The sequence below is a fragment of the Topomyia yanbarensis genome, chromosome 1 (assembly GCF_030247195.1).
Source record: "Topomyia yanbarensis strain Yona2022 chromosome 1, ASM3024719v1, whole genome shotgun sequence".
Classification (NCBI taxonomy): Eukaryota; Metazoa; Arthropoda; class Insecta; order Diptera; family Culicidae; genus Topomyia; species Topomyia yanbarensis.
This window is the reverse complement of record NC_080670.1, coordinates 150922372-151064679: the sequence shown is the minus strand read 5'-3', so window position 1 is coordinate 151064679 and position 142308 is coordinate 150922372. Positions and strand designations below refer to the sequence as shown.

General features: G+C 39.2%; 1 protein-coding gene across 1 annotated transcript; it reads left to right on the top strand.

The window, feature by feature from the left end:
- The first annotated feature begins 24074 nt into the window (after positions 1-24074).
- On the top strand, positions 24075-87585 carry LOC131677193 (uncharacterized). The gene is made up of 2 exons (XM_058956901.1): positions 24075-25053; positions 85199-87585. The coding sequence occupies exons 1-2, from the start codon at positions 25015-25017 to the stop codon at positions 86903-86905; spliced, it is 1746 nt and encodes a 581-aa protein (XP_058812884.1). The 5' UTR covers positions 24075-25014; the 3' UTR covers positions 86906-87585.
- Positions 87586-142308: the final 54723 nt, after the last annotated feature.

Below are 142308 nucleotides of genomic sequence, written 5' to 3'. Positions count from 1 at the left end.
TAGATTGTTGACATTTTACGATGGAATAACTGCTAACCCTTGCGAAGGCAAGCTAAAATCCTAACGCTAGAAGGCAAGCCGGGCCTCTGAGGCCTGATAAAAATATATCCCCTCTTACAGTAAAAGTATAAAAAACGAAGTAAATTGACCAATTTTATTTAGAAATAAAGTGCTTGAATGATTTCTTTATTTGACTTTATTGAATTATGTAGAATAAACTGTAAAAAACAAACTATAAGCAAAAAATGAAGGACTAGTGGATTGTTTCAGAATATTTTAAAGGATCCAAAATTGAAGCTCTCACTTGTAGTTGAGTAAAGCCATGTCAAGTGATCCTCGAATTTTTCGCAAAATCACCGATCGTCATGAGGTATATTTTATTGTATAGGGATTATGGTGAATAGCTTTTGGTATAAATATTTCGTTACAATTCCTTTTTTTCTTTAAGATATTAACCCTTAAACTTTATTGCATGATAAAATTGAAAATTTTGTATCTCAAAAACTACTGAAGATAATTCAATGAATTTTTGCACACTTATGGTATGATATTTGCACTATCTTATAAAAATATTTTTACTTTATAATTGCGTGAATAACGGTACTTTGCATCTATTTAAAATTTTCAATTGTATTTTTTCTTGTGTTCTTCACGCTAAAAATTTTCAAAACGTATGTTAAGTTATGCGGGAATCTTTCACCTTCAATAATCTGTATTTATAATTTTTCATTTTTGTTCCTATCGAGAGATATGGAGGATTTTGTAACAGTGCGCTGTTTAAACGCACGGCCCACTTTGATGCAGCCCGCGAGAACGTTCATATTGGCAACGTCGCACGTCACTACGTCAGAAAGCGCATCGTGTAGGAAGTGCGCATCGCATGACTAAAAGAAAGCATATCTCTCGATTAGCGCAAAAGGGCAAACTTTTCAATACGAATTATCGAAGGTAATTTTTTCCGGATATTTTGAGATGCGTTAAATTTTTTTGACTGAAGTACACAACAAAAATTATAGTTGTTAAATATAATTTTTATTATTATAATTTAACGCTACTACCGATTAACATCTTTAAAAACACTTTTGTTAGTCAAAATACATCTACGTTATATCCAAATTCTTTTTTAGTCTACAACATTACTATATGAAAGTGGAAAATCTTATGCCAACAGCATTTTATTTCACGTTTTTATTTTCACCGAGTGAACAACGATGTGTCTTTTGAAAAAAGTTTACATAAAATCTGTTGTTCAATCGCATCGATGTTGGGGTTTTTATCACTATTGCTTCTGTTAATTCTGTTGATTGGTGGTTCTCCAAGTTCTGGTACGTTATTATTTATTTTTGTCGAATTTCAATTATTCATCAACGATCTTTATTTCAAAATCATCGTTACAGTTTTCCGCATGTACCTGTTGAGTCATCGAATATTCCAGTTCCATTACTTTGGCAAACACTATAAGAAGAAAAATTAAACGCGTAAATTTTCCTATATTTTAAAAGCATTATAGAGGAACCCATTACTATAAACATAGGATGTAAAATCGAAAATTTAAGGAAAATTGTGTTTTGTTCATGTCCATATTTATTTTCGTTGTATTTTTTGCGCCCATTACGACATATGCTACACATGTGTTGACCAATATAATTTTTAAATTTATCACTCCACATGGATGCCATAAAAACATGATACGACGAACATATTTATGATTTTTTTTTAACGGAATATATCATTCGTGTGATCGACCCGTATTTATAACATAAATCAATCGAATGTTTTTTTGAGCAAATATTGTATATCTTGAGATATTATAGCATTTCGTCCAGTTCTCTCTATATGGGAAACACCCAAGTGCGATCGAAACAAAAACAAACGTCAAAACGTTTTCTCACTCGCACTGATGCAAATTAAATGAGCGCGTAATTTAACGCACGACCCGATGACGCATGGCTGAAAGGGCGCTGTGTGGATTTAAGAAAAGATTCACAATCTACCTCTTAGACAGAACCAAATGAAAATAAAACGTGGTGAAGTATGTCAATTTGTGAAAAATATGCTAACGCAGATTAAAACATGCCCACTGCTCAACTTTGTTCATCGGCTGGCAATAACCGAGCGCACTTGTCCGAGGTATTGAGTGACAGAAAATTAAATAACTCTTGAACAATATAATAACGCTAAAGAGCATGCAAATTACTCAGAAAACATTCACTTTCAATTATCCATAAAGAAAAGCTTGTCTTTTTGCTTTAATCTCAGAGATGCCAATTTTGAACATGAGATACGCTCCTTCAAAGCGATGCGCATTAGGACGTTGCGACGTGCGGCGTTGCCAATATGTACGTTCTCGCGGGTTGCATCAAAATGGGCCATGCGTTGAAACAGCACACAGTTACAAAATCCTCCATAACTCTCGATAGGAACAAAAATGAAAAATTATTAATACAGATTATTGAAGGTGAAAGATTTTCGCATAATTTGACATAAGCTTTGAAAATTTTTAGCGTGAAGAACACAAGAAGAAATACAACTGAAAACTTTAAATAGATGCAAAGTACCGTTATTTACGCAATTATAAACCAAAAACATTTTTATAAGATAGTGCAAATATCATTCCATAAGTGTGCAAAAATTCATTGAATTATCTTCAGTAGTTTTTGAGATACAAAATTTTCAATTTTATCATGCAATAAAGTTTAAGGGTTACTATCTTAAAGAAAAAAAGGAATTGTAACGAAATATTTATACCAAAAGCTAATCACCATAATCCCTATACAATAAATTATACCTCATGAAGATCGGTGATTTTGCGAAAAATTCGAGGATCACTTGACATGGCTTTACTCTTAGTAACTTTACTTGCTATCTTATATACGAATTAAGTCAAATTATTGTGAAAATATAAATTCCCGACGAATACTCACCCTAGGAATTAGCTAGGGAAAACATTGGGTGGAGCTTAAAGATAAAATTTGTAATTTGCTAATAACCACTGTTCGAATGATTCGAGTAGCATCTTCAATCTAAATCAAAATCAATATTATGACAATTTACAATTTGGACAGTTTTCGCTCAGGAACAAAAGAATTATCGAGCAAAATTTTGCTCTTCAAAACGTATATCTCAAACTTCTGTAATTTTGTCAAATCTCAATATTTTTAGATGACAGCTTCTTGCGCTAGTATATTGACATAATTTTATCCAAACTCAAAGTCCTTATATGATAAGGTCCTAGAATACTTCAATACGAAAACTTACTCTGTGCTGGTATGTGTGACGGTTTCTACGGCGAATGGTAGCGTCTACGTCATCAATGCAACGTTTTATAGGCTGTCTATACAGTTTTGACGCATGCTAGGACCTTGTTTAGAGGGATTTTGATCCAAAAGCTCTACAGCTTGCTTGAACGATATGCAAAAAAAACTGTACGGAAAAAAATGTTATTCAGCCACACAGACCTCATAAATGGCAACTCTGTTCGCGAATGAGATTTTTCACACAGAATTCTATATTTTCTTGAAACAAAATTGTAAAGTTCTTTTTGAACCAAACATTTGTCATAACGATATAAATTAATAAGTATGCCTGTACAGTTCCACGGTGTCTTTGTCGAACAACTTTATCAAAAAAAAAAATCGGTATCTGTAAAACTTCGGGATATGAAAGAATGGACTTTTCCCTTTCATTTGAAAGTAAAATTAAAATATTCTGTCGGGGGGTCTAGAACAATCAGAATCATCATGTTTTACCGCCGACGCCGGCATCGGTGGTAAAACATGAGACGGTGTAATCAATTAGTTTTTATGTCTGATCACAAATCGACTTATTTTTATGTGTAATATCTGGTTGTGCAAAAATATTTTTAATTTATGTAGAGTGAGAAAGTGGGTCCACAACAATAAATAACAAGTGCTGTTAATCTGTGGTTCGGAAACGGAGATATTTGTAAAATTTCAGACTCCATAATCGCTGCTAAGTGTCTGTTTTGTTATCATTTTTTGCCCGGGCCAAATGCCCGTGGATACGAACGCAGAAGAAAAAGAGCCCGGCAGCTCTAGCCAGCCGTGTGCTCAGTGCGCTACGCCTATTATAGATGGTCATGCAAGTGTTGAATGCTTCGGTCGATGTAAATTATCGATCCATGTACGTTGTCTACCCGGGGCGACGGAAGAAGAAATAGTGCTATTGCAGAAGATCCACAATGCCGTGTTCGTGTGCGATGCGTGTCTAGCGTTGAATGAGTTCGAGGATAGGCACAGTGAAAAACGACTAGATGAAATTGCCAAAAAATTAGATGATCTCGCGGGTGTTATGGAAATGGCAAAAAACTTCAAACAAACAGTGCCTGAGCTGCCTCGACGTATACTTACGCGATCATCTGCCAAGCGGAGGAAAGTGGATGAGTGTGAAAACCACAACGACGAAACGCCAAAAACAAGCTTTGCGGATGCGGTGAAAGGTCGAACCGACAACAAAACTCTAGAACAAATCAAGAGAAAGGATTCCATTCAAAAGCCCGACCCAGTAGTCATCATAAGACCAAAAGAAGGCATACAGGTTGACGATGCGCGTGCTGAGCTGCGAAGGAAAGTGGATGCTCGAAGTGTGAATGTAAAACGAGTGACTAACGGCAAGAATGGTGAGGTTGTAATTGCGCTGAAAGATGATGAAAGTGTTGAGCTGTTGAAGAAACACGTAGAGCAAAACATGGACGGCAAATACGATGTCAGTGTCAGGGAGAATTTACGACCTACTATCAAACTAGTCGGCATGAGTGATGTACTGGATGAAAATGAGCTGAGAGACACATTAGTGAGCCAAAACGACGTCTTTGAAAACCTGACGCACTTCAAGCTTCGAAAAGCATACCGCAATGAGAAATTTCAGTTCAACAACTGCAGCGCTATCATTGAACTCGATGCTAAAACGTTCACAGCGGTCATGCAGAAAGAAAAACTTAACTGCGGGTGGGACCGATGCAGAGTGCTTGATGGACTGCAGGTGACAAGATGCTTTAAATGTTGCGGATACAACCACAAGAGCAATGAATGCAAAGCAGAAACTTCAAAGTGCCCAATCTGCAGTGAAAACCACCCCGTGAAAGAATGCAAATCCAAGACGCAGAAATGTGCAAACTGTGAAAATCTCAACATTAAGAGAAAGCTTACCATTGACACAAATCACGCTGCTTGGAGTGTCCTTTGCCCGGTTTACACTAAACACTTAGAAAAGCGGAAAAACATGATTGATTATTCAAAGTAGCAATCATTGTACAGTTCAAAAGATCGTACCATCAACAACGTTCATCTGCCTCCCACGGAACTTGCCCGTCATGGCAGCGGCCTTCTCCGGTCAGATCCACAATTGCAGCATGCCGATGGGTGCAATCAGCCCGATTCCATAAACGACGTACTTTTGGTTTCTACGGAACTTGAATGTTATGACAGCGACCTTTGCCGGTCAGGTAAAGCTAAGGAGGGTATATGTCCTCCCGAAGCTACTCAAGATACTGCGCACCTTAAACTAGATCCACAATTGCAGCATTCCGACGGGTACAATCAGCCAGATTCCATCAACGACGTTCTTTTGGTTTCTACGGAACTTGTATGTTATGGCAGCGACCTTTCCCGGTCAGGTAAAGCTAAGGAGGGTATATGTCCTCCCGAAGCTACTCAAGATACTGCGCACCTTAAACTAGATCCACAATTGCAGCATGCCGATGGGTGCAATCAGCCAGATTCCATCAACGACGTTCTTTTGGTTTCTACGGAACTTTTATGTTATGGCAGCGACCTTTCCCGGTCAGGTAAAGCTAAGGAGGGTATATGTCCTCCCGAAGCTACTCAAGATACTGCGCACCTTAAACTAGATCCACAATTGCAGCATTCCGACGGGTACAATCAGCCAGATTCCATCAACGACGTTCTTTTGGTTTCTACGGAACTTTTATGTTATGGCAGCGACCTTTCCCGGTCAGGTAAAGCTAAGGAGGGTATATGTCCTCCCGAAGCTACTCAAGATACTGCGCACCTTGAACTAGATCCACAATTGCAGCATTCCGACGGGTACAATCAGCCAGATTCCATCAACGACGTTCTTTTGGTTTCTACGGAACTTGTATGTTATGGCAGCGACCTTTCCCGGTCAGGTAAAGCTAAGGAGGGTATATGTCCTCCCGAAGCTACTCAAGATACTGCGCACCTTAAACTAGATCCACAATTGCAGCATACCGATGGGTGCAATCAGCCAGATTCCATCAACGACGTTCTTTTGGTTTCTACGGAACTTTTATGTTATGGCAGCGACCTTTCCCGGTCAGGTAAAGCTAAGGAGGGTATATGTCCTCCCGAAGCTACTCAAGATACTGCGCACCTTGAACTAGATCCACAATTGCAGCATTCCGACGGGTACAATCAGCCAGATTCCATCAACGACGTTCTTTTGGTTTCTACGGAACTTTTATGTTATGGCAGCGACCATTCCCGGTCAGGTAAAGCTAAGGAGGGTATATGTCCTCCCGAAGCTACTCAAGATACTGCGCACCTTAAACTAGATCCACAATTGCAGCATTCCGACGGGTGCAATCAGCCAGATTCCATCAACGACGTTCTGCTCTCCGCGGAACTTTTATGTTATGGTAGCCAACTTTCCCTGTCAGGTAAATACAATAAATGTATATGTTCTTCCGAAGTAGGACATACAGATGCTGCTCCCGCTGAAAACCCACCCCCATTACAGGTGGACGTCATCGCCGCTCATCTTTCTACCGCTCAACCGTCAGGACATTACTTGCAGGAACACCTTAGTATCTACTATCAGAACGTGAGAGGACTACGCACCAAAATTGACGAGTTGTTCATAGCTGTTTCAGACGCCGAATATGATGTTATTGTTTTAACTGAAACGTGGCTGAATGATCAAATCAATTCACTCCAGTTATTCGGCTCAAAGTACACGGCTTACCGCAACGATCGCGATCCAGACAGTACAGGGAAAAAACGCGGTGGCGGTGTGCTTATCGCAGTGTCCAACCGGCTCTCGTCTAAACAAAAAAATGCTAGAACCGATCTCGAACAACTATGGGTAGATATCCGCGGTCGCGATACTAATATTTGTGTTGGCGTAGTGTATATTCCCCCCGACTCCGCATGTGATAGTGATATTATTCAGAAGCACATAGACTCAGCACTTGACATCGCAACTTCCATTCAACCCAACACGGCTCATCTACTGTTTGGTGATTATAATCAATCTGGACTTCTATGGAAAAGTACCTCTTCCGGCTATGCCTTCCCAGACCCTTCTGAATCAACCTTCTCTAGAGCGAGTATTGCCTTACTGGACGGAATGTCTGTATTGAACATGCTGCAAATGTGTACAGTAAATAACAGACGAAATCGAACCCTGGACCTCCTTTTCGTAAATGAAGAAGCTTCTATTAACTGCACCGTTTCAGAAGCCCTTGAGCCGTTAGTTGCTTGTGACGCACACCATCCTCCTCTTCTAGTAACGCAGATCTGTCCCCAGTTAGTTGTTTATGACGAAACGCTAGATGTCAGGGAGTTCAATTTTTCAAAAACTGATTTCAATAGGCTCCACAACTCACTGCAGGCAATCGATTGGGAGACTTTGCTAAATTCTGCGATCGATGTGGATGTTGCCGTAGAAAAATTTTCACTGGTCCTAAAACAACTTTTCAAATTACATGTTCCCGCACCACGTCCCCGACCAAAACCAGCGTGGTCCAATCGTCAATTACGTAAACTGAAAAGACTGCGAGCAGCTGCACTTCGGCATTACACCAGCCGACGAAACCCCCTCACAAAACGAGAGTTTATTGAAGCCAGCAACAGTTACAAGGCATATAATCGCTTTCTCTATTCAAGACACGTCGCACAAACCCAATCGAACCTGAAACAAAATCCAAAGCAGTTTTGGTCTTTCGTTAACGGGAAACGTAAAGAAAATGGGCTTCCTTCCAGTATGTTCCTTGCAAATGAAACATCAAGTACCCCAAGCGGCATCTGTGACCTATTTGCGCAGCATTTCTCAAGTGTGTTTAAAAAAGTCTCGGCCAACTCCACTCAGATGGAATATAGTCTTCAGGATGTCCCTCATGATGTAATTAATTTAGGCATTATTCAATTTACTGACGAAGATATTCTAACTGCTATGAGAAAGCTAAAGTCTTCAACATCGGCAGGACCCGATGGTATTCCTTCCATTATAATCAAAAGATGCGCAAACGCATTATGTACGCCTTTAAGACTAATTTTTAACCAATCGCTGTCGCAATCAACGTTCCCCGTCTGTTGGAAAAAATCAGTTATGTTTCCGTTTTTTAAAAAAGGTGATAAGCAAAATGTTGCGAACTATCGTGGCATAACTTCACTCTGCGCTGGCTCAAAGTTATTTGAAATATTAGTAGGAAATGTGCTGTTTCGCGAGACCAGAGCATATATATCGAAGGACCAACATGGCTTTTTTCCTGGTAGATCGACAACTACTAATCTAGCCCAATTCACTTCGCTCTGTATTAAAAATATTGAACTTGGATCTCAGGTCGATACTGTATACACGGATCTCAAGGCTGCATTCGATCGTGTAGATCACACTCTTCTACTGGCAAAGATGAAGCGGCTGGGCGCTTCGGATTATTTTATAGGGTGGCTTAAATCATATCTCGTAAATCGTTCTCTGTGTGTAAAATTAGGAAATAACGAGTCATACAGTTTCATCAACTTGTCGGGAGTGCCTCAAGGGAGCAATCTAGGACCGTTGCTTTTCTCGTTGTTTTTCAATGACGTTTGTTTTGTTATACCTCCTGGGTGTAGACTTATATATGCCGATGATCTCAAACTATTTCTTATTGTGCGGTCAATAGAAGATTGCTAGGAACTACAGAAACACTTAGATGCTTTTTGTTGTTGGTGTAATCGCAACTTGCTGGCTCTCAGCGTGTCCAAATGCTCCATAATATCTTTTACACGTAGAAAAAATCCAATACTGTGGAACTACACCATTTCCGGGGAATCGCTAGAGAGAATGACAGTTGTCAGAGACCTCGGTGTACTTCTGGACTCACAACTGACATTCAGAAATCATTACTCTCATGTTACAGCACAGGCAAATAGAAATCTCGGTTTCATTATAAGAATCGCCAAAGAGTTCACTGATCCATATTGTTTGCGGGCACTCTATTTTTCACTTGTGCGATCTGTCTTGGAAGCTTCAGCACCCATTTGGTGTCCTTACACAAGCATTTGGATCAACCGAATAGAAGCAGTGCAGGCAAGATTCCTCCGTTTTGCTCTTAGAACTCTGCCGTGGCGTAACCCAACAGAGCTACCACCGTACATCGATCGCTGTCGTCTGCTCGATATGGAAACCCTAGCCAAAAGGCGGAACACATTTAGAGCAGTATTTGTTGGGAAGATATTAACTGGCCAAATAGATGCTCCAGATATTCTCTCACAAATAAATGTCAATGTGCCCCCGAGAAGTCTCAGATCGCATAACTTTTTAAGACTCGAGTTTCGACGCACCGAGTACGGTCAAAACGAACCCATTAGGGCGATGTGTAATGTTTTTAATAGTGTTTATGGCCATTTTGACTTTTCTGTATCTTGTGATGTTTTCAAAAATAGACTAAGAAGGTTGACGTAGATTTTAAGATTCATTTTTTGTAATATTTGTATTTTTTATTTATGTAATGCTGTGTACTATGTTATTATATTTTATTGTAGTGTGAATCCATTGTAATCAGGTGTGAATATATGAAAAGATAATGGGTTTTTACGCCCATTTGAGGATTGCTTCTGAAGTATATCCTGAAATGGGCTTTTCCCATTCAACTACATTTCATGTAGACCAACATAGGTCAGATGAAAAATAAGAATAAATAAATAAATAAATGAGTTATGTTCTACCATAGACCATGCGGTAGACTTGGGTGCAACGCCCAACTCCTACTTAGCAGAAGGCAAAGAATTCTTCATATTTCCTTTCGATCATGTCCATATGAGTCTGCCTAGTCCTAGTTTTCCGTTCTAAATTTATAATTGATTCGCTCTAGAATCCCTATCCGTCTTTCAATTTCATTGCTTTCGTTTCTCTTAGTCTCAAATTTGCCGAAAATAGTCAACAAAATCGATACAGTAGAACCTTGCGGCAATTGAAACATAGTAGCAATTTTAGTTATTGCGCAACAACGTACCACGACTGTGCCGCGACCATTATTACTAGAAAACAAAAGAAGTTGAATTAAACGGATTAAAATAAAGGAGCTACTGTACTGCTACCACGAATTCGAATGATACCAACGAATTTCAAACGATTGTGTGTTGAAAACCGACCAATTTATTTAATTATGCTCCAGATGGTCAAACCAAGAACATTGTCTATCCGCGAGAATAACTTTAAGTTTCTTCTTTATAATAACACAAATAATAATATTTGTTATATTTCATATTCAAAATGTTACTATTTCGTTTAGTTTGTCCCTATGGGTGTAGCGAAGCGCACCGGGTTACAGCTACTGCATTTATATTTTCTAATATAATTTAAAAATAAATGTAAACGTGTAAAATCATATGAATGAAAGTAGTCATCTATATGTTTTTGATGAGGTAGCTATGTACATTGATTTTAACTGAATCCTCAATCCCATGTAAGATTAAAACTGTATTGGTTTACATGTCGTTTAAAATTCATTAATTTCTGGCGTGGGTGCATGGAACATTGAAGGCACTGGGAGAAGATTAAGATGAGTGAACTTGGCAGGCTTACCTTTTCAGGGTATCTGACCTTGTCAGAAATTGAAATAAATAATATATTCATAAGAGAATTGTCAGTTTGATTTTATCTTTGCATCATATTTCATGTACATGTTCCTGCTTATTATAGAAAATCAATAACATGAGGATTGGTTGGCTTCACATTAATAGTTGTGTGTATTCTTTGCAAACAAATATAGAAACTTCCGTTATCGCTTGGAAGTGGCTCGTCTCCTGCGAAAAAAATCACTTGGCTCCACATGACGACACCCGATTTGGTCAATCTACTTGTAATCAATCTCTTATCCACATTATATTCGCTTTTTAAGTCGTTCCATATACATTATATTTTATGTTGATGACTAAACCGATATTCTGCACACTTGGCACGTGAAAAGGGGCGAACAAAATCAATACATGATCCTAGGTCAAAAGCAGTAAAATGGATATAATTTTGTAATGATTTTATGATATAATTTTGTTATGTGTAGTTCTATTTTAGAATAAATGCATTATTTGTGATTCATACGTGAAAAGATAAGTGTGATGAAAGCAAAATAGTGGAGAATTGAAGCACAAGTATTCTGATCGCAGTTAAAAATCAAAATAGTGAACTTTCGCTCTTCGGTTTTCTCCTATTTTCATCGTGCACAACTAAGGTAATACAACCCACACCCGAGGCTCATTTTCCAACCCACTCAGGTTATAACGCCACCCCTGCAAATGCCCTTAAGATGTCGCACTTTGAGCTGAAATGTATTGCTTGACGTAAAAATTACATTATATGTTCCTATGCGTTCTTTAATGCATCATATACACAGACTGACGGATATGACACTATCACATCTAGCGTGACGTAACGTTTTCTATTAGCATCCATGGGAAGACGGTATTGCGATTCTTACGATAATAAATTTGCTTAAGTCGAGAAGACTTCAAGCCAAGAAATAAAAAAAACAAAGAGCTTAGAGGAAACATACAAGGAAGGATGTAATTAATACAACAACCGTGTTCTTATAGTAAACAGGGTAAAAATGGAGCTTTACCGCGAGACATGTTGGTAGACTTAAGCAATTCGGAGTAACTCAGCCGAAGCTCAACTCCTACCAACAGAAGACAAAGACAAAAACCTTGTATGGTTTTAAGGTTCTTACGAGTTTTTCGTAAAAGCCACGAAACGACCTTCGTTAGCTTATTACGAAACGGCTTCATTAGGCAAACGAATTGTTCGCTGTTTTATACAAAAGTCTTTATAATATTTACGAGCACCATTCGTTAAACCGTTAACGTCAAAAGAGTTTCAATAGAGGTAGAATATAGAGTCCTTGTATACGTGAGATAATTGTTCACGACGGTCTCGGTCTGAATATTTAGTTACCCTGTCCGTGTTCGCCGGTTTCAGGAAGATTTCTTGAACCTCTTTCGCTTCCAGTTGATCCAGAATCCGGAGCAGTACGGATTCGGTCGGATTCAGTTGAACCATCGCGAACTGTTCGTTGGTTTTGTATGAATAAATTTGAGTTTTTTCTCTTCTGGGATAATTCACATTGAAACCGAGCTCGTTCCAGATTTTGCCGGAGCAATGTCAAAATTATATGCTATTGAATACAAAAATTTCTCTAGGATGAGCTAAATGAATTCGTGCGACCAACGAAATCGTTCGTAATATACATAAACGTTTATTAAAATAAACAAAACCATTCGTTCCACTCACGAAAAACAATGTCGTTATCAACGATAACATCCGTGCAATGTACACTAAATATTTAAAATTTACGAAAACTTTCGTTAAGCAAGACGCCATTCTACAGTTTATGAAATGAACGAAACCTACTATTTACAATGCACGAAAATACTTTTTTGCAGAAAACGACGAATAAACTCGTGCATTGTACGATCAATTTCATTATATTTACGAATTTATATTTTCAGTGTAGTATTGTCTAGCTAATTGAATATCACTTTGACTGTCTTTGAAATTGATATTTTAGGCAATAATAAGTGTTGAAATAATCATTTTTTTCCTATTAAGTGCAACAATAAAAGTAACGTGAATGGCAACAAAACGTTCATGGCTCTGAATAGTACTACTCTGAATAACTCAAATTCACAGTCAGAAGCTTGAACAGGAGCAAAAATCGACTGTACTCAAAATACTTCGCTTCGGACGCGTGTATGTGGCACGACAGGATCTGACTACTATTTAAACGACGCAATTCAACTCAATCATGAAAAATATCGTTTTACTTCGAACTTGAACTGGTTCGCGACGGGTAGTTGCAATTTCCATGTTGCCAGCTACCTCATCCAAGTTCATGATCGCGACTGTTTCGCCCGGACCACCCTCGTCAGACGGCCCGATACAAGCTGGTATGCCTGAAGTAGCAGCTGTTTCTAGCATGTACACGAATTTGCTTCGGCAACGCAAAATCGGTGGAGTGTCCTACCTACCTACCTACCTACCTACCTACCAACACTGACACGGGGGAAATCAAGAGAACCAGGCGCGGTTTTTGATTGCACTAGTTTTTGGTTCGTCGATTGAAGTGGCGTTGAAACAAGTTTATTGGGATCTTCGGGAGCCGACATGTAGAACAAACACGTTTTCTGTTTTTAGTGCATACGATCTGGACTGCCGTATGTAAAAGTTGGTCCTAGGCCTTGAGAACACTTGCGGTCGTATTCTGATGCAATGGTGAGCTGTAACTTTGCCGTCATACAGTTGATGAGAATAAATCTGATGGCGTGAGTACGGTTCGTTGCTCTGCAAGTTGCCCCATTTCAGTGAGGTAGTCAGTAATATGTTTTCCGGGATAAGGGTTTTGTCGAGGAAAATATTATAACATTTCATTTCACGACTGAAAGAAATCCAAAATAAGTGCAGTATACTAAAAAAAGATATAACAAGCAAGCTAACGAAGGAATTTGAGATGTCCCATAAATCCACATATTAAATTAAGGGGTTACATACCTTTTGTGCGAAAAATGTTGAGAAAGTTTGAATTTACGTAAAGGGCATAAAGAAATGATTTCATAGCATCAAACTTATGGTATTTTGGCAGTACATTTTTCAGTGAAATAAACAAGCATAAATTTAAAAAAAAATATATTGATAATTGGCGGAGTTAGCGATTTTCCCCCGAAAATCCTTTTTTTAAGAGGTTTGCGGTGATCACGATTGATAACCAATAAATCAGCTAAAATCCCAAAACTCAAAAAAATCATTAGTTCATGAGTATTCCTCGTACCTTAACGAATAGTTGAATAAATAATTCGGGAACGCTTTTCCGAAAAAATCGCTGTTTTATGCTCTAAAAATTGAATTAAAAAATTATAATCTACAAAACAAACATTTATGCTTAAAAAAGGAATCGTTAAGCCTTGTGAAGGCAAGCTAAAATTCTAACGCTAAAAGGCAAGCCGGGAGTGCTTGAATGATTTTTCTAATCGAATTTATTAGACAATGTAGAATAGACGGCGAAAAAACAACATATAAGCGAAACATGAAGGACTAGTAGATTGTTTCAGAATATTTTAAAGGATTCAAAATTAATGGTCACGCTTGTAGTTACTTGCTATGTTATATACTATTAAAGTCAAATTCTCATAAAAATTCGAATCCTCGATGAATACTCACCCTTAGAATTAGCTAGAGTAAGCATTGCATGAAGCCAAAAGCTAAAATATGTAAATAAATAATATAAAATTGTAAATGTAAATTCGAATGTATCGAGCAAAATTTTGCTCTTCAAAACGCATGGCTCAAACTTCTGTACTGTCCATGATAGTAAATTTGTCCCGTTTCCTTAGTGTTACTTTGTCAAATCTGAATACTCTGAGATGGCAGCTGCGTGTGCTAGTATATTGACATTATTTTACCTATGCATCCACAACTTGCTTCAATGTTATGTAATAAAACGGTATAGCAAAAACTGTTATTCTGCCATATAGACCACAAAAATGGCAACCCTGTTCTTAAATGAGATTTTTCACGCAAAAATTCTTCAGATACATATTTCATCGAAGAAAAATTGTGAGGTTCTGTTTGAATCAAACATTTGTTACAGTGATATAACTTCATGGGTGTGTGGTATACCGGCACAAAAACTGACTTTTTTTGAACACACTCAATTGAACGGTAATTGGCCCCAGACACCCCATTCCAAATTGTTCGGATGCTTCTGGTATACTCACAAGAATTTTTAAGTTTGTATGCAAAAATATATAAAATATCGGCAATAGAAACAATAAATTCAGCAAAAAATGTCAGTATGATCTTATTTAGCCTAATATCCTCAGATGTCTACCTGAAGATGAAAGGATTAACATGGCAGAAGACTGCAAATTGATCCGACTTTGTGGTAAAGAGATATTGCAATATAGTGTTAGATGCCGAGAAACACACATGCTTAGAATAGGATATTTTCAAAACTCTTCTAATCGTCGAAGTTAAATAACTTTGTCCGGTTACCTCCAATCATTATGCAACTTCCAACAAAGTTGTTCGTTATTAAAAAAGTTACACTACCTGAAGTTTTGAGGCATGCAGAGTAACTGTAGGAATTTTTATTGAATTTTGATTCTTTGTTGCCCAATTTTCCATATATTTCGCCCTAGAAACTTCAAAACTCTTGTGAGTGAACTAGAGCTATAGGAAAAAGGTCATAAGTGGCATAATGTTTGTAGAGCTAATTAACACTTGATTTAGTAGTGTTCCGAAAAAAAGTTCAAAGAAGTTGCCGGTCTAGTATGCGTGCACAGTTTTGGGTGCATCGTAAAGCGTTTACGTGAGAAAAATTACATAACACAAATAAACAGTAAATGTGTTTTAACATAATCGAAGATAAATTCGTCGAAGCTTAGGAAATATTTGTAAAAACTGAAATGAATTCATCAAAAATGATTTTTGGATGCAAACATGCGTGCCAGGAATATTATTTGCATCACCTGTATGCACAGTTGATGTCGAAATACCTAGCGGGCTTGCTAGGCCCACTTGCCTTTTTGTGTATGTAAAGGGTTTATACGAATCTATGAAGCACACCATATGTGCTATTTCCGTAATATCTTACTTTTCAATGAATTTTAGCCGTAAGTTAATGAAATTTCCATGCTCAAGCTATTACTGCATGCCTAATGCTTTGTAACTAAGAAATCGATAGCCGCCGGGCCTAGAAGATCCGCGTGCCTTTTTTGAGGGTTATGGTACGAGAAAAATTAATTACGATCAATTAAAAAAAATTGAAGAAAATCGGTTGAATGCAAGTTTTATTATTCATCGGGATGTAAGTCGGTTTGGAGAGTAGAGAGATTCAGGAAACTCATTCACTTTTAGACTTGCTAAAAATGAGGTAATTTCCGGAGGAGTGGATGGAGGGTGTAGTATGCCCAATCTACAAAAAGGGTGACAAGGTGGATTGCTGCAACTACCGCGCGATCACACTACTTAGCGCCGCCTACAAGGTCCTCTCCCAAATTCTTTGCTGCCAATGGTCACCATTTGAAAGGGAGTTCATGGGGCACTACCAAGCGGGAATTATGGGTTCCCAGGCAGGATCTGAAGAAGTGTCACGAATACAACGTTTGTTCATCGATTTCAAATAGGCGTATGACACAATCGATCGAGATCAGCTATGTCAGATAATGTACGAGTACGTTTTTTTCGGATAAGCTAACACGATTAGTCGCGACGATGGATCGGGTGATGTGCGTTGTTCGAGTATCGGGGACACTCTCGAGTACCTTTAAATCTTGAAGAGGGCAAGGTAATGGTCTATTGTGCCTGCTGTTCAACGTTGCGTTAGAAGGTGTAATAAGGAGAGCGAGGATAGACACGAGTGGCACGATCTTCAGGAAATCCGTCCAGCTTCTTGGCTTCGCCGACGGCATTGACATAATGGCACGGGACTTTGAGGCGATGTCGGAAACGTACATCAGACTGAAAGCTGAAGCCAGCAGGATTGGGCTTGCCATCAACATTTCGAAGACAAAATACATGAGAGGAAGAGGTTCTAGAGATCACAATGTGAACCTACCATCCCAAGTTCGGATTGATGGTGACCAAATCGACGAATTCGTGTATTTGGGCTCACTGGTAACCGCCAAAATGATACCAGCAGAGAAATTCAGTGACAGATCTCGGCGGGAAATCGTGGCTACTTTGGACTCCGGAGGACGCTCTGGTCGAACAAATTTCGCAGCCGCACGAAGTTGCTTATCTACAAGACACTTATTAGACCGGTGGTGCTCTACGGCCACGAGACCTGGACTATGCTCGTGGAGGACCAACGCGCCCTTGGAGTTTTCGAACGAAAGGTGTTTCGTACCATCTATGGTAGCGTGCGGATTGAAGATGGAGCGGGGCGCATGCGAATGAACCATGAGTTGCATCAGCTGCTGGAAGAACCATCCATCGCGCATAACGCAAAAATAGGACGTTTGCGGTGGGCTGGACACGTCGTAAGAATGTCGGACGACGACCCGATGAAGATGGTTCTTGAGGGCGACCCTAGATGAACAAGAGGACGGGGCGCACAGCAAGCACGGTAGATGGACCAGACAGAGGACGACCTGCAGACCCTTCGAAGACTGCGAGGCTGGCGACAAGCAGCAATGGACCGTGTGGAGTGGAGACGGATTCTGCATACAGCGAGCGACAACAAGGCTCCAGCCTGAACGGTAAGGTAAGTAATGCATTCGTTTCCCTGGAATCTGGATTTCCGGAAGCATGTTCCAGTGCTAAGATACTATTTGTGAATTTCAATGAAATACTGGCAATATATAGGTATCAGTTTGTGTGAAAACACTTCGGTTTGTTGTCTCTCTTACCGTGTAAACATTAGTGCAAAATATTGATAATAGTGGCATACACATATTTTAATTGTTTTGTCGGATTTTTTGCTGCTTGCCTAATTTTTGAAAATATTATTCAGTTTTCAGTGACTATTCAGTCGGTCATCTCAAGTCATCAAAATTAATCAAATTTCATATCCCATTTTTCAGTCCGAAGCAAAATCCTGGCTACGAGTCTTAAGAGAGCACAAAATTGCCAATTTGTTTCTGCCAGATCCGTTGACATTGGTTTTATGTTATGTAGTATATTGCGAAAAATGTCAAGAAAGCTTGAATTTATGTAAAGGCATAAAGCAATGATTTCATTACACAGAACGTATAGTCTTTTGGAAGCACATATTTCAGTGAAATAAACAAGCATAAGTTTATAAAAATATATTGCTAATTGGCGGAGCTATGGCTTTTCCCCGAAACTCTTCTTTTTATTTAAGAGGTTTGTGGTGATCACGATTGACTATGACTATGAGTACAATATGTACGTATTTAAAGAAACTTGGCTGAACAGTAACACGTTATCCAAACAGATTTTCGGAAGATCTTATTCTGTGTTTAGGCAGGATAGAAACGAACAAAACAGCAGTAAGAAGAGTGGTGGTGGAGTGCTCATAGCATTGCGTTCAAAATTCAAAGCACGTTTGGTGTCCCTCTCTAACTGTGCCAGCGTTGAGCAACTTTGGATCGCTCTCACGCTCAATCATTTTACGCTTTATATTTGTGTGCTTTACATTCCACTCGATCGCGTCAATGATTTTGATCTCATTGATAAACACTTGCGCTCGCTTTCATCGATCACAAGTCAAATGCGTTTGAATGACAAGATCATCATCCTAGGCGATTTCAATTTATCCGGTATTAAATGGAACCGCTGTTCTTCTAATTATTTGTACCTGGATGCGAAATGTTCTACTGTAACTTCATCGACCTTGCAGCTTCTGGGCGATTATAACATCGCAGGTCTTGTTCAACTAAACGATAATTGTAACAGCAACAATCGTCTGCTTGATCTAAGCTTTGCTAGTCAAGAACTTCTGTACCGATTTTGTTGGCTATTTTCGGCAAATTTGAGACTAAGAGAAACGAAAGCAATGAAATTGAAAGACGGATAGGTATTCTAGAGCGAATCAGTTGTAAACTTAGAACGGAAAACTAGAACTAGGCAGGCTCACATGGGCATGATCGAAAGGAAATGTGAAGAATTCTTTACCTTCTGCAGAGTAGGAGTTGGGCGTTGCATCCAAGTCTACCGCATGGTCTATGGTCTAGCCAAGATAAATCGATACAGTAGAACCTTGCGGCAATTTAAACATAGTAACATAGTCAAGAACTTACAAATTCGTGTTCAACAACCGTTGCATCTTCTTCGCTTGTCAAAATTTGTCGTCATGACCCTCCGCTTCAAGTTAACATTCATGAATGCACACCTGCCGTTTTCGAGAGCATCGCTGAAATAACTTACTACGATTTTAAAAATGGAAAGTGCGTTTTGATGAATTAATTTTTGTCATCATTAGATTGGGGCTTTCTATTATCCAACCGCTATTGTAACTCGGCTGCTATGTTATGGACGCACATCTTATTGTATGCAATCGATCAGTTCGTACCAAAGAAAACCAGACGTGAGCCTATCCATCCACCATGGTCTAATGCAACCTTGAAAGACTATAAACGTGCGAAACGGTGCGCCCTAAAGAAACTTACGAAGCGGCCCTCTCTCCAATTAAGAGCGCATTATTTACACCTCAACAGCCGCTATAAACGTCTGAACAGAACACTCCACTCTGCCTACCTACGTCGTGTCCAGAATAATCTTAAATCCGACCTAAAAGCTTCTGGAACCATGTCAATGAACAGAGAAAGGAAACTGGACTGTCAATTCTCATGTCACTCGAAGGAGTTGAAGCATCATCCTTGCCCAATATATGCAACTTGTTCCAAACACACTTCAGCAGTGTTCTGTCCGATGAAACCTTAACCGATGAACAGGTTTCCGAAGCCGCCAACAACGTCCCTCTTCGTTCTCTTATTGGCTCTCATCCTCCAATTACAACCACCATGGTGAACACTGCATGTTCCAGACTGAAATCATCGTCGAACGCTGGACCTGATGGTATTCCATCCGTAGTACTGAAAAACTGCTCAAATAGTATTCTCGTACCATTAGCAATACTCTTCAATACCTCTCTTCAGTCGGGAACTTTACCCGTTTCATGGAAAAAACGTATATCTTCCCAGCCTTCAAAAAGGGGATTAAATCCGATATTTCGAATTACAGCGGAATTGCTGCATTATGTATGTGCTGTGTCTAAGCTGTTTGAATTAATAGTTCTGGGTTTTTCGCCCATAATTGTTCAGACTACATATCAGAAACTCAACACGGCTTTATGCCTAATCGATCAACTTCCACGAATCTAGTATCATACACATCTTTCATTTTAAAATCATTACAAGTACATCATCAGGTCGACTCTATCTACACCGATTTCACCGCTGCCTTCGATAAAATTAACCATCAAATAACTGTAGCAAAACTGAATAGGCTCGGTTTCAGTGGTTCTTTTTTGTATTGGCTTCAGTCATATTTGACTGGTCGCGAAACGACAGTAAAAATTGGAGACCATACTACATCTCCTTTCGCAGTCAGATCTGGTGTTCCTCAGGGCAGTCATCTAGGACCCTTCATATTTCTGCTCTATCTTAACGATTTAAACTTCGCAACAGACTGTTTGAAACTATCTTTCGCCGATGACTTCAAACTATACCACCTAGTTAAAAACCTTCAAGATGCAGAATTCCTACAGAAGCAGTTAGATTTGTTTTCAAACTGGTGTAAGATAAATGGGATGGTATTAAATGCTTCAAAGTGTTCAGTCATCTCCTTCATCCGCAAACACTCATTAATTACATATGACTACAACATTTCGCAAACTGTTCTCAAGCAAGAAACTTCTGTGAAGGACTTAGGAATTATTTTGGATTCCAATCTCAACTTTAAGGATCATATAGAATATGTTATTTTTAAGGCCTCAAAGGTTTTAGGATTCATTTTTCGCGTTACTAAACATTTTGTCGATGTTCACTGCCTAAAGGCGCTGTATTGTACCTTAGTTCGCCCTACTCTCGAATACGCTGCTGTTGTTTGGTCACCTTATTACCAGATTGACATCCAGCGCATAGAAGCTATTCAGTGTAAATTTGTTCGCTTTGCCCTTCGTAATTTACCTTGGAGGGACCCGCTAAATCTCCCAAGCTACCAAGACCGCTGTCTACTTATCGACCTCGATCTGCTGTCAGCTCGTCGAGATGTTTCTAAAGCACTTTTCATTGCTGATCTAATTCAATCAAGAATTGACTGCTCAGCCCTCCTTCAGCTTGTAGAATTTGATATCCGCCGTTGTTGTTTTAGGTCTCATCAATTTTTGCGAATCCCTCGTGCCAGAATCAATTACGCCTACAATGAACCATTCACCAGTATGTGTCGTCTATTTAATCGTTGTTCTGACGTTTTCGATTATCACCTGTCTCGCGATGTCATAAAACTATTGATTCGACGATCCCTGTCTTAATAGCATTAGTTTAAACATTAATTTCTAGTGATTTATTATGTCTATGGTAATAATAATTTGTTTAGTTATAAGTTATTTAATGAAATGTATCTTTTGGATATTTGTCATGTGTTGGTACTAAAAAAGAAGAGTAGGTTTTATGCCTTCTGGAGAGCGAGTTTGAAAGAAGCTCAGCTCCAGGAGGCTTTTCTCTGCTCCTAAAATAAACAAAATATACAAAATACCTTTTTCCTAAAAAATCACTGCTTTAAACTCTAAAAATTGCATTAAAAAAAATTTCATCTACAAAACAATCTATCTATCTATATATATATATATATATATATATATATATATATATATATATATATATATATATATATATATATATATATATACATATATATATATATATATATATATATATATATATATATATATATATACACATATATATATATAAATATATATATATATATATATATATATATATATATATATATATATATATATATATATATATATATATATATATATATATATATATATATATATATATATATATATATATATATAAAAGTCAATGTTTGTATGTATATGATTTATGGACTCCTAAACGGCTGAACCGATTGCCGTCAAAATTTATACATAGTAGGTATTTGTTTTGGAGCGTGTTTGTGTGCTGTTGGTTGGGGATTATCTGCCCGCCAGATGGCGCTTCGGAACAAATTGTGTTTTCCTCCTATTTCGCAATGCGCGATGGGTATTAGCTATTAACGCATAAAAAGGAATCGTTAAGGTACAAGAAAACATAATTACGATCAATTAAAAAAACTGAAGGAAAGCGGTTGAGTGGTTTTTCGGTAACTGTGATCACAAAAAAAAAACCATTTTTTGAAAAACGACATTTCGAGAAAAACGGGTTTAAAATTTCAAGTTACCACTGCTCTTGGTAGGCGAAGCGTACTTGGAAGCACTGTCCCTTTCGATCTATTTCTCGGATTTCTATTGAACTTTGGGAAAATATTCTCAAGGAAATGTACTTTAGATAGAGTAATTAATTGTTCATCGATTTTTTTTTAAAATACGAAGGTTAGTGACGAAATGCTACGATGGTGGAGGGGGGTGGTAAAAATTACTCAAAAAATGCTACGTCAATTATGGATGATCTCTAATAAACTATGCTTTACAGGTCGCATCGCTTGCTTGGAGCGAATCCTAGACCCTATTTCCTTCCAAACCACCAACTCCGCGACACCTATGGAGGAGTCTGATGAACCTTCGGTATAAGATTCCTCATTTTATTCAAACGATTGCCGGGTAAAATCAGCACCGACATGATAGAAACCACGAATAAATTCGTCGCGTGATTGAATATTATTAAAAAATATAAGCAGTGCTCCTTATAGCCGGCTATCCGGAGTTCAAGTTGCTTATTTTGCTAATCGTATTAATACAACAAATGATAAATTTCCCAAATTCTCGGCAGCCGGCTGCCCAGAGTAATTATTACATGATAACGCTATTGGCACACTTACTAACAACTCTCCCCTTCCCGTGATACATGTGGAGATGCAGAGGATTCCTCGGTCTCTAGTAGCAACATATATCGGACTAACATTCCTTCCTTTCCCAGAAGATCTGCATTCGGACGTGGCCGGCGTCGGTATTGATCAGCATGCAGGGATCGGAATAGATTGTACAATGTGGCTCATCATGTTATTTCCAAGCATGTTGTTCCAATCAACATTTTGCAACCTAATTTGGTTCTGGTCAATAACGGAGTAGCAACTACGGGCGATCTCTTATGCTTATGCTTATGCTATGCTTTATTTTTTTTTTAAATACGAAGGTATGTAACCTTTTAAACGAATTTAATTATCTGAAAGAAAAAAACTCCCCAAAGGCATAGTTAGAACCTGCAACCCTTGTGATTCCGGCCCAATGCACGAACCCTTATGCCATCCCTGGGCTATGATGACGTCCCAGGAAGAACACACGATTTTCGCATTGGCGACAGTAATCCCACACACCCGCCGCTGCCACCCAACACATTTGATCTATTTAATTTCCCCACTAGATATCAAGGCCGGGGTTTTTATAATCGTCTGGCGTTTGGTTTTTATTTCATTACCTATACTTCGCCGGGTGACAGATCTAATGGTAAATGGCTAATGCAGAAACCAAATAACGTGGCCACTAAATTTCTATTTCCATGACTATCATCATCATCATCATCATCATCACGCGAAACCTGTTCTTGTAATGCGTAATCATAATATAGAAACGAATTAGCCAAAATATTAATGTTTCCACTGAATCAGTGTCCAACATTAGGATTTTTCATCCTAATGGGAAGTACCTTAATTTCTAGCATTCAGTGAATATCTTTACACTCACAATATGCAAGATAAGAAGCAAGTTCAATGGCCTAGAGCCCCCGAGGTGCAATCGCAGTTTCTTTTATTTCAAACTATGCTTGATATCACCTTCAGATTTGTTGCATGTTACATCCATACGTCATCCTAGCATAACGAATCACACAATGAGTAAAACGTCACAACTTCCTACTAACCGAAAATCGAAGCCAAGTGTTTCAATCGGTGGATTTTCTTTCCCAGGTATGCACTGTTGAATTCCGCGTGAATACTCGCTCGTCAAATGTCCGGCAACAAGAACAATCCCAGGGGCATACTCGCTTCTTGGTCTATACGGGCGGTCGATTCTAAAACACCCGCTCTCTCGATCACGGCCGGTTTGTTTGGATCCGATTCCTTGCAGGCGAGAACATGAGTGTGGTGCACAGAGGTGAGTACGCGCTTGAGAACCGCGGAGAGTATAGAAAAATATGTATATCGTGCCAATTTAAGTTCTGTTTCACATACCATTTGTCAGTGCACAGCCGTCCGTGTTACAGAATAGATGCTTCAGATTCTCCTAGAATACGCCTCATAGCCGTGCGCTTCTCCTGCTCTAGTCCTGACTGATGTCACGGAAATAGTCTGGATTCGGACAAAGGGTAATCACAAGCACCCGAACGGCGAGGATAAACGCCAGTACAGGAAAGAGCCCCAACACTCGAGAACCAGATAAAAGAGAAAGGAGTTTGTCGCACCATTCCGACAACGGTTGCTAATTTTCTGTTTGGCGGTGATTCAAGTGACCGGTGCAAAATAAACTGCAAATTATTCGACGAGGTGGTCAGAGTGAAGGGCATTCCAATCTTCAACTAGTTTCCACCGTTAGACGAAAGTTGGCCAACCGGAAAGTATTTGCACAAAACAAATTAGTGGATCAGTGATCAAGGGGCGTGTAAAAAGAAAGCCATTGGCAAGGTCATTACGCACCGTGCCAATTTACCAATCTAATTCTGCAATCGAAGTGTGGGCTGTTTGAACCGAAAGGCAGTCAGACCGATTTGTCCAGAATGGACCACGGCGGGGAAGAGTTTGATGTCAGTGCGCTGCGTGATCTGGAGTTGATTTATTGTAGAGTGCAGATTTGAGTGAAAGTGCCCTGTGGCTTCGAATAGTGTATCTCGCCTTATTTCGACTTTGCGATCTATTTGGACACTCGGAAGACAACTAGTTTTATTGATAATTCTCCTCGGTACTTCGTGTCACGAAGAAGTACAGAAGAAGGATAGTAGAGAGAATAGAACTTTAGTTGATGTGAGCTTAGTGTCTGAATCGAATCGAAGAAACATGTGTTAAACGGCATGCAAGAGGCTTTATAGCTTGTGCTGGCGGTCATCCAACGGACGTAGAGGAGAGAGCGGCGGAGTACGAGAATAAATTGCTTATTTTGTAGTTGGCATATACAAAATAATTTCACATTTTATTAGGATGGAACAAATTGTTAATTTGATTATTTGCTTCTTAATGGTAAGTTGAATCATGATTCTTTCCCTTGTTGTTTTATTTTCCTTCGTGCCAGTTTCTTAGAGATCACCGTACCGTGGGCAGACAGTCGATCTTGCAAATGCCAAATCTTTGGAAACCGGTCGGTCAAGTTGCATTTCAGGAGATACATTCTTTACGAGCTTTGCGCTTGGTTTCGATGTTGCACTACGCAGGGGTGTAATCTTCTTGATTTACGTATCATATTTACGTTTATCTTAATAATCCTTTTCAACTAGTAATCTTGACAGACATGAATTAATCTTAATAGTTATCGTAATCTCCATGTATTTGAGTCATTATCTCATGAACTGACGTGTTTTTTGTATTCCAGCCCAACTTTTTAAACCTGTTATTGCAGCGATCGAAAATACACTTTGATGAATAATGCGATGAACAAATACTTGGAATTATTATGACTATTCAATAGTTCGAAATATTTGTTTCGAATGCGCATAACGAATGCGTAATTTGTTTTCGAAGTCATTGATCTTCTCCATGTTCTGTAATGAACAGCATTTCAGGTTGTCTATCTTTCTCCTCTGTTGCTAGTTTCTCATACAAGCATATTTGTCTACTAGAAACATTTTATTAATGTCGTGGTTTGGCATGCAGTCCTCTGGGGCAAAAAAAATCATTTTTACTCATCTAATGTTTCGGGTCGATGAGTTTAGCCTTCTTCTGGAGTGAAAGCTAAATACATTTAGCCGAAAAGTTTGATGAGTATATACAAGTTTTGTTTTATTTGCACCACAGGACTGCATACCAAACCAAAATACATAAATTTCAAACCAGTCGACCTGAACAAATATTTGTTTATGTCTCTACGCCATTCTCCATTTTCTATTTTTCCATCGGGTATTAAAAGGTAGAAATCTTTACTCAAACCGAAAACACATACCAAGAAGGCTGGCAACTCTGTCCAGAATCTTGAGATAGTAACAGCAAGCCCTCTTTCGAGTAAAGACGGTACTTTTTATAATGATATACATACTCAGACATATCAATTTGTACATTGAGCTTCTTACCTTCGTACAATGGAGGCACTGTAATTTCTGCAACTTTTTAATTGTATGAGCGAAGGAGATACGTCAGTCTTTGCACTCGAATTTAATCGTTTTTTTGTTTTGTCTGTGCATATATCTACTAGCGAATAATGCATTGATATTGAAATGACTGAAAACAAAATTCATTAGATAAAGGGTGTTACGATGAGAAAATAGTCAAACAAAAAGTGAGTAAATCGGATTAACTTTTCATTATTAAATCAATTCATGAAGAATAAAGAAAAATATATTAAGTAGTTAGTACAACTTCTTGAGAGTATTTTCCCAAGTTTTCATAGAGATTCGAGAAATAGATCGAAAGTTACAGCGCTTCCACACCAATATATTTTTACAAACTAATGCTTGTTTCTTGCACTGAAAATGTATTATCAAAATACTATAACGTTGGTGTAATAAAATCACTGTTTTATACCTTTACGTAAATTCAAACTTTCTTGAAATTTTTCTCTCAAAAGAGTATGTAACCGCTTAACTCAAGTTTCCTTTTATGCAAATGTGAATTGCCGGCCATTTCGTTTGACTCCTTCCATCAAGTTTTTCACAGCCTCTTTGGTCACTTTTCTCACTGCAGAACGCCAGTTTGCCTTGAACTACATCTCGCTGACAATTGTTTTTCGCGTTTTCTTGAGGTTCCGCTTGACGATTGTCAAATATTTTTCTATTGTATGGAGCTCTGGCGTATTGGGAGGGTTCCTGTGCTACCACCTGGAAGTTGTTCGCGGCATACCACTCCATGGCCTTGTTTCCGTAGTGGCCAGATGCCAAATCCGTCTGAAACAGAGTGGAACAATTGTGTTACTTGAGGAAAGGAAACAGACCTTGGCGTAGGTTTCGTAATCCTGTACCAAGTAGTCAAACTTCGTCAACCGCTTCTGCAACCTTTCTCTGGCCGACTTGTTTTGCCTATCGTCATTATTTGGAGTAAGTCGACAGTTACACGACGGCTCGTTTTTTAGCTCCATGTACGGTTTTAGACGATGCGGTTCGCATTTAAACCGCTTTAGAAATATTAAGTACACAGATAAAAATATTTTGTAATTTTAAGTTTATTTTCATGCACATATTTGGAGCATGAATATAAATGTAAAATTAAGTTCCACCACAAATACACACGACTTGTCGTGCTTTCTTTAACGAATTTTATTATAATTTTACACGTGGATTGAAAATTACAGTTTCTTTAAACGGAAAACCAATGCACTTCAATGCATTTTTACTCGAATATTGTTGTAAAATGAATGACATGTAATATTACACGAATGAAAGTGTAAAATTGTATGCTGTTTGATGCTTCAATTGATTTTAACGTAATTTTCAATCAAATTTTGGATTCAATCGTTGTATGTTTACATTCGTATTGATTTACATGTCGTTTAAATTGCATTATTTTTTGGTGTGTAATCTTTATGAAATTGAATATTTCTTCAGGATGTGACAGAACTGTCATCATGCTTTTAAACAGTCATCTTTGTGGCTTGATGGAGTAATGTTCTGAAAGGTCTGTTGAGAGAAATTCCAAATAAACAGATAAAACACTTCATGGGTCAAAATTGCGCAAAAATTTCCGAAAATTGACTCTCCCCTCCCCCCTGTAAAAATTATAACAAATCTCGTTTTAAAAAAAATCTTCCCTCTCCCCCCTATGTCCCAACATGTCACATTTTGTCAAACCGTTTCCCCCCAAAAGCGTTACTTATGAAGGCCATTGAAAGAAAAACATTGGCAAGTGGTTTCACGAAGCAATGACAGACAGTTCAGTAGTAAGCGTCGCAAAACTTGAAATTGTATTGATGAATCGCACACTATCACTGCTCAAATGAGTTAACGTCATTGGCGGGTATTTGGGAATACTGCTGCCTCGCTCGTGTTTGATGCAGAAAGTCACAAAAAGTTCATTTTAAGCATTGAAGATCCGTAAAAAAATTAAATAACACAAGAAAATATCTCAAACCGAAAATTTACTCCTGCACAAGTCTTACTCTAAGTTATTATATCTTGCAAGCAATACGAAAAGTAACATATAGTTTTTAGATGCATTGATCCGTCCAGATTTCAATTCAAAACCATTAGCATAATTTTAATTAATCTTATATTTTACCTTTTCAGCGTGAAAAAAAAAAAATTTATTTTGCAATTTTATTTAAAAAATTTGGATGAAGCGAATTGATCAAAACTTTTGTGCATTATAATGTATCATTCCAATAACATTCTATATTTTTTTCATGTAAAAATATCGACAAGCGACTCGGTGACGAAGCTATTTGTAGAACGTCTCTGGAAAAAACACGATTTGCGGTGTTAACTGCTATTCAAAAACTACTACTCTACTCTGCATACACAATGGTGGAATATTGCGTTAAAAAGAGCAGTTTTTATTTCAATTTAGTGAGAAACTCTCTTAGTTGAACAATTATCTCAAAAACCCAACACAGGGGTTTTGCATTTTTTACCTAGAATGTGTACTCAAAATATGAAATTAATCGGTTGAGTAGTTTTTGAATGGTAGTTATCACCGCCAATCGTGTTTTTACAGAGACGTTCTACAAATAGCTTCGTCACCGGTCCGCTTGTCGATATTTTTGCATGGAAAATCACAGAATGTTATTGAGATGATGCATTATAATGCACAAAAGTATCGATAAATTCGCTTCACTCAAAGTTCTAAAAAAATCGCAAAAAGTTTTTTCTACGTTGCAAGCCTTAGCCCCCCTTAATATAAAAATTCAACAACGAGAAAAGTAACGTACCACTATAGGGGGAATTGATTCGAGCAATTTTTCTGACAGAACCCCCCACTATATTTTTTATTGATTTGTGATTTTTTTTAGCAAAAAACCTTCTAAATAATTTTGATAAGCTTTGATGTATGAAATACTCCATTGTGCACTGCACTGTACAGTTGTACAAAGTTCGGTTCAAACATCTGTGTGAGTACGCTGTGTACGTTAAGGCATTTCAAAAATATTTTTTTGATATCTCAAAGTACCTCTCCCCCACCCTTCATATTGCGACAAATGTGAAAGTATGTATGATGTGAGTTTTACATCATCTGGACAATTTTGGACCCCCGCCCACTTCGCTTGAAGTTTTCGACATTGGTATTATGGGAAAAAATAAGGAAAGAATTTATAAAATGCTATAACTTTTGTAGCGATCGGAAAATTACAGCGTATACGATTATTTAAAGGACTTATTCTTAGCATTTCAATAGAAATATTTCCGTTGCGCGAAAAGTATTAAAGTCTAATTTTTGGGACATTATGTACCAAAACTCGCCTATTTCTTTAATAAGCATTCAATAAAAATCTATTGAAGAATAATAGAGATTTATGCACGATAGAATGATAAATCTTGATATGATTGACAAAATGCCTTAGAACCTTAACTTCTCGTATTCTGACACAGGCGGCAAAGATACCATTTGACTGTTGAGATTTTTCTACATTAAAAAAAACTGCAAAATATGCATGATTTGCAGCATAGAGCAGAATGGTTATAAGAAATATGGGAATTTTGGGTCATGTCCAAAAACTCCAATTTCCCGTAGATTTCGAAAAATAGAAATATTTCCATTGAAATTCTAAGAATGTTTTCTTCAAAAAAGGTATGTACTGAAATTTTCCGAATGCTACTTCCATAGTTATACCATTTATTATATTTTTCCTCGTCCCATACTACTAATGTCAGAAACTATAAGCGAAGTAGGCGGGGGTCTATACTTGTTCACATGATGTGAAATTTGGCATCTGAGCTTACTTAAATATAAATTTGTCGCAATATGAAATATTTCAAGAATGAGTGTTTTTTTGCAATGCCCCAGTGTACGTACACTCATGGATAGCAAAATAACAAGCAAAATAAGTCAACGCTAGTGATGATGCGTGGACAGAAAGAGACAACTAGTTCCACGAACCTATGTTTACGAACACCGTGTATGCACATGGAGTTTGACTGTACAGACGAACTTGTGAACACCGTTTTGTGCTAATTAATGCGTGCGAGTTTGTACACAAAATACGTGTTTGAAACGAGCACAGAATAAGAGAGAGCATAGTGTTTGTTCAACATTTGCTACACTGGTTGTGAAAGTACACAGCGCAGTGCTCTGCTCGCCGTTCAATAAGCGAATCACCAATTCTGTTTCTTAAATGGCCTGTGTTAAGCCAAAGAGGACCAAGCGCCATTTGGAGGTACCTTCATTAAAATCGCTATCGCAGCTAATGTAGCACTATATACACCTACATCAATTTATTTCTGAGAACTGAAATAGTAATCGATAGCAAATAAGTACCCTTGAACTTTCTATGATAATGGTAAATAATCGAAAAATAATTTTTTTCATTAAAAATACCAGGAAAAAATTATGGCGCTCAGTTCGCTTTGGCTTAACGCAGGTCAAATAGTCGATAATAAGGTCATTTGTAGCAGAGTTGCGTGCTAGATGCATTTGTCCTCCCACACTTGAGAAATGCAAACTTGGATGTAGAAATACATGGTATTCCTACAGGAATAGGAATGCCATGGTATGCTATATATAAAAATGAAATTGTGTCCGTTCGAGCTTGAGCTTGTGCGACCACCCCTGGCTGCCACTCTGTTATCGATCTGGACCAGAGTTAAAAATATTCAAATTCATTGAATGAAAATTGATGATATTTAGCCGCATTCATTTCCAATATTCAGTGACGCAGCTGAATACGTCAAACGAACAAACCGCCCATTCATCCATGCAGATTTTCATTCGTCTCCGATTATTACACGAAGTCGCCGTGCAGCAACGAATCAAACGCATCAAAGTCGGCCCAGGCACAATGTAAGCGATGATGATTATTGTTTCGTATGCTTTACCGGCATTTTCCTATATAATTAGTGAAATGAATATATTGTACGATATTCAACTGAATGAATAACATGGATATTTGAATGAATATTTTTTCTATTCACTGTGAGTCGCATCAGGGTCACTTTCAGTCGTCAAAAAGGAGCTTCGATTATTTTTAACTTTGATCTGGACTAGCTGAAGTTGCACAGGAAATCAGTAGATAATTATGCTTGAGAGTAGCGAAACGTCTTTCAGAGTGCAACTCCTGATAATCCTGAAGCGGTTATTGATTCATATCGACGTCGGCCAGGCCCGAATGTAGATCGCGGAAGGAAAGGGAAGGAATGTTAGTGTGTTATTTGCTTTTGCTAGAGACCGTATATACTATTATGCACTCCACAAGTATCACGGGAGTAGGATATTTGTTAGAAAGTATAGAAGTTGGATTCTACTTCTTCATTACCGACGCCAGAGAGGTGACTCCACTATCTGGACTAGATATCGATCCATCAACTCATGGACCAAGGACCAACGGCTTTACTACCCTTCCGAAGGAAGACGTGACCACAGATTTTTTCACCTCAGAAAAATATCAACGACCTCGGTTGGGATTGAACCCAGACCAACTGGAATGAGTGGCGGTCACGCTTACCACTCAAGCACCGGCGCCGTCAAAAAATGAAATGGTGTCCGTTCGAAATCGCTTAACTAAGATGATAAGAACGACACGACGCATTTCTTTGATTTTTGCCTTATTTTGTCAGTTACTTTCTGTGGAAGATTCATAGATACAAAAACAAAATTTAGGAATTTTCTCAATCTTCTTTCACGAATGCATACTTTTGGAGAATATCTCAATATATAAAGATGGAATGGTTTCCGTTAGTAATCGCATACCTTAAAAACGACACGACGGATGGATTTCTTTGATTTTTGCTTTATTCTGTCAGTCATTTTCTGTAAAAGGTTCTTGGACACAAAAACTAAAATATCGAAATATTAATAATCCATCTATTAGTGCAATTGGGGCATTTTTAATTTAGAATTGTTTGCATAGTTTGTCATTGCATAATCAAGAGGAATATTACGGTTTGACAATTGTAACTTTCCCTATTGATAGCGGTGAGCTCACTATGTCTTAAAATTGTCTTGAAAAGTAATAAAAACATTTTTCATTACCGAAAGAAATTTTTCATTTGTATGCATCGCTAAATAAAATAGAATTTGTCCATTTTCGTGCATGGAATTGTATTTATTACTTATGGGCAAATACACACCAATAAAGCTATGGAATTGTAGGTAATAAAATCTCAATAGTGCGTTATTGGGTTTCAGTTTTTTCCGCGCTAGTACATTTTCTGTTAGTGCTACGGTAGAACAAAAGTTTCATGCTTTGAAAAAGATTGGTGGTGAAGAAGTTGATGAACAACGTGTATGAAGAAAAAGAGAGAATGAATGAACATCAAACCCCATCATTCAAACGGATTCAATTTCCGATTCGACTTGCCTTTGATAATGAAAATGAATCATTAAAAAGCTTCGGATTGAATTTGGAGTACCGTCGATTCTCCCACGGCCCTGTTGACACATTGGTAAAGCATTTGTATTGTTACTGTACATAGAGAGAGGCACAAACAAAAACGTTATTTATTGAAACGTATATTAGAAACTAAAAATAAAAAAAAATATTTTCAGTCACGCAGAGCACACAAAACAGAATAGGACATTTTTATATGCCTTAGCATCACAGGGGAACACTTTTAAATAAAACTGTTCTCCGTTGGAATGCTCTTGATTTTATATAGTCTACTTTGCCGAAGACTTTATTCCGTCAAGTTTTTCTACTCACGAGATATGACCATATATCAAATGTGTGGGAAATTCTTAGGCACTCTAGCACCACCCAGTGGAAGAATTTTAAATTAAAATATGCTCCGTCGGAAAGCCCTGAATCTCACGATTTACTTTGTCGAAACGCCCACCCCGCTAAGTGTTTCCGATCATGAGATATGACCCAATATATAAGTTAACTATAGGTCATTTGCATACTCCCTAGCGCCACTTGGTGGAATAATTCTGCATTAGCCTGTTCTTCATCGGAAAGCCCTTGACATGCTGATCCAGTTTGCCGAAGATACTACCCTTCCAAATGGTCAGCATTTCGTGCTATTAAAAATTGAAATTCATGTAGTTATCTCATGCAAATCGTGTGTTCATCATAAGTCGCTTTTTCACTTTCGACAGAACCACCCCAACTACAACCCATGACACCATAAACTTTGTCAGTTTTTGTTGGATTGACTTGCAGTCTTCACGAGTCGATTTGTTGTTACAAGAGGATTCTTCATTTTTCTCACGAAAAACATTGATCGATTACTTTACCTAGATCTGAAAATGTGAAACTGATGCGTTTCTCCATACATTTGGTAAATTTTTCCCACGCAAACTTTGAGCCATTTGCGGAACCACTTCCAGTGTACCAAAAGAGCTGAAATTTTCAGGGAAGCTTATTAGCCACCCAAAGCCCCCTATCATATTCAGGTGAAAGGTTTTGATTTAGAGATTTAAGGTTGCACAGAGAATGCGTAAAATTCGCAAACGAAAAAAGCAGTTTTTTTCCACACCGTATGTCAGATTTTCATAAAAATCAATCAGCGTATGTGGAATGTTGTTACAGTACTGCTGATTGATTTTTATGAAGATCTGACATAAGGTGTGGAAAAAACTGCTTTTTTCGTTTGCGAATTTAGCGCATTCTCTGTGCAACCTTAAGGTATTTTAAGCCAGGCTAATGTCCACGTCAAGGGGCGCCGCGGCGAACACGATAACTCTTGATAAAATTGTCTGACACAGTAAATTCAATAAGATTTGTAAAGCTTAGACTTATAGTTGCTCAATGAACCAAAAAAAAATGAAAAGAAGTTCGAATCTCGGAAAAGGGCTTTATGAAAACCGAAAAGTCTCATATTGTACTGTAAATTTTGCTCTATGTTCTTCAAAATAATAGGAAGAAAAAAGAACTTTATTCGGTTTTCTGTGGTGCATCGACAGGCTACACATTAGAGTGGGACATGGTTATATGAAAAAAATAAAATTTCGCTCCGAGTAACTTTTTGGGTCCCATTTGGCTCCCAGAACAACTTTGCAAATTTTTAGTTCGATTGGTGAAACTATGTTTTTGCGCCCACGGTTTAAAGTTTACATGGGATTTTGTATGGGGAAAACGTCTTTTACCAATTAATTCTTCCAAGAGTCGCCCGTTACCTTCTAAAAATAAATAGATGTCTGATTTTTACAGGAAATTTGCCAAGGAAACAAAGTCTAGAAGACCACGAAACGATCTGATGCTTGTGGAAAAAGTTATTAAGCAAAATCCGATTGATGTCCTGAAGATCAATGAAATTTTTACTTTTCATAGCATCACTGCTGCTGACGGTCGAATTATATACAACATCTTTAACTTCCTCTTATTATGTACAAAATAAGACTCAATTTATCCCTCAAAACTCTTGCAAAGTGGCCAAACAGTATAGATAAATGATTTAGACACATTTAGAGAAGATCAAAACAAAATTGCATATAATTGGACAATAAACAGCAGTGGTGCTAGAAAAAATGAATATATTATCAATCGTCAGAGCATCAAGTGGTTTCAGTTTAATAACTTTTTTCTCAAGCATCAGATCGTTTCGTAGTTTTCGAGACTTTGATTCCTTGTTAAATTTTCTACAAAAACCACATAACGGTTTATTTTTAGGAAGCAATGGGCGACTCCTGGAGGAATTATTTTGTGAAAGTTAGTTTTCCCATATAAAATCCCATGTAAACTTTAAACAGTGGGCGTAAAAATATAGTTTCAGGGATCGAGCTAAGAATTTGCACAGATGTTCTAGGACCCAAATGGTACCCAAAAAGTTGCTCGGAGTTGGAATCTATTTTTTGTCCCACCCTACTACACATCTTCATAAAAAAATCAAGTGTTGATTTGTTTTTGAGTTATCATGTTCGTCTATTTGAAAAACGCGGTTTCAAGAAAAACACTATTAAAGGGTGTCCCACATCAAATTGCATCACGGAAGAAACGCTGTAGAAAATGACCCATTGGATATTTTCTCTTAATTGGGTAGATGTAGTTTAGAGTATATTGTTTACACTGTATTTTTATCGCTGTCAGTTTTTCGAAAATGGTTGCTGATAGATTGAAATCTGCGTGTGATATAGATATACATTTTACTGAGTTCTCTTTTCATAGTTTTAAAGCTAAAGAATGCCCTATCCACCTGAAATGATGCGGTTTGCATTGAACTGAGTAAATTTAGAAATGCATTTGCCGAGGATGCACTATTTGACCATACAATGTAAGTGGAATACTTCTCATCAGCGTATGATAGGCACCTTGATCGCGATATAGATGTTAAGTCCAAACATGCAAACAATAAATTTTAACGGTAAATATAGTTCACTGGTTTTTAGATGACGGGAGTTATAATAGTACGCAATTAGGGTAAAGTGCCTATTTTAATCATACTAAGAAGGGTGCCTCACTAATTCATTAATTACTCGACCTACAATCAATGGAGTGCGTACAAATTGGTATCAACAGATTTGCTTCGTTGTTAAGAACCAAGATAATAGCACAAATACGCTGAGAACTGTGAAATTCTCGTGTTTGAGCGCAACGGAAACTCGATTCGAGTGTCCCTATTGTTGCGCTACCATTTAACTCAATGCGTTGAACAAAGATGGCAGACGCTGCTCTAAGCAACGGCTTCAAATGGGTTGGGTGATAATAGAAACATGGCGAAAATAGGCTAATCACCCTATATAGTTTCGTTTAGATTAGTTTACCATTTTTTTATTGCTGATCTAGTACATGAACAATAAAACGTGAACGAATTTTTCACAAATATTGAACAAATACTGATGTTGTGACGAGGGTGGATAAACATACTGTAACTGCAAAAATGAAACGTGTGGTGGCTCGAGAAAAGGCAAGACACTCTTTTTGCGAAAAACTATCGATCAATTAATGTAAGTGATTTTTATTTTGGGTGTATCGCTGATGAAAAAATTAGCTTATTAGGCAAATAGTTGAGAGGCAAACATATTCCGCGGAATAGAAAGTAAATAAAACGAGGCTCTCATTGTCAGACAAGATCTCATGAAATGAAAAAAGAACCGTCTTCACGTATCATCTGATCATTCGGATCATCCTACATTGTAACATCACAGAATGAACTTATGAAGAGTAAAATATCACCCTCGTGCACCTCCATTGACATAAATAAACGATTGGCACCACAAACATCCCGCTCGGTGATTTCGTGTACAAAGCAATAATCTGACATTTGCGAATCATCCTGAAAGCCTCCAACGGCGCGCAACCGGATCACTCTCAATTAGTTCTGACTGACGACTATTCTGAGGTTCAATTACGGTGATGAAGTCATAAACACACGACAGTGTGAATGTGTTCAGTGCCCATTCCGTCAAAGCTGGTCATCTGTTCTAATTGAAATAAACAGTGGCGCACTGGTAGGGCAATGCATCAGCATCATCGACGGGACTGGAAGTTAGGAGGGTGAAGTCAACCATCAAAGTCTACCGCTCAAAATCACCGCTGAATCGAACCGTAATCGATTAAAGATCGCGGAACAGTGAAATTCTAGTTCACAAGTTGTGATTTCCAGCAACAGTGACCACACATTCGATCGTTAGTTCATTCAGTCCTTCGCTTGCCAATTAGCCGAGGGTGACTGAGCTTTGATCAAGGCATTTTCTCTTGACGGGGAAGCAGTAATGTGAAGTTCAAAGCGATGGTTAAGGTCATTTCGTGCTAAATTGGAATTGATCTGACTATCGGGCTGTGAGTAATACTAAGGTCCGTGACTTTAAAATTCATTGATTGAACCCACGCGATGTTCAGTGACAGAAGTTCGTTGATGGTTTTACTAATAATTTAGTTTAGTGTTCCACAAGGCAAATCAATATATACTAAAGCCGTGTGGTGTCCGGCGGGCTGAAATCTTTTTGCACTATTTCAACCAAGAATAGAACCTCTGGGAACTGCTCCCATGTCGTAAGAGGCGACTAACAACATGCTAGGAGTTCCTAGGCCGAGGTTTTGTTCCGTACCGAAGACTTAATCTGGGCGGACCTTAAGGTTTTCCATATTACCCTCTTTCCAGTCTGTATTTAGTGAATCACTGACATATACCTTTTCTGATTCGCCTTTCTTGATTGTGTACCAACGTTTTAAGTTTCTTCTGGCGGTTGTATATTAGCCGTAAATGACGAAATCTAATTCTACACTAAGTAACAGAATATATTAATATACCGGCACTTCCACGCCAAGGTTTAACTTCCAAAGCTTTGGCTTAAAAACCGTTTTTAAAAAATGGAAACTTTCATGCAGGAAATTTATTGAATTGGCCTAAGATGGAGCTGTCGAATTTCACAAAAAGCTTTTTATGTTGCAAGTGATCTGTAGTTGTGTTAAATTAGGTATTTTTCTATTATATTTGGAACCGTCTACCGACAAATCTACATTTACGAATACCTCCAAAAGTGACTTCTTGAGGTCTCATGAAGGCCTAGCTTTATGATACTTTTGCTTTTCTAAACAGTAATAAAAATCTCAACATTCAAGAACTTCACTTTGTCAGAAAATGTAGGGCCATCGGAAGCTAAAACTTCGTAAAATCGCACTCCTGGTCCTTTTTTCAGTGCAGTACTCTACGTCACTCGCTCAAATTTGCACCGCTCTTATGGTAGTCGGTATTTGCTAGTATTACTGTTCTCCCATCCATTCTGGTAGTCAAACGGTGGGATAGCAAAATTCTTACAAGTTTCCTATCTCATGCCTCCACGCGATTCTAAGTCTATTGATGACATTTGGTCCTTAGACCGCAGAATGAGAGGGTGCGAACAGAATGAGAGGGTGCGAACAGATCTAGTCGAGAAAACATTGCCGTAAAAATGAATAGTTGATCGGAAATTAGCCCCAATACGACTAATCTGACTAGTATCTATGAACACGGCTCAATACGTATTGAAAATTCGCCGCGTCTGTTTTTATGAACCTAATTTAAAGCTCCGTTATTGCTAACAAGCCCGTGCATCAGATTAACAATCCTTTATATTTCCCTTCAGTGTTCGGTATTATCGCTCGTATACTTGTATTCCACAAACAATCCGATATGGAAAATAAGAAATACTTTCCTTGATTTATAACATCTCGCGCTATTTTTGCCAGTATAATATGCTGTCACTTGGTAGTTTTCAAGCCAATAAATATATCGTAGAGAAGAAGTAGCGAGTTCTGTCCAAATACTGTTGCAATAAATAGTGATCCGGCCCATTACGCAGATAAGATTAGCTTTTCCAGGCAATACTCCCACGATCGGCTGTGTGGAGTTCAAATTGTTTTTGTTTAGGGAACATAGTATACTCTCGGTAGCCGGCTGCCCAGAGTTTAAAAATAACCAAAAACTAAACAAGATCATCTCTTTTTCGAGTGATCGTGCACTCGAAGACTAACTAAACAACTACCTAATAAAATATGCTTTACAGGTCGCATCGTTTGCTTGGAGCGAATCCTAGACCTGATACCCTTCCAAACCACCAACTCCGCGACACCTATGGAAGAGTCTGATGAATCGTCGTCCTTCCGTTAAGTAGGTGGAGCATCAACACTTCCTGTCTACCTTATCCTTTATCCTTCCCCGTGAACGATGGAGATGGGGGCGGCCGGCAATGATGGCTATCATGCTGTTGAGGTTTTAATATGGGTCGGATTGGTATGAATTCCTACTTACCACTTCCTAAGCAACTCTTATTAGATAATCAGCAGTCAAACATGATGAAGTCAGTGTGCAATCCGCCAAAATCATCGTCACAACGCAACGCAACGCAACGCAACGCAACGCCACAAGGCAAATCAATATATACTTGTTCTTCGATACATATAGGTTAAATAATCAAGCTATACAATTTTATCTCGGATCTTACAAATTTATGCTTTACAAATATTACAGTATGCTTCAATTTAATTCTGAAAGTTAGGAGAGAAAAGTAAGATTTTTTTGAATATATACACTGGTAAATCTTACCATATGTTCAGATATATTTAGATCTAGTAAATCTAGTACATATAAATATCCAGTAACTAAACTAAAAACAGAACATTGAAAAAGACGAATTCAATACCCTAGCTCACTATACAATAAAAGCAAATAGTAGAGCATCCGACCGTGTCTCACAAGACACAAGCAGTGACGCCATCTTGAACGAGCAATACACCCTAGAGTTGGAGAACGATTCTTAGGTGATGCTGGAAATGCATCCCGTCGAGGAAAGCTAACAAATTGCGTGCACAGGATGTAACGATTCTACATTTTTACTTGTTTGCTAAGTAAAAGGTATTGTCTAGTAAAGCTAGACAAAGAGCAGTGTCAAATAAATGAACCGAAAAAAAATTTAAAGAAAACATGCATTTATACATAAATTCAGTTATTCGTTAGAGTCGTATTTATAATTATCGTCCTATACGTTACAGTTACTAAGCATGGAACTTGTTTTGCCGCTTTATATACATAGGTCCTGTGCGGCAGAACCTGATCACGTGATTGTCCACATAGCAGCCATCACTGGTCGTTCAGGCTCCGGTCCCTGTGCTTATTGTTGCACATTGATTGATATTAGAAGCTTATCAGAAGTACCTAGATGACGAAACAGAAACCATTGCATTGACTGGTTGCTGTTCCAGTTCAGGTCCAAGGGTACCTCGCGTAAAAGTTGCCTTGAGACCAGTCTCGCTGGCGTTCGATGGTGACGCCCGCCGCTGATCGCAATTGGTTGATCAACTTAATATGATTTTTATGTGCATATCTAAATCGAACTAACTGAACAGGACGGGTGAACTGACTAATCCCCACACCTAGTATAATTCCTCCCTAAGGCTTGGTTGGTGAGCTGCATCGTACTTTAAAAGCCATGAGACTGGAAGACGGTCGAGATGAATTAGGAAACGTTTACCCTGGACATGGCAGACATGTATTGTTTCGTGAACCAATTTGACGCAAATTTAAATATAAATCAAAGTCATTGTCTTGAATGGCATTATCTGAGCAATTTTAATGGTACAACACAGCTGAAATTAGTTCTTCGCCAAATTTTGGTCCTTCGAGCCGAGTGACTATATCTACTGCTGTCAACACCATATGTGGTCCATTTATTGCGCAAAGTCAAACATACACTTTGGTCAACCGCGTGCTAAGTGTAGGTTCTTGATGAGAGCGCTGCTGCTGACTAGAACGCCACTTGTGCGGTCTGTACTAAAGTAAAAGGAAAAATCGGATCAAGGTCGTGCTTCAATTAGAACTGTAGAGAGGCACCAACGCCTATGTTATTATCGGCGCTCACCCCGATGATCCAACAAGGTGCCACTGAAGCTTAGAACGTACTCTGATCCAGGTACGGTGACACCTGAAGCTGTATGATGTCGGGTACCTAATGATTTAGCTTTTTATTACACTAGTTAGGTCTGGAATGGCTTCTGAAAGCTGTTATTATGATGATTATAGATGGTTTCGTCAGGGAGTGTTCTATAGTGAGGTTTGATTTTCTATTTTAAATAGATTCCAATTTCGGACATTTGTCTGAATAATGTTATGTTATGTCATATTGTTGGTTGATTGAATCTGAATACAGCTTGCATACAGAGACAAACCGATCACAATCAGTCGTGTTCTTAAGGATTGGTCTTTATTACCCTGGATGAATTCTTAAACTTTTGTCTCATTAACATCTATACAATATTACAGCAGAAACACTTATTGTTCTCGAAGTATTCTCCATATTAATTCTCAAATGTATTCATTTATTTATTTCACTTTTAATTAGGGTGATCAATTTTGAAACAATTAATTTAAAACCTGTGTGGTACCATTGAATGTTTCTCATTAACCTAAACTTTGATTCTGTAGTTTATTATGTTCTCCATGTTTCGTTGTTAATACACTGTATGCATTATACATTTTTCTATCTCCAATAATGCATTTATGTACTGTTTGTTTTGTATACAGGGTGTTTGATTCATGGTTAATAATATCTGAGGAAAGGTTCTAGACACTCCATCGAAACTCAATTGTTAAAGAGTTATTGAGCTATTTCTGTAATTCATTTGTTTGTCTTAAAACTCCTTTCAAATAAAGTTTTTTTTAAATTTTGATTCTTTTAATTGCACTAGAAAGCTTATAACTTTTCCTACTGGACCGCGAACTCTTATCATTCATTTTATGGGCTTAAGCAACCTTTAGAAGAAAAGCTTCTTAGTGAACGTCATAATTTGATTAAACTGAAAATGCGCAGTGTTTGCCGATTTAAGTACAAATAAACGGAAGTCTTAAATAAACCAACGTCGGTCGACTTTAATTCTACTTTGTTCATTAATGTTAATAAAATGAGGATGATTGTCGAGTTTTCATTCACTACTCGTAAACCTTTCCAACGGTATGCTATATTATGTAGTTTTGTTAAAAGTACTATTTTTTCGTTAAAAATAGCAGAATTATTTTTTCCCAAATTAGAAACTTTCTTGCATGAACTTCTATTTCAAAAATAGATTTTTTTGCTTGATAATGTATACATTCAAAAGCATGTGTGAACTTTGAACTTGAAATTGGAAAAAATAACGGAAGATATAATTATAGCATCTTATAGGGCTAGATAATACCTCACTAGCCCCTTAAGAGTTCATGCGAGCAGTTGGATTCGAAATTGAATGCTCTCTCCAAAAATTTATTAAAACAAAAACGCTTCTTTAGAAGAATGTTGAGAAATTTTCATGGAAAAATCGAAAATTGTGGATGTTTTATATTGTTGACCCAAAACCGCAAAGTATCTTTGACAAAAGAACATAACATAGCATGCCGTTGAAAAGGTCATTTCTTCTTCTTTCCAGAACACTCTAAAAATTCAAAATCCGTTGAAAAATGACCGCTTAGAAATTTTTTTAATGCCGAAAGTTCCGAAAAACAGTTTAGTTTAGATTTCTAAGGTATACAACATTTTTCAAACATTGTCTTGTGTTACATTAGGCAAGATCTACAACCTATACTAGGTCACTTGAAAAGTACCAAATTCACTATAGAACCTGGTTTGAAAGTATAACCAGTCTCTTATGGTTTCTTAACCATTTCACGAACACGAATTGTAAATCTGTGATGGATTGTTGGCGCTCAGCGTAGTTTTTTTTTCTTTCCGGATTCCACCTAATGCTTTTTTCATATATGCTGTTCGAACCAGTAACAGTTAGACAAAACTATATTTTTGTGGGATGGCGCTAACACATGTTCTTATCCATAAATCGTTTCAAGGAACGTAAATAAATCCATATATATTATCTAATTTTTATGTAGTTTCTCGTGAATAGCATTACTTGGATTAGCGGACATAGATCACTAACGAGCAATGAAAGTAGCTTGGCCATATTGGCAACCCTCGAGAATTAGCCAAGTTCCTAAGATAATGTCACACCTATTTCTCTTGACTGATTTTTACAAACTTGCTTTCAAATGATAAATACAATACTAGCATTGACTGCTATCGAATTTCATTCAGATCTGATTTTTGGTTCCGCAGTTGGTTACTACGGTTACATAGGAATTTTCCATATAAACCGGTACAATCGTAATATTTCAAAGAAAGCCCATTAAAATAGACAGCAAATTATTTCGATTTGGAGGTCTAAATCACTGATGGCCAATTGAAAATTCATTAAATATATTCTCCACTATCGACATTTTTGGAAATCCCCGGCACCGGGCATATTCCAGAATTAAAGTCACATCGGTTGTTCGGTGCTGACTGAACCCATTTTCACTAACTATTCCCTCTGTAACCCGAGACAGTTGGAGCCGGAGCCTAAATCAATATTCAGCGGATGGCTTCAGCGCCACTCCCGAAGGAGACCATTCGCCTTGTTCGGTTTGCCCAGCTATTGAGACCCCTCCTACGGGCGGGTACTATTTGTTTCTGAGTTCTGGCTCCAGAATGGTCCAACTGGACTCAGGTACCTTGATTACCAGTCTGAAAACATTCGCTAGAAATCAACAACAGTATACAAAGAAGGCCTCAGACCGGTATAATTGATTAGCTCTAACGCTTTTTTATCATCACAGGCAAAGATCTACTCAAACACAAGGTCCCCAATCGTGGCCGATTTAGGAAAGGTGGAGTCGAAGGAAAAAGGAGTCAACTCTGCTCGCTAAAAACGGAAACGACCGAAAATCGTGAAACTACCTACACCAGAAAATACCAAAAAAATAGTTTACTACAAAAAAACTGTTTAATCACTTCAACTCATAATTCGCTTACAAAAAAAAATATTTATTTCACATTTCGGGTCTCGAACCCAGGCCTTTCAACTTGCTAGCTAATTTCCTCGCAGCGCGCTAACCAACATGGTCACTGCCTATCCTGTCTCTCTCCTTTCCCAAAGCATATCAAAAATCTAACTACCTAACGTGGTGTTCATCCGAAAATGAGTGGCTCAACTTACGGTGCGTGCATATACAGTCGGCGTGTTTGCGTGTAATACAGCGATTTCATCGCTGACCTAGGATTTTCACGGGGTGGGAAAAATATAACCGCCGAACAAAAAAACTGATAATCGGGTTTCGAACCCGGGCTTTTTGAACTTGTCACGAAAACGCTGTCACTTAGCTCACTGAACCGGCATTTGCGGTTTTAAACAAAATTGATCATGCGCATGTCAAAAAAGGAAATGAGTACTCACACTACCATGGTTTTACGTGGGTCGCTCGAAGATCCTGTCCGCTGGAGATGCTGATCCGTTTGCCACAAACGATTTGCCCGGTCGTTTGCTGGCAGAGTCTGACCTGATGGAGGTCACTGCATTACATGTTTCCCACGTGGGTTGATCGATAGTCGGTGCCCAGCAACTGGACGTATGCTGGCAACGACGCTGCTCCCTAGCTAGCGTGAATTTGGCGGTCGTCGCTCTTCCGGATGGTTCACCGGGAACTTTGTAGCTAGATGGCGGGGTCAGAAGCGGTTGATGACGGATGATGATCGGTGTGACGGGATGCTGCAGCTTCAAACCTGCACGAAAAACACACATCCAACGACAAGTTGGAATTAGGGCACGCACTGCACTGGCCACCATTTGCACCTTACCTTAATTCGGGAATACCGACTCTAAACCACTGCTTCGATATGCGGGAAGCCACTTAACTTGTACGAGTTAGAACTGTGTAGGGAAAACTAATTACTGGCAAAACTGATATAGAGAATCTCACGATTTTTATCTTTTACCTATAAAACCACACCGAGGCGCGAGAAAAAAACTAAACCACTCCTTCCTCTTCCACGATCCAGAACAAAGTGAAAAATCAGATCTTTGGAGTCCTCAGTTTAAAGCATGAGTCATATCTTCGTGACCGGAACTACGCAATCGTTCACGAAATTACGCAAGTTTCCCCGAAGCCTTTTTGTATACGGCTTCAATTTCTTTTGAATATCCCCAGACCTCGATCCTCTACCACCAAATCCCGGGTGCTGCCGAATGGCTTTCAAAACCTAGAGACAAATAGTTTCCCCTTCACTATAGCTTATTCTGCGGTTAAAGGTCGCAGAAAGGGTTATCTCAAAGCGGGGCGACGCCTGCGTCGCGACCACCCGCCAAAAGTAACTCGGCTCCAACCACGACTGGATCCGGTGGGTGCTCAACCACTCATCTTACAGTTTATTCGAAGGAACTCCAACCAACCACTCACTCTCATTCACATTTCGGGAGAAATTACAGAAGCTTTTACCCATGCTGAGCGGACCAGTTATTCGAGGGGCCGCTCGATATTATTTACATTCATCTCGTAGTACTACACCTCACATCCCCTTTTACACTTACAACCCCCTCCCCCCTCACCACACCACCCATAGAATTCTAAAATATTAGTGAGAAAAGCGACCGGAAGACGGTTATACGGATGTTCGGCTAGATTTATTACCTTGAAAAAAGCCATAACTAGAGGCCGAAACGTTGGGCAGTATAAAACAGCCGTTCTTATTTTATAGACCGAAAAAGCCGAACATCCGTATATTCTAACATATGTTATCACGAAGACCACATTTAACTCATAATGCTGATTTATCTACATTGATACAATATTTTTTGTTCCAAGTGCGTCATCGTCGACATGTTGCTCATTAGGTTCGTGGCAGTCGTGCCCTTGTACATATGTGCCAAGTGTAATAAGAATGTAATAGACATTTGCACAATTATATTGAATATAGCCAGCTATTGGGAAAATGTGAAAGGCGCAATTGCACCAGGTGCAGGTGGATTTAAACAGGTTTTTATATAATAGAGAAATTCCACGAACATCCGTCCGAAAATCGTTAAAATCGTGACCGACTATCTTTGATTCCACTTTCACGTTTCACCGGTATGAAAGACTAAACATTTTCACCAGTCAATAAGATTATTTTACTGAAGAGTAATTTTTTAAAAGGGCGTAAAAGTTTTTACGCGCAGCATTTTTTTTTTAAATTTCATGCTGATTGACATACAAAAGTGTAATTTTATCACAGAATTTAATTGTAAGTATCATTTTAAATCAAAATGCATTTAATAAAAATCTTCCAACATGCGATAGTTGCCGAGATATTTAAAATTTTGCCCCAAAAAAAAAAAATTAATAATGTTTATCGTTTTGAATACGTAAAAGAAACTTTTACAGAGCATTGGGATAATGCGAAAACTTTCAATAAAAAGTTTTCCTAACAACAATTTTTGACATATTTTTGCCTTTCTCATATAGAAAGGTTATGCAATCACTCTGAAAAACGTCAACCTAATCCCGGCCCGGAAGGCCGAGTGTCATATCCCATTCGACTCAGTTCGTCGAAATCGGAAAAAGTCTGTATGTGTGTGTATGTATGTGTGTGTGTATGTGTGTGTGTGTTTGTATGTGCGTATGTGTCAAATAATGTCACTCATTTTTCTCAGAGATGGCTGGACCGATTTGCCCAAACTTAGTCTCAAATGAAAGGTGCAACCTTCCCATCGGCTGCTATTGAATTTTGGATCGATCGGAATTCTGGTTCCGGAATTACGGGTTTAAGAGTGCGGCCACACAGAAATTTCTCATATAAACTATAGGAAAAATTAAAAATAGAATTTTTGTTTTTGATGCTAAATGTCTTCAAGGTGCATGAAACGTCGAGCTTTGATGCAAACTCGAAAAAAATTTTGACGACTATTCACTTTTTTGGATTTTGGCACATTTTTGCCTTTCTCATATAGAAAGGTTATGCAATCACTCTGAAAAACGTCAACCTAATCCCGGCCAAATTTTTTTTTACTCGCATAGGGTTTCTGGATTTTAACAGGGGCGTAGTTGATGCTTTAAGGAGAGGGGTTACACCCCCCCCCCCTCTACCGTTCACTCCCCTCTCTTAAAAATCTCCTTAAATCACTCCTCAGCCCTCATACCCCTCCCCATCAACCTCATCATCTTTAAACCATCACTATATCACAAAGCAAACCAATTTAAGCTGGGGAGTCGTTCGTTCATGGAACTTTCGCCCACCTCACATACCCACCCCCGCATGACAAAATGAGTTAGCAAGCAGGTAACATTGATCTAATACTGATTAGTCTAATGAAGTACGATATTTTTTTGTTTCAAGTGTTTCACCGTCGACACGTAGCTCAACAAGTTCGTTGCTGGCAAGCTATTGTGTATAAATGCAAAGTGTACTAAGAATGTAATGGACATTTCCACAACTATGTTGAACATAAAAAGCCTCCGTGCTATACAGCCTCATTCTGCATTACGACGGATCGCTTTTTCGAACGAATTTGATTTGCATTCTCAATAACGACAGTAAAATCAAATGGGAGCCTGCTTCGATCGAACCACATTCGTTCGAAAATGCAATCCGTCGTAATGCAGAATAAGGCTGATAGTTTAGAGAAATGAGAAAGGCACAATTGCACCGCTAGGTGGATTAAAATAGGTTTTTCTATAATTTATACTATTTGCAGTCAAAAATACAATGAATATAATTCTAAACGCCATTTTAAATCATAATGCTTATAACAAAACTTTTTCTGAAGTTCTCGAGACATTTTGCATTTTATTTTAACAGCACAATTATTTTATTTTATCACGACATTTTCAAAAGTTATTCGCGTTATGCTGGTCATATTTTGTGGTCGGTCGGTTTCTTATGGAATCCCTCACGAATAGCTTCAGAAACAATGTTGAGATAGAATGAATAAGTTTTGCGCAAAAAAACTTTTTTTAATCAAGAATTTTTTTGATTATAGAGGTTTTAACGGCGTTGGGAATCGAACCCAGATGAACTGCGTTCAATGTAATCGATTTACCGCAACTACGCTATGCCCGTCCCCCAATTAAGAAATTACATCTCTGTAGATTTTTTTTTAAATCGAAATTTTCAGTATTGGCCTAAAATTTGCCTTTGGGTCGTAAAAATGATGTCAAAATATACAAGGCGACAATACTATAAAAATTATCAAACTTTTGATTCGGCCGCAACGCTTCTTATGTATACCCATAGCGTAGTGAAAATTTTAACCACGTTTTTATCGAAATTACTTTTTTTAGCTGACCGGAAATGTAACTCGAACAAATGATTTTTTATTATTCTGAAATGTTCACAGTATGTTTAAAATTACCTTTTCTAACGACGTACGTAGAAGCTGACGATATCTAACACATTTTCAGCCTCTTTATATTGAAAATTGCGTCTGTTCGGGCCGTTTAAACGTCACGAATGAAAATTTTTTGTGTAACTTTTAAACACAGCCTACCTAGATATAAAATAATATGGCAACACGCACCGCTGCGCCACGTCAGCGTAACAAACGCAACGCAAACGAAGCGCGCGAAAGGGAAGAAAAATGCTACCTGTATTGGAGGATAAATGGCATAAGGTATCGTACTTTCGTCGTATTAAGACATGCAGTCGAAGATTAGTTTTTTTGAGTGAAGCAAATTTAAGCAAGAGTAACACATGTAATTAGACGAAAATACATTATTAAAACTAAACGCAAGTGTTTCTATCCGGTTTCCGAATTACGTGGTGGAAAACTCGCGGAGTTCGTCGGTTACAGTCCACTCTCGAACATAATTTGGTCCATCGAACCGAATCTAAGGTTGTGAAGTGCTCCGACGGCTCCGACTGTTACGGAACCGGAAGAAAATCAGCATCGTGAAAATTGGTTACGCAAAACGTGGTTTGGAAAATGGCCGCCATATTGGAATAGTACCAGCGCCATTTTGTTATGAGCTTGAAGACTGGTGTGCGGTAGCCATTTATAGTGTTTTTGTGAGTGGTGAAAAAGCGAGCATTGAGCGCTCTGGGAAACAAAGTGGATTTCTTCGTGGTTTCGATTTGACCATCTGTGCCCTTGAGTTACCGGTTGCGTGAGCATAGACTTGGCTGTGTTCCCAACCATCGTCGAGCATAGGGCTTGACCTGATGTGGTGTTTACGGTGGCATGTCGAAAAGAAGTGATCCAAAGCATAAAGAAGCAACGAAATTTGGAGCTAGTTCTGCACTTGGGCAGTCTACTCTAAATTTTTCGACCCCTCGCATCAAGAAGAAAAAGAAGAAGGTTAAATTGACGGAGAAGTTGGTCTCCGGAGAGAACATGGATAAGCTCGTCCACCGCCGTGGCGTAGCCAAAGGTAAGGTTACTCGTATCCTCCATACTATATGCCCCGATGAACAGGAAGTGGCTCAGCTGACAGAAGCTGAGGTTAAGGTCTATCTGCGGAAATTAGAAGCAGCTCAAAAGGATTACAACGATGTTCACGAGCGAATAATGGAACTAACGGCGGTCGAGGACTACGAACAACATGACCAGCAGTATGAAGAGTTCGACATCCTGTACGATAATGTTTCTATTATGTTGGAGGAACAGCTCACCAGGATCAACGCAACCGCGGCGGCTGCTGCTGCTACCACAGAGCTCACAAGGAATGGCAATAACCAGCAAGCACCAGTTGTAATTCACCAACCGCTTCGCATGCCGATTCCCACATTTGATGGTCGGTACGAAAGCTGGCCAAAATTCAAGGCCATGTTCAAGGACCTCGTGGACAGAGGTCCAGATCCACCAGCTGTCAAGCTATACCATCTGGAGAAAGCTCTGGTCGGTAGTGCAGCTGGTCTTATTGATGCAAAAACAATCAATGAGGGCAACTATGCCCATGCGTGGCAAATCCTGGAAGAGCGGTACGAGAACAAGCGTCATGCCATAGATTCCCACATTCACGGTCTGCTGAATCTTAAGCGCATGACTAAGAAGAGTCATTTGGAGCTACGCAATCTGGTGGATGAATGCAGCAAACATGTCGAAGGGCTGAAATTTCTTGAACGACAGTTCGAAGGTGTTGGAGAGGATTTCGTGATTCAGCTTTTGGCCGCAGCGTTGCACTCTGACGTTCGTCATCTGTGGGAGTCATCGGTTAATCATGGAGAGCTCCCCGAATACAAAAAAATGCTGGCGTTCCTGAAGGAACAGACTTTCATACTGGAGAGAATTGAAATCAGCTACCAGAAGGCTACAATTCCCGTTAAATCTGCTTATGCACCTAGCAAACCGCCGGGTCAAAAGGTACATGCAACGGTTTCGTCGAGCGAGACGGAAATAAAGTGCGATTTCTGCGGTAAGGTACACGCAAATCATAACTGCACTGATTTCAAATCTCTACCGGTTCCGCAAAGATTGGTGAAAGTACGTGAGAGAAACGTTTGCTTCAACTGCCTAAGAAGAGGCCATCGAAGTATCGACTGTTCGTCGGACAAATCGTGCCAGAAGTGCAAGCGTCGGCACCATAGCCTGTTGCACGCAGAGGACAAACCTAAGGTGGCTCCGGAACCACCTGTAATAGAGCAAGAGAATGCACCATCAGCAACGGTTCCGACAGTAGCAACATGCAACAACTTGGCTACTCATTCGCAGCAAGTGCTGTTGCTCACGGCGGTAGTGGATGTTTTTGATAAAAACTACAAGCCCCACCCGTGTAGAATATTATTGGACAGTGGTTCCCAAGTAAATTTAATTTCACGTTCAGCGGCTGATTTGCTGGGATTGATGCTGAATGCTTCAAAGGTCACGTTGTTCGGAGTCAATGGCGCGAAAATAGAATCCGCTAGTGATTGTGTGGTGCATCTGTCTTCAAGGTACGCTGATTTCCACGCAAAAATCAAATGCCTTGTCACCGACAAGGTCACTGCAGATCTCCCTACGTCGGCTATGAACAGTGCATTAGAGATTCCCGTTGGTGTTCAATTGGCTGACCCGAAGTTCTTGCATCCTAGCAAAGTGGATATGCTCTTGGGTAACGAATGGTTCCTGAAGTTGTTGCTACCTGGTGAGATTATGTTGGCTGAGGGTCTACCCATTTTGCGCGAGACCCAATTTGGCTGGGTTGTTGGTGGCGTGTATAATGATGGTGCGGCATCAGATGGAGCAGTTCACTCGCATACAATCACGATGGACGATTTAAGCCAGTCCATTCAACGATTTTGGGAAGTCGAAGATGTTGCTAGTGCTGATAAATCGTGCAATGATGAGGATGAGTGTGAAGAGCATTTTAAGGTTACCCATCGTAGAGATGCGTCCGGGCGATACATAGTCCAGCTGCCTCTGAAGGAGTCCGTCAGCGAGCTGGGAGATTCTAGGTCGATGGCATTAAAAAGGTTCCATGGATTGGAACGAAAATTGTTACGGTATCCGGACTTGATGAAGCAGTACCAGGAATTTATGGACGAGTACGAGAGTCTTGGCCACTGTGAAGAAGTTGATGTAAACAAGGATCCAGTAGACACCATTAAGTGGTACTTACCACATCATGCTGTTCTGCGACCTTCAAATACCACTACTAAGTGTCGTGTAGTGTTCGATGCGTCCGCTAAGGTATCTGGTCGATCGCTCAACGACGTAATGAAGATTGGTGCTATCATCCAGAGCGATTTACAGTCCATCTCACTTCGATTCCGTATTCCGCTTCATGTGTTGGCTACTGATGTGGCCAAAATGTATAGGCAAGTCTTAGTCGATCGGCGGCATACGCCGCTATCTCGTATATTCTGGAGGAAAAATCCTTCCGATCCCCTTCGCGTCCTAGAGCTGACAACTGTCACCTACGGCACGGCTTCTGCCCCGTTTTTAGCAACGCGGGCACTCTTGCAGCTGGCTATCGACGAAAGCTCCAAGTACCCGCTAGCTGCAGATATAGTGAAGAACAGTTTTTATGTCGATAACGCGTTGTTCGGATTCAACAAGTTGGATGAAGCAAGTGAAGCTCAGGTGCAGTTGATTCATCTCCTTCAGGCTGGTGGATTTCATTTGCACAAATGGGCATCAAACAATCCGGTACTGCTGGAGCGTATTCCAGAAAAGGACCGGGACGAACTGGTCAGTATTGATGAAAGCGGAACAAGTGAGGTAATCAAAACATTAGGGCTAATGTGGAACCCCGATTTGGACGTTCTCCAGTACATCTCCCTTCCAGTAGTGAGTGAAAGGGACGTAACCAAGCGACAAGCGCTCTCACTGGTATCGAGAATGTTTGATCCGTTGGGACTTGTGGCACCAGTTATCGTTGTCGGCAAACTTCTAATGAAGAATATCTGGAAAGAAGAAGTGGAATGGGATGAAGAGCTCACGGGTGATTTGAGGAAGAAATTTGATTATTTTCTTAGTGCATTGTGTGGTATTACACGCCTTCGCATCCCTCGTCATGTGATGGTGACTGGAGCTGCTGCTTTCGAGCTTCATGGATTTGGTGACGCAAGTATGGAGGCATACGGGGCTTGCGTGTATATCAGGTCAATCGTGTCTGGTCAAGCTACGGTAGTACGGTTGCTGTGTGCCAAGTCGAAGATTATTCCGAAGACAGTGTTGACCATTCCAAGAAAGGAGCTTCTAGCTGCGCTTTTGCTGCACAGATTGGTGAGAGCAGTGATTTCAGCATTAGAACTGTCTTTTCGTGACATTACACTATGGTCGGATAGTCAAGTGGTGCTAGCATGGCTAGCTAAGAATCCGGACCATTTAGAAGTGTTTGTACGCAATCGAATTAGTGAAATTACTGCGACAGGAATGAAATTCAAATGGAAATATGTTCACACGCTGGATAATCCGGCCGATGTAGTATCACGCGGTCAAACTGCTGATGGTCTTGAGAACAACGACCTTTGGTGGAATGGACCGTTGTTCCTGCGCAATGAAGAATATCAGGTGGTTGATCCAGAACCGCTGTCCGATGACGATGTACCTGAGTTGCGGCGATCCACTATTGTTTCTATGACAATGAAATCGGAGCCGTTACCGATTTTCCAGAAGTTCGCGTCCTTCAGGAAGCTCCAGCGAATCCTTGCCTACGTTTTACGATTTTGCTGGAACGCGAAGGAAAAGGTGAAGAAGAAGCGAATCATACAGCGGTTCCCAACTGTGTTTGAAATGCGCCACTCCTTGAAGGTGATTGTTCGGGTGGTTCAATTGCAACATTTTGGTAAGGAAGCAGCCATCATTGAGTCCGGTGAGTACTGCAAGAGATTTTCTATGTTGAACCCTTTCATGGACGATGGAATGATTCGTGTCGGCGGGCGTCTTCGGCATTCAATCTGCCGTACGGCGTGAAGCATCAGTGGGTCTTACCAAAGGATGATGTGATTGTGAAACGATTAATTGAAGCTGTACATCGTGAGAACCTACACATTGGACCGTCGGCTCTTCTAGCCCAGCTTCGTCGTCATTTTTGGATTTTGGGAGCTCGCTCTGCTGTACGTAAGGTGACAAGAAATTGCGTGCGGTGTTTCAAATTAAAACCTCCGTGTGCAAGCCAATTCATGGGGGACCTGCCGTTAGCAAGATGCGACAAAGCTCCCGCTTTCACCAAGGTGGGCGTTGACTTTGCAGGTCCTATGTTAATTAAGCAGACTGGTAGAAAGGTAGCACCTGTAAAGGGATATGTGAGCGTATTTGTGTGTTTGGTTACTAAGGGAATTCACCTGGAGCTGGTTGAGGACCTGTCTGCTGATGCATTTATTGCCGCATTGTTGCGATTTGTCTCTCGTCGTGGCGTCCCTGAGCAAATATTTTCCGATAACGGGACAAACTTTCTCGGAGCCCGCAACGACTTGATCGAAATGCACCGCCTTTTCAAGGATCGAACCACCAATTTGAAGTTAGAAGAATTCTGTCAATCCCGACAGATTGAATGGAAAATGATTCCTCCAAATGCACCACACATGGGAGGAATTTGGGAGGCAGGGGTTAAAAGCATGAAGGCAATCTTGAAAAGAAATTTGAATTCATGCCTACTTACAATGTCTGAATTTTCGACATTACTCTGCCAGATTGAGGCTCAGCTCAATTCTCGGCCATTATATGCGGCCTCCGACGACCCATCAGAGCTTGAACCCTTGACTCCGGGACATTTCATGATCGACAGACCTTTAGTTGCTATTCCGGAGCCAAGCTACGACGGAATTCCTGTCAATCGGCTTTCCAGGTGGCAGTATGTCCAGCATTTGCGTGAGGAGTTCTGGAAACGCTGGTCTCTAGAATATCTGCAGGAGATGCAGATACGACAAAAATGGGACAAGAGAAAGGAGAACATTAAAGCTGGAATGGTGGTAATCATTCGAGCCGACAACTTACCACCGCAGCATTGGAAACTAGGAAGAGTAGAAAAACCTTACTCAGGATCGGATGGATTCATCCGTGTTGTCGATGTCCGAACCAGGGTCGGTATCTTGAAGCGCCCAATTCACAAGCTGGCTCCTTTACCGATATTGGACAACCAGCCGTTTAAACGTCACGAATGAAAATTTTTTGTGTAACTTTTAAACACAGCCTACCTAGATATAAAATAATATGGCAACACGCACCGCTGCGCCACGTCAGCGTAACAAACGCAACGCAAACGAAGCGCGCGAAAGGGAAGAAAAATGCTACCTGTATTGGAGGATAAATGGCATAAGGTATCGTACTTTCGTCGTATTAAGACATGCAGTCGAAGATTAGTTTTTTTGAGTGAAGCAAATTTAAGCAAGAGTAACACATGTAATTAGACGAAAATACATTATTAAAACTAAACGCAAGTGTTTCTATCCGGTTTCCGAATTACGTGGTGGAAAACTCGCGGAGTTCGTCGGTTCGTCTATAGTCACCAAGTTACAGTCCACTCTCGAACAGCGTCATTTCGGGAAAAATCAAAATATCGAAAATAGAAGCAAGTATGTCGCTTGCTACCGTTCTGAAGAATCGAAAGAAAACTTTGGTTTTTGGCCCTAGGTCAAACTTGACGGCAGTTACATTTCCGGCCGTGAACCCTTTGCAACAATACTTGCCTGCGGGAAAGTGCTGCACAGCCATCTTCCGATGAAATTACTTGAAAACATAACTTTTTGTACATCACAGTCACATTTTGAATGATCTTGATTCATCCCTTCCTAGAGTCAAGAAAAATTTCCGAAATATGCCTTTTTTCGTGCTCTACAGAGGTGTAACCCCTTAAAGTCCATGTGTTGTTCCAAAAGGAGGTCGACGACATATGTGACTAAAATACATCAAATTTGGGTAGAGGTAGAGGTATCTGAAAATGATAGAATGAAAAATGGGTTGAAAATATAAAATTTCTGAAGAAATGTATTTTGCGAGGCACCCTGAAAAGATATTATCACAAGCGTATACTGCCCATGATCGCATAATTGTCCCATTTCCTATCTTTATGGGACTGATTTGCGATCATGGAGAGTATAGTCCTATTTTTACTCTATTATTCAAACATACAAACCTACCTTCAGTTAAGTTGTTCCAAAGAGATAAACGATTTTAAAATCATTTTTCAAGGTTAAATTTGAGTATTTTTCAAAGTAACAATTACAAATCGAAAAGGTATATCCTATTGGGACCACTCCTAAATTTATAATGAAAAAATTGTCCAAAATTGACTCCCCCCATGTAACAAATTGCCACACATTTCTTTACCCCCACTCCAATTACGTAACAAATTCGTTAAAGTTTTTTTTCTTCTGCAGTAAAAGCTTGTTACGTAACGCTCTGGCTTACTCTCCCTCCTCCATATGTAACAACATGTTACATTTTGTTATACCCCCACCCCTAAAAGCGTTACGTAATTTATGAATGGTCCCACTTTCAACCTTTTACAAAAACTTTTCAGAAAAACTAAACAGAATTAGATTAGAGAAATTTGAAAATTTAGACCTATTTTTTCAGACCAATTTACAATGCCCGTTTTACCCCACTTACCGTCAAAGTAGGATTTGCCATTTGCCAAAAAAAACTGACTGTCGATGATTGGGTAGGAACGTTAAAGAGTGTCAACTTTTAGTCTTCGTGGTTTATGATCCTCCCGTTTTGTAAATGCGGTCAATTTTTGGGAAGCTGTATTGGAAATCTGTTCCAATTGACGGCAAAACGATATCACGATCACAGTAGAACAACAAACAACTGACCTCAATCGACGGAACCCTGAGTGGATTGGTAGTCCCACCACGAGTGTCTGCTTTAAATTTTGGTAATGTCTAGCAAACTTGACATTTACAAGGAATTTTGAAGCATACAGAGAACATTTTCGCCGTTAGATAGCACTTTATAAATTTCGGTTGTTCCCTTCTTGTTGTTCATAATTCAAACTGTGATTTCATAAGAATTTGTCACCCGTTAAGGGACCATCCATAAATGACGCAGCATTATATAGGGGAGGGGGAAGTTTTGTATTTTGTGATGATGTGTAACGACAGGGGGTAGAGGGTCATGTCATGCTACGTAGCTTTTTTAAAGAGGAATAGGGGTTGACCTGATGTCATGACAATCATACCCGTTTCATCTAACTAACATTGTTCTTTATTTATTTTTTAATTTTTTGCGGTGACAAGGGGGGGGGGAGGTTTACCGTCAAACTACGCAATTGCCAGAGGTTTTTTTTGAGGTTTGTGACGAAATGCTACGATGGGGGAAAGGGGTGTTAAAAATCACTCAAAAAATGCGTCATTTATGGAGTTAGGGACCTGAAACGGCTCTGAAGTGCAGTGCGGTGATGATCCTGTTTAGATCCCGTTCAGAAGGGTCCCGTACTATTTCTTCTAAGGGACCATTCATAAATTACGTAACGCAAAAATTGACTCCTCCCTCTCCCCATGTAACAAATTGTCACAAATTTCTTTACCCCCCCCCCTCCCTTATTACGTAACAAATTCCTTGAAAACAATTTTTTGCCTTTCTCAATAGAAAGGTATTGCAATTGCTCTGAAAACCGACTTTTTAACGGAGGCCCGGAGGGCCAAGTGACATATATCATTCGATTCAGTTCGTCGAGTTCGGCAAATGTCTGTGTGTGTATGTATGTGTGTGTGTATGTATGTGTGTGTGTATGTGCGTCTGTGTGTGTGTACGCGAACACAATCTCACTCACTTTTCTCAGAGATGGATGAACCGATTTTTACAAACTTAGTCCCAAATGAAAGGTGCAACGTTCCCATAGGCTGCTATTGAATTTCTAATGGATCCGACTTCCGGTTCCGGAATTACAGGGTGATGAGTACGATCACGCAGAAAATGTCGATTTTAAGAAATTCTGCAATGAATGTATAATGGTGAAAATTTTTCCAAAATGTGACCACAACTGCTTCGATTTGTAGTACTAGGTCATTAACAGCCATTCAAAGTCTCTTTGGTCACATTGGCCACCATCATCGGTTCCGGAAGCCCCGGCGGAAGTATCCAAATTCAGACTAACAATCACATCGGTTTCTCGGAGATGGCTAGACCGAATCAACCAAACTTAGTTTCAAATGAAAGATGTTGCGTCCCCGTAAATGGCTATTAAATTTTATCCCCAACCGACTTCCGGTTCCGGAGTTACGGGTTGTGGCGTGCGATCACATAGCAAATTGTGATTCAAACCGATACTCCGATGGAAGCAAAAAAGGTAAATATTTCGCAAAAATGTCTCTCAAATAACTTAACTTTGCAGTTCTAGGTCACCGACGGCCAAACAAACTTTCGTTGACTACATTGACCACCATAGACGGTTCCGGAAGTGCCCGGGAAAAGCGGCCATCTTTCAAAATTTACGAACTCACATCAGTTTCTTGAAATGGTTGGGCCGATTTTCACAAACTTAGTCCCAAATGATAGCTATAACATCCCCATAGATGTATATAAAATTTCGCACGGGTCGCTTATATGGGTCCGGAAATATAGACTAAATCGTTCGGTCACATATGAAATTCCCATATAAGTCGGAACTCTTTTTTTCAAAAAATTTCAGAAATCGAATTCGTATTTTTGATGCCAAACATCTTTAAAATGCATGAAACGTCGAGAGTTTATGTTATCTCGAAAAAAATTTATTTATGAAAATCGACTTTTTGGGACTTTGCCGATTTCGCACCTTTTTGCCTTTCTCATATAAAGAAAGGCTATGCAATCACTGTAAAAATCGACTTTTTAACCGAGGCCCGGAGGGCCGAGTGTCATACACCATTCGATTCAGTTCGTCGAGATCGCCAAATGTCTGTGTGTGTATGTATGTGTGTGTGTATGTGTGTGTGTATGTGTGTGTGTCATTTAAACTCACACAATTTTCTCAGAGATGGCTGAACCGATTTTCGCAAACTTAGTTTCATCTGAAAGGTATAACGCTCCCATAAGCTGCTATTGAATTTTTAGTTGATCCGACTTCCGGTTCCGGAGTTACGGGTTGAAGAGTGCGGTCACACAGCAAATTCCCATATAAACTGGTACCACCATGATGTTCAAATGATGTAAAACATATTAAAATTGATGTAACATTACTCTAGTTTGCGGGTCTGGATCACTTATGATCAATCAAAGCAGCTTTGACCACATTGGCCACCTATGACGGTTCATGACGCCCCCGGGGAACCCGCCAAGTTCCTAAGCTAATATCACACCCATTCCCCAACGAATTCTCTACCGATTTTTACAAGCTTGATTTGAAATGAAAGATACAGTAATGCCATTGACTGCTGCTGAATTTCATTCGGTTCTGACTCTTGCTTCCGGAGTTACAGGGGTGTTAGTAAGGATACACTGGAATTTCCCATATAAATCGGTACAATCGTAATACCTCAGAGGCTAAAAACTATTGAAATGGTCACCAAATTACTTCTAATCGCAGATCTAGATCACTGATTGCCAATCAAACATTCTTTGAATATATTGTCCACTATCGAAGATTCCGGAAGTCCGGAATTCCGGGCATATTCCACAATTAAAGTCACATCGGTTCTTCGGTGATGACTGAACCGATTTTCTCAAACCAAGTCTCAAATGGAAGGCAAAATATGCAGTTGAGTATTACGTCGCCGCCCCTCCTCCCCCCGCCTTGCCCTTACACCTCCCTCCTTCATCACTCCCTTCCTCTTGGACCACCCTCACGCCCGCATTTCCTGCATCCACCCCGTATACCGAAATAAGATGAAGGATTTCTGACGCATCCTCCACTCCCACTCTACTAACCCCCCATTCCCTACACGTTCAAACCCATTCCACCAACCTTTCCAAATTATAATCACATGAAGATAACATTGAACTCATGCTAATTAAGCTAATTAAATATTATTCTTTTGCCTTTCTCATATAGAAAGGTTATGCAATTGCTCCAAAAACCGACTTTCTAACCGAGGCCCGGAGGGCCGAGTCTCATATAACATTCGACTCAGTTCGCCGAGATCGCAAAATATCTGTGTGTATGTATGTATGTATGTATGTATGTATGTAAGTATGTATGTAAGTATGTATGTATGTATGTATGTATGTATGTATGTATGTATGTATGTATGTATGTATGTATGTATGTATGTATGTATGTATGTATGTATGTATGTATGTATGTATGTATGTATGTATGTATGTATGTATGTATGTATGTATGTATGTATGTATGTATGTATGTATGTATGTATGTATGTATGTATGTATGTATGTATGTATGTATGTATGTATGTATGTATGTATGTATGTATGTATGTATGTATGTATGTATGTATGTATGTATGTATGTATGTATGTATGTATGTATGTATGTATGTATGTATGCATGTATGTATGTATGTATGTATGTATGTATGTATGTATGTATGTATGTATGTATGTATGTATGTATGTATGTATGTATGTATGTATGTATGTATGTATGTATGTATGTATGTATGTATGTATGTATGTATGTATGTATGTATGTATGTATGTATGTATGTATGTATGTATGTATGTATGTATGTATGTATGTATGTATGTATGTATGTATGTATGTATGTATGTATGTATGTGTGTGTATGTGCGGATTTGTTAACAAAATGTACACATCGGTTTCTCGGAGATGGCTGAACCGATTTTTACAAACTAAAATTCAAATGAAAGGTATAATATTTCCTTAGGTTGCTATTGAATTTCATTTTCAACCGACATCTTGTTCCGGATTACGAGTTGAAGAGTATGGTTACAAAACAAAATTTGTTGATTTATCCACATCGGTTTCTCGAAATTTTCTGAACCGATTTTGACAAACTTAATTTTAAATGAAAGGTCCATCAGCTGCTGTTGAATTTTGTGTGGATCCGAGTTCTGGTTCCTGAATTACAGGGTGATACGTACGATCACGCAGCAAATCCCGATTCTAACGAATTCTGCGATGAATGTAAAAAGGCGAAATTTTTTCCAAAATGTAAACACAACTGTTGAATTTGTAGATCTAGGTCCCCAACAGTCATTCAAAGTCTCTTTGGCCACACTGGCCACCATCGACGGATCCTGAAGTATCCAAATTCAGAATAATGGTTATATTGGTTTCTCGAAAATGGCTAGATCGATTTGATCAACTTAGTCTCAAATGAAAGGTGTTGCGTCCCCGGAAACTGATATTAAATTCCATCTCCATCCGACTTCCGGCTCCGGAGTTACGGGTTGTGGAGTGCGATCACACAGAAAACTTCGATTCAAACCGATACCGCGATGAATGCAAAAAGGTGCTCTTATATATACTTACCAAGTGTAATAAGAATGAAAGACATTTCCATACTGTTATATCGTACGAACCAGCTTTTAAATCATAGTTTGGAGAAATGAGAAAGGCACAATTGCACCTCTAGGTGGATTAAAACAGGTTTTTCAGTTCAATATTACCGTGGCTGTTTTTTCTTTTACAAAATTTTAGAACTCGAATAATGATTTATTTTCCTGTATATGGTTGTCATGTGATGTATAATAATAAAATGTAATATATGCATTTAAAAGTTTTTAATGAATATAAACAACGCACACATTCTCGTGATTCATGATTGAGAAAGGCACAATTGCACCGCTAGGTGGATTAAAATAGGTTTTTTCTTCGGTGAAAACATGTTACGTAACGATCTAACTTACTCCCCTTCCCCCGTATGTCACAATATGCAACAACTTGTCGAACCCCCTCCCCCTAAAAGCGTTACGTAATTTATGAATGGTCCCTAAGCAGTAATCCTTGCGCTACAATCGATGGAATGCATATAAATGTATATCAATCTCTCTATTTCATCCCAAAGAAACTGTATACTACCAAAAAATGTCGGCAAATTGTAAATTACTATAGTTTGAGCGAAAGGAAAACACTGCTCTAACCAAATGGTTTCAAATGGGTAAAGTGATCATAGGAATAAGGCGCAAGTATAATATATGGTATAATTAATACAGAGCGTCACTAAACCGATGAAATCAATCATTGTAGCTACTACACACAAGCTACACAAAGTGTTAGTACGGGTTGCTAGGTGAAGATTTATGAGCTCATTTAAACGACATTTATTTAGGTGTTGTATATTTAGATCTTCTTTCAGTACCGTAAACCGGGGTGACTTTGATCATCGGGGTGACTTTGATCACTCGAAACTTTTTTCGTAGATCGTCTATTAAACCAGAATAGTCTTCCGAATCATTTCAATTTGAAATGATTTTTACTCTAAACTTATAAAATACTGATTTGTTATACTTTTTGAGTATATTGTTCGGTTTTTGGGTACAAGAACTACAAAAAACCAAAATTTGACTTAATCTTATTTTTACGAAGCCTCGTCAAGTGTCTATTTTTCATAAAACAAATGAATCTGAGATTTGAGCAAGAGTAATAAGTTACAAGCGAGTTTTTATTTTCCTTTGGAGTGGGATGTGCCAAATTTACATTTAAGAGTTTGCTTATTTTAAATACATTTTTTGTGAAACTTGTTGGCAATTATTTCAAATTTTTTCAAGTTAAAATTAGGAACATTTCTTTATTCTTCGAAATTCCAACGTATTAAAATGGATGAAACTTTTTGTACATTGATAAAGAACTTGAAATGCCTTGTATAATACCAATTACCATCTATTTAACAATGAGCATCTTTCCAGAGACAGTTTAAACAAATATTTGAATGAAAAACATTGACATCAATAACTTAATGTGGGTAAACATGTAGGTTATCAAGGTCACCCCGGAATACGAAAACGGACTTCAACTTGAAATTATTTTTGGAAAAATAGCTGCAAGCGGACAATTTTATGTAAAACCATCCAATCTTGTTCTCCAAGCATCAGTGCATGGTTTAAAAATATTAAACTTGAAAAAAATGTGCTGCGTCTAAAAATATGTAATGATTACTTCGAAAAGTGATCAATGTCACCCCGGTTTACGGTACCTATCGGATTCAAAGATGAATAAAATGCGTTAATCGAGTAGATTCTCGTTAGTATAATAATTTATTAGATTAATCAGCAACAAACTGAAGTGATGCTGAAGGCAATGAATTATGCATAGAAGTGAAGATATACATGTTTTAAGATGAAGCACATCTGCGATTTTATGGCCACATTGTATGGACTCTCGAACAAGAACTAATGGCTGCTGATAATCTCTTGTTAAAATGTCTTCGAAGTATTCATTAGGTGCAATACGGTATTCCACGTGTCGTTTAATATTGTTTGCATTTGCACAGATATGTTGTTTGACACCTTATTTACTTTACTTTATATTGTGGTATCATGTCTAAGCTTCAGATTAATTATCATTATCTTGTTAATACCCTGTGGTATTATACTACATTTCTTGTTTCTAGTTTGAGCCGACAAACGAAATTTACACCAAAAGTGGGGCAAGTCATACGCAATTGAAAGTTTGCGTGCTAATAACAAATATGTTGACGTATGTAGATAAAAACTATTTTTAGTTGGTCACATTTTAAAGATACAGGGGGAGAACGGGTTTGTTGAAATCACGTTTATCAAGCTCACGGAAATCCTGATAGACGCTGTAGTTGTGTATGGATCAAATCAGAATGATCCAAGTTAATTTATAATAAAAGCTTTATGGTCTTCTCTTTTGTTATGGAATCACTCTGTTGAGTCGTACCATAATTATGCTCCGGACCAAAACAATGCACGGAAGAAACGGAATATGCTTCTGGTAGAAGGGTACAGTGAAGAGCTAAATATTCGGGAAAACTATAGATTGCTTATCAAGTATTTCACTAATAGGCGCAAATTTTACTAGAGCGTTTCCGGAAATTACGAAACTTAATGTGTGCAATTCAGGAAATTAATGAAAAGAAATATGTTATGTTAAGCTCAGCTCCGAGACATTGACTTATATTATTTAAGAATCCAAAGATTGCAGTTCACCTCACCTCAAGGATTGTATTTCAATTTGTTCACTTATGCCACTGAACTAGACCCCGTTTGCTGCTAAGCATATGCTAAAAACAGGCATCCACTTCTCAGATTTCTCAACTCGTAACCCACCACCAACCAAGCCGTCGCAATTTATTTTCCATCCATACTGTTTTTAACCTTTTCGCAATTCTAGTAGTACATAACCTACAACTTGACAGAAAACCGTTGCTACTTTTGTTCTCTCTTTGCACATGGCGCGTGAAGTCGATCGATCCCACTGCGGACTTAATCGATTCAATCGAAGATCACACTCTCCCAGACAGGTTTGCTCACTTCTATCCAGATCAGTAAATGACAGGATAATTGCGCTCAGTAGTACTGGTACTGGCAAGCTGATGAAGATGCTACTCAGGTCAACTATTAAGCGAACAATGAACGGGTGGTGAGCTACGGGCAATCGACAATGATCAACAACTTAATTTGCAGACTTTGCCCTCCAACCATTTCTGCTTTGGATGGACTTGAAGTTCGTTTGCTGATGCAAGTCATCCGGGTCCAACCTCTACGGTACCACTGGAAACCGGCTGCTTTTGGTCGGGTACATTGAAATTAAGATATTAAATTTCTTCAGACAAATCTGATATTTGCGACCAAGATTTCAGCGGTGTTTAGCAAGTGCTTAATTAATTTTACTGTGGCTGTTAATTTTAGTGCGTGGTGTTTCTAGTTTGGTTTTAATAACTTAATCATAACTGCTGCGTTCGTTGTTAGCTCTGGTTTGAGGTATTAAGCTTAGTGGCTCGAACTTGACGTTGACAAAAACTGATGACTTTTTTGCTTGTTTCATTTCATATCCGGATTCAGTTTAATATAGTGTTATGATATAGGACATATTTCAACTCAGAGTCATTAATTGCGTATCAAATTATTGCCACTTCTAGTAAGCGCTACAGTTATCCTGATTTTTTTTATTCATGTTATTGAACACTTGTACAAGTAAGCTAGTTCCTGCAAACTTATAGAAAACTTGAAATATTTAGATCTGACGGAAGACTGCTAGATAACTGTTTTGATGCATGAAATTCAAATGAGATAGAATAGTTTGGACAATGATCAATATTTGAGCAATGCTAAGCTGGGTAATAGGAAGCATAATACAAATAATAACAGAAAGAGTGAAATAGGTTGCACCTGGAACAGAGGTATCAAACGAGATAACTCTAAGACAATACAAGACAACTAGTAATAAGAGCAGACTTGGAGCCAATCAGATGTCTTCGGATTTGACTGTTGGGCTACTCTGCCCTTTTATGCAACTGTGACGTAAACGCCGCAAATAAAATATTTGTCAAGGAATCTATTTCTGTGTTTCGTGACGTTTTCAAAAGAAGAATACATGTCGTAACTATATGTTCTATATAAATATGAACCATCTTTTGTAGGACAAAGCAAATGGGCGAAGAGCTGTCCCGTGGGATCTGCGGATCTGCGGTCATTACAGAATTGCCAGATCAGTAGTTTAAAATACCGCCAGCTGGAGTATAACGGATTTCATACTTTTAGGTAGAGATATTGAATTTTAGACTCAATTATTGCTATTTGATACTTTTCAGCGCAAATTTTTTTTTCAACCATTTATGAGTATTGCATTAGAGACCATTCATAAATTACGTAACGCAAAAATTGCCCAAAATTGACTCCCCTCTCCCCCCATGTAACAAATTGTCACAAATTTCTTTATCTCCCCCCTATTACGTAACAAATTCCTTGAAAAAAAAATTTTTTTTCTTCGGTGAAAACATGTTACGTAACGATCTAGCTTACTCCGCCCTATGTCATGTAATATGTAACAACTTGTCGAACCCCCTCCCCCTAAAAGCGCTACGTAATTTATGAATGGTCCCTTACCCATTTTTATGGTTGAATAGTAATAATGAGATGGATAATATTTTACCTAATTTCTTATTCAAAAATACCCAATTTATGGGAATTAAACATGTAATTGTGTGTTTTTGGTACTCTTTAATGGGTACTTTATTTTAACTCTTTCGTGCCCAACTTTTTTCTCGTGCATGTAGGATTTCAAAACTATTTTTTGCTTGAAAACGGTGGGGTCAAAAAACACAAAAAGCCTTTTTTCATTAAGATATGTGCTTCCCTCGCAGTGCTAGAAACTCCTTAATTTTTACCTTCCAAAGCTCAATACAATTATCCAAGAATATTTAAAATTGTCCAATTGCGTGGAAAACGTAGCTTAGACAGTCTAAATTGATAAGTTTTATCAGTTTTCAATAATACTACAACATAGCGAAGATACATGAAAATTTCATTTTCCGTCGTCAACGTAAACTGTTCTTGGCTGCACTGCTGCATCGGAATTCAATCAGACTAATTGCAATAACTTCAGTTCTAGAGCTGATCCTTGGAACTGTTATTACTCAAATGAAAGACAATAATCACATTTATTAGCCTTACTTGTTTTTGTGAGCAAATCTTGCCTCAATCAAAAGTTATAGCTGTTTAAAAACGTTGTTGTCCACAAACAAGGTAAGAGGTAACATGGTAAGAGCAGAGTTTTAATACTACTTTAATTTTTAAATTATACCTGTGTGCTTATTTGTCCTTAAATGCGTTTTGAATTAAGACCAAGATATAATAATATATTTTTGAGAAGCCAAAATTTTCAGTTTTCGTTGCAATTTCGTAGTTCTAAAATGTACTCTGCAAATTTTGGGATTTTTAACAAAAAACTACGTTTCAGTCAAGCAGTTTACTGCTCCGTAGTTTACTGCTAAAAGTTATCTTTTCAGGCTCATTTTTGTTATGGGTTTGTAAACAAATCAAACTGTGTGTTCGGTTTCATAAGCAGCCAAAGCAGAGACTCCTTTACTCAACGAGCTTCAGCTCGTGCGACGACCCTTTGTTGCTACTCCGTTATCGGTCTTGACTAGCTGAAGTAGCACAGGGAGTCAGTAGATAATTATGTTTGGGAGTACCAAAACATCTTTCAATGTGTAACTTCTGGTAATGGTTTGTTAGTGAATATAGGGGTCCGATATAAGATGTTCTGAGAAGCTCGCGCGATTTAAGATGTTTGAAGTCGCTGGGCATCCGGCATACCAGGTGACTTAATGACTGCCCGAATTGACCATATAGAAATATTGAAACGACGAGAAAGTCTAGACAAAATTCTTATTTACGTTTTGACAACCATGGAGCGAATTAGTTTCCAGGGTATAAGATGAAGTATACTGTCCATAAAAGCATAAGAGTCCCATATGGATTTTTGTCGAAAATGAGTTATCTGTTGGATTGTATTCTGTATCACCACTGAATCACAATACACAAATAAGATTATCAGGCTTGTTATGAAAATATCGAAAAAATACCAAACCATGTTTGTCCCATCCATAAGGCTCAATGAAAATGTAAATCTTGAGCAGCATTTTTCTCGGCTTGCTGTTTTTCAATATGGGACTCTTATGCTTTTATGGACAGTATACAGCTCGCTCCTTTTTTTGGCGGCGCTGGTGGTCGAGCGCCACTCATTCCAGTTTTACTGGGTTCAATTCCAGCCGAAGTCGTTGAGATTTTTCTGAGGTGAAAAAATCTGTGGTCACGTCTTCCTTCGGAAAGGAAGTAAAGCCGTTGGTCCCCGGTCCATGAGTTGATAGATCGATATCTCATCCAGATAGTGGAGTCACCTCTCTGGCGTCGGTAAAGAAGAAATTGAATCCAACTTCCATACTTACTAACAAATATCCTCCTCCCGTGATACTTGTGGAGTGAGCAGTAGTATAGACGGCCTCTAGCAAAAGCAAGTATCGGAATAACAATTCCTTCCCTTTCCTTCCGCAATCTACGTTCAAGCCTGGCTGGCGCCGGTATTGATCAATAAACACTTTAGGATTACCAGGAGTTGAACATTGAAAGATATTTCGCTACTCTCAAGCATAACTATCTACTGATTCCCTGTGCAACTTCAGCTAGTCCAGATCGATAACGGAGTAGCAGCCAAGCGTGGTCGCAAAAGCTCAAGCTCAAGTTCAAGTATACAGCTCGCTCCTTTTTTTCCTTACTCTTAGTGACTACCGATAAAAAGGTGTATTGATTGATAGGCTACCGAGGTTGGAATGAGTTATTTAAAGAAAAATGAAAGTACTATTAATAGGTTAAATTAGTCCTCAAGCAAATTATTTGAAACGATCATATTCGAAATGCAGCATATGCATTCGCGACGTAAATATAATTGCAAGAAACAATTGTTAACAGCACCACATAGGAATGTCATTTATCGCCCGATACCAAGGGAATGTCACATGCTCACTAACTAAGGGCTTTGCGAGTATTATTGATTATCTCTTATTTTCGGTCCACATGTTTCTCTTAAAGCTAACGACCACAGTTCGTCGTTATGGGGTGATTTGACTAGTTAAATCCGAGATCCTAGACACTCCTTTGCATCCTAAAAAGTTATTTTTATTAGATAAACATGCAGTTTGTACGCGAATAGCAATTTAGGCCTACCTGGGGCATCTATACGACCCTGCAGAGTGTCAGCAATTAATAAAGCTCTTGCGGTATTCCTTCGAACATTTAGGGGCTCACGCTAATTTTCCCAGCTAGGTGGTTGGGTAGGATCTCTTCACGGTAATCTACGGAGCGAAAAAGCACGGCAATCTGCGGAGCATAAAAAGCGACACAGCACCGTCACTTTTCTCTCAACGCCGTTATTGTAGTACTCGAGACGCTTTACCAACTGCATAGGAGAAATGTTGTTTAAACGTAAGCTGAGAATCCAGAATCACTACTAGATCCTTCAAGTGACTGACGCGTTCAACGGCGGTTTATAGTTGTAAAAAAATCGAATCCTTCTTCCGTGAAAATGATATTAACGAACACTTCTTCGGGTTCACGCACATGCGGCTCGTGTTACACCAATCAGTAAATATATGAAGCTGCTGTTGGAGAAATCTGCAATCTTCAATTCAATTCGACGGAAAATCTTGAGAATATCCACGAAGGACAATCGTGGAGTTTTCAGAACTAGATGTACATCATGGAAGTATAGCAGAAACATCAACGGTCCCAAGTGGCCTCCTTGAGGTATTCCTGACATTGAAGTGTAGGTTGGGGTCTGACAATCTACTATGACAACCGCTATCTTTCGGTCTTTGAGATAGGAGCGAAACCGCCACAAAACACTACCATCACTCCATTTTTGTGATTGCGATATCGTGATTTATCTTGTATGTAGGATGTTAAACACAGCAGGTTTGACGCAGATGACCATCCAGACGTGAAGCCGTGCTGATCGTCATTTAGGTACTGGTTACAGTGAGTCTGAAGAGGTTCCATAATCGCCAGCTCGAACAACTGAAACAGAACTCATTGCAGTTATTCCACGGTAATATTTGACGTCTCGCTGTCTGTCAATAACGTACACCAAAACGTTGGAAAAAAGTTTGAACTGCGGTTTCGATATCTTAGGGGACCAGACTATTTTCCCAATTGTTGTTGGAAAGAGGGTCTGTGAAACTGCGATGATCAGCTTCACGAAAACCGACGGAGAGCTATAGCTATCAAGTAGCCTAACTGCACCTGGGTGGAAAACGGAAATGTCGGAATCCGGTTAAAGATATCCATTGTGGGAAGATTTCCATGAAATGCTAGAAAAATTAAAATCTCTTAGTACCATGATATCATCAACTGCATTGGCATCTTTGAGGATCGTAAAAACCGAGCTGCGGTGTGCTTCGACTTAGTTGGTGTCACGAGCACGGTCGGATGGAGGATGCAATGCGCATTAGTACATCTTTCGATCGCCAAGCGATAATCGTTCAAATCTGCTCAAGGCAAACAAACCAAGAAATGTTCTTGACAGTAAGACCTTCAAGATGGAATTAACTGCTACTAATACGTCAACTCCGGTGGATTTTCGGCTATTGCTAGGGGTGCGGTCACAACGAAACACAACCTGACTGGAAAGCTTGTCATCCTTCAACCACGTTTCGACGAGGACAATGATGCCAAAACTCTTATCAAAGACTGCAAGGCGATATTGCTCAACGGTTCAGTTGGTACCACCAACATTTTGGCAGTATAGCAGCAGTGTGTCCTGTCGTTCAGCAGGGCTGAATATCAAAGAAGTTTGAGGCAAGGAAGGTACCACAGGTGCATTTTACTTGCCTGTGGAAGACCCCTTGTCTCAACTCCACCAGAGGACCGGACGGCTGTTGGTCGCTGGCATAAAGGGCTCGACTGTGATAAGGGGACTTAGGGCTTCTTTACAACTGCTGGCAAGTGTGCGTAGCGGTGACTATGTGCCCCTCGTAAGCAACAGCGGGTCGCTGGCGGGGGAAATACGGCACCTGGCTCTGATATGAATTAATTGACGATTAACTGGAATCGCTGAACTTGAAATATTCAAAATGGATGAATATTTTTTGCAGCAGGAAGTTTGAAAGACCCTTTCTCCACTTCCATACACAGGACCGGGACGACTGGTCAACGTTGGCTGCAGTGGATGGACTGTAGCTGGAGGAAATACAAGTGGCGATGCATTCCAGTATTCCATTAGCGAAACCTATCTTGCTTTGGCTGGTCGAAATTGAATTTTCAAACGAGTACTCCAGTCGGCCGAGTAGACGTTTCGAGTGCATTGTCCTTTAGTTTACTCGGAAAGAAACAAAGTAGAATTTCGTGAGTTCGCTATCCTTCTTGACCAATAAAGTTGGTGGACCCAGAATTGCTCCAGTTGATCCGCAACTGTTCTGATTTCCCGCTAAATGGCTCTAGTACTACAGATAGTTGCTGCAGTGAATTTTTTCATTATTCTCACGACTTCGTTTCGAAGTGGGCAGATCTCCCGGAAGTCGCTTTACAAGCAATTCCCTTTGAGCTAGTGAACCAGAATTAGCCGGAAAGTGAGTTTGAATGCGGATCGAGAGACATGAGACGACCATATTCAAATTATCTGCAACCTTACATAGCTTTGACAGCATTATTCGCAAAGTTTCCCCAGCCGACCTCGGAAAAATGATGCAAATTAGGCAAACCGTATAATTTTATTCGCAGTAGATATTCGTCTGAAAATATTTTTCAACAAAAATTACGTAACATACGCTACCATAACACACAAGAAGCAATTGTTTCCAACGTTTTATTCTGTGTTTTATATCAATTTGAAAAACGATGGAAAAAGTTTTACATTTACATTATACAGTGCGGTTGCGGAAAAATTGTGCGCCAAATGAATAGGCATACGGTGCAAATACGGTAAAAAGGTTCTTGTCACACCGTTCAATTCGCGGTGCGAATGCGGTTTTACTATGCGATGCGGTAATTACCGCAATCACGACGAACCCTATGGCTAGTTCAATTTTTACCACATTTTTGAAAATAATGAGCAATGTTAACTTACATAATGGAATGTCACTGTTTCAACTGTGCTTCCATTAGTACCTCAGAGTCTGTTCAAGTGGAAGAGTTCACCAAAACCACCCAAAAATTTCCAACTTCTTGAGAAATTTTAAAATAGTATCTATTTTAAATTCATTCTAAATTTAGATACATTCCAAACCAGATTCGACTACCACAACTGATTTAAATTAAATTAGGGTATTACATATTACGTATTGCAAAATGAACATTTCAGAATCGAAATGTTGAACCCCCTCCGATTTTTTTTCTGGATCCGCTCCTGATCAACATGATCAAGCTACCTAAACCCACCCGATGCTGGCGTACTTGTGAATATTTATGAAAAAGCTCACTTATGCTAAATATGAATTACAAAATTTTTGCCTGTAAAGCCTTTATAACACGGCATCTACGGTAAAGTACCAGGTGTTTCACTATTTCATGCATTTCATGCCTACAATTGATAGAATGCGTATAAATTGACATCACCATCTTAGATTCGTTCCGAAAAAGCAATATAATAACAAAAATGGTTTGACAATGGTGAAATACTTCTGTAGAAGCGCAACGAAAACTCGAATCGAATGCTCCAATTATAGCACTACCATTTGAACCAACGCGAAGAATAAAGATGGCATAAACTGCTCTAGCCATCGGTTTCAAATTGGTAGGGCGATAATATAAACCGGACCACAATAGGCTCATTACCATACATATAAAAAACGCTATCACTACAATTCTGTAACCACCCACACTCCCGATCTTACTGGGGGATGGGTACGATATATTATACATCTTTGTACGTATATGACATATTAAATTACATGTACAGTGTACACACATTCCCGCCGGACACCTCAGCTAGTTGATCAATAATCTAAGGAAAATCACTGTTCGAAAACCTACGCGTCGGAGTACTGGTACATGAAAACATCAGCAAAATCGAGCCACAAATCCAAAGCGAAGGTAGAGCAACCGAAGCAATGGCCGCAGTTTGAAGTCACTTGCCTATTTGAGCGCGGAACGAAGTGAACCGCGAAAAGCAGAACGGGTTGGTAATTCCATGTGGCCTTCCAAGGTCGTTCAATGCCGTTTTCTCGGCTCATCATCAAATTAGCTTTGGCCGGCTTTGCATTCCAACAGCACTGTGCGACTGTTGGTTACGAGGAATAATCGGACTTTGCGTGTTTGCAATCGTAGTTAGTTATATCCGTTTGCGGCTGCTCTGTCTGGTGGGTTATATTTAAACGAGGGCTGGTCTTTTGCCTTCTTCCGAGGGGTGCGTGTCGAGTAATGTTCACACTACGGATCAGGAATCAAGGAAAGATCCGCAAATCGAAGATGGGAGCGTCCATTGAAAACCCAGGCTGTAAATCTGCAAGTAAATTGCAACAATAAATAATGATAACAGTGATTTAATTGAGGTCTACAAGAAGCGTGTACAATCGTCTTCGTATCACGTTGGAAATAAGTTTTAACTTTAATGCATTTTGTTGATTGATAGACGGCAAAGGCTCGTGGCTAAAAATTAGTGATATCTAATAGTAGATTCAGCTCCGATTGGTGGATCGAAGGATTACTAGTTTTAAAGATACCGCCTCGTTGATTAATTTTCCTTATTGACCACTTACAGTGACGGTTATCCTTCGCGAAACACCGCAGCTGTTGATGAATGCGGCCTCCGATGACGGAGTTATTTCGCGTGCCATTGGAGAGGAATTCGCTATGACGTTAGTTGGGTTGAAAATGTAATCAGAAATTGAATCAGTTATGGGTGTTAGATTGAAACGATGAGTGAGCGATTTTTGAATTTCCGAAATTCTAATCGGCGAATACGATTGACGAGCTGACGCTCGGGATGCATAATGGATTTATTTGCGAAATATGCTAAAAGTTCAATACGTTGAACATATGGGTTGAGGAATCGAAATCAAATTTAATGGATGGAGAATTTTTTTTCTTTATTCCAGTAGTTCTCGAGCATAATCGCTGTACGATAGACATCAATTTTGTTAACTAAAAAAACAAAATTATATTCTGACATACATAACGATGTATGCCTCCATTATGGCACGTAAAAGCTCGATAGTAGTTCTGATGAGGCATCCTTAGTTCTAGTCTCATGAGCTTTATGTATTATTCTTCTAAAAAATAAATAAAAACATTTTTTTTAATAGTTTCCATCTTAGAAACATAAACAGGAAAGAAGTAAAATTTTAATAATAACATGCACCTTAAATGAAGTAATTCAAATATCCTTAAAGATTCATAGTTGCTGTTACTTCGTGAATAACCAGAATAAGCGAAATTGTTCAATGAACCATCTCTCTATACAAAATATAAACAATGGCTTATACGGCTAAAAAAATTTCACTAATATTGGATCATTGAATCAATTTTAGCTATTAGTTTTGAAGTTCCATACTTTCTAATTCCTCATTCACTTTTTTCGTGAAATGTTCCTGCACGAAACTTTAAACACAATTATTCTTTCTGATAAAGTCAGAATTACTCCAATCGGCTGTATAGCTCTTCAGATATCAAGTTCAGCCATTTCAAGTTCATGTGAATGGAAATGAACAGAAATCATCGACATAATATGAATGCTTCATCAACATAATATGCTTGTCACATGTTGTGCCACTGTGCAAAGGTGCGAAACTTTAAGGAGGCATTGCGCTCTTTTCTGTCGGACCGACGAACCCAACTGCAGTTTCTTGGCTGGTTCTCAAAACTACCTACAGTTTCTTCTCAATCAGTCTTTTTCAAGACTTTTTTAAAAATAATTCAGCATCAATAAATATTTATTTCTTCTAAAATGTCTCGGTCCTCCCAGCAAGGTCGTGTGAAAAATATTAAGAAAAATCGAAAAAGGGGAATTTCACCACCTGAAAATCCAAGTGATTTTAGCAGCTCGTTCGATGTTTTATCCGAATATGAAGTTGAAGAAATTTACAAATTTCCACACATTGCGTGTAATGCCATTGAGAATCTTCTCCGGCAATACCGGTGATAATCTTCAATTTTAGAGCCTTCGGAACCGAGCTTTCGATGTTTTTTTTCTGGACGTGAAATTGATTGGTCGAAGAGGATAATATCGAGTTACCGCGGATGGATTGATGGGCCTTAGATCTCATGTATCTCACGGAGAAGTTTTATAAATTTTATTCATATGATTTCAAGACAGATAGACCTTTCAAGGCTGTCTTGAAAGGGTTACTGGAAAGTCCATGTTTGTACGAAATATCCAACATACTGAAAAAATTGCTTGACTTTCCTCCTCCACAAGTTATTCTTATGAAGAGAAAAGCTGACAGCTCTAACGCGTCACAATGCTCTGGAATTACCCAGGAGCTATATTTAATTCATTTTAACCACAATGAGGTAATTAATTTGAAAGTACTAGAAAAAGCAACGTTTTATGCTCCATGTTATAGACGACATTGGGCAGAATTCAAACTCTGACCCGATGTTGTCGATTCCAAGGCTTTGGGGACGGCACTTAAACGAGGGCTTTAGATTTCAAATAAAAATTTCAATCAGGAGGCATGTTGTATGTGTCGGAAGTCTCTTTCTTGAAGATTGTTGGTATTACCGCGTACTTTAAATTGTCGAATAAGTTTTCAAATATAAAGCAGGAAATGTTTGTGTTCATTTGATGTGTTTGCTGTGAACCGACCTTCCACTACTAACAGTTGATAACCCTTTGGCGATCAATTTGATTGGGTAGCTTGCTGCGCGTTATATACCATAGACGGGGCAATGAACTAGGCCAAACTTGCTCTAGTTCGCTTCAACCAACTTTTCATGGGAAAGGTCGATCACTTACTCGGAAAGCGTGGAACAGTCAACTTGATTAAAGAAACAGCTACTAAAATCGATAAGCATAGTGAAATTTACATCGTATGGAGCTCAATGGAACATCAGGTAAAGTCTCAAGATAAAGTCATTCCCCATAAAAACCACAAATAACCCGTCAGGTCATAAAACCATCCGTGTTCTGTTACCCACAGGACCCCGCAGTTTTGGTTTAAAATTGATTAGGTCACGTCATTGTTCCGGGTAGTCCGGATTTCCCTCGACAGATAGCCGAGGGCCAATTTGAAAAATCAAACAGTACTTTACTAATTGTAATACCTCTGACAATGAAAAGTTACATGTTATCTTTATTATTAGTATTTTACAAATGAATGTCAAATGGTTCATGTATTCCCACGGGTGGAGATACTTGAACCACCCCAGAAGGAATGTTGAACCATTCTCCCGGCAAATATCAAATCATGTTAACTCATATAAAAAATTATCGTTTATCCTTTTGTCTTTTGTTTGGAATGTGCGAAATATCATTTAATTTCTATGCTGTGGTATACCATCAAAAATGACAAATAACCTATCCACTGGTTCACCTATCCTAACATCAACGACAAAAAAACATTCATTATTCAAACGTTTGACGCTATCGCAAATGCGTGTAATGTCAGGTTACCGAATGAGTTAAAAAGAAAAATAATATTAGCGTGAAAATCATCAGGGTATAACGTAGTATCCTTAGTGGATCACCTATCCCCATGGTTCATCTATCTCCACCCTCCCCTAAATTCGAGACACAAAGTTAGTCATTTCAGGTATTTCGGTTGTGTTATAAAATAAACGTTTAAAATGCGTCTGCTGAGAAAGAAACCAATACATAACTGTCAGTTCATTTCTTCTAATAGTACCACTTTATACAGAATGAATAATGCTTTTATTACGAAATCACCAATTACATAGGTTTGTCACTAAAGTCACTAAAAGTAATCGCTTTTCATTAAATTGCATTGGTTTTGGAATGTCGTGTTTCGTCATTTTTACCTGCTTAGTGGTATGTAACCCATTAGTCTGAAAATCGCGCCCCCAGCTTTTAAAATAGCGAAACTAAACTCGGCTTTGATAGCGGGATACCTTTTCTTTTATGAACAAGAGAAAACCCCATGGCACAGTTGATACGCGTTCACAGCAACATGTATGGTGATTTGACATAAGCAGTTTTATTACAAGTAATGTCCATCAAGGTTATACAAATTGTAGAAAAGTGGTTGAAACTAATTCATACATTTATTTAGGTTACTGGTCACATTGATTGGACTACTGCTCGCGATCCGACTAATCAACCGGATGGAAGTTACATATATTCTACCTGAGCTGACCGGTAGACCTCATCTTTCGTTTTCAAAGTCAGCTTCGCACCATCAGCTAGAATTCGTTGGGCCGCTTCAAATACCGATCTTATCGTGCCACTTTGCACTGCATATGGACTTCTGTACAGGGCGGTCCAAGTGGTCTTCAGTACGCCTCACCGACCGCTTTGCTACTTTCAAGTGATTTTCATTACCGACTACCGGTCGACAGCTTGTATAATTATTGGTTTCCTGAAGCGAAACCATTAGAACAACATGCCAAATAGTCGAACAGAGGACTTGAACGCATTCTGAATACCTCCTAAGCTGGCCTCATGACATGCCACTTGCGGCGACCAGTTGTAGCATATTATTTATGATGTGATCACTTGGAAACCGGTGTTTGTGTCCATTCGATACTCCCACAACATCAACTGGCAGCTTGAACGGTACTTATTTGCCTCGCTCCCAGATACCAAAATTGAATGAATGAAAACACGGCGAATGAACAGTATCGATCAATTGAAGATATTTTCACAATATACCATACTATACGGGGAACATGTGTGCCACCATTGCAAAAGTAGGAAATCGGTTCCACAAACCTACACGAGCGCCAGAACTGGCGGATTTGTTTGATACCATACGAGGACACGACACTGAATAATCCATATGTTTCAGCTTAGTCTAGTAGGAAAACGATCATGCCGCGTATGTATTACCAATGGATGTTATGAATGGGACAATAATTAGCCCAACAGAACTAGAGCCGGATTTAGATTCAGACATCACAGTCCACAAGCCATTGCTAGCTTCGATAAATCCACTAGCAGTTCAGCGTCAAGCCAGGTTAAGAGTTAGCTGTCAGCGTAGAAAGAGTTCACTTAGGTACTGGCTTGACCGGTGTTTGACCAGAAACAGGTCTCGTTTGCTAATGCTAAGAAGCAGGAACCGCCCTCTTTCGGTCTATATTTTTTTCGTTCGTATAGTGTGGTGTGTTGAGTATGTAAATGTCTATCAAATAGGGATTTATTGAACGTATTAGGCATTAATTAGAGTTTAGTTGTGTCTATAGTGCATTAAGATTCTGATAATGGATATATTGTGGTTCCTTCCTAGACGACTTAGAGAATATACGAAAATCAACAGACATTCGCACAGGAATTGTACGGTTATTTACTATCAATCAAAGTCAAGACAAACTATAGTGGTGTTCACACCTACGATTTTTGGATAATCCATTTTCTTCTGTTATGTGCCGGAACTATATATTTTTTGAACAAAACATGTGGTTTCTAGTTTTGAAAATTGAAATTAAGTATGGTCAATATGGGGGGAGTAATTATTTGATCACGCGATCTGCTTTTAACACGGTGCAAATGTGATTTTGTACCTTTCAAGTGACCTAGTATAGGTTGTAGCTCTCATCAAATATAATACAAAACAATGTTTAAAAACTATTGTGTACCTTCTAAATCTTGATTCATATCATTTTTTGGGATTTTCGGTACAAACGAAACGCTGTTATTATTCAGTCGATTTTCGAATTTACAACGGTTCTGAAAAAATGAAGAATCTACCTTTCTTATGTCTGCTCTTTTGTTATAAATACTATCAGATTTTAAGATAACAATATTAAAATAACAATTATTTTGCGATTTTTTTTCAAGAAAACTATGTAAATTGATTAACATTTTTGTAAAAAAACATCGTTGTTTTAGTTAAAATTTGGAGAGAACATTTATATCTTAATAATCAGAATCAGGCGAGAAATGGAAAAAAATCAATTATTCCTAAATTAGATTTTTTAGTATGCGTATATAATAAGGCCGTGAAGCTGTAAGGTATTAATTATTGCATTTTACATTATAAATTCCAAACTAGATAATTTCAATATCATGTTATTTGAAGAATGAAGGTGATCGTGTAGTAGCGCTGTGGTGCGAGCCTGCACCACAAACGCGCTACAGGCGACTTTTGAAAACGTGAAAAAATGATAAAGAGAGGTGCTAAATCAAGGTATTGATTGATTTTACGAAAAGGTAGATGGGGGATAGATAGGGGAAATCGTGGCTTGCCATTACATCCCGGATCGAAACGTTGGGTGATCTTTCTCGGGCCCGAAGGGAATCCACAAACTAAGACCTTGCGCTGCAACGTTCGACATATGTCCAGACAATATGTTCGATGTTGTAATAACCAACTCCACAAGTGCAGAGGTCACTTTTTACAAATCCAATACGTCAAACATGCGCATCTAACGTTCAATAATTTGACATGATCCGGAACATCATACTGCGTTCAACTACGAAAACCTTAATAGGCGTCCTTCTTTGTAAACGAAAAAAACAGTTTTTATCGCTACCCTTTACACAAAATTCATGAAAATCAATCAGTGTATTTAGAGCATTGGTAGAATACTACTGATTGATTTTCAAAAAAAATTACCAGCGGTGTATGCATAATCTCCCTTTTGTCGTTTTCAAAAATGGCTTTTCGAGGGTTTCTCAGTTGAATTAAGTTTTAATAAATAATTTAAAATGTGACGCATTTACCTTACATGGACCACTTCAGAATTGAACCTAAACTTTCGCCATTTAAATATCATTCACTTGACCTCCCCTCGACACCAGGTATTGAAGTTGTCGCTTGCCAAGTCAGAATAAAGGGCATCTATACATTCACACAGAAAAAATGAAAATTACATTTATCTGATCTGTCTAATAATGGAATTTTACATGTTTTAACATGTAAAATAAAATATTGCAGCTCTTTTGATGTAAAACTCGGTTGAATGGAGAATTGTGAACAAAGCGCATTTTTACATGTTCTTGAATGTAAATTCAAGTAAATTGTGACGCTCCTTTCATGTGCGTCGTGCGAGATGTAAATATTTTTAAGTGTGTTGCTTCCACCTACATTCCTTCTAGAGCCTCGATTAGCCACCGACTGCTTTTTGACATTGCGGAACTACATCTCTCTCTCCAAAGCTCTTCTTAGGAGACTTCAGCTCCCACGGTACGCCATGGTATGCGACAATAATTGATCCATCTTCCTCCACGATGTTTGTGACAACTTCAGTATTACCATTTTTAAAACGGGCGAAATGACACGAATTCCTGCACCACTAGCATGCCCAGGCGCGTTAGGCTTATCAGGAATCAGGAATCAGTAGCGTCTGGCTCAAATGGCACGTTCCCCATGTTGATCGGAGATTTGTGCCTTGCCATAAATCGTCTTTTCATAATTCTCCTGATGGGAAGGATTAGCGAAGTGGTAAGGTTAGGGGTAAGAAAAACAACGACACAGAACAATTAAAACAGAGCATTCTGCACCCCCGGAGTGATGCTGAACGATCTGCAGGTGCTACAACAGAAGGAATAAAACTTCCAACCCCCGGAGGGATTTAGAACCTCTACTCAAACAGTGAGCGGATATATCAACACCCCCGAGGGGATATTGAGATAACAGAACGACAACACCCCCGAAGAGATATTGTCATTCAAATACGGCTAAAAAACTATAGCTCTTTACCACACTGGGTTAGGAACAAAAGCATATCCTTAAATTTCAGCTCTCTGTACATAGGTTCATCTATGTATGGAGAACCAAAAATCCGGATGCGCAATTCCATTAATACAGGGCAATTGCATATCAAATGATATGATGTTCCGTAATTGGATTCACAAAGATCACATGAATAATACTCAGCGCGCTGAATAGTAGCCATGTGATAATTGAGTTTGCAATGTCCAGTCTGTGCCCTGACCAGAATACTGCAGTTGTGCTTGGAAAAATGCAACAAATTTCTTGACATTTTCGGACTCACATCCGGCAGAAAAACCTTTGTTTGAACGCAAGTTTGCAAGCTACGCCAATGGTTGGCATGTTCGAATGCAGCCCAAGAGCGAATCTTGTGCTTTATCCAACTTATTGACAGTGGTAGAACTGGTTCTGGACCAACGAAATCACTCGCAGCGCCAGCTCTAGCCAATTCGTCCGCCCATTCATTTCCAGTAATACCGGAATGACCGGGTACCCATAGAAGGTAGATAGCATTGGAAAGGCTAAGTTCTTCGATTTGAGTTCGACATGCGATTACTAATTTCGATCTCGAATCTGCCGAACTAAGTGCTTTCAGGGCAGCCTGATTGTCAGAGCAAAAATGGATTCTTTTACAGCAAATTCCCTGTTGAAGTGCGGATTGTACGCCACACAGAATCGCAAAGATTTCTGCTTGGAATACGGTACAGTATCTACCAAGCGAATGAGATTGGTTTAATCTCATTTCATGACAATAGACACCAGCACCGGCTCGGCCCTCCAACAAAGAACCGTCTGTATAACAAACTACGTATTCTTCAAGTTGTCGCTCCATCCAGCCAGACAGCCATTCCTCACGAAGAGGAATTCTCACATTGAAAGTTTTAGAAGGAAAACTACATGTGAGTGTAAGGTCACTGGGAGCAAGTGTATACTCATCCCAAGTAACCATTTGGGGCCACAGTCTTGTGTGGCTAGTTACACGATCTATTGGGTTACTGTTCCAGAGCCCAGTAACCTTAAGACGGTATGCACAAGAAAGTGCTTCTTGTTTCAGAAACACATGTAGTGGTTTTATGTTCAAGAGTGCCTCGAGAGCAGCAGTAGGTGTTGTCGAGAACGCACCAGTCATCGCCATCAAGACCATCCTCTGAAGATGGTTTAACTTTGATTGGATTGTCATGACTTCTCCCTTCTGCCACCAAACAAGGCACCCGTATGCCAGTATTGGTCTAACAATTGTTGTGTAGATCCACTGAATGTACTTGGGTTTGAGTCCCCAAGATTTGCCGAAAGCCCGTCTACATTGGCCAAAGGCCATGCAAGCTTTCTTGATCCTGAAATCGATGTGGGCTGTCCAATTAAGTTTTGAGTCGAGAATTACCCCAACGTACTTAACTTGATCTTCGACAATAATTTCAGACTCAAAAAACTGCAATGGACGAGCTCCGGTTGTAATCCTTCGTTGCGTGAAAAGCACCATTGAGGTTTTATTTGGATTAACTGATAGTCCAACATGAAGACACCACCGCTCAACAATACATAAGGCTTGTTGCATCAAATCAAAAAGTGTGTTAATTCAAATACCGGTGATCATTATATGATAATCATCGGCGAAATCATACGTCGGAAACCCAAGCTCATTTAGTTTTCTCAACAAGCTATCGGCAACAAGGTTCCATAGAAGTGGTGACAGCACACCACCTTGAGGACATCCGCAGACACTCAGTTTCCTCATCTCTACTTGTCTTAACGATGAGCACAGATGTCGGTTGCTAAGCATTGCGTGTATCCAGTTCATGATATATGAAGGTACTCCATGATCTCGTGCTGCTTCCAAAATGGATTCGAAAGACACGTTGTTAAAAGCACCTTCAATATCGAGAAAAACTTGATTGCTTTTGTGAAAAAGCTTTTTCAATGTTGTAGACAACATTGTGTAACAGGGTGGTAGTAGACTTCCCCCGCTGATATGCATGTTGCATTGCATGCAGCGGGTGCTCGCCCAAGCTACCATCATGAATGTAGTGGTCGATTAAACGTTCCACTGATTTGAGAAGGAAGGAGGTCAGACTGATCGGTCTAAAGCTCTTTGCCTCCTCATAAGTGACGCGGCCACCTTTGGGAATGAATTTGACAGTTATTTCCCGTCACGCTAATGAAATGTATCCTGTTGCAAGTCTGCAAGTACACTACGGACTACCTGTTCCGGTGGTAACACCAAACAGGGAACCCCAATTCCATAGTGTCATGCGACCCTTTTCAAAATATGCTTGAAGTGTTCATATCCTTTTTGTAGTAGAACTGGAATAATTTCGTCCTTTAGACTTATACGGAGCAAAACTTTCAATCACCCATTTGATCGATTCGGTTGTCACAATTCTACGAGCAAATGCCCAAGAATCAGAACTGCCTGAAAAGAACTCAGGGGCAGTCGTCAGTGATGGCTCCGTACAACCTCGAACGTGTGTGTCAAAAAGACAGTTGAGTACTACATCTTCGTCAGACGAGTATTCACCATTAGCAGTTCTAATGGAACTGACATGAAAGTCTTTCGATTTCGAAAGTAACTTATTTAATCTACTAGTCTCGTTGAGACTTGAGACATTTGTGCAAAGAATTTTCCAACCACTTCGCTCAGAGGATCGAAGGGCATTTCTGTATGCTTTGCGAGCCAACTTAAATGCCTCCGACCCGTCCCTGCGTCTGCGATTCCAAGCTCTCCTACATGAGTCGAACAAGTTCGGTATTCCACCAAGGTGTTCCTCTAGAAGCACGCATAACTCGAAGCGGACAAGCCTCTTGGTATGCTGCTACTATGAGTGAGCTTGTTTTATCCACGACCTCATCCAAATAACTTGGAGATTCAATCGTCGGAAGATACCCATGAAACCTAGTCGCCAAGCCCTCTTCGTAGAGGTTCCAGTTCGTAGATTTGGGATTACGATAGGTGACGATATCTAGCGAGACGTTTAAATGATCAAAGACGATGTACTTATGATCAGATAACGACGGTTCGAGCTCGTTTGGTACGAGCCAGTTTGTCAACTCATGCTGTCAGAGCAGAGAGTTACATCTAACACCTCTTCTCTGCCAGCTCGTGCAAAAGTTGGGCGGTTTCCTGCATTAAGAATGTGCAGATTTGTACTACTTAAGTATTCCATCAATTCGGTGCCTCTCAAATTGATATCAGAGCTGCCCCAAATTATGTGGTGGGAATTTGCATCACTGCCGATTATGAGAGGAAACCCATTTCTGCCACAGTATGATACAACCCTTTTGAAGTCATCAGAAGGTGATGGTTCATTATGCGGCAAATATGCCGAACAATAGACGTATTTCTTGTTTATGTTGTCAACAGTCATATTTACCATGACAGTACAAATATCACGAGTTGTGAGGTCCGATATAAGACAAGTGTCAATTGCACTATTCGCAAGTATACATGCACGAGGCATTTCACGTGGATTTGTCATGCCATTTTTGTTGAAAGCTACGAAGACGGAGTTAAGTAGCTTTCCAACATAGAAGTTTCCTTTATGGAAATACGGTTCTTGAACCAAAGCTATGGAAGCTTTCCCTTCATGCACAAGGCGAGATAGATTCATAGTTGCTGTACGTTTATGCTGAAGATTAATTTGTGCTACTCTAACCATATTCGATTACAGCACTACACATTTCATCATCAGCACTTGTTGTACAGCAACTAGAAGATACCAAACACGTTGGCTTATAATCGCATATAGCGAACCCCGAAATGGGTATTAGGGACATGAACATTATTTGAATCCCACGATTTGCGAAGAAACGAACGTCCACTGTGTCAGAGATTCGCATAACACAGCAAGGGTAAGACCCACGACACTCCGTGCGCGACTGGCATATTTTAGTCCTGCCAGCCATTCAGTCCTCGGCACGGAGTAACACCTTGACTTGAGGACTCCTGTTTTCAGTCGCCTCCTACGACATGGGAACAGGAACCCAGTGGATCAATTCTTGGTTGACATACTTCAACCCGCCGGATGCCACACGGCCTCTAGGCTGGTTTTGGCCGGAGAAAAATAATAGAGTTATCAACCTCCTAGTGGACCACAGCCAGTTACTGGGGAGTTCGCCCGGCTCTTCCCAGGCTCCGTTCGCCATTGAGAATATTTTAAACCCCCTCAACAATTTTACCCATAGCACGGGTCGCATGACACTATGGAATTGGGGTTCCCTGTTTGGTGTTACCACCGGAACAGGTAGTCCGTAGTGTAATTCTTAGCCGGTTGAAACAACCACTACCGACACTACACGGCTTATCTAGGCTGTTCGGAGAAATTGATGGACAGCTCCCATAGATGGCCAAACAGCCGGTAAATTTAAATATCATTCGCTTGACCTCCCCTCGACACCAGGCATTGAAGTTGTCGCTTGCCAAGTTAGAATAAAGGGCATCTATACATTCACACAGAAAAAATGAAAATTACATTTGTCTGTGGTTGAATGGAGAATTGTGAACAAAGCGCATTTTTACATGTTCTTGAATGTAAATTCAAGTAAATTGTGACGCTCCTTTCATGTGCGTCGTGCGAGATGTAAATATTTTTAAGTGTGTTGCTTCCACCTACATTCCTTCTAGAGCCTCGATTAGCCACCGACTGCTTTTTGACATTGCGGAACTACATCTCTCTCCAAAGCTCTTCTTAGGAGACTTCAGCTCCCACGGTACGCCATGGTATGCGACAATAATTGATCCATCTTCCTCCACGATGTTTGTGACAACTTCAGTATTACCATTTTTAAAACGGGTGAAATGACACGAATTCCTGCACCACTAGCATGCCCAGGCGCGTTAGGCTTAACTCTCTGCTCAACATCGCTGCAGTTAGATTGCATATGGAAGGTAATTCTTGATCCCACCCGTAGCAACTATCTAACGATCGTAATCACAATCACTAACAATTCATGAACGCCGTAAACAATTAAGAACAATTCGCGGAGAAGACATCCGCGTATATAGAATTTCTAAAGGTAAGGCATTCAAAAACGTGGTTATTGACGCTGGTTCGTCGACGGGATAAACATCGATGAGCACTCTTTGGAGTACGGCCCGACATATGCGCAACCGAAATAATACCAACGAAAGCGTGAAATACTTGAACCACTGGATGTTCGATTTCTCTAGGTTAGATAGAATGAAATTCAAATTGTAGAAGAATCTGCCTCACTTTGCGAAAAAGAGTTGGTTAATTTTATTCAACAAGTTTTTTGCGAGTAACATTGTGCTACGTTAAGTGTCTTGTCTACACCGAAAAACCGCAATCAACTGATGATGAATTAGAGGTCAACATTGAAGGCATTTTGAAATCAAATTTATCAAGTTGTTCTCGAAAAATTACCATAGGTAGACCGATCGAATGGAATATTTAAAACATAGTCTCTGAGGGCATGTTTCTAAAATTATTTCAAAATATTTTACCTTAAGCTATACGTAACCAAAATATACAAATCACAACTGTCGCCAACGAGTTTTTGCACGATTTTACTTTATTTAAAAAAACAAGTTGATAAAACACCCTTTTCTAAAACATCGATCATCCACTATTTGATAGCTCCACAAATTGTCTTCATCGCATCTCTTGCTTCGGATGAAACACTTCAAAAACAGATTCAGGTATCAATGCCTTTCAGGACATCTACCAGTCTGCGGGTCGATGACAGCAGCACGAAACCTGATTCCTACGGGCGGAATATTTCGATCAACTATATGCGTGTAAATCATGGTTGCGCCGTGTCCGCAGTCTGCATGCAAGATGAGAGGTCCGTTGGTAGGACGACAAATCGAGGCAAAATCCTCACCTAAACGCGGCAGTAGTTTGGTTACCAATAGGCCTGTAGCACATAAACGCATAAAGTGTACATACAAAATGCCTATTACTCGATCCCGATACCATGCCTGAAGTAAATTTTCGCTTCCCTTGTGTCTCACAATCATCATAATTATTATCGTGCTTCACGGAGCTTTGCTAGTATATGGAGCTCATAAAGAACTAAAAGCATATTTTCCGAGTCCTAGATGAGATTCAAGAGCAGGGCAGTGATGATCGTTTTTTTGTCGTTATTGCTATGCGAACGAGACAAAGGTGTGGTCGGATCGCATGAAGGAGCCACATTTTGGTCCTACGTGCAAACGGATAGGGCATAAAAACGGAATTACAGTAAATTATTGTTAATTTACCGCGGTGGAATTCACTGAACTCGTTGATTCCAGAGGCCTGTTAATCGACGGTTGTTAATTCTTAGCGCGCTTTTAATTGATTCTCATGGTAGAACCACATTACTGTCCATGTACGGGAAAATTTAGTAACATCCTGTTCATTTCTTACCTTTTCAGATTTCAAGCATCGATCGCGCCTTCACTTATCCCACACCAAATGACATTCTGTCAGGAAAAGAGTTCCTATCGATTCTCATGGAGACGGACGTTCGAAGCGGCAAAAGTACCAGCGGCAGCACACAAAGTCAATCAACTGCGGTGACAGGCTATCCATATCGAGGATCTCGAAAGTATCATCATTTATTTTACGATCGGTATGACCGTGAGGGCAGTACACTACCAATCGAAGCTTTGTTCACATCCCAGGAAGATCTAACGCCTAGTGATTCTGGATCATATGGACATAGAAGTAGGCATAGACCCAGAAGTGGGAAGTTGCTTTCAAGTTCTACTACCTCGACGACTGAAGCGATTATTGAAGTAGAAGAGTTGCAAGATGGCGTTAGTGAAAGCAACGAAAGTTCCAGCAAAGTGACGGATGGCTACACGATAGAAAGTACGACCATATCAATTACAGAATTGCCAGCGGAAACGGATGCAACTTTCAGTAGTTCAGTAACAGAAATATCAACTATTGCTAACAGTGATCAGCAAGGTGGAGAAAGTCCTGTTGAACCAGCTCAAGACCTCAAACCAGTTCAGCCGAATGAAGAAAATCGATCAATTGATTCAAATTCATATCGAAGTGAACTAGCAATAGATGAAATTCCTCCGTCGGTTGATTCCGACAGCAAAGAGCCTGAGCGTGGAGAATCAAGCAACATCCAACGTGTTGTAGCGATGCCTGGAGCTCAGCAACTCCGAGGTCGAATGCAACGGAAACAAGACACAGTAGCTCCACTCCAGACAGTAATTTATCATGACAAGGAAAACGAAAAAGACCAGCATCATTCCGTATCATATAGCTTTATTGGTGAAACAGCACCGACACTGAAAACGTGGAAAGACATAGACGAAGAATATCTGAAGAAACCATCCCAACTAGATAACAGTACTGTTGAAATGACTGAAAAATCAACAAACGAACCAACAGTCTTAAACTCAGCAAGAATTTGGTCAGAACCTGAGAAGAATTACAGTGAACCAGCTAAAGTATGGTCGGAGCCAGCAAAAATTTATTCAGAGCCAGCCAAATTTTATTCGGAACCAGCCAAAATCTATTCGGAACCAGCAAGAATATACTCGGAACCAGCAAAGATCTATTCCAGGCCTTCTAGCTATTGGCAAACAGCTTACGATCGTCCTTCGTCCGGTACATCTGTTTCATCCACATTCAAACCGTCCAGTCAGCCAAAACGAATTGTATTCAACGACTTGGACAAAATCCCGTACGACGAGTTGAACGCACCAGCGATGGCCGAAGATCCAACATCCATCCACAATGCAATAGGAAAATTTACTCCAAAGCAGACACACGAACCACCGAAACGGTCCAACTATAAACCAACTCCTGATCCAACGGAGATTGTCGATCCGTACGTGGAGAAGCAAGGAACTAGTAACGGCAGCATACCTTCCGTGGTGCGAACCCTTACCCCTACGGCTGGTGGTGCAACCGATGACTCCAAAGTGGGCTACGTGGTTGAAGGGCACAATTATCGCAAGTATCGCGTGGAAGAGAAAACTCCGGACGGGTTCATTGTTGGGGAGTACGGAGTATTGAGTCACAACGATGGTAATCTTCGAGGTGTTCGCTACACGGCAGATTCCGACACCAATCCTAGGCTGATATACGATGCGTTATTGAAATTTCTGTCGCTTTGAGGGATGGAGGGCGTGGTCTGGTGGTAACTGTTGCCAAATAGAGTGAACTATCTCCCCTTGCATGATTCACAATCAAAAGGAAATCGCAACAATTAGTGTAATAATAGACACAAATAAAGACGACATAGTCAAGCTTATGAAATCAAATAGATTCATAAAAATCGCAAACAGTCCAGTCTCATTCGCTAAAAGAAGTGTTAAACATATTAAGACGATGCCATACAAACAACTTTTCAACTTCAATAATTGCTAAATATATTTATAACACTAGCAATAAACTATGTCGTTTATATGTTAGCAATTGGATCGTGTAACAAGTTGAATTTGAATGTGATAGTAGACTAGGGTAATTATTAATTTATTTGTCAGGTTTATTTTCCGAACGGCGATAGTGTCAGGCACAACTCGGAAGCTGCTCAATTTGGAGATTTTTATTTTGAAACATTGTCCACTCAAAATAACGTCTTGCCATATGGATTCGCACTGAAGCATAGCGTAGCACCCAAATAGAGCCATTAGAATAAGGCGTATGTAATGTTTGCCGTAGGATGACAGGGAGAATGCGTATTATCATGTTCCAGCGGTAAAGTTTGAAATTATTGAAATGAAAAATCCTTTTGACATAAGCTAGCAAAGGAGTTCAACAATAAAAAAAAACAATCGAATGAAAGATGTTTGATTCTGACTATCTTTTGCCAAAATTCTTCTGTAATCAAACTATGCTCAATAAACGCTTTTGGAATATTAATAACTGCTGTTTGTATTAAACTTTGTATTATTTTTATATTATTGGAATCGGTAGGGTTTCCACCTCTGCGGATTTGGTCCGGAGACTCTGGTTCTTGAGAGCGATCTCCAGACCTCCAGGTTTTACCTAAGTTTCTCCGGAATGAGTGAGACTATAACTAATGTTAACTTTCTTAGTACTGAGTTTATTTTTTCGTGGCAGTATATGAAAAGCGTAAGTATGGCTATTGCCACATCTTGGCCTTAAAGTAATTTAATTACACTGACTTTTTGTTTCAAGATAGCCGAGATGTGTCTACTGAATATTTCGGATTTCGAACGTAACTTTACTACTGCTTTGGCAAAAAATATTCTGATATTTGGTAAAGTGTTAAATCTTAGTTCCGCAAAGTCAATCAAAATACAATGCTCGTTCGTCGTATCTCCACAGCGAGAGCGGTGGATGGTTCTAGATTTTTTGTTGCTATCTATAGTTTAATGAATCGACAAATAGGCACTGAACAATCGTGAGCATAATGCTTTGCCTAAACATTGCACTCTGTACATTTCCTTATTTTGACATAATCCATGTTTCCCCCGTTTTTAGGCTTTAAAAAAATGTCCAACGGAAAATAGACAGAGAAAGAATGATCGGAACAGTGAGAAAGAAGATACGGCGAAACTTGACATTCAACGTGGAACTGTGATGCCGTAATCACAAATTCCCAACAGTTTCGTGCTCACTGCTGCAGCCCCTGCTAATAGGACCAGTGATGTAACCTCGTTGAAAAATCCTATCATTTCTTGGCAACACTGCTGTAGTTTTTATATTGTGCTTTTGTTGTTACCCTTTAACTTGATATTATCGATGTTATTATTTGTGCTCACAGTAATTTCGTCTGAGTTTTTGCTTCCGTAAAGTCGTTGTTTTTACATGCGACTGAAGGTTTTTTTTGTTTATTTGCTGTATTTTGTGTAGAGATGGGCGAATGAATCGCGAATCGATCAAAAGAATCGACTCTTCAAAAAGAAAGAATGAATCGCGTTTCTTTTTAAAAGAGCTGCGATTCACTGAAGGAATGACAATTTATTATAAACTCAACGAGAACCAAAAAGAACCGAATGAGTGTGCCATGATTATGAATCACTCGAAAATAAACAAACACGATGAACACATGAGCTCTGTTTGTCGTACACGGAATAAAATATCAACACATACAGTGACACAATTTCATATTCGTACACCTCTAGTGTAACTCCGCTAGCGAATGACGGATCTCAATAGTAGCACTTCTGTAATAACATACGTACATGGAACTATTGAGAACCAGAGCTACAGGTCCAAAGCCCTGGTAAAGGAGGATGGTTGTGATGATCCGGGCCGAGATCACCACGTAAAGCAAGGTAGGGCATAACCCCAATTCCAAGGCGTGAAGCGACCCGTGCCGAGGGATGAGTGATCGAGGGGGTGAAAAAGATGCTCGATCGTTAACGGAGCCTGTGGGGTACCTGGGCAACCCCCACAGTAAGCGTCCCTTACCACGCTAATGCGGAGCTCTGGCGTGGCGGACATATATTTCTCGCGCTACTCGTGGGACTATACATGGAGGCAAATAAAAATAAAAACAAACAGACGGAGGTGCCAAACCCCTTCGCAAGAGGTGGTTTGGCGAGGTCTCCCCCCCGTGGGGAGAGTAGTGGAGCGATGAGTGCTGCACCCGAAAGCACCAGTGACCCCCCAGCAGCGGTAGGCAATACCCCTACCAATGCATCGGAGGGGCCAATAGCTGCGATGCGCAAAGTAGCGAAGCAACTCGATTCTATAATCGACTTCGCTAGCGCAAAGCAGAACATAGCCAAGGAGTTGAAGTTGAGCCTTCTGGAGCTCCGGAAAGCTGTTCGTGTCGCAAGACAGGAACAGCAGGCATATGTTGAGAGGGTGGAATGTCGGGAGAGGCCCGACAGAGAAACCCAGACAGTGGCCTCCAATAGGGAGGAAAGAGAGAAGGTCAATAGAGGTTCACAGACAGTGGCCTTTACCTTCTACGGAGCAGCCACGTCGATCGGAGCGGCGACCGAGTTCCCCTCGAAGGGAAAAGGAAAGGGCAATCGCAAGACGGCATCGAACGCGAAGCGCCCTAGGAAGTCGCCAGGAGAGGGTGCCAAAACCGACACCACTCGGCGTGCAACCGTCAAGGTCAAACGCCGCCTGGGTGAGGTAAGCGAGGGCGAGAGTGACCTCGCTGTGGATAGCGATGGTACCAGCAACCCGGCACGACCGGGGCAGGGGGGCTCAAACCCCTGGACGATGGTCACCAAGAAAAAGCCGGCACCGAAACCGGAGGTACCGCGGCCTGCGAGGAAGGCCAAGGACAGAGGCGAAGCCTTGTGGTTAAAAACCGACAAGGACAAATACGCCGATGTCCTTAAATCGATGAAGGCGGCCGAAAGCCTCTCGGCCCTTGGGCAGGATGTGCGTAGCGTAAGGCGCACCAACACGGGAGAGATGCTCCTGGTGCTGAAGCGAGGCGCACAATCAAGTGCAGTATATAAGGCCTTGGCCCAAGAGGTCCTTGGTGAGGGCGCCCAAATCAGGTCGCTAGGTGCGGAAACAACTCTCCAGTGCAAGCACTTGGACGAGTTCACGACCGCAGAAGACGTCGTCGCAGCCGTCAAAGAGCAATGCGGCGTCACAATCGAGCGGGCCTCTGTGCGATTGAGGGACGGACCCTCTGGCACCCAAGTAGCCTACCTCAGGCTACTGAATGCGGATGCCAAAAAGGTAACCGAGAAAGGGAAGCTGAAGATCGGCTGGTCGGTATGCCCTATTAGTATACCCCAGCCGCCTTCAGTGGACAGGTGCTATCGGTGCCTAGAATCCGGCCATAAAGCTTACGAATGCAAAGGCATAGACAGGAGCAAGCTATGTCGTAGATGCGGCGAGGAGGGGCATAAAGAGCGGGGGTGCACTAAGGCATATAAGTGCCTTATCTGCACCGCTAAGAAGCAAGCCCATAAACATGCTATGGGCGGACCTTCGTGTCCCTTCGGCGAGTTCAATAAGAAGAAGCCGTGAGAGTCACACAGCTAAATCTTAACCATTGTGCAGCAGCCCAACAGCTGCTGTGGCAGTCGGTCTCGGAGTCGAGGACAGATGTCGCCCTCTTATCAGACCCGTACAGCATCCCTGCCGGCAACGGCAATTGGGTGTCGGACGGGTCTGGAATGGTGGCAATCTGTACAACGGGAAGGTTCCCGGTTCAAGAGGTAATACACCCCTCCGCCGAGGGTGTGGCGATTGCCAAGATCAATGGTGTGTTCTATTGCAGCTGCTACGCCCCACCAAGGTTGCCAATAGAACAGTTCTACCAGATGATCGACAGGCTCTCGTCGGACCTCGTGGGCCGGAAACCGGTAGTAATAGCGGGAGACTTCAACGCTTGGGCAGTGGAGTGGGGCAGCCGCTGTACAAATAGCAGGGGTCAAGCGCTAATGGAAGCGTTTGCGAAACTCGATACTGTGCTAGCTAATGATGGCTCCGCTAGTACATTCCGTAGAAACGGAGTGGAGGCGTGGATTGATTTGACCTTTGCCAGCCCGAGTCTGGCTCCAGGCATGGAATGGAGGGTAGACGAAGGCTACACCCATAGCGATCATTTAGCAATCCGCTTTAAGATCAACTATGGTGTGCAGCATCCGAGGGCGGGAGATCCCTGTCAGGTACGCGGGTGGAAGTCCAATCACTTCGACAGCGAAGCTTTCACCGCGGCCCTGGGACTGGAGGCCAACACCGACAGTCTAAGCGGGGATGCGCTGGTAGCTGTTCTATCACGCGCGTGCGACGCCACTATGCCGAGAAAAACACTGCCAAGAAACGGTAGATGCCCGGTATACTGGTGGAGTGCCGAGATTGCAGCTCTACGGTCAGCCTGCCTCAGAGCTAGACGTAGGATGCAAAGAGCTCGCACCGAGGATGCAAGAGAGAACCGCCGTGAAGTGTTTCGAGCTGCGAAATTAGCCCTTAACAAGGCTATTAAAAGCAGCAAGAGAGCGTGTTTCGACAACCTGTGCGAGAGTGCCAACGCGAATCCGTGGGGTGACGCCTACCGGATTGTGATGGCCAAGACCAAAGGGGGCTTCTCACCCCCAGAACGGTCTCCGGACCGGTTGGCAACGATTATCGAAGTACTCTTCCCGTCTCGAGCCACAAGCCCCTGGCCACCTGCACTACGAGACAGTGCGGGCACGGTCGAAATGGTGGCTCCAGTGACGAATGAAGAACTACTCGCAGTGGCTAAATCCCTAGCAATGAACAAAGCTCCAGGGCCGGATGGAGTTCCAAACAACGCTCTTAAGGCAGCGATCATAGCGAACCCGAACATGTTCAGGCTAGCTATGCAGAGATGCCTTGATGAGTGCCGTTTCCCCGATAGATGGAAAAGGCAGAAACTGGTGCTGTTGCCGAAGCCCGGGAAGCCGCCGGGCGACCCATCGGCGTACAGACCAATCTGTCTGATAGACACGACTGGCAAACTGCTTGAGAGGATCATCCTCAACAGGCTCACCCCGTACGCGGAAGGTACGGACGGTCTGTCAAGCAACCAGTTTGGCTTTCGGAAGGGTAAGTCCACAGTGGACGCTCTCAACTCAGTGATAAATACTGCCGAGATAGCGATCCAACGAAAAAGGCGAGGTATTCTATACTGTGCGTTAGTGACACTTGACGTGAAGAACGCATTCAACAGCGCAAGCTGGGATGCCATCGCGCTCTCGTTACACCGGCTTAGCCTACCGGTGGGTCTGTACCGGATCCTGGAAAGTTACTTCCAAAACCGCGTACTGCTATACGAGACCGATGCCGGTCAGAAAAGGGTTCCGATTACCGCCGGAGTCCCGCAGGGCTCGATCCTAGGCCCGGTGCTATGGAACCTCATGTATGACGGGGTTCTGAGACTGAAGTTCCCTCCTGGGGTCAAGATCGTCGGCTTTGCCGACGACGTAACCTTGGAGGTCTACGGGGAGTCAATTCCTGAGGTAGAACTAACCGCAGAACACGCGATTAGCACGGTGGAGGAATGGATGAGCGCGAGAGGCCTGGAGCTCGCTCATCATAAGACGGAGGTAGTTATCGTCAACAACCGCAAGTCGGCACAACATGCAGTTATCCATGTGGGAGAAGTCGCGATCACTTCACAGCGAAGTCTGAAGTCTCTCGGAGTCATTATAGACGACAAGCTGACCTTCGGCAGCCATGTCGACTATACGTGCAAGAGAGCGTCGACTGCTGTTGCGGCACTATCGAGAATGATGTCCAACAGCTCAAAGGTGTGCGCCAGTAGACGTAGGTTACTGGCAGGCGTTGCCGTATCTATCCTCAGGTACGGCGGCCCGTCATGGTCAAGAGCACTGAGGGTAACCAGTTACCTACAGAAACTGGAGAGCACCTACCGCGTGATGTGCCTCAGAGTGATATCTGCCTACCGCACGATATCACACGATGCATCCTGCGTGATAGCGAGCATGATGCCAGTCGGGCTGGTCATTCGGGAAGATGAGGAGAGCTTTGAGCTACGTGGAAATAGGGGAGCCCGCGAGCGCACCAGGGTGACCTCGGTCGCCAGATGGCAGCGTGAGTGGGACAACTCCTCGAAAGGTAGGTGGACCCACCGGCTGATACCTAGCATATCGAGCTGGGTGGGAAGACCCCATGGGGAAGTTCACTTCCACCTGACACAATTCCTGTCAGGCCATGGCTGTTTCCGTCAGTACCTCCACAGGTTCGGCCACGCGGAGGTCCCAGTCTGCCCAGACTGCCCAGGTGTAGATGAAACTCCCGAACACATACTGTTCGTATGTCATCGGTTCGACGTCGAAAGAAGAGCAATGCTTGACGTCTGTGGCTGGGACACAACCCCGGATACCCTTATCCAGCGGATGTGTCAAACGGTGGAGAAGTGGAACGCAGTCTCGGCTGCTACCATCCAGATTGCCAGTAGGCTACAGGTAATCTGGCGAACCGAGCAACAGACGGCGGGCACGGCTAACTAGTGATTGGTTAGCTGGAGCGAAAAAGGCCAAGCGCAAAATAAGAGAGTGAATGGTCTGTTCATGCCGAGGTAGGTTGGCGCAGCGAATGGCAACCGCGTAAGGGGTAAACCCAGCCACCCCGAAGCAAGACAGAAGAGTGAGTGTATAGGCGTATAAGTGGACTGCCTCATGCCAAGACGGGAGGGTCGTAGCGTAGTATGTTGGAACTAAGCTATCGATGCCTCATGGCGTGGCAGAGGAGTGAAAGGGTGAGCATCCAAGTCAGTCTCACATTGCATGTTAAGGGTGAGCAGAAAAGTCAGCCTCACAGGTTGGTAGAGGCTAGCACAAAAGTCAGCCTAGCAAGGAATGAAAAAGGTGAGCACAAAAGTCAGCCTCGCATGGTATGTCAGAAGTGGGGCCTAAGGAAAATGTCCCACATGGGATGCCAGAGGGAGTGACAAAGGTACAATAGAGTGGCACGATTGAGAGTGAATCAGGTGATAGGGTGAGCACCCAAGTCAGCCTCACATGGATGGGTAGGGCGAGCACAAAAGTAAGCCTAGCAAGGAATGAGTAAGGTGAGCACACAAGTCAGCCTCGCATGGAACGTAAAAGGTGAGCACAAAAGTCAGCCTCATGTGGGAGTGTTTGAGAGTGAATCAAAGTGTGATTGAGAGAGCACCCAAGTAAGCCTCATACAGGATGTATGATCGCGTGAGTGAGAGTGAATGAGTACATTCAGTACAGCCATCCCCCCAGAAGTAATACCGAGAGGTAGTTCCTGGGAGGAATGATGGCGGAGCCCAATGGAGTTTAGTCGGTATTAATGGCTGGTCACCATTCGAGTCCGACACGCCCCCAGTGCACCCCGTGTGGTAGATTGGACCCTACCGTTAGCACGTGTACTGGGCTAGGACATAAAGGTCTTCTCCATTGTAAAAAAAAAAACACCTCTAGTGTATATGTTTAATATTGTTTCATAAATGTTTGCGCTATTTAATATTGTTTTGCATATGTGGTAGTAGAATCATCATCTGTCATTTTCTTATCATATGTAATCTAAAGTGTGCTAGTTTCCGTACACTACACATAAAAAAACCATTACTTGGTGTGAAAATGGCACAATTTCATATTCTTACACTTTCGAAAAGTCAATTAGTTTGTAATTTAAGACCAGTTACTTCTTTATTTTTTGTTTTACTTAGAAAAATAGATTTTATGACTACAGAAAAATGTGCATTGGCACAGTTTCCTCTACACTAGTTTAAGAAATTCTCTCAAATTAACGTAATGGTAAAAAAGTAAACTAACTGCCATTATGGGACGGAAACTAATTGTTACTCACCGAAATGAAGCTAAATCACTTTATGAAACATGTCGTTAAAAACTTTGATGTGGCGAAACGTGGAGCAGATATTTCGAAAATCTTGAACTGTAAAAAATTTACGATAAGGGAAAAACGATTTTTAATTAAAAAATTTGGGAAAATCGAGTAATTAATGTGGTAAATATATTGAATCATAGCATTTAAGTATAAGTCAGCTCTGGTACGGTTCGTAATGTATGGAGAACGGACAATTACAATGCCTGTGTTCTGAGCAAGAACCCGTTCATCAATGAGAAAAACAAAGAATTCATTTTTTATTTACTGAACAATATTGAAACATTTTATTGGAATTTTGGAAAGTCTACGAGTCCAAACTCAACATCTTTGACTCAAATGGCTGTTGTTTCGAGTGGAGAAAATCGAACTCAAACCTGTACGTAAAAGCCTTATAACAGCAGCTAAGCGCAGGGACAGTGGAGTTATTGTATGGGGTATTATATGTCCCCTAGAAGTGCTAGAAATTTGGTCTTCGTTGATAGAATGACGGATTAGAATGTGTATTTTAATATGAATATCTTAAAATAAATTTTAAAGCAAAGCTTCCGTTAAATGGTACTTTTACTAAGAAATGGTGGATACTGGAAATTCGATCAGGAGAAGAACCTAAAGCATAAGGCGTGCAAAAAACGTTTAGAGTAAATTTTTAATTGTTTAAATGATATGGATTCTCCACTGCGGACTCCGTTTTTAAATTATTAGAAAAATTAATCAGAGTACTTGGATAAAAAGTGCGATACTATCCGGATTATAACGAGAATGATCTTAGAAATTACTATTTAGAAGAATGAGATAAAATTTAAGTTGAATACACACAAAAACTAGTGGTCAGCATTCAAATACGATTGAAAACTGTAGTTACAAGCAAGAGCTACCACACTGAATATTTATTATAGAAATTTCAATAAATTTTTAAAAAAATATGTATGCTGTACGAATATGAGATTAATAGCGGTAAGCTTGAATCTAGTTGGTACCGCCACACGGTACTATCTTTGATTTTAGGCCTGAGTTTAGTCCGGCCTAAGACGTTAGTACCTGTCATTGTAGAAATGGCTGCATCCTGAAGCCAAATGAAAACAGTGTAAAAGGCCGCCATGTTCCTCTTGCATACATCTCAATAATTTGAATCAACTTTTCGAACTTTATGTGCAATGTTATGGCCCATGTTGCACACAAACCATATGAGGGCAAGTAAGCAAGTTTTATCCCGTACGAAAAACAGGTGTAATCGAATTTTAAATGCATTTTTTTCAATATTCTTTATCGTCCTATATCTAGAAGGTGCTACACGCTCATTTCAAAACGCCACATCGAAGAGTTATATTGCAGGTTAGCAGAAGTCGAATCAAACTGACGGACGAAATTTTATAATTGGATTCAGAGATGAAAATTGTTTTCGTTCGTTAGTTTACCTATGGCTATCAAAATGAGTGAAGTTTAATTTGCTCGCAATTTTTTAGTTATTTTTACCTTAGGAAAAGAATATATAATCACAATTTGTTCTCTTTTCTAGTTGTATCTTCTCACAAAGAACACCATAAGAAAGTGGAAGTTTATTTATATTTTTACTGCTTTTGAAAGAGTTCAAAACTAAGATTGAATAAAAAATTGTAAATGAAGCCATGCCATATAGCCTAAGTAACACTTTTAAATATGACGGCAAACAAACTGTTACAAATATTCTCATTTTGATCGTTATTTAAATGTTATCGGAGCTTGCTTGTATTGTTTCGTAATTTATAATTTTCTAGTATATCTTGTACTATTTGCATTTCCGCTGTAGTGCAAATTTTAGTTTAATTCTTTATGATAGAACAGATACGCACAGGGTATGAAAGAGCTGTGAAAGCTGAGACTAGACAGATGACTCGGCAAAATGACGCAAAAAGTTGAATACGGAAAAATCGCTTGAATCGTGTCGGAACTTAAGGGGGTGCAAAGATTCTTTGTCTTTTCAGTCATGCGCCACATCGAAATCTTGTTTTGCGGTATATACCATAACTCAAAATCTACTGGACAAACGTTGAGACATTTGCACAGTTGTTTTCACAGCATTTCACAAGTAATTAAGGGAGCTTTTATTTTTTGGTCGATTTTCGATTTTTTCGTAGTACTTTGAAACCAAAATCCGATTATTGCTAAAACAACGATTAACATGTTATTGTAAAATAATAATATTTAGCAGTTTGCAAAAAGCTCTTGTAGTTGCCTGGGCAATGATGTGAAGAAGAAGAAGAATTGTGCATAATTCAGAACGATTGGTCCAAGAAATTTTGTCTGCATCCAGTACCAGGTTCAATTTGTAAATTTATAATTATCAATTCATTATCAGACAGATGGCAGACTATAGGAAGTAACTAATTATAATTTTTATTAATTAAAATTACTGGACTTTTGGTATTTCAGGCATGATTGGATAATCGTGCTGATAATTTGAATTACTTCATTTTCAGCAAAGTAGGTCTGCCAAATTCTATATGCATGGTTAGTAGACTAGTTGGGTAGGATGGTATAATAAGCCCCACCAGCCTAAAATTTCAGATTTCTATTCCATGGACGACATAATTATCTGAAGCAAATAAATAATTTTTATGGCATTTTTCATGTGTTGCAGAACAGCAACTGATACAAACTTTTCAAAAGATGTAAGCTTCCACTCTTTTTCTATAAGCATTTGATTTAATTTGGAACAGTCAGATTTGGCTGAACTGACAAACTACTAAGTGTAATGTTAGAGAAGCTCTTCAAGCCCTTGGAGAGGCTAGCGCCTAACAATACAACTCTATAACGTTCTCGATAGTATACACCATTATTAGCAAAATAACGTTTTAGTCAATTATGGATCTTAAATAATAATTTGTTTAAGCGGTTACTCCACTGTAGAATTTTAAAACAATTGATTTTTTATTTATTAGTCTAAAATGTGCTTTAGGATGTAAAAAATGATATCCCAAAACATGGAGAACGAAAACAATTCAAAAATATAATTTTCAATTTTGCCGCAACGCCTCTTATGTATAACCCATGTGTACTGCAAACTTTAACCGCGTTTTTCTCGAAGCCACTGGCCGGAAATGTAACTCGAGCAAATGATTTTTGGTCGCTTTGAAATTTTCACAGTATATTCAAAATTGATTTTTCTAGTCAGGTACGCAGGATTAAATTGTTTACTGCTTACCTTTTTATTGAATAACGATTTTGTGTAGATTTTTATGACATTCTCTATGTTTTTTCACTCAAAACTGCGTCTAATACCAAAATATCGAAAAAATTCTACGTACATCGCTATTGACATAAGCAATCAGAAAAACTTTAGTTTTTGGCGCCAGGTCAAAAATCACGGGAGATAGATTTTCGACCGTGGACCCCTTCCAAAAAACGCGCATGACGTGAAAATGCTGCAGAGCCGCCATCTTGTGATGAAATTGCTCGAAGAAATTATTTTATTTGATACAATACTTATGTTATAAATCCCATTCAACAAGATGTCGATTCACCATTTTATTGAGCAATAAAAAAATTCTCGAAATAATCAGACTATTAAATGGCATAAACAGTGAATTTTAAATTAACTTTATTGTACAGTTTTTTAACATAGCCGTGTATTGCTGATCAGAACGCAGCAATGCAAATAGCAGCATCATGTTACCGGAAGAAGACAAAAATATGCAAAAAATTGTCATGCTTCTCTTGCATACATTTCGTTATTTTCAATCCTCTCTTCGGCTTTCTTTTGGATAAATATGGCTTTCTTTGCTCGCAATAAAGATGGCAATAAATAAGCCAGTTTATCAGGTAGGAAAGACAAACACTGTCGAACTACACTAATAAAATAAAATACCAATTAATGCGTAGAAAACTACGCATTTTCAATAAAAGTGGAATAACCCATTTAGTGGGTAAAGAGTTCGTATCCATAAATGAATACAGCTTTTGTACGTCAACCTGGGTATGTTTTACCCTTTATTTTTCGCAGACCTGTTACAACAAATCGCGTGAAAAATATCCATTCATGAAAATCGCGCCAGAATGAAAAATTCTGTCAATAGAATTATTTCTGAATTAAAAAAAAACATAAAATAACATTCATTTCACATTATTGTCTCCTTAACTACTTAACAAAATAAAACCCAATGGCTGGATCTTTTGGCTGCTCTAAAAATGCCAAACGCATATTTGCAACCTCCTCAGTAGTTTAAACATGCAGGCCGGTAATTTGCAGCTTCCGCTACGAACCTTAGTTTTGCAGGTTAACTCGCTTAAAATAATTCTTAATGACTTTTAACTCATTATTAAGATCAGTATATCCATTGACATTATCTCATCGAGTAGTTGTGAAATGAATAAAAAGCACCAATGGTTATAAGCAATAAAATACCCATTTTTTGACAGCTCATAAAATGTGTAAAGTTTTTTTACCGTGTTTATCTACCCGCATTTTTTTTATTTCCTCGTTCTTTCCTTCTCTCTACACGCTTGATTCCAATTGCACATCAAAGGGTTACAGTAGAGCACGTTTAGATAAATTGAGATCTATTCAATCAATTCAGATTAAAGTTGTTTTTGTGAATTAGAAACAGAACTACAATAAGAATTGTTTTGATTATTTTCTTTTTGCTTATCTAGCGGGAATAAGCGGGACCATTTAATTCGTTAATATAAATCGATAACATATTTTCACGAATGATTGCCCATATATCTATTGTATCACACATCAAAGAAAGTAAATAACGAAAGAAAATTATTGTTTTTAGGGGATAGATCCAAACAAATGACAATTGCATATAGATCATAAAATGCAATATTTTATTACAATATTTACTTACACTGGTCGTTAGCAAATTGAATCAGAATGTTAACAGCTTAGAAATTAGCGCCACAAATACCCTAAGCTAAGAGTAAATAATAGATTTTAAATATGTGCAATGTTCCAATAAGAATAAAATCACATAAAACTTCTGAATACAAAATGTTTTGAAATTTATTGTGAACACAACGGTGATCAATATATTTATTTCGATTTTTGGCATAAATCGTTCCAATTTGCATTGATGCATTATAGAAATATATCTATATTCTGTCTGCCACAGTGCAAAAAAAAAACGCTCAAGAATATAAATGATCATTCTGTCAAAGTTTAATTTTCTGTTTGATCTTTGTTTTCTTTTTATTTAAACCTCGCTGAAAAACGTGTATAATTTTAATTCGCAGACCTTCATTGATAATTGATCTTTATTCCAAACTTGTGAAAATTCACTTGAAACGAAAATAAATGTTCTCCCCCACGTCGATAGGTATCATGTTCAATTAGAATGACACTCACAGTTCATTTTAAATTCAAATTGAAATATATTAACCAATTATTTAATCAAAGTATGAAATCCCGACAAACATATAATTCTAGCTTAAAAGCCAACTGTCAAAATTCTCTTTGAAAGGGAATTCCGGACAAACCGTTACTCACCAATCACAGATGTTGGCAGTAAACAAAAGAGAAAAAAAATTCTCTTCCATTAACTGCTATGAACTGTGTTTACCAGCGACGGTTTGTCCGGAATTTCCCTTCAAAGAGAATTTTGACAGTTGGGTTTTAACCAGTAATCATATTTTTGTCGAGAAATAACTATCATGGCACCAATTACAACCGATGGTTTAACCTACAGACACTTTATATAACAGACTAGCGGAGAGAAAAACAGTAAAACTAGCAACCAAAACCCTCATGCTCCTTTGGTTGCACTTTTTGACAGTCCGTTTGGCTGCAATTTTTGACACTTCGCTAGTCTGTGTATAAAGTGTCTGTAGTTTAGCCACCTCTAACTCGACGAGCGCCTATTCAAACTGAATAAAAACATACATATGTATATCAATTTATTTTCTTTTGTGCATATTATGTCACTACAAAGTACTGCACATCATCGGCCAACTTTCAACTATCCAACACGTTAAAGTTCTATGTTCAGAAACATATCGGCAACAAGTTGACAAAATTGTTCTCAAACCCTATGGAACGAGATATTTGATGAAGAAAAGCTATTTTACTGCAAGAAAATATCGGAATGAATTTACTTATTTTCTTTAACTTGAATTTGTTGTTTTTTAACATTGACGTGTAACGCAGATCAGAACGCAGCCATATATGATTAAAGCTTACCAAATATTTTAGGCCGGTTTAAAAGTTAGTCCGGTTTAAAAACAGTTAGTACGGCTTTGTGCTTACGGCTATAAGTGTACTATCTTTAGAATTATGGTTATTTTTGAAAAAATGAGCGTTTGTAGTACAAAGATAATTATTGTATCTTCCCTATGCTGTCTAGTAAACTATTTTTATATAAATAAAATGTCTCGTAAACTAATTTTTGTACTTGTAAAATGCATATAAGCATTCCGCATAGCGGTGTACGAAAATGAGGTTGTGTCACAGTAACTAATTTAAATTTTATAATAGTTGTAATTTCAAGGCAGAAACCAATCTTGAAAATGGCAAAAATTTGGTGAAAAATAGAAATTTTTATTTCAAATGAGTGCAGAACTCTCTAAACTGAAAAATTATCTCAAAAACTGAACGTAGGGGTTAGGTATTTTATACAAAGAATGTGTATTCAAAATTTGAAATATATCGGTTAAGTAATGTTTGAATGACAGTTAACACCGCAAATCGTGCTTTTCCAGAGACATTCTACAAAAACTTTCGTCGCCGAGCCGCTTGTCGCTGTTTTTGCATATAAAAATAACATAATAATATTGAAATGATACATTGTAATGTACCAAAGTTTTGATCCATTCGCTTCACCCAAATTTCTAAAAATAAATCGCAAAAAAGTGTTTTTTCCTGCTGAAACTCTAACGCACCCCCGTACCCATCCCGTCTTAACGCCTTATAAATATATTTTTCCCGTTTCAGCTCAAACTGTTTCCCGATTCAGTTTAGTGAGTGAATCGGGCACGATTCACTCTCCAAACTGAATCGGTTTGCGCATCTCTAATCTTGTGTATCGAGTGAAAATTATCCCGAAGTGTTGTTTTTGTTTGTAGCTTAATTCATGGGAGTGTCATACAACCTACATCGCTACTACGATCAGCTGTTGTTTTTTTTCCAATTTTTTGACATGCCGATCCCTTATGTGAGCGAACATGAATTGTGGCCGCCGCCAAAGAAAGATGATCGAAGCGGAGCGCATTACGTGCAGCGCCTCGTTCCATACAATTTGCGTCAAAGTCGACAAAAAAGATAAAAGTTCTTTTTGGATGTGCTATAAATGTGTTCAATTCAGTCTACTTTCTACCTCTCCTGCAGTCAGACCTACAATTGAGCCAAGTGAACAACGGGCCTCTCGATCTAGTGTGCATTGTCTCGAGAACAAAGGAAACATCGGATTATTATTGTCATTTAGAGTAAAGGAAAGGTCCACTCCCACCAATTTTGTTTAATGCGACGAAGTTTTTTTTTTAATTAGAATACCTTCTGAAGGTAAAAATGCAACATAGACTTACGGAAATCTTGTACCTTCAGTATCATCATCGCAATGCAATGTTAATATCATTCAACACGTTAGCACAAGTCGAGCGTTTCATTTTGCAGAACAATTTAAAACACGAGGTTGAATGTGACAACGTTGGAATTAAGATAGACGTAAGGCTCCATGACCTATCACCTCGTAGCCCTCCTGAGCCAAACTATTCCCGGGTACTCCTAACGGCGTTGAGTCAGCACGCTATCCAACCCTTGCTGCGTAACGCCAATGCCGGAACCCGTCGAGGCGTGAACCGATCCGGAGATTCCAAAACGTGACTCGCATTTCTTCACAGCCAACCTTGCAGGATTTTTAATCGACGTGAAACTTCTTGTCGGAGTTGCTATCTTAGTGCTCGTTTCTCAATGCGTTACTTGTCCACATACGATTGTCGCCGTGCTGGAACCCGTCTGGACGTGAACCGATCTACAGGAGCGAAGAGAGCTGGCTCGCATCCCATTACGATCACACTCTTAGGGTTTTAACCGACTTGAACCACTCGCCCATATCTTGCTAGTTGGTGTTGTCAGCTTGCTGTTCTATTCGCCACCTTCTCTGAAGTTCCGACAGTATTTGTGTCCTGACTCTTCTGATGGCATTCCATGTACCCTCGTCTCAACACATCTCTGCCACAATATTCTCTTTGTTAAGTGAGGGTAACTATCTTCCTTCGCCCTGCGTCATTCGCGTTTATGCACTCCATACAAAAGGGTAAAATAGCGTGTCTGAACCGATGAAGGTACTGTTTAAAACAACCGTGACGAGACAGGAACTATGTCAGATAGGTTACTTCACCATACCTACTATTTACCGAGATCGAGAGAACCGGTTTAAGTCTGTGAGTCCACCTACCTTTTTCCGACGAGTCCCAATCATGCTGCCATTTGGCCATCGAGTCAGCTCTCATTGTTTTCCTTATTGCCCTGGTCCCCTTCGGCTTTTAGCAATGGATATCTTCCACTAGGATAATGCCAATAGGGATCATTCCCAACGATAACACAGACTGCCTCTGATGAAAACGTCCTGTTTTCGCTTGTGACCCGCTGCTTCACGTGTGGCAATTTTTGACATGAAGACTGATATCGCCAAACTTAACTCTGCTATTGGCACGCTAACGGCAAAAGTCTATGAAAATCTTGCTGCACCGCTACTTTCCCTTGCTAATCCGTGGATATTTGCTGTACGTAACAACACATTATTAAATTCAGCCAAACGCCAACGAGGAAGTGATGGGTTGGCAGTTAATATAGATCCAAAACCGCAAATCTTGAAAGGCACACGTGATACAAAAGGTTCTATCCAGACGGTGAATATGAATGGTTATTCACCGTTTGGGTTTACTTATCTGCATTTCACTTTCGACGATCAAATTGCTACTCTAGCTCGAGCTGTCGTCTAGCTGCAAAACTTCCTATAGATACGAATCTCTACCCGCTCCATGAGGAACTAGGAATCAGAATATATTGGCTCAAATGGCACGTTCCCTGTATGTAGTCGGGAATTTGTGCCTTGCCGTGTCTTCTCATCATTTCTAGAGCGGAAGTAAAGCAGAAGCAGGAGGGAGGAAGTGGAATTGGAAGGGTGGGAAAAATAACAGCGCACAAACAGCAGTTAAATTACGTAATACGTATCTTATAATGTTCATTTTAGAAGCGAACCCCTCCCGAAATTTTTTTCCGGATCCGCCCCTGGCGCTACTGCTGGGCAGTTGCATATCAGATGGTATGGGATTCTGTAGTCGGATTTACGAAGATTGCATGAAAATGGCTCACCGCGATGAATTGTTGCCATGTGATAATTGAGTTTGCAGTGGCCGGTTAAAGTCTTGGTCAGCATGCCGCAGTGAAGTTTCGTTCCGAAATCAGTGAGTAGAAACACCTTTGTTTGACAACAAGATTGAAGATTTCTCCAACAATTGCGGTGCTCGGACGAAGCCAAGGACCGTAATACTTTTGTTATCCAACTTGTCGAAATTGGTAGGGTTGACTCAGGACCAATGAAGACAATCGCTGCACCAGCGGTGGTCAGCTCGTCAGCCCATTCATTTGGGTTCGGCATGCGATCACTAGGTTGGACCGTGATTTGTCTGAGCTGAATGCCTTGATTGCAACCTGACCACGCCAATCTCATATCCCGTAGCCAGACAACCACTCTTCTCGAGAGGGAATCTTCACATGAACTGTCTTTGCATGTGAGTTTAATATCGCTGGGAGCAATAATATCTTTACCCGATGTTACCATTTGTGACCACAGTCGTGTATGACTGGTAGTACGATCAACATGGTTACTCTTCCAAAGCCCAGTAATCTGCAGTATGTATGCACATGATAGTGCTTTTTGTTTGAGGTGTACGTGTAATGGTTTCATGCAGGTCCGTGCGCAAAGGGGGGGGGGGGGGGGGGGGGTTGGGGGTTCAAGCTGCCTCATGAGGGTTTTGAATTACTTTTAAAAATTTATTAACTTCCTGTTCAGGAAAAAATATACTGCAAACCGTTTTGACATATAAAATGTCATTTGAGTTCGGTCACTTTAGAAACAAATCAATGAAGAAACCAAGGACGAAACTTTGCGAGGGTGGCTGGAATGGAAAGCGATGTATGTCAAGTTGGACGGCTTCTCTGAAGTATCGGTTCACGTTTCGACAAGCTTCGATATTAGCAAAAGTAGTGAGTAGACAGCAGATGTCGGTCAGCGGGCTAGCAACGGCAGCTAAAGAGGAAAAACACGAAGTGGGAGAAAATTGGGCTATCGTTGTCTAGAGCTATTTTACCACCGATGATTATTTCGTTGGAGTGGCAGTGAAACGGATCGCGAAAATCAGCATCGGTAAAATACCGCCGCCGAGAAGTTCTCAGCACCTAGTTAGCTGATAAACAGGGACGACTAGCATCAAGAAGGATAAGAAGCCCAGCGAAGGTAGTTGTAAACTGATGTAAATCCTTATGGTCGACGCCTCCGGATCGGTTCATGTCTCAACAGGTGACGATATTTGCATCTGACCTGAGTAGGTCAGATATATCGCGAAGGAAAAGTAGCTATGGATAAAAACATGATGATTAACACAAAACAAGCAAGAACACAATCCTTACTAGAGCAATACTTAACGGTTGCTCCGGATGGTTAAGGACTGAGAGATACAAGAGGTTTCGGTTTAGTCGGTTGACTTAACAACTACTACAAACCACTCCGAATCCACCACAAGCCAGCAGGAAACGCTCAGTGGTCGGAAATGCCAAAAACGTGTACTTAATTCACTAGAGGCATAACCATCGAATATATTCACAGGGAGGAATTGTTCGTATGAATATTCCCCACAATCTGATAAAAATTAAATTGAGGCATGGCTTACTATGATTGAACTAGAAAAATTAACTTATACTGACGAGGTAGAAAGTTGGTGTCTTCGACAAAGTTTTAGAAATGCACATAATGAAGAATTTTGTTGAGCAGCTTGAACTTGTAGGACTCAAGGTTATAGATTTATAAAGCGTTTTCTAAGGCAACCTCCTTAAATTTAGCTTTTTAATATAACTTTTTTCGTTGTGACTTTTCGTGCAAACGATGTTCTAGACAAATGTTGAGGTATTAAAACCACATAATATTTTTGAAGACTAAAAAATTGTAAAAATTAAATTATTATTGAAGTTAAAGACTGCATGTAAAAAATCTACCTGAAATCGGCGGCGCGACACACAACACTTGCAAAAATACTCATTCGTTTTAGAGTTATTGAAGAATTTTAATTTTTTTACATCAACTTCGACTGCGTATGAGAGAGAAAGATGCAAACCAAAATGGACGAGCAGGCACTATTTTCAATGTCCTACGCATAATAAAGGTAAGAAGGTTTGATGCGTGGTACTCTAGAACCCTATGAATAGGGTAAGCTCACTTTGTAATGTTTTATAACTTTTCTATATAAAAATCAACGAAATTGTTTTTTCTGCTTTTTTTGGTAAAATTTTGTAATTAATGGTAAAAAATGTTAAAATCTTCAATAACTTTGAAACAAATGAGTATTTTTACTTACAGTCTTCAACAATATTATGTAGTTTTAATGCCTCCATATTTATTTGGAACATCGTTTGCACGAAAAGTCAGAATGGAAAAAATATGTTTAAAAAACTAAATTTTAGGGTGTTGCCATAGAAAATGCTTTATAAATCGATAACAAGTCCTACAAGTTCAAATTGTTTAACAAAATTCTTCATTACGAGCATTTCTAAAACTTTGTCGAAGACATCAACTTTCTACCTCGTCAGCATAAAAAGTTATTTTTTTAGTTTGATCGTAGTAAGCCATGTCTAATTTTAATTTTTATCAGGTTGTCGGGCATATTCTTACGAACAATTCGTCCGAAGATATCCTGTGAATATATTCGATGGTTTGACTCTCAACGCAGGCTTGAATGGCAAACTGAAAATTTATTACGAGAACGTCCAAGGCCTATACACAAAAATCGATGAAGTCGCTAGAATACGTGTGCAAGTTTCAAGGCGCTCTCCAAAGCAAAAAATCCATACGCATTCAATGCTTCTGAAAATTTGGAAATATATGATCCAAAACAACAATTATGAGCAGTGTTAAGAGGAAGATGCGTGCATTCGGATATGGATATAAAATTGAATGAAACGAGCATCGCAAAAGTTTAATATTTTGTTTTATTTTATTCGCAGAAAGTTTGAAAAGATCGGGTGAATGAGTGAATTTTGCGAACCTTTACGTTTATGCTGAAGATTAATTTGAGCTACTCAAACCATTGTCAATCAGACCACTACACATTGCATCACCAGCAATTATTATATAGCACCAAGAAGGCACCTTGACTTGGGGACTCCCGTTTTTAACAGAATAAATTCTTGGCTGAGATACTTCAACCCGCTGATAGACTGCTATCAATCTCATAGTAGACTACAGATACGTGCACGCATGCAGCTATCTGACTTGAGTAATGATTTTCGATTATTATTTCTTTGATATATAAAACTAGTTTATAGACACATGTTAATAAGGGAGAGATACAGAAGAACATAATCAAATAAGTGATTAATAAAACCTTCTGAACCACTCCGACATCAATACGTGTTTCGTAAAGATTATCCTATCGTGATAAATGAAATACAAAACCAAATTAATAACGAAACACAAATTGATACGCTTGGGACGGAACTTCAGTTCAAATTCAACTCCGTCGATTACGAGCTTCTGGAATTCCGCCAACCACACTGCAAAGAAGACGTACAAGTGGGATCTAGTTTGAGGCGCCATGCAGAATCCGGTCCCGAATGCGGAGGGGCGGAACAGGTTCGCTTAAGAACGTACACGCTGCGGGAGCTATAATTATATGCGAACTACCAATTTCCAATTATAATAAACGGAATGATAATTCATTTCGTTGTAACACTACACACGCACGGTACCCTGTGATATCCATCGGTACAAAAGGGAGCGCATAAAGCCACCATTAACTGTTATTTTGTCGCCGATTCTAATTATGGCGTGTAAGTCCCTGCCCTTGCTTATGGCGACCTGTTGCGCCTGGCAGGGTATCAAAGTAATCCATATGTGGGAGTTAACGATCGCACGTCTGTATCTTTTTCTCTTTCGCCCGAAGATGCATCGTTGAACGATAGCGTAAAATGTAATAAATAATTCTCATCTCGGATGCATCGAAGCGAATAGAGTGAACTGATGATCGCCATAAGGATATTTGCAAACATAACGTGTAAAGTGGCTAGTATTGCCAGTATCCTCCTGGTGAGAGTAAACGCGAAAAAATTGCAGACGATAATCCATTAATACTTGATAGAAACATGTTCTTATAAATAAACAAGACTGGAAGAGGTTAGTATAACTTTGGCGGGTAGTTTATATTTTCAACCTGTTCATTATTCGCATTGATCATTAATCAGAGGATTACTTCAGCATAGTGTGGTAAAATGGTAATTGGCTTGCTTGGATTGGAAGTAATAATTATTGCACGAGCCTTCTCTGAAGTTTGCGAAGATTATTGTACAGTTTTATATTACAACAATGTACAGGAATTGATATCTGTTATGTTGCAATCACCGCAGGTAGCTTTAAAGGTAGAAATGCACACCGGTAATTAATCACAAGTCATAATGTAGTGATGTGTGATAATCGCATCACATTGGTTTTATTTTCTTTACTTGAAGATTATGATTGCATATATTTATGTTTTTGAATCAATTAATAATAGAAAACCAATTAATAGGATGGTGAAGGCCCAATTTAATCAATTTGGCGCTGTTTTTGTACGATGGCCAGGGCCGGCGGATCACGTGGGTAGTATGGGTAGAACTACCCACTCGAAAATAACCGAGAGAGGAATTCTAGAGAAAATTTTCAATAGAACGTAAGTAACAATGAGAGATTCTCTTTGGGGTCTTTCTCTTCTGTTCATTACTCGGCCATTTCAACATTTACTACTCTACTCTTTGCATAATATTCTAGTAAAAATCGTCGGCTTTCGATATGTACTGGAAAATTAGTGCAAAATGTTGTAATGACGTCGTAATAAACTAAAGAGAAAGTAAACAAAGAGAGGCTCTCAATGTTACTCACGTCCTATTGAAAATTTTCTCTAGAATTACACACTCGACAATTTGGAACAAACCAAAACCTGAGATTAACCACATATGTGTCTCGCACGCGAAGTGCATGCCTCTGAAATTCTCGATGTGCAACATTTTTTTTATTCAACAAATTTCGTTGCTTTACAATTTAAAGTTCTTGAAAATATTGTTTCCAAATTTGAAATTATCTTTTATATTATTACTAAGGGGAATACATCGACATACAAAAAAAAATTAATGCGATTTGATTCAGGCTAAAGGATGCAGTTATAAATGTTTTGCCTTTCTCATATAAAGAAAGGCTATGCAATCACTGTAAAAATCGACTTTTTAACCGAGGCCCGGAGGGCCGAGTGTCATACACCATTCGATTCAGTTCGTCGAGATCGGCAAATGTCTGTGTGTGTGTATGTGTGTGTGTATGTGTGTGTGTCATTTAAACTCACACAATTTTCTCAGAGATGGCTGAACCGATTTTCGCAAACTTAGTTTCATCTGAAAGGTATAACACTCCCATAAGCTGCTATTGAATTTTTAGTTGATCCGACTTCCGCTTTCGGAGTTACGGGTTGAAGAGTGCGGTCACACAGCAAATTCCCATATAAACTGGTACCACCATGATGTTCAAATGATGTAAAACATATTAAAATAGATGTAACATTACTCTAGTTTGCGGGTCTGGATCACTAATGATCAATCAAAGCAGCTTTGACCACATTGGCCACCTATGACGGTTCATGACGCCCCCGGGGAACCCGCCAAGTTCCTAAGCTAATATCACACCCATTCCCCAACGAATTCTCTACCGATTTTTACAAACTTGATTTCAAATGAAAGATACAGTAATGCCATTGACTGCTGCTGAATTTCATTCGGTTCTGACTCTTGCTTCCGGAGTTACAGGGGTGTTAGTAAGGATACACTGGAATTTCCCATATAAATCGGTACAATCGTAATACCTCAGAGGCTAAAAACTATTGAAATGGTCACCAAATTACTTCTAATCGCAGATCTAGATAACTGATTGCCAATCAAACATTCTTTGAATATATTGTCCACTATCGACGATTCCGGAAGTCCGGAATTCCGGGCATATTCCACAATTAAAGTCACATCGGTTCTTCGGTGATGACTGAACCGAAATTCTCAAACCAAGTCTCAAATGGAAGGCAAAATATGCAGTTGAGTATTGCGTCGCCGCACATCCCCCCCCCCGCCTTGCCCTTACACCTCCCTCCTTCATCACTCCCCTCCTCTTGGACCACCCTCACGCCCGCATTTCCTTCATCCACCCCGTATACCGAAATAAGATGAAGGATTTCTGACGCATCCTCCACTCCCACTCTACTAACCCCCATTCCCTACACGTTCAAACCCATTCCACCAACCTTTCCAAATTATAATCACATGAAGATAACATTGAACTCATGCTGATTAAGGTAATTAAATACTATTCTTTTGCCTTTCTCATATAGAATTATGCAATTGCTCTAAAAACCGACTTCCTAACCGAAGCCCGGAGGGCCGAGTCTCACATAACATTCGACTCAGTTCGCCGAGATCGCAAAATATCTGTGTGTATGTGCGTATGTATGTGTGCATGTATGTATGTATGTATGTATGTATGTATGTATGTATGTATGTATGTATGTATGTATGTATGTATGTATGTATGTATGTATGTATGTGTGTGTATGTGCGTATTTGTTAACAAAATGTCCACATCGGTTACTCGGAGATGGCTAAACCGATTTTTACAAACTAAGATTCAAATGAAAGGTATTCTCATAGGTTGCTATTGAATTTCATTTTCAACCGACATCTTGTTCCGGATTACGAGTTGAAGAGTATGGTTACAAAACAAAATTTGTTGATTTGTCCACATCGGTTTCTCGGAATTTTCTGAACCGATTTTGACAAACTTGATTTTAAATGGAAGGTCCATCAGCTGCTGTTGAATTTTGTGTGGATCCGAGTTCTGGTTCCTGAATTACAGGGTGATACGTACGATCACGCAGCAAATCTCGATTCTAACGAATTCTGCGATGAATGTAAAAAGGTAAAATTTTTGCCTTTCTCAATAGAAAGGTATTGCAATTGCTCTGAAAACCGACTTTTTAACGGAGGCCCGGAGGGCCGAGTGGCATATACCATTCGATTCAGTTCGTCGAGTTCGGCAAATGTCTGAGCGTGTGTATGTATGTGTGTATGTATGTATGTGTGTGTATGTGCGTCTGTGTGTGTATGTCACCAAAAATGTCACTCATTTTTCTCAAAGATGGCTGAACCGATTTTGACAAACTTAGTCTCAAATGAAAGGTGCAACGTTCCCATAGGCTGCTATTGAATTTCTAATGGATCCGACTTCCGGTTCCGGAATTACAGGGTGATAAGTACGAACACGCAGAAAATGTCGATTTTAATAAATTCTGCAATGAATGTATAAAGGTGAAATTTTTTCCAAAATATGACCACAACTGCTTCGATTTGTAGTATTAGGTCACTAACATCCATTCAAAGTCTATTTGGCCACATTGGCTACCATCCTCGGTTCCGGAAGTCCCGGCGGAAGTATCTAAATTCAGAATAACAGTCACATCGGTTTCTCGGAGATGGATAGCCCGATTCGACTAAACTTGGCCTCAAATGAAAGGTATTGCGTCCCCGTAAATGGCTATTTAATTTCATCCCGATTCGACTTCCGGTTCCGGAGTTACAGGTTGTGGCGTGCGATCACATAGCAAATTGTGATTCAAACCGATACTCCGATGAAAGCAAAAAAGGTAAAAATTTCGCTAAAATGTCTCTCAAACAACTTAAATTTGCTGTTCTAGGTCACCGACGGCCAACCAAACTTTCGTTGACTACATTGACCACCATAGACGGTTCCGGAAGTGCCCGGGAAAAGCGGCCATCTTTCAAAATTGACGTACTCACATCAGTTTCCCGGAAATGGTTGGGCCGATTTTCACAAACACTGTCCCAAATGATAGCTATAGTATCCCCACCGATGTCTATAAAATTACGTACGGATCGCTTGGATGCGTCCGGAAATATAGACTAATCCATCCGGTCACATATGAAATTCCCATATAAGCCGGAACTAATTTTTTTTTCAAAGGACCCCATGAAATTTCAGAAATCAAATTCGTTTTGATACATACATACATGCACACATCTTTAAAATGCATGAAACGTCGAGATTTTATGTTATCTCGAAAATTTTTTTTTTATGAAAATCGACTTTTTGGGACTGCCGATTTCGCACCTTTTTGCCTTTCTCATATAAAGAAAGGCTATGCAATCACTGTAAAAATCGACTTTTTAACCGAGGCCCGGAGGGCCGAGTGTCATACACTATTCGATTCAGTTCGTCGAGATCGGCAAATGTCTGTGTGTGTATGTATGTGTGTGTATGTGTGTGTGTGTCATTTAAACTCACACAATTTTCTCAGAGATGGCTGAACCGATTTTCGCAAACTTAGTTTCATCTGAAAGGTATAACGCTCCCATAAGCTGCTTTTGAATTTTTAGTTGATCCGACTTCCGGTTCCGGAGTTACGGGTTGAAGAGTCCGGTCACACTGCAAATTCCCATATAAACTGGTACCACCATGATGTTAAAATGATGTAAAACATATTAAAATTGATGTAACATTACTCTAGTTTGCGGGTCTAGATCACTAATGATCAATCAAAGCAGTTTTGACCACATTGGCCACCTATGACGGTTCATGACGTCCACGGGAAACCCGCCAAGTTCCTAAGTTAATGTCACATCCATTCCACAACGAATTCTCTACCGATTTTTACAAACTTGATTTCAAATGAAAGATACATTAATGCCATTGACTGCTGCTGAATTTCATTCGGTTCTGACTCTTGCTTCCGGAGTAACAGGGGTGTTAGTAAGGATACACTGGAATTTCCCATATAAATCGGCACAATCGTTATAACTCAAAGGCTAAAAACTATTGAAATGGTCACCAAATTACTTTTAATCGCAGATCTAGATCACTGATTGCCAATCAAACATTCTTTGAATATATTGTCCACTATCGACGATTTCGGAAGTCCGGATTTCCGGGCATATTCCACAATTAAAGTCACATCGGTTCATCGGTGATGACTGAACCGATTTTCTCAAACCAAGTCTCAAATGGAAGGCAAAATATGCAGTTGAGTATTACGTCGCCGCCCCTCCTCCCCCCGCCTTGCCCTTACACCTCCCTCCTTCATCACTCCCCTCCTCTTGGACCACCCTCACGCCCGCATTTCCTTCATCCACCCCGTATACCGAAATAAGATGAAGGATTTCTGACGCATCCTCCACTCCCACTCTACTAACCCACCATTCCCTACACGTTCAAACCCATTCCACCAACCTTTCCAAATTATAATCACATGAAGATAACATTGAACTCATGCTTATTAAGCTAATTAAATATTATTCTTTTGCCTTTCTTATATAGAAAAGTTATGCAATTGCTCCAAAAACCGACTTTCTAACCGAGGCCCGGAGGGCCGAGTCTCATAACATTCGACTCAGTTCGCCGAGATCGCAAAATATCTGTGTGTATGTATGTGTGTATATATGTATGTATGTATGTATGTATGTATGTATGTATGTATGTATGTATGTATGTATGTATGTATGTATGTATGTATGTATGTATGTATGTATGTATGTATGTATGTATGTATGTATGTATGTATGTATGTATGTATGTATGTATGTGTGTGTATGTGCGGATTTGTTAACAAAATGTACACATTGGTTTCTCGGAGATGGCTAAACCGATTTCTACAAACTAAGATTCAAATGAAAGGTATAATATTCCCATAGGTTGCTATTGAATTTCATTTTCAACCGACATCTTGTTCCGGATTACGAGTTGAAGAGTATGGTTACAAAACAAAATTTGTTGATTAGTCCACATCGGTTTCTCGGAATTTTCTGAACCGATTTTGACAAACTTAATTTTAAATGAAAGGTCCATCAGCTGCTGTTGAATTTTGTGTGGATCCGAGTTCTGGTTCCTGAATTAAAGGTTGATACGTACGATCACGCCGCAAATCCCGATTCTAACGAATTTTGCGATGAATGTAAAAAGGTGAATTTTTTTTCCAAAATGTAAACACAACTGTTGAATTTGTAGATCTAGGTCCCCAACAGTCATTCAAAGTCTCTTTGGCCACACTGGCCACCATCAACGGATCCTGAAGTAACCAAATTCAGAATAACGGTTATATTGGTTTCTCGAAAATGGCTAGACCGATTTGATCAACTTAGTCTCAAATGAAAGGTGTTGCGTCCCCGGAAACTGATATTAAATTCCATCTCCATCCGACTTCCGGCGCCGGAGTTACGGGTTGTGGAGTGCGATCACATAGAAAACTCCGATTCAAACCGATACCGCGATGAATGCAAAAACGTGCTCTTATATATACTTACCAAGTGTAATAAGAATGAAATACATTTACATAATGTTATATTGTACGAACAAACTATTAAATCATAGTTTGGAGAAATGAGAAAGGCACAATTGCACCTCTAGGTGGATTAAAACAGGTTTTTCAAGATTAGATATACAATTTGAACTCTCTTATTTTATTATCAATTGAAACAAGGAAACACTATTAGGCTTTTTATAAGGAAGGCAAATGACATACACAAGAGGGATTGATTGCAACATTAGAGTAACAGAGACAGTATCAGGGAAAGTGAGGAGAGGGCGGACAACAATGACAGGGAAAAGAAGAAAATATACTTGCAGTAAAATTTGCGTTGCGATTTCGTTTCATCAGACAGTGACAGACTAAGCTGGGGCCGGATTAACGCTAGCTCAAAAAACGGAGACACCATTTGTGTTCCTCAGCAAACCCCTAATCAAGCGTGATGTCCCACAAGAAAAGACACTAGCATAGCTGTCACTAAGTTAGTGTCGGATTCTGATATGATGAAAACATTTTTCTCCTTAATGGAGAAAAAATATGAATATGTACAGTTTTATCATTTCATCGCGAAACGTCTATTCTTTGAATGGTGATCTGCAGGGAATGCTGTTGTCGCCGAAAAAGGATTTTTGGTTCCGTGTATTCCGATCGAAAGATGAAATGAAATACGCAACGTACGGCCTAGCCATCAGACGAAACATTGTTTCTCTCGTTAATCCACCGACGAACCGGTGCCAATGACCACCTTTTTCAGCTTTTATTAAGTATTTCACTTGCGTTCCTTTTCGACCGTCCTTCGCTCCATCCGTCCTTCGCGCCAGAGACTCCTTTCTTCTGACCTTTAATCGCAGCGTCGAGAATCAAGCCAGTCAAAACCTTGTGTGCTTCTAACGGAGGGATTTCTTATTTTGATTTGATTGTTTCGGATATAGTGGACGCTTAGCTCTTTCAATCCATCACGCGATATATCAATGGTGTTAAATGGTTTGTCTTTGGTCCGGAAGTAGACCATCAAGGGGCTGGTTGGATTAGATGAAAATAATTTCCATCGAGAAGGAAACTTATCGGCATTATTTTTGCCATCGGAGAAATATTCAAAACGACCTTCATTGAGCCAGCGGGGATGTCGGTCCTCGAAAATACCTTTCCACAATTTCGCTGAGCCGTCGGTTATGCAGACCGTTCACAAAGGGTGTTTCCAAATAGTCACCAGCTATTATCCGGAAATTCTCATTTTTACATACACACGCCATGTCTGAATTTTCGTTGCTACGGGTTAGAAATCACTCCGATTCTTACAACGGATGCGTCTGTATGCGGGAAACCGCGGAAGAAAGTGTTGAAAAATCATGTCTTTTCAGCAACTGAGTCTTATTTTGTACTTGCGAATGATTTCTTTGGTGTCCTCGTTGTCGTCAGAGTGCAGAATTGAGGTTGTGCATTCCGGTTCACGTGGTTGCTTACACCCAAAACGCGAACCGTATGAATTACATGCGAATAAGCGCGATTCTAATGAGAATTTTGCATTGTAACTGGTATAATGCATATAAAGCGATATTGGTCCGGGACAAAAATGCATTATGGCGATTACACCACAGAAACTTACACAAACCCACAGTTGGGAACGTATTAGTAAATTCAACGATATCGGAGTATTAGTATTAAAATGACTCCGCACTAATATACATGTAAAGGACTCTCCACTCGGATACATGTGCGCTCTGAAAATACTAATACACGCTCAAGGAACAGTTTCCATTTCGCCGTTCTACTGATCACATGCTGCATATTGGAGAGAACAATTTATAGCATCATCAAATTGGTGGGGTGTGGGTGATGATTTTGTTTTGATAATATGTTGAGCATTCGGCGTTCTCTAAACCCTAAATTTACCAGCGATATGCGACTTCTAGCCACTAGATAGGTTCATAAATAATGATTAATGATTATTTAAACGAACTATACGCAGGAGAAAGTTACCTATATGGGAACATTGAGTTAACAAGTTAATTCAACATTTGTCGGATAGAAGCCGTCCGCCAATCATTTCTGGCATTCCTCATATTAACAGTACTTTCATATCAGTATTTCGCAGTAAAAGTATCTAAGTTTAAAGTATCATAAACTATAAGGGCAGTGATGATATGGTTTTGCACTTTTGAGCAGCAGTGGCAGTTACTCATTTCAGTTTGCATTATTTCCCGAACATGCGAATCCAGCGCACATCAATTTGAGCACAAATCATTTTCTTCCACTCTTCTCTGAAGCACAGAATGAGAGAGCGACGATTTTACTGCAAACACCATCCGCTATGGGAAAATAACGCGTATATCACACACTCTCGTGAACGTAAACTGTTCACGCTTTTAATGTGGTTGGAATTGAGCTGTTCTCAGACAAAAAAGCGTAACTGTGTATAAAGTCAGAAGTTCTTACAAACACCACAGAGCTATTCATGTATAGAATACACCACCTTTTTTGGAGACTCAGCAAGCAAAACCAACTAATACTTTTACATGCGGGCAGATAATATGGTAGTGTGTATTCTCAATCAATTTATTTCATCATGAATCAAGCTATGTTGGTGTTATGCAGTAGGGGAGAGAGGGTAACAGTGGACCAGCAGGAACTATGAAACATTCGCAATAAAATCATAATGCATGATCAGAATCGTCTCATTCCTTCATATTTCACTATTTCTAATTCTTTACATGTGTTGCTATATTTTGGAAGGAATCTGATAACTATATCTCTTTTAATGGATATTTGTTTGTTTTGTGACAGCCAGAGTAAATTTGCAATGAATAACATTATTCCATCTTTGTGAGTTACCATTCATCGAATAAATGTTTAGTCTATTGCTATTTATAGCAAATTTTATGCTCAACATTTGCCGCGAACAAAGTTTTTTGGTAACTTCTCATGGTTCTGTGTAATTTCACAATTTTCATGAATAGACCCATTGGGTAACTGTGAAACGATGGCGTATGGGGAACAGTAATTTTTTTTTCTTTTTGTGGTCTGTCTCAAAATGTGAATGGGTTCCGATTTTCCATAGTAAATACTACGCATATAGTGCAAAATTAGTAAATTTGGGCAAGTTTTGTAGAAATTGTCTCTTATTTCAGGATTGCAGCTAATATGCATATATGGTGGTTCGATGTTACGCGATAATATAGTGGATTCTTTCGTAAACAAACGATTTATTACTTTAATTCAAAGCGTTCGGATCATTCTTCGTCAAAACAAAAGAATAAATTTTATAAGTAGAATATTTCACTATAGACGACATCGTGTTTCATAGTTCCTACCCATGGGGCACACTGATACATTTTACCACCGACTGTTCATTATCCAAAAAATGTTATTTCCCGTGAATTTTACCAGCTGGAAAAAATATATGTATTAGTTAACAACAGAGTGGCACTATGTATCGCTTTTGGTTACACAAATAACATGTATTATCATCAAAATTAAATTGTAGAAAAAATGTGTTTCATTGTTACCCTCTCTCCCCTAACTATGATTGGTCTACAATGCGAAGAAGGCATGATTCTAATTCAGAATATGCACGAAAGGATGTAATGCCTTTTTTGCATTGGGAAATTGTTTTGGGTGTAGTTATGTGATGACAACATTTTCGCTTCGGAGCATTTTTTTGGCTTCCTTTTCTTTCTATTTGTCGATTCCGTTTTTTCGATTATCTACTTCAATAACACTTTAAATAATTATATTGTCAACTCACGCGAAACGTCTGATTCGCTTTCATTGATGACGAGTTCTTTCCTTTCACACGAGCACGTAATGTTTTGAACGGAGCCTTGAAGTATTTAGAGGCTGATCGAATACTGTTGTCATCTTGAACAGATGCAATTGTGTTCTTTATGTCCTCTTCACTTCGTTTTGGAGTTTTTCGCATGAAATTACGTTCAATTTTCCTGTCGAAATATTTCTAATTTACATTATAGTAGTGACCTACAGTAATATAGTATCCCCAAACGGCTGACCGCACGATAGGTCAAGCATATGTTTCATGTTGATGCCCGTATTTTTTCAAAAACAAAAATATCGAAAAACCAACACAAAACTCGCGTTCAGCATTAATTTTACGCAAGAAAAAGTTCACTTGACATCTTTTACATTGATTAAATGTACTGTACTGTGGACAAAAGTAAATCCGTTTTCGCAGAACAACACACGAAAACATAAACGACGTCGTAACTAATACAGCTGATCCGTAGTAACAGCCGAAAAGACATTCGTCAACAATGCTCTCTTCCGTGTATCTAATTCACGCAACATCAGTGAGCTCTGCTGTTACATAGTAGAGATAGTGCCCTATACCTATTGTACTTGTTTGACTCCATTCTACTCAATGAACCACAAATCGAAAAGATACTTATATATCTTCAAATTATTGCTTTTTCGGAGATACTAAACAAAGCTAGATTTCATCAAGTTATATCAGATTTAGAGATTTTGAAATTTCAATGTCCGTTTTATCCCACTTTCTCTCAAATTAGTGATGTAATATTTGGCCAGCCCATGACACATATGCACAAACCAACGCAAAGGGGCGTCCACTTTTGAAAAACTGGCTTCTAAGAGCAATAAAATGCTCAATTTTTAGACCTTGCACGATTGTATATTGTTCTGTGCGTTTAACTAATCGATGCAGATTTATAATCATTTCCAATGAGTGAACCTTACGGCAATAATATTTCTTTGCAACAATGTAACACACCTGGTGAGCTATGCACTCGCCTTCCTTTTTCATCCTTTTTGCTCTTTGGAGGAAGTTATCATAAGTGGAAATGCTTTTTATTCGATCGTGACGTAGATATATGAACATTCTCTCTCCTTTATCTAGTTCATTAATCTCCATGCACCGAGGTGTTGAGTGATAAGTTGAGCAGTTTTGAAGCACTAGCTTAACCAGAACCAGATAACCAGAAGTGGGAATACCTGTAAAACATAACTCGAACCGAATTACTCATACCGTTGGCCTTGAACTGTAAACCAGAACTTGTAACAACACGACACACTAGCAAATCCTGAGGTGCCTGGTAAAGAGATGAGTACATGGTTTTTAATGCGCGATAACAAAATACTCATCAATTGAAATAAGCAATAATTAATAGTGCTGTCAAAATTAATTGCAGAATATGGTTTTGGTTCAATGTATTTTTTTTGTGAAAATAAAATCCAAGCATAATAACAGCAACTAAGAGTAATCGAATTTTAATAGTCGCAATCAATCATTTATTCCTTCCTTTTTTAATTTTTTCATCGGAGGAACCTGACAGGATTGCAATAACCGGAACTCATCTTTTTAATGGTCGTACAAATTTACTGCCATTCAAGCTATTAACCGAGTGGCTTTCAGAAAAATGTTCATTGTTTTTCTCAACTGCACCCTATCAGCAGGAGGCAGCCTGACGATACCGGATTAAGTACGGTTCAGATGACTACTGAAATGATGCGCCTTGGACATTTAATATTAAGAAGAAGAAAAACAGGCGACGCTGTTGGATCGATCTTACATTGATTTCGCAGAAGCAGAGCTCATCGAAACATTCGTTAACGATATCTTTAGGGATACTGTTGCTTTCAAACAGGTCCACTATATAGCCTTGATTGCAAATAGTATGAATTACAAAATTATGTTAAATATTATTGTTAGGAAAACTTCCTTATTATTAGCTTCTGCATGATTCAAACACATAAAAAATCTTTTTTTAATGTTTAAAATGATAATCATTTAAATGTTAGTAGTACACGATGGAGAAACGCGAATAGCTTAGAAAAAGAGTATAATTTCACGAATTAATTGTTTTTCATGATACAAAATTAAATATCTCGAAAACTATCAAATGTATTTTGATTTAAAATGACATTCAAAAATCATATTCCGTAATGAAGTTTTAGTTTTACCTGTCAATTAGTATGAATTTTAAAAAACAAGAATAATATAATTTGTAGAAAAACTTTTTTACCAATAAGTTCTTCATGCTGTGACGATTAAGATTTCCTTTCTTTTTTAGGTTTTAGTTGACAAAATCAATAAATAATTTTGTTATACGTGCCCTTTCCGAAAAACTAGTTTTACCTAAATTTGTTTCAAAAAAGAAAAATATAGCATAGTAAAACATCATTTTTTAACAAGAATTATTGTTTTTGTAAAAAATATCGCATTTGTTCGTGCTAAACTATTTATTCCTTTCAACTTATTATCTGGTCGTTTCGCTGTACAAAATACAGTAATCGAACAACATTTTTTAATCTGATGCATGCGCACTCACACAACTTCTCCGAATAAATACAACGGAGAAATAAATTCGCTGGAGAATAAGCGAATGAGTTTGTCGTGGTTTCTTTTTTGTGCTCTCAGCTTTGCCCACTATCCCAAAACACAAAAAAAATAAGCCTATTGTACTTCTTTTTCAGTTTTCTTGAAAATTAAGTGTATATTTTTACACTTTCAATGATTTTCAAGAAAATGAAATATTATCACCTTCTCCGGTGAGAAGGAAAAAATAAATTTTATCAGGAAAATTATTCTCACGCTATGTGTGAAGACGGATAATGTTTCATCTTTTCTCGGAAAAGTTGGACATTGGATAGGCTTCTTCTCGCATGAGTGATTGAGAATTATAATGCCTTCTTTTGATACAAAATGATCTCATTGACTATGCTGTATTTCTTTCCATTGAAGGCAACTTAGATAAAACCTATTTCTGGAGGCTTTTTTCAAAAACACATATCTACAATGAGTGACTCTCATTGTTTACTTTCTCTTCTGTTAATAATTCGGTCGCTTTAACATTTATCACTCAACTCTTTGCATAATATGCTAGTCAAAACCACTGTCTTACGATCTATACTGTAAAATAAGTGAAAAGTGCTGTAGTGAAGCCGAAAAAATCGAAAGAGAAAGTAATCAAAGAGAGTCACTCATTGTAGATATGTCGTTTTGAATTAAAGCTCTAGATTTTTTCTCCAGTAGGAAGAAGATTGTTTTGAACCACCTTTGTGCGTTGATGGTGCAAAACCTATAACTAAATTAGTACTGGAATTTGCGTTTCGACTTCGTCTTATCAGGATACGACACTAACTTAGTGACAGGACTAAGCTTAGATAGTGTGTTCATTTTTTATCAGTCGCTTTTTTACCAGAAATGCCCTGGATTAAATCTTTGCGGTGTTTTTTATAAATATTTTGCTGCAATTTTACCAAATCACTTCACTGTTAGTGGTGCTTGTCACCAGTTGCACCAAGGTATGGCAGAGTTCTTCCCGTGTTGTTGCTACTCCTGCAGCGGCGATCCTTAACTGTTGGCTAGGGAGGTGAGTTTTGCCCCTTTTTGGTGCGACATCTGGTGATGAATAACCGACACCACATAGTGCTTCCCATGTGATGCCGCAGCCCTGCCTCCTTTGCTCTCCCTTTCCTGCTAGTTATGGAGGAGAGCAATGCTCGTTTGACTTATCCTGTTCTTTTGTATTCTTGGCACTTAGTCGGGGAAGTGAAATACTTCACCAGATTAAACCGGCAAAAGCGTTCTCAAACGTGATAAATTTACAGTTTTAGTGCAACGTAGTAATAAAAAGCGATTAAAGTGTTCTAAAATGTTGAGCAATCGCTTTGATTCCAAGTTCCGTCTAGTTCCTCTCAAAATTCACCATCCCCCAGGTCAGTGAAAATCTCAAAGTCAAAGCCTTTCCAGAGGTGGCAACCCTATAGTTAAGCCAAAATTGGTTTCTATTTTTAAATGAGAATCAAAAATCGGTTTTCAGTGCAGCTTCCCCTCCTGAAAATGGTTGTGTTGTCATAAGCGTTTGTCCTGAATAGCATGGTGTTGTGTGAATCACCACACAGAGCTAGTGTCTACTGTCTAGTGTGTTTGTTTTCGCAGTCGGTTTCAGTGATCAAACTAAATTCATATTCCGTTCCGCATTTCTCTTTGTATGCGGTATCATATAGGGTAAAGTGCCTATTTTCACCACACTAAGCAGGGTGTCTGACTAATTCATTAATTCCTTGGCCTACAAGCAATGGAATGCGTAAAAATTGACATCAACAGTTTTGCTTCGTTGTTATGAACCAAGATAATAACATAAATGCCCCGAAAACAGTGAAATGCTCGAGTTTGATCGAAACGAAAACTCGAATCGAATGCCCCTATTGTTGCGCTAGGGGTTGTTATTACCATTTGAATCAATGCGAGAATGGCTGACACTGCTCTAACCAACGGCTTCAAATGGGTAGCGTGATAATAGAAACATGGCGAAAATAGGCTCGTCACCCTACTGTGTATTGTGAATCGAATATTGTCTGCAGTATAGGTGCGGCCAACAGTGTGGCTTACTTTGTTCCTGAATCCTCAGACACTTTGACTTTGGATCAGTATGGTGAGCTCCTCGAAATAAACGCAGTAAATGCTTTTACTTGCGGCTTTCTTCGCTGTGTTGTTTTTGCGACAGTATTGAGCATATAAGGGCCACGAAAAGCACAGATTGACCATATATCTCATCGCCAGTTGCGCACTGCCGACCAGGTGTTTTAGAACGGGTATGAAATAGCTAAGACAGGAGCATCAACAATTGAGTTCTTCGCCGGATTCTTTACTCATCGCAAAGAATCTGTGCGATACCGCTGGCTTTGGCTATTAGGGGCCATTTATAAATTACGTAATGCAAAAATTGACCAAAAATGACTCTCCCTCCCATGTCTCAAATGTGTCTCTCCCCTCTCCTACCCTATTACGTTACAAATTCTAAAAAAAATTCTTCTGTAAAAACATCTCAAGCAACTAGATGTTCAAATAATACTAAAAAAGCACACTTTGAAGTTCATATAAACTTTCAAGCTGCTTAAGTTATAATGGAGCTTGAAAGCTGCTTAATCTGTTATTAGAACATAAAACGATTAGTGAAATTACTTAAAACGAGAAGTTTATGCAGTTTCCTTATACGAACATTTGGTTGCTTGGGTTGTTACGTAACACTCTAGCTAATTCCATCTCACCCTATGTCACAACATGTTTCAATTTGTCGTACCCCCTCTTCCCTGAAAGTTTTATGTAATTTTTTGAATGGTCCATTAAGAGTGATGGTTTAGAATTCTTTGTGGTAGCCTGGTGACCGAATCGCTACCCCTATCTCAACCAACAAAACAAATGTGTAAACAAATAAAATTTACAACTAAATGTTAATGCCCTAGAACAGTGGTGAGCTTTGTCAAAACATTGTAGTCTACGGTGAATGTCAGTAAAAATTTTCAAACAGTGCTAATGGGTTACAGTAAAAATGAAGAAAGTACTTATTTGTTTACCACTTATTTGATAATATACTCATATTTTCCTTTTTGTCTACCCCCAGGTCAGTAAAACCTCCGGGTCAAAGTCTTACCAGAGATGGCAACACTCTATAACTTTATATACCATCGAGATGAATTCGAACCAAATTTGAAAGATATCGACATTTTAAAGTACCTTCAGTTTGAAAAAATGGCTTCACTGAATTTGTGAGTTCAAGCAGGGTTACCAACGGCCTTTATTTTAAAGGACATGTCCTTAATTTCAGCGTTTTTGGAAAGCGTCGATGATTTTACTTGAAATGCCCTATATTTTAGTTGCAAATCTAGACATATTTCAAACAATTCCAGATTAAGTGAATTCCGAGAGAAAGAAACTTTTCATTCTCTTCCAGAGCTATTTATCAATAAAGTTACTTACATGCAGATCCTTCGCGACTCACAGCAACCAAAAGTCTTTTTTTAAGAATGAATAAAAGCTGCTTCACTTGGCAACCGGACACGTTAAATATTTTGTAGCAGTATATCTAGTGGTCGGATTTAGAATGTTGTGACAGCAATTCATTTGGAAAATGCACGCGTTTCAGTGGTCTTCTGGATACGTGTAGTCTTAACAAAAGTTGCGCAAAATGGAAGACGTAAAATGAAAATTAATCCTACGCACTCACGTCGAAAACCCGACACTTTGAGTCCGCAGTTGCAAATTCCTTGCAAGATCATCAATTTCTGTGCACATTTATCAGCGAAACAGTGTTGCGAAACAAGCGAGAAGCACATCAAGCCCGTTCGTTCACGGGCGTGTATGAATAGCATGCCTAGCGTTCTTCATCGTTCGCACTCGAGTGAAGCAAAACCACGAGCGGGAATGCTTTCGAGAAACCCAAGCTTTCTTGCAAACTTTAATCTAGTAAGTAGCGCATTTCCAGGAAGCTTTGCTCGCGAATGCTCGTCTGCAGTGTTACCTCGCAAGCGAGAAATGCATTAAAGAGTACAGGCGAGTGTGAAAGCTCGAAGGGCATGAACTACTAAGTGTGTTGTCGTTATTTCGCGTGTTCTAGAAAGGCTTTTTACTCGCGAACGAACGAGAATAGCATCACTGGCGAAAACAAGCTTGAATTTGCTTGGGACTTCGTGTTGAAGCCAGATAAAGCTTTTGTGCAATTTTCTGTTTTCTTCTTCCATGTAGCACAACTTTTATTGATCGCAAGACGAAACATTGGGATTTTCAATCCGACTAATAGAAGTTTTTCTACAGAATTAATACAGTGTCGGGATTGTAAGTACATCAGGGCTTAACAAAATGATCTTCTGCTTTGGTGCAGCGATATTTGCTTCTGCATTTCGATTTTCGTATTGGCGATTCTACGTTGAAACCGCTCACAGATAGCGCTGGAAGCAAAGTGTTGCTGATTTGATTCTGTTCTGTCATGGTGGATATATTTTCTGTAAACATTGGTAAAAAATAACTTTTAAACATCAAATCACCGATCAATTTGTTGATAATTGTTTATGAAATTATAATTCGCAGAGCTATATGTGTGCTGTTCCGAAATGTAATTTGTTGAGCACCGTAGTCGCCGCAACATCATTTCTCGTTCCTCCTAAGTTAAGCTAAACCTTCATGGTGTAAATTCATGAAACTCGCCAGATCACGCGAGGAAATAATATTTCCGGCTAATAGGAAAGTGTCAGCTTTGTATCATACACATCCGATCTTTCTATCTGATAGTCTTAACTGAATCCCCTACGTAGTCTAAAATATGAAGGAGTTTGACATTGGTATTGATTGGGACTTGGTTTCGAGTGGGAACTTTATTTAAGGAACGATTTTTTATAATCACAATAATACCCCGATTACATTTCAAAGAAATGTATGAGCCAAATAGTTGCAAATGGCTGCAATTTCAGAATAATTGAAAATAAAACTGAATTTCTTACTAGTTTCATTCATATTTTGGCAGTGATAAGCTTTTTCCGAGAAGAAAATGAAGTTTTTGTTGTAAGCTACGACTCACTTGCGGGTGAAAAAAGCAAACTGTATCACTTTGCCAGTTCATGAGCTGAATCATAGGTGTCGCATGACTAATTTTAGTTTTGCCGCAAATCGCCAATTGGTAAAAGCACTACACCTTTGCAGAGCTTCTGTTTATACAATTTTTTCTATATTATAGGTACATCATTTAAACACTCATAGTAATAGACTCGCGGATGTAAAAACCGCAAAACTGGCAACTAGAAAAACAAGCATGTTAAACTGGCATCACCCAAAAATGTGCAAGCTCGAACGTGCTCGACTGTATTCGATCATCTGTTTTTATGAAAATAATTTTTCGAGTGGCTCAATATATGAATCAAAAGAGAAGTTATATGTTTGATACTGAGCAACAAGAAATTGAGAAAAGAAAAAAAAAATCAATTTCTTCAGAAACACAAAGTTGATGAAAAAGAGCATAAGTAAAATACTTTTTGTGTAGTTATATTGAACAAAATAAATATCTTTCTAAATAACATTGTGAAATACTAATACAAACACGAAAAATGAAGCCTACTGTGAATAACAAAATATATTTTTTTTTAAATAAAATCGCAATACTTGTTCTGCTTGTTTGCATTGAATGACGTCATGGTCGTTTGGCTCCGGATTTTGACAGTTCGTTTGGCTCGATAAAAGTACCTTCGCTGGTCTATTACTATGAGTGTCTATAGGTACATCACAGATACAGACCCACGCAGAAAATATATATTGGGGGCGCTACATGCTTGACGTGGATGTTTTGCGAATAAACTGTCAAATTAGTAGAAATTTTTCAAAAGTTTACGTAATTTTTGTATTGTTTTAAGTAAATTGGCCATATTTTTACAAAAAACTGAAAGTGAAGTGGAAGAAAACTAATTTCCTTGAAGATGGCAATATGTTTGCAAAAGAGGGATGTTTATAAAAAAACTTATATCGTAACTTATTTTTAAATTTTTCTTTCTGAAGCGGTGTAAAACCACTTCGTACATAGATGTGTATTTTCGAAATGAGAGCTATTTTTTGCCAAAAGTCAACAGTATCTGTTATGCTTTGATGAGTTGTTTAAATATTTTCAAATCGGACGGTTGTGAACCCTTACCTAGAAGCACAGCATACAATTTTTCGAAGTTTTGTTATGTTTAACTTGAATGTTTCTGCTAAAAACTATTATCATTAACTTCCAAATCGTTTTTTTTCCCATCTGAGTTCAGTATTCAATATGATTGATACGTATTTACGGGAAAACATAAAAAAAACTTTACATATCGTCAGGGATGCCAGGTGATATTTTGAAAAATTTGTGCGCGGCCCGTTTAAAAATCTGTGGTAATCTGTGTTACTGAAAACGTACAAAAGTGGCTGAAAACAAAATGTGGTGACCTTTTTTTTGGTTTCTACGTGAGGCAAAAATTAAGCGCAAGGTAAAAAATTGAGAAATCTGTGCTAATCTCTTCATTGTACAAGAAAGCTGTGGAAATCTGTGCATTAAAACAGAAAACTGTGGAAATCTGTGCAGTTTTTGAAATTTGTTCAGCATATTGTAAATCTGTGAAACTCAGATAAATCTGTGCACCTGGCATCCCTGCATATCATGCACATGAAAAACACACAAACATTCACCTTAGCTTATTTATGCTACTAATCTGTAGATGTCGCAGCAGATATTTGAGCTTTGCAGCAGAATACCAAAGCAGATTATAGATTTAATACAGAATACAGATTTATACATATATTTTGAAATTTCAATTGGAAACGTTTTGGGCACACCCTCCCGGCAGGCGTTTTATTAACAATGGCCTTTTCGTAAATAAATTATTGTCAAATGAACTATGTATAACAATACTTATATTTAACGAAATAGGGTTACTGCGCCCTAATTCATCTTAGCACCCCTATTCATCCCACCCATTTGAACACACTAGTTAGAGCAGTGTCTGCTATCTCTATTCAACGCATTATTCCAAATGGTAGGATGAATAAGGGTGCGTTGTACTCGACTTTTCGCTTCGCTCTAACGCGAATATTTCACTTTTTCAAGGTAGATTTTTTATTGATCTGCTTCTTAAGACCAAAGATGTTGACACCTATTTAAGCGCAATCCAAGAATTGTAAGCCGAGTTTTCAGCGAAATAGTGTGACATCGTGACTAATGAGATGAATAAGGGCACGTTAACCCTATAAGATTGCTTTAGGTTACTGATTTTAAAGTCCATTTTTAATGTTTGTATTTATAGTAGACACTAGAAAAACTCTAGTAAGAGAACTGCGGAGAGAAAAACAGCATTTTTAGCAAAGTATGCCCCGGAATTGTATGGCAACACGTCCAATGTTATAAGGATAGGCAATGTTCGATTGGATTCGTTTTTTGACAGCTAAACGCGAATCCAATCGATCCAAAATGGAGTTTTTCTAGTAGACACTACTTAAAATTTTTGAAAGCGCACCAATTATTAAAGAAATCTATATCGAACACAGACAAATACAGATTTATAACGAGGATGCATATTTTCATTAATATCACCTGGCAGCTCTGCTGCTTTGTCTTTACTATCAAAGAGAATAGGAAAAGAGACGAATAGTGTGAAGCCAAAAATACCTTATTGAGCAGACCAATCGTGCAATGTAAATAAACATTACTCATGCCTGAGTTGGAGGAGATAAGTATTGTAAATCTATCAAAAAAAAAAAAATTGAATTTTCGTCAGAATTTAGTGCAATCGTGATTGTAAGGCGCATTCTAGAGTCTATGTATGAGTAAAAACAAGTTTTAGAATTATTTCATCTCTTTGTTTCGAAATGCACATCGTTTGATAAACAAATTCAACGATCGACAAAAGGTTTGTTTTCAAAATATAATAGGAGTCATTTAAAGTGCTGCCTTTGGAAACGGTTGCCAAATTCTAGTGTTGAAATCATCGTAAAGGGAGTGTTGCCGTTTTGACTGATTTTCACTCTGCGTCTCTTTCACTATTCTCTTTGTTTACTATCACTTTTATTACAGATGGCTCTTGACGAATATCGAAAAGTTTGTTAGGTCTGTACTATCAGCTAGACGCCGACAGATGCCGCTAACAAGTATTCATTCGTGCTTTTGACATAATAATAACGCATAGTTAGCATAAGTTATCTAGATAAAAGTTTCTATACAAGAAAAGGTAGCGTGCTTTATTCGATTTAGTTTACCATATAGTAATTGAGTTGAGTTCGGCAACAGCAGGAATGTTTAATCAAAACGTGTAATTGGTTTTGCTTGCGTAAATATTTTAGAAAATCGTTTTTTCTATCACGATAATTAATAGCTAAAGTTGAAGTTCACTTGTTGAGCTTTATCTAACTGTTTGGAGGGGGGGGATTGGTCTTCACAAATCGGGCACTATCCAATTTCAAAGCATTTGAATGTCAATATCGTATTTCAAACTGGTTTTAGCGGTCAAACAGATTGATGAGCTCTATTGATGAGCAATTTTATCCTAAACTACTAGCACAACCCCTTGGTCAGTTCTAGTTGATTTTCAATCCAACAAATAAATTGTGTCTGTATTATCAATCAAAGAGCCTTCAGCATATTTTTGTTACCAGATGTACATAATGGATTAAGTTAACAAACATTGGTCAATCAGAAAATTAGATAGCATTAATTGCAATATTATTTTTTATTAGTTTCTTATTACAAGTACATAATGAAAAAATGTTGGCAGGTATTTAAAATTACACCAATGAATAGCCAAAGGATTTCAATTAATTTCTATTTTCGATCTTTTGGGATATAGCCCAGAATTTATATTCAATTATTCAGTTATTTCATTTGACTATTTACATAAAGAATACAGTGAAGACTCGATTTCATTAGCCCCCAATTTTGTTAGCTTTTTGACCTGATTTTGTCAGCCATTCAGGATTATGAGGCTATGAGGCAGAATATTTGAAATACTTTGGTTTAGTGAAATGGAATAGACAAATATGCTTTGTCATTGTCCCCATTTTGGCAACATAAAATATACTAAATGGGCTGATAAAAACGGGTCCATTCTGTATTAGGTACACATGCATACCTGGAACTAATTCACTGTTATCTATGATTCCATCATTGACAATGTGACCAGAGAAGAAGCCACTGCAGAGCAAAAAAAAGCTCCACTTCAATTCAGGCAAACGGCTATAAATATTGATTACTTGTCTAGGCAATGCTGGATGTGACACGGTGGAGCAGGTTTATGGCAAGCCACTGATGGGAATGGAGCTCGTATGTGAGTGGCGTTTGCTACGATGCATGGGAGCGAGGTGTGTCTGTGTGGGAAAAATGCAACGAAGGGGATGAAAACTACATTATTGCATTCCTTCGTCCTATAAAAATAAACCAAGTGCAGGTTGAGAGTAAATCGTACTTTCCAGAGCAGCCAAAAATACAAGTATGTATGGGTCTTTAGCAAGTTGGTAATGACGTGGATTAAGGTTTTGGAAAACCACAATCAGACAAGAGATTGTCAATGTCACAAATGTATTAGTCTGCTTAGCAGTGAGATGGGATTTCTTTTATGTTAATTTTTTTTGGAATTATTGATAAATTGTTTCTTCTGTTTGTTCTGTTTTGGAAGAAACAGTTTTGTCTTTAATAAAAGTCGCGGTTTTGATTACTTTAAGATTTTGTATAACTCATTCTTTGATTGAGTATCCCTTTTTGACAGTAGCCAGAAATTTGGTTGGGGGGGGGGGGGGGGGGGGGAGGGTTTGATGAAAATCGATTGATGTTCGAAATTGCTTCAATATAATGAAAATTGGATAAAATATTGAAAGTTCAAAAACAAAAACAGTTCAGCAGTTACCATTTCATTCTACAAATGATAAAAAATAATGAAGAATACCTTTCGTATTTTCATAGATAACTTTTTTTAATAAAAAGTTATAAAATCAAAGAATACACGCTTTCAAAGTGGAATATATGTTCCATAACTTTTTACGGTCAACATCATATAATTTCGAAACCATCAACTTCGAAGGTTGGTCGTCAAATGGTAAATACTTCCTAGCGTTCACAAGCTCCTATCTCATGCTTCCCTGTGCATCTAATGATGACATTTAATCTGTAGGCCGGCATCGACTGGGTACTACCGTCTTCTGCAGTAGAAGCGAAATGAGGAGGTGCGAGTGGATATGGGTGCTATAACCCTACCGTAGTAGAGGTTTGTCGATGGTGAATTTTCTTTGGATCGTGCCTGTCTATAGCATACATCAGAACGTTTGAAAAAGTTTGAACAGCGGTTTCGACTTCTTCGGGGTCCAGAATATTTTCCCAATCGATGGTGGAAGGAAGGAAGGTGTCTGCGATACTGCGATGGTCAACTTTACGGAAATCGTAGGAGACAGAAGTGGTGATATATCGAAGTCATGCACCACAGAGCTATCAATCGTGGCGATCAGTGGAGAATGATGTGCCACTGGTTTTTTTTAAAGCTGTAGAGCCTTGATTTCCACTGCGACTGGTTTTACCAGAAGAGAGGGAGCCGTCACTGTTGATGTGGCGGAAACCTGGTCGCTGACAAAACAAAGATCGAGATGGCGGCTATTCTCATTGGCAACAGAATTGATTTGTAGTAACGTGGCTGAGCTATAGCTGTCAAGTAGCCTCACTGCACCTGGGTGGAGAACGGAATGGTACGAATCCGGATAAAAAAATCCGTTGCGGGAAGATTTTCATGAAATGCTAGGAAGATTAAAATCTCCTAGTACCATGCTCTCATCAACAGCGTTAGCATCTTCGAGGATAGTAAAGACTGAGCTGCAGTGTGCTTCAACATATGGTATCACGAGCGTGGTCGGGTGGAACATACAACACACACAAGTACAACTTACGGTCGCCAAGCTCGATAATCGTCCAAATCTGCTCTAGACAAACCCAAGAAATGTTCTCGGCGATTCTTGCCTTCAAGCTGGTATAAACTGCTACTAATGCGCCACCTCTAGTGGATTTTCAGCTATTGCTAGAGCTCCGGTCACAGCGAAACGTCTCATATTCAGTACCGAACACCTGACTGGAAAGCGTGTCATCGTTCAACCATGTTTCGATGAAGACAATGATGTCAAAGCTCTTATCGGAAACTGAAAGTCGGTATTGCTCAACGATTGAATTAATACCACCAACATTTTGGAAGTATAGCAGTAGTGTATCCCGTCGTTGACGAAGGCTGAAAATCGAAGAGCTTTGAGGCAAGGAAGAGCTCACAGATGCATTGTTCTTGCCTGAGGTAGGTTTGCGGAAGACTCCTCGTCCCATATCCACCAGAAGACCGGGACGGCTGCTGGTCGCTGGCATGAAGGGCTCGACTGTGGTGGGAGGACTAAGGGCTTTCTCACGGCTGCGGCAAGTGTGCGCCCCGGTGACCGAAGAGACGACATTACGTGGGATGTATGCAATGCAGCTGGACTAGATGCCTCTCGTAAACAGCTGCGGTTCGCAGGCAGGAAGAACGGCATCTGGTGCTGATACGGTACAATTAACGGAGAACTGGAATTGGATGAACATTTCAGCGCTTTAATTATTCAGAAAGCATGGATACTTGCCGCAGTAGGATGTTTGGAACACCCTTTTTCCCCTACCGCGCACAAGACCGGGACCACTGGTGATCGTTGGGTGCAGTAGCTAGACTGTGGCGGGGTGATCGAGGGCTTCCGTAATAGAAGCTGCGGTGCATCCCGGTATCCCATTAGCGAAATCTATCCTGCTTTGGCTGGTCGAAATTAAATTTCCGAACGAGTACTCCAGTCGGCCAAGTAGACGCTTTGAGTGCAGTGCCCTTTAGTTCGCTCGGAAGATCAAAGAAAACAGAAGTAGAGTTTCGTGAGATCGGTGTCCTTCTTGGCCAACAAAATTGCTTTGGGTGCGTCGCTTATTCCGAGGCATTCTTGGGTCATAGCAACAATTTCCTCAACCGTATGGCTTGGGTCGAGACGGCTCAAGTAGACCCAAGACTGCTCCCGCTCATCTGCAACTGTTCAGATTTCCCGCTGAATGGCTTTAGTATCACAGATAGCGGCTGCAGTGGCGCGAATTTTTGCAATATTCTCGTGACTTTGTTTCGGAGTGGGCAGATTCTCCGGAAGTCGCTTGACAAACAGCCCCCTTTGAGTTACAGAATCAGAATTGGCAGGAAACGGAAGAGCCGCCTGACTTGCAACTATAACTCATGGTTGATTTCAACCCGCCCTATAGCCGGCTTTTTATTTCGTCTCGCTGTGCGCAAAGTTGAAGTGTGGGGAACATGTTCCACTACTCGCGTGCAGATGGCGAAGTGAGCGCGTAATTTTTTGTGGGAAATTACACATAGGTTGCAGTGTTACAATTTCACCGTAGACTCACAAAGTTTTCACGCGGCGAAATAAAGCACTTTAACACAAGAATTTCACTGGTCAGAAGTATACGATACAAAACAAAATGTCCGCCAAGCGACTGGATTTTTTTCGCCGAAAAACGGTAAGTAAAACCCAGAAGGGGAACAACTTGACAGCTCCTATACAAATCGTTGAAACCACTTTTTTTGGGTCTGGGGGTCTAAAATGGCGGTTCAAACTTTATTCAAGACCAATTTCTAAAAAAGCGTAAACTGGTTCACAGCGAAAATTTTCTTGTTCAGATTTTTTTACTTTGGATAATTCATTTTTGAAAACTTTTTGGGGGTTTAGTGTTGTTTTGTTATGAAAATAATGCATCTTTATTCCGATGCATTACTTTTAAATGATTCATGATTTTTTGGAATCGTCAGCATACAAACGAGCGGCGCTTATACTAGTTAGTGAGCACCTTCTGTTAGTCTTAAGGTATTAGGTAGTAATATTTGTATTGCAATGTAAACAACACACACAATGGTACTGGACTGTTTCTCTCTCTCTTCAATAAAAGGAGTTGTCACCACTTCTGAATTTCGTGGAACCTTTGCACAGTAAATGTCGCAGCGCCTATCAGTTAGATGCTATGCTGTCAGAAATAAACAATCGAAGTCAGTTAAATGCGAAGTGAAAAATAATAATCACAAAACTAAATGTATTAAAGGATTAACGACAAACTTTCGAAAATTGTCATATGCGAAAGATGTTTCAAGGGCGACGGGAGGAAAAAAAGTTCACACTAGAAGCGTACTCAAATCAAATCATGCATTTTACATTTTACATTCGGCACAATTTGTAATCCTTATATGAAACTCCAAAATTACGAATTAACTTGTTTGTATTTATATTAAATTATTACGCTGTTTTGAAATGATCATCTTGATTCCCTCTTCCGAATGTAAATAAAGAAAACAAGTTCGCAAAAAGACGTCACGGAATTATTTTCTCGCATAGAAATTTACAGTATCGCAATTAGTGGACGGCGTTCTATGGTGGCGACATCATTCGAAACACGGTGTTTTCAAGCAACTTAGGCTAAACGTCAAGTTGCGGGAGATTGGTAAAACCACACTGTTTCCTGAAACTTCCGTTTGTTGTTGTGGTGGCGTCGTTGTCAACAAATTAAGTTACATTCATACTGTACGTACGTTTGGCGCACATGCATTTAAATGTCTATTAATAGTTTTAAAATGTTATTCGAATAAATTAGGGTTACCAAATGGGCTAAGAGCAAAATAAGGACACACTGAATGTCGACCGCCCCAAACTACCCTCCCCCTTTCAGTATCAGTAGATTATATCCTAACGAAAATGAATGAACAAACGAGTAGTTAATTTTGAAAAACAATCGATTTATTATCGCCTTTAACTATGATTTAATATAATAATAGAATCAATGTTCGTTTTCTTGCACATATTTTTCAGTACCTACTGCTAATTTTCTCCACAAGACCTACATTATGTGTTTGAAACAACGCGTTACTTCCTAAATCCTGCATATTTGTTCACATTGATCGATTGGAATCGTTGGTTTGGGCTCGATTGGAACTTCTAGTTTCAGTCTTCGCGCATCTCAATATATTTTTTATCTCTGTCCTAGACAAAGTTTCTAAAAAATAAGGACATTTGAAGTAAAATAAGGACGCTTTTCAAAGTCGTCGAAAATAAGGACATGTCTTTTAAAATAAGGACGGTTGGTAACCCTAAATAAATTGCATTTGTTTCGAAACAAAGACTGGGATAAAAATTTAGGTGAAATAAGAAACGAGAGGAAATATCGATTGGAGAAGCAGTATGTGATAAACCTACCCTAGAGTTACTCTGTGATAGGAATCGTCAGGGATATAGAGTATTTTCCAAACTATAACTCTATTAGTGTGATTAACGATTTGTTTTGATCCACCTACCTTAATTTTCTGATAAATAGAGGAAAACAACTGACCTAATCAGCCAAATTGTTTTTGTAATTGAACCTGAAGGAGTATTTTATGTCTCCGGCTTTAGTTTTACAGGGGCACAGAGTATTTCAACAACATTATAAATAAGATACGGGATTAAATGTCAATGTTTCAATTGACTTATTATTTAATTTTTTACCACTTTGATGCAGCTAGATTTTGCAAAATAGAATATGTGGAAGGGCTACTGTTGGCAACATCTCTGAATTTTATTAAAATGTTTGATGCATTGCCTCCATTTTTAGAGACAAAAATATGTGACCGGAAATCTGGCCAACTTACCCCTGGCCCACGGGGTAAGTTGGCGGTATGTATAGATACGACAAAAAATAACCAATCAAATGGAGAATGAAATACTTCAGGGGTCCTTTTGGAACGTGCTGAATGTCTTTTCAAGAAAACTGTATATTATCCGACATTTGCTATTATATTTCAGTCTCAATACCCCGGAATATTGAGTTTGACGAGTACTCGAGATTCAAAAGCAAATTTTCCAAATTCTACAGGCGATTGCCCGAAGTAAATGTTTCCTGCATTGACGAGATACACAAGAAAACAGATTTTTTTTACTTTGGAGTGAATTCCAGAAATAAAAATTTTTGATGACTATTTTGGCACCGTAAATAGTACCGCCAACTTGCCCTTGAGCAGAACCGCCAACTTACCCCAACCGTATATTTAAAAAAAAACAATTTGAAACATAGCTTTTGTTTGTGGATAGATGTAATATCTATATCTTTCAGCTCAATTTACGCACTATCGAAAAATATAATCATTCGGGAAATAAATTGAAAATCACCCTAAATAACACAAAATGTTTGAAATTTAGGAAATTTACTTGGTACTTGTACGCCCACAACTTACACAAAGAAAATGTTTTACAACAAAAACACATTGGATAATGGGTTTCACATAACTTGAGGTACATGACGAGAGGCAGCGCTATATGTCTAATAGAAACGGAGAAAAAGGGATTCCGCCAACTTACCGCAACCCCCAAATAGCCCCGGGCTCCCCTAGTGTGTGAAAAATATTGCATGAAACTCTACATAGGACACTGAACTATCTGGTGTGAACTAATGGTATGAGGTGTTATCGTAGTCGATCCTTATATCAAGGATAATTGCTAGAGTGAATGTCATGCCATGCGAAAGTGCGAAGAGTCTACTACAATGTTATCTAATATTTGCAATGCTTTTTCGCATAAGCAATCTAGCAACCTAGCATCTTCAAGACAAGTGAAAAAAACTGAGTGTGTGCGGAGGTCCTCTAGGTGTTATTATTACGTCCATGCGATCTTGTCGAATATGGCTCGTAGGGGAAATGTAATGATCGTGTAACTAGTCACACATGATGGTGGCCCAAAAATAGTTAAAATACAACAACCACAAACGAGACGTCTTAGAAAAAAAAATTCGCTATTTAAAGAAATACTAAGAACGCTAATGTAGGGTGACCAAATCAGACGAGTAAAAAACCAGGACAGTCGAAAGGGTACTGCTTCCCCTCGTTACCTCTCAATCGACATTGCCTGCATGTTTTCGGCAGTTAAGAAGTTGTGGGGTCTGGCAGGCAGAGCTTCGACAGTAAAAAAGTTCTGGGAGTCTGGGAGGAAAAGCTCTGTCAGAAAGTCTTTCATCGGAATTCGATCCCCAAGAACTTTTTCGGATTTACACAAAGGCAGTTCTTGCTACACCACCATCAACAAACATTTCATGCTGAGATGATCTGTGCAGGACCGGCGAGGAGTTTTCAGTACTAAAAACACGACATTGACGTAAATCAGAAACATCAGCGATCCCAAGTGGCTTCCCTGCGCTATGCCTGGCAATGTCTAATGACAACCATTATCTCTCGATTTGAGAGCTGCAAAACCTACCGTTGTTACCAAAAATTTCTCCGTTTAATCGATTGTTATATGAAAGCTGGCGGATAGCTTGGTGTAAAAAATATCAGTTTGAGCCCGAGCTTGAAAAAATTGATATCCCTGCGTGAGCTTGAAAGAAAACAAAATTCAATTCATGCCCGTCGCGATGAATGAAATGTTTGGTTCGTTTCCCTCGTCATTCGTTCTCCCGACACAGCGCATTCAAGTTCGGATATGTTCGGTTTGTTGAATTTTGTTTCCATTCTACCTATATAGGGAGGGATTATTGAGCAAAAGGGCACCAGATATAGATTATGCAGTTCACTTATGCTCGAAAATGTAGAAGATGCCAGCTTCTGCCTTGAAACTAATCACATAAAAACAAATAAATGCTTCGGTTGGTGAAGGAATTTATATTTCCTCTGCACTAAATCATTCCATTCTGTATGAAGTTTCAGTCAGTTGGGAAGTTAATGAATGAGGGAGGCGGTGAATCTGAATTCGGTAAATACAAGCAGAAATAAGTAACTGATTTTGAAATTTCGCATCACTGGTTTGAGAGCGATATTCCATACTCCCTTTTATGTAGGATGCTAGACTAGGCGGTTAGTCGCTGTTCAGCGTCCAGACGTGAAGGCATGTTAATCGTCCATTAGCTATTTCATTTATTTGACACGTCTCAATGCATTACCTGAGCCGTGGATTTTTTAATATTATCAATGTGTAAATAAAAATAAATAAATAATTCGAATGTTATTGTATATTCATCGGATCTTGTGTACGCGATTTGTTACTTTACGTAAAGATCTTATTTCGTGTTGAAGATCTATTTACTTCATTGCCTCTTGTTGCTTGTGGATCACTTAGTCCGCTTTCTCTCGGTTTATCGTTTTCGTTCATGCTATCCTTGCTGTTAATGTTGTATGGGCTTTCACGATTACCTGGTTTGAGTTGTTTGCGGGGCCTACGGGTCATGATCCCATATCCGTGTTCTTTGTTATGTACTTTATTATCGGTGGTGCTGGCAGTTGATTGGGAAGTAATAGGCGCATCACGTTGTGCATAGGTTCTGTTGTTTCAGTATTCGTTGGTGCCTGAGCTGCAACTCCGGTGGTTTGAGATTTAGTTGATGTTGATGAAGGGCTGTGTGATAGGTATGCTTGCAGTTGAAATTGCTTCGTTAGAGGTTTGTGTAAATGGTGTCTCGTAGTGGGTCTTCTTGTGTAACAACGTAGGGCACGCAGGGGTCTGTCCTTCATACGTGCACAACGTGATTTGAGATTTGGTCACGCATTTTGCTTTGAATTGAAAGTTCAGATATGAAGGAATAGGTTCCGTCACTCGCATTCTTACGAAACATACACCGTTGGAAATACCTAGAAATTTTTTTTCCAAGTTTCAATCTTAAAGGATTCCACCGTTACGTATTCCGACATGATGGTTGTATAAAATTTATTAGTAGTACCCAGGTGTAGATCGTGCACACGCATATCAATCTTACCATTGTCAATATAAGCTGGTATCTTGGTCCTAACATTATCATACTCAACGACGTATTGCATGTTGTCTTCCATAGCGTGGCTTTCCGTTATTGCCAAAGTTTTAAACGTTATAAGTAACGAGTGTGGTGGGCTTGTATAACGACGACTTCCGTTAGTCTAAACTGCATTTGCAAATTTGCTGTTTTATTTTGCTGTTGAGTTTCAAACATCTTGAAATGAATGATCGATATCGCACTGATGAAAGTAACACTGCTTTATTGTTCACACTGGCTTGGGACGAATGTTATTATTTGATTGCTTTGCTTCTTTATAGTACTGGCACGGTACATAAAGACAGCAGATTTTAGGTAGAAACGTTCGTTTGATTCACTGCACTGTTAACAAGCAGAGCGACTGATTAGGTACTGGTATCGAACCTGTAGTAATTCCATGATCCCCAGCTCGAGAGAGCGCTCAATGACATTATTCCACGATAATGGAATTTTTATGGAATGGATTTCCAGTAAGACAATAAAAAGCCACTAGCTAGAGAACTCAAGTAGAAGCAGAAGCACCAAAACGCCGATGTGTCTTTTCAGAGGTACCAAAGGGTATTCTTCGGGTCCCGGATTGAAAGACGGTTTAAGCCGAGAAGAAGCGCTGGTAAACATTGTTTCATCGATATTGACGAGGCACTCTTGAGAGAATAAAAAACCATCGGAAGGAACAATTGAGAGATTCGACTGAATTAAGTTTTGTTTGTCGCATTCCGATTGAGGATGAGTATACGTTCCAGTTATGATTGCAGTCGGTCGTAACTGCGATCTGGAGCATAGTGAAAAGCGAAGACTGAATAAATAGAAATATATTAGGCTTACAGGAGAAAAACCAGGACAAATCAAACATTTTCCTCGACTTCCCAGGACACCAGGACAGTCGATGTAAAACCAGGACATGTCTTGGGAAACCAGGACGTATGGTCACCCTATCTAATGAAAAACTAAGCTTATGTCAATAGTGACATTTGACAGTAGTTACAACAGTAGTCCACTATTGTAATGAAATTGCCTATGTTTGTTGGGAATTACGAAAAGTCGATCAATTTATACGAATGTATTATTTAAACTATAAACTTAATCGAGATCACCACCCGGTATGTGATATTGAAATCATTTCTTTAGAGGAAGTTTAGGCAACAAACCTTCCATGCTTGCATTTTGCTGCGTTTTCGGTAGCACATAGGCATAGCTCTACAGACTTAAAATATTCGCCGCAAAGCCATGTAGGAAAACCAACCTAATTTGAACTCCTATGAATGTTAGTAATGTTTTTTTTTAAATTAGATTTAAGTGTACTATTTAATAGTGCTCCGATGATCTAATCATTTTGTCTGTCTTTGAATTATGCATTTTACGCGTATTTGAAAAGGTTCCTTTGCAGTTTTACTTAGGGCCGATTTCTTCACCCTCGCTTAACTTTTAAACCAGGTTCACCAGTACGATTAAACCTGGCTTAAGCGCTAAGCGAGGGTGAAGAAAACGGCCCTTAGAAGTATAAAAAAATTATACCCAAAAGATGACGTACAAAAATTGGTACTAAATTATTTTGGACTTAGTTTTTCTTTTTTAATAGCAGTATTTATCAAGTCAGAATAATTAAAATGTAGAATATCAAGCAACGGTAGGACGAATGCGGATTGTATTCGGATTTCTTCTCAAATTATGAGCAAGTCAATGGAAATTATGACAATTAAATGTTTGGTTATGTTTCTCTATTGTGGGGTAAAAAGTAAAATTCGACCGTTCTGACAGAGGCATTCCCTAACAATGCCGTCGCTAAGCATTTGCTAACTATAAACCTAGTTTACACGCAGTGCGCAAATAATTCGTGTAAGAGAGGTGCTTAAGTTTCCCCTTTTAAATAATTTTTCTAACCATATGATATTATAATAGCTTTTTAAACAGCTTTCAAGGTCCCTTAAAGCATAAGCTGCTTGAAAGTACTCTAAAAACTTTATGCGAACTTTAAAGTCGACTTTTAAAATATTATCTGAACTTTTAGTTACTTAGGTTAACAGTCTTGTTTTTCAGTTTCAGATGCAAATGGAAAGCACAGCAAAAAGCGTCGAGTGTCTCGTACGGAAAAAAATATTAAAAATAGCTGGTGTGCAATCCGCGATGATATGACAATCAAACCAACTTATCCACGGTACGGCATTCCAAGATGCATCACCAAATTCTGGGTGTATAAACGCTGTGAACATCAACCAACATCTGAAGCTGCACCGACACTAAACCAAGCTGAAGAACTTAAGTTGTTTGGATACGTGAAAAAATGACATAATGCAAATTACATAGATGTTTTGTTTGACTTGTTTATGATATTCCTCCATGCACTTTTATTTGAAAGCTGTCTTAGCTAAGTTTATCTCAGATACATTTAATATACTGCAATAAGAACGAGTTAGTATTACGTTTTAGTTGAATGAACCTTACCATTCCCAAAATTTATTCGATCACATTCAGTGTGTCCAACATATATTTTTGACACTGTCAAAATTAAAATGGAAGTGTCCAAAATGAGGAACTTCATGATGTAAAAAAGTCGTTTTCAAGTTATTGCTAATAAATACATCTTTTTCGACGTAAAATACGGGTTCAAACTTGGTTGATTACTCGATTTTACCATTTAAAATTAATGGCACAGAACATTACAATGACAATGATCCGTTTTCTCTACATATGGAAAGATAATATTCATGATTTCGTTATGTTGTTTGTGCATCGGTGCAAAAATCGAATGGTTGGTTTAATCAGGGAAGAAATTTTCTTGCAGTGGTTATTTTTCATCAAGTTTTGAAGCTATGTGGAAAGCCAATAAAATTTAAACACGATTTTTATCAATAAAATAATTCACTATCTCTTCAAATGTCGTTGCTCTGGGTTTTTTTTACCAACTTCAATCGTTTTAAACATTTATATGACGTTAAACAATATTCATTTAGCATAATAACTGATAAAATAATTAATTGTTTTGTAAATATTTATTACGTACAGAGACAACGTCGTACAAAATTAGATATGAACATAGCGAAAACGCATTTTCTGATAGCCAATCGAACCAAAGGACCAAAATTTTTGGCTTCAAGACAAATGTATATAGATGACAGCCGTGCCACCGAGGTGGGTAAACACAGATAAAATGAAACTTTCTCTAGAGCAATAAAATGCAAACAACCTTTGCATAATCCAAGACTGCATGCTGGTCAATTCAAAACGGCGAAATTGTAGTCATCCAAAAACCGGATTTTGAAGCAGTACGTTCTGCGTTACTTTGCTGAAAAATAGTATTTTCATTCAAAAAAAATTCTGGGAATGGGACGAGTATTGCGAAAAACTTTTTGCGTCACTGAAAACTACAGGTGACCATTCTTCATCTTAAAGTTGATATATTTTCGCGAAGGCGAAACGAGCTTTTATGTGAAAGGTAGAAGCCTCGAAATTGGGGTCGCTTTGGTGAATGAAATGTTTGAATCTGCATTGTCTCTTGCTGAAATAGATGAAGGACGGTTGGGATGCTTTTTGGTGGCATATTTTTGACACAAACTCAAAAAGTTTTGAATCACATCTTTAATTCTACCCATCCTGATGCCAATTTCTTACTAAGGGATCATCCA

Excerpts from the sequence above, each read along its gene's own strand:
- LOC131677193 (XM_058956901.1), top strand. The coding sequence starts at position 25,015 with ATGGAACAAATTGTTAATTTGATTATTTGCTTCTTAATG. Across the intron at positions 25,054-85,198 it reads TGATTATTTGCTTCTTAATG|ATTTCAAGCATCGATCGCGC; the intron begins GTAAGTTGAATC and ends TTACCTTTTCAG.